This window comes from Pezoporus wallicus, unplaced genomic scaffold (assembly GCF_028554395.1).
Source record: "Pezoporus wallicus isolate ANWC-B61680 ecotype Strahan unplaced genomic scaffold, APGP_CSIRO_Pwel_v1 contig_5767, whole genome shotgun sequence".
In the NCBI taxonomy this organism is placed as follows: domain Eukaryota; kingdom Metazoa; phylum Chordata; class Aves; order Psittaciformes; family Psittacidae; genus Pezoporus; species Pezoporus wallicus.
The window spans coordinates 6,109,489-6,253,667 of record NW_026640599.1 but is presented as its reverse complement, the minus strand read 5'-3'; the positions used below and the strand labels follow the sequence as shown (position 1 = coordinate 6,253,667).

At 40.7% G+C, this 144,179-nt stretch overlaps 4 protein-coding genes across 7 annotated transcripts in view; all 4 read left to right on the top strand.

Annotated features, from left to right (window-relative positions):
• Positions 1–44,614: 44,614 nt before the first annotated feature.
• On the top strand, positions 44,615–74,260 carry VEGFD (vascular endothelial growth factor D). Of its 2 annotated transcripts, none has more exons than XM_057419513.1 (7): positions 44,615–45,242; positions 61,203–61,413; positions 64,921–65,111; positions 67,420–67,568; positions 68,883–68,980; positions 71,354–71,549; positions 73,598–74,260. In XM_057419513.1, the coding sequence occupies exons 1-7, from the start codon at positions 45,153–45,155 to the stop codon at positions 73,722–73,724; spliced, it is 1,062 nt and encodes a 353-aa protein (XP_057275496.1). In that variant the 5' UTR covers positions 44,615–45,152; the 3' UTR covers positions 73,725–74,260. The 2 variants fall into 2 exon arrangements, with proteins under 2 accessions (XP_057275496.1, XP_057275497.1); XM_057419514.1 differs by lacking the exon at positions 44,615–45,242 and adding an exon at positions 60,864–60,982.
• A 10,613-nt stretch (positions 74,261–84,873) lies between these two features.
• On the top strand, positions 84,874–91,280 carry PIGA (phosphatidylinositol glycan anchor biosynthesis class A). Its single transcript, XM_057419512.1, has 5 exons — positions 84,874–85,539; positions 86,094–86,226; positions 87,304–87,436; positions 88,855–89,061; positions 90,528–91,280. Exons 1-5 carry the CDS (start codon positions 84,888–84,890, stop codon positions 90,768–90,770), a joined length of 1,368 nt encoding a protein of 455 aa, XP_057275495.1. The 5' UTR covers positions 84,874–84,887; the 3' UTR covers positions 90,771–91,280.
• A 10,884-nt stretch (positions 91,281–102,164) lies between these two features.
• Positions 102,165–117,761, top strand: ASB11 (ankyrin repeat and SOCS box containing 11). 2 transcript variants are annotated; one of them, XM_057419499.1, is made up of 7 exons: positions 102,165–102,402; positions 105,375–105,454; positions 108,445–108,552; positions 111,924–112,074; positions 112,279–112,413; positions 113,359–113,550; positions 116,597–117,761. In XM_057419499.1, exons 1-7 carry the CDS (start codon positions 102,225–102,227, stop codon positions 116,719–116,721), a joined length of 969 nt encoding a protein of 322 aa, XP_057275482.1. In that variant the 5' UTR covers positions 102,165–102,224; the 3' UTR covers positions 116,722–117,761. The 2 variants fall into 2 exon arrangements, with proteins under 2 accessions (XP_057275482.1, XP_057275483.1); XM_057419500.1 differs by lacking the exon at positions 102,165–102,402 and adding an exon at positions 103,618–103,747.
• Positions 117,762–129,554: 11,793 nt separating this feature from the next.
• The window catches only part of ASB9 (ankyrin repeat and SOCS box containing 9), a 15,888-nt gene continuing 1,263 nt past the window's right edge, over positions 129,555–144,179 (top strand). Inside the window, exons 1-8 of one of the 2 annotated variants that reach the window (XM_057419501.1) lie at positions 129,555–130,335; positions 134,591–134,670; positions 135,655–135,762; positions 136,664–136,814; positions 137,513–137,647; positions 138,898–139,089; positions 142,514–142,679; positions 143,841–144,179. The exon at positions 143,841–144,179 is cut by the window's right edge and continues 1,263 nt beyond it. In XM_057419501.1, the coding sequence (XP_057275484.1) occupies positions 130,242–130,335; positions 134,591–134,670; positions 135,655–135,762; positions 136,664–136,814; positions 137,513–137,647; positions 138,898–139,089; positions 142,514–142,638 (885 nt within the window). In that variant the 5' untranslated portion in view covers positions 129,555–130,241 and the 3' untranslated portion in view covers positions 142,639–142,679; positions 143,841–144,179. Of the gene's footprint in view, positions 130,336–134,590; positions 134,671–135,654; positions 135,763–136,663; positions 136,820–137,512; positions 137,648–138,897; positions 139,090–142,513; positions 142,680–143,840 lie in introns of both variants that reach the window. The other variant, XM_057419503.1, reaches the window with a different exon arrangement.

The following is a 144,179-nucleotide window of genomic DNA, read 5'->3' as shown; positions in this document are numbered from 1 at the left end:
AATGGACACAGTAGGCAATGTCTAAATAAATATATATATATTAGAGCAGCATGATTTCTGAAGGCCTGACATGTGGTTTATAAATGCTTAAGATGGGCTTTCATTTGGAGTAGGCAGACAGAGGCTTTTTGATAATCGCTTCTGCATCAGTCCCTACATGGGGGTTCATATTTGGTTTAACTGGCTATTTATTCTAGATGCCCACAAATGCTGCTTTATGTTTGACTTCTGACTCCTCTTCCATGTAATTAGACTCCTATCCTTTCTCAGTTCTTGGCTTTATTGTCCCAGATCTGTAACTTGTTTGACCTAAATTTTGCTCAAACTACAACTTGTTTTTGTGAAGCTGATCCAGAGATGAGATAGCACAACACCATTTGACAGCTTCAGATGTTGGGGCTCATCTGAGGTGAGCAAAAACAGGTGGAGAAATGCATGAGCCTACACCCAGCTGTCAGCTGAAACTAACTGAGGCCCAGAGATGCTTGTCTAGTGGAAAGTATTTCTTCCTGCCTCAGCACAGCAGTTAACAGTTCAGCTAAGCAGGGAATTTGGCAGCTGGTTCACCCAGATTTAATTTGCACTTTGAAAACCTTAGAGTGAGCATTATGTGCTTGTAGGAACAGCCAGACCTGCAGATGTCTCAACAGTGCTTTCCTCAACATATTGTTGCAGGAAAAATGGCCCATGGCTTGTTTTGTGGTGCTTCTCCTCGTGATTTCCTCAGGACAGTCTTCATAAAATGTGGGTTTTTCTGGATTACCATTGTAACAAAAACTGTGGTATGCAGGTTTAGTTTCTTAGCTTATTTCTTCTCCTCTTTCTCCTGTCCTAGAAACAATACAAACAAACCTAGACAGAGTGTATTTCTATAGTTAGTGTGAAGTGTGTGGGTTTGTTATTGTTTTGAAAGGAGCTGGCAGCTGTTGAATTAATCTGTATCCCTTGCTCTTCAAGGTAACTTAACTATTAGAGGTTTTATGGCTTATGAGTACTTCTGTGGACATGTGACTAAGCTGAAGCCAAGGTTCACAGGTAAGGAAATCTTGACAGAAAGTAGTACTTGATATATAGGAGGCTCCATCTGCCTTTGTATATGAATTGATGAAGACTTTGCAGCCTAAAAGTATGGCATGCTTTTGTTACCGCATCTTTCTGGTATGTTGCAACCAGCTGGTGAAGTCAGCCAAATGTTGTATTTTCCCTCATGAATGCAGCATGTTTACATTCCAGATGAATCCTCAACATGTCATAATTTACTGAGAATCTTTAGGTTTGCACTGATTAAATCTCCACCAGCAGTGAATTACCATGCTTTCTTGATCTGCTAAAGCTGATTAACATTTTAGTGGTATTTTGCAGTGCACCATTTCAACACAAGAAAATCAACAGATAATAGATATGAAAGCTATTGTTTACCTATCTTCCACTCAGGTGAAAGCCTCAGCCATATAAATTTGTCCCATAAAATGCAATTCTCGTATTTATTTTTCTCCATCCATACTTCCTCTAATCTGGTATCTCCTGTTGAAGGAGTATAGGGATATTTATGATTCTTTTAATGCTGTGAGTTTTATACCTATGTCACCACACTGTACTTTGTCTTTTAGTATTTTGCTGGGTGTCTTTCTTACACTGGGAAATGTTCTGTGACATTGCTATGCTCCTGTGATCCTGTGTTCTAAAATTCAGTGTCTGACTTCTGTTTTTTGTTTGTCATCTGTTTGTTAACCTCTTCTTCTTTAGCAAATGAGACAAACAGGTCTTCATGCAGAGATTTCTTACTCAGAGAAACTAGTCCATGGACTGCAAATCTGAATCAATTTGAGCAGATCAGAGAAAATGGTAAGGCCTCACTATCATTAGATCTTATTATCTTAATTAATGATAGATATTAGATTAATCTAATAGGTTAGATACTAGGAAAAAATTCTTCCCTGTGAAGGTGATGAAGCGCTGGCACAGGTTGCCCAGAGAAATTGTGGCTGCCCCATCCCTGACAGTGCTCAAGGTTAGATTGAATGGGACTTTGAGCAACCTGTCTAGTGGAAGGTGTCCCTACCCATGGGAGGGGGATTGGAACTAGATGAGCTTTAATGTCCCTTCCAACCCAAACCATTCTATGATCATGAAAGAAAGCAGAAGCACTTCCAAAACCCTGCAAGAATGAAATAATCCCATCCATCACTTCAGGAGAGATGCTGGGGACAAAGGTAAATTCTTTAGAACACTGTGACAACTGGTCAGTATATGCAAGTGATTTGTGTGCTGTAGAGCTTTATTTATCATACATCTGCAGACAAGTTTAAGCCTAGCTTGTCTCAGCTTCCTTAAACTTTAAGACTAAAGATTCTCTGGATTTTTATAAATAAGTTTTGAGAGTTGCAGTTCTGTGGTAAATGTTCCATCTTGTCATTTCTAATTAGCAAGATATATTTCTTGCAATACTTCATTTTATTACAATCAGTCCTTCATATGATACACTATAAATCATATTTATGACACGGTTCTCCACTCAGAATGAAAAAGAGTCTTATGTATACATGTTGTTAGGGGAAGAATATCATCAATGTCTCCCTGCACAGGGTTTATCTGTACAACTGACTCCCATGTATAGTTTGAATTCACCCTAATTCTTGTCTGAGAGGGGTTAGTTACCATCAGATTGCAGATCCTTAAAAAATAATATTTAAAACAGGATAGCAGTATTTCTTTAAAATAACTCATCCAGGGGTCTAGTCACATTGACGATAGGTCCTGTTGTATAGCTTTTTATGGGGTGGGCTTAAGAGTTTGAAGCAAGAGTAGAAGGAACAACTACGTTAAGGTAAGTGGCATGAATAGGGCTTTATGCCCTCCTAGGATGTCTGTGCAGTAGGGACTGAGTGTCAGAAGAGGTTTACAAAGCTGGATGTTTACTTGTTCCTCCTGTCCTGGTGCAGTTATGTTCCTCTGGCATGGAGAAGCACGCTACTCTTTCTAGGGTATCTGGGAATTGTGGTAAGCAGACTGCAAAAAGAGGCCTGGTTCTGCATGAATATGTTTTCACTTAGACCCAAGCAAAAGGGGACAGAAAGGCAGCCTTTCAATCTTTTTCCACTTATGAGAACTGATGGCACAGGCTGTTAGAAAGCCTCAAGAGAGATTTTCCTTACATCTCAAGAGAGATGTGTTAAAAAATACATAGTTGTAGCGCATAGTAATGAAAATTACGTGCACCAGAAAGACAGCTACCTTATTAGTCTCTTGTTAAAAATGGGAAAAAAAAAATAAAGAACCCACATTTTTTATTTTTTTTAACAAATGTCTGGGAAAATATCTATGGAGTACTAGGGTAACACGAAATGGAAAATATTAAATAATGGCAAAAAATAATTTTTTATTTCACCTGCTTATGTAATTTCCTACCCTAGTATTTATTTTTTTTTTTGTGGCAAAGTGTGCCTTGTGTCAGAAGAATGAGAGCACAATGAAAAGTGCTTTTATTTCATGTATTACTTCTTGTTTCTGAGCCATTAAAACAAAGAATTCAATCTTTCTTGTATTTGGGATTAAAGATTTTGAATCTGCATGAGTCAAGCTGCTTGTTTTCACTCATAGTTTTGTTATTAGAAAGCAATGTGTTATTAGGGTTTGTTTACACACAGATCTAGAATTAAATGGAAGAGAGAGTGAATTTCTTCAGATATAAGGTTCTGGAAAGAAAGAATGCCTCTGTGATCTACAGGAATGTGTCTTGTGAAAGAAAACTGAATTGTCTTTGCTGTGAACCAGCAGGATGTTTGTCTATATCAAAGAAGGTTGGGAGGGAAAAAAAAAGCTTGCAGAGCTGCTTCCCTGTGGCCACACAGAGAAATGGTGCCTGCACCTTCCTACTCCGAGCTTCAACTCTGAACTAGGCCTCTGCATTCATCCTGTTCTTTTAACCTGGCAGCCACCTCTGTAGCAAGTCAAGTGCTTGTAAGTGTTGCTGTCAGATATACATGTCTATTTGGCAATACTCAGCCCAAAGGGAGTTCGATCCAGGTGCCCATGCAGCAGGGGCTTTAGGGGAGAGAGCCTGTAGAATTAGAAAAAGGATATGTGCAAAATAAACAACATGTGCAAGGAGAGGTGCTCATTGTTATGCCCTCTGGTGAACCCTTTTGCTTTCCTCCTTCCCACGGCATGAAGTCTGAACATTCTATGATAATTCTTGGTGCCCTAAATAACTGCCTGTATCTTACTGCCTCAAGCTCAGTGAGGATGAATAAGAGTTGTTAGTCAGATCATGGAATCAAAGACTCATAGAATAGTTAGGGTTGGAAAGTACCTTAAGATCATCTAGTTCCAACCCCCCTGCCGTGGGCAGGGACACCCTGCAATAAATGATGTTACCCAAGGCTCTGTCCAACCTGGCCTTGAACACTGCCAGAGATGGAGCATTCACAACTTCTGTAGGAAACCCATTCCACTGCCTCACCACCCTCACAGTAAAGAACTTCTTCCTTATATCTAACCTAAACTTCCCCTGTTTAAGTTTGAACCTATTACCTCTTGTCCTGTCACTACAGTCCGTAATGAAGAGTCCCTCCCCAGGACCCTTATAGGCTCCCTTCAGATACTGGAAAGCTGCTATGAGGTCTCCATGCAGCCTTCTCTTCTCCAGGATGAACAGACCTAACTTTGTCAGCCTATCTTCATACGGAAGGCACTCTAGCCCCCTGGTCATCCTCCTGGCCCTCCTCTGGACTTGTTCCAACAGTTCCATGTCCTTTTTATGTTGAGGACACCAGAACTGCACACAATACTCCAAGTGAGGTCTCATAAGAACAGAGTAGAGGGGCAGGATCACCTCCTTCCACCTGCTGGTCACACTCCTTTTGATGCAGCCCAGGATATGGTTGGCTTTCTGGGCTGCAAGCACACACTGAAACCGGCTCATGTTCATTTTCTCATCGACCAACACCCCCAAGTCCTTCTCCACAGGGCTGCTCTGAATCTCTTCTCTGCCCAACCTGTAGCTGTGCCTGGGATTGCTCTGACCCAGCTGTAGGGCCTCGCACTTGGCATGGTTAAACTTCATGAGGAAGGCATCAGCCACCTCACAAGAGTGTCAAGGTCCCTCTGGATGGCATTCCTTCCCTCCAGCGAATCAACTGAACCACACAGCTTGGTGTCATCGGCAAACTTGCTGAGGGCGCACTCAACCCCACTGTCCATGTCAGCAACAAAGATGTTAAACAAGACTGATCCCAACCCCAATCCCTGAGGGACACCACTTGTTACTGGTCTCCAGCTGGACATTGAGCCATTGACCACAACTCTTTGTGTGCGGCCATCCAGCCAGTTCTTTATCCACCAAGTGGTCCATCCATCAAATTGATGTCTCTCCAATTTAGAGACAAGGATGTCGTGTGGGACAGTGTTGGACACCTTGCACAAGTCCAGGTAGATGACGTCAGCTGCTCTGCTCCTGTCCATCAGTTCTGTAGCCCCATCACAGAAGGCCACCAAATTGGTCCGGCAGGATTTCCCCTTCGTGAAGCCATGCTGGCTGTCACCCAGCACCTTGTTGTTGTTCATGTGCCTTAGCATGCCTTCCAGGAGAATCTGCTCCAAGATTTTGCCAGGCACAGAGGTGAGACTGACTGGTCTGTAGTACCCTGGCTCATCCATTTTCCCCTTCTTGAAAATGGGGGTTATTCTACCCTTTTTCCAGTTGTTGGGAACTTCACCTGACTGCCATGATTTCTCAAATATGATGGACAGTGGCTTAGCAACTTCATTCCCCAGCTCCTTCAGGAGCCCGGGATGGATTTCATCAGGTCCCATGGACTTGTGCACATTCAGGTTCTTAAGATGGTCTCGAACCAGATCCTCTCCTACAGTGGGCCCAAGGTCTTCATTCTCACAGTCTCTGCATCTGCCTTCCAAGACTTGGGTGGTGTGGTCAGAGCCTTTGCCAGTGAAGACTGAGGCAAAGAAATCACTAAGAACCTCAGCCTTCTCCAAATCCAAGCTAACCAGTTCTGATAACTTCCGGAGAGGGCCCACATTGTCCCTAGTCTGTCTTTTATTCACAATGTACCTATGGAATCCCTTCCTGTTATCCTTCACACCCCTAGCCAAGTTTAATTCTAACTGGGCCTTAGCTTTCCTAACCTGGTCCCTAGCTTCCCAGACAACATCCTTGTAATCTTCCCAGGCCAAAAATGGTATCTCCAAGCTGTAACTTTCTTCAGTCAGAAAGCTTGTCAATTTTATGTTTCCTGTAATGCATGTCGGGCTTTACAGAAATTAACTTAACATCTGGAGATCATGTGTAATTGATGATGAAAGAAGATTCTATTTTACACATGTTCTTCAGACCAGATGAACTAACTGTGCAGGTGCTTATCTTTCTTTACCTTTTTTACAGAAGGTTAGGCAGGAAAAACTCATTAAAAGATGTGTGCCTGACATGGTTTTTCTGGAGGCTGGCCATAAATAATGCAGTGTTGACAGAAATAAACTGTACACATGTTAAGTAACAGGGTACCATGACCAGCTTATCTAGCAAGTCTCTGATTACAAGCCCCCTATAGAGAGATGCATCTATACATTGTTTTCAGACTGATTTGGGCTTCTCTATCCGTGGGACGTGTGAGCTGGTTCAGAGGGGCAGGGAGCTCTGCTGCTCATCTTGGTGAAATACTCAGGCAATCCCAAACTTTTCATTGGGTTTATTTGCTGGTATCTTTGACTGTATCCATAAGACATCTGCTTCATAGCTGGTTTACGCTTGACTCGCTTGCAGTAGGGACAGAACTCACTCGTAACTATCTGGATAAATGCACTCAGAGCATCTGAATAGATGTACAAAATGTACAGAGGAACCATTTCCTAACTGAGGAAGTGGGTGGTAATGGGTTCCATCTGTAATTGCAGAAGATAAATGAAGAGAAGAAACAGCATCAATAGTTTCAGGAATGTTTAGCTTTTTTTGGCTGTTCTAATTTGTTTCTGATAAGCTGATATGAACTAGTATACTGGGAACTGTGGATCAGAAGGGATCAAATTTTTCTCTTGCAAACTGTAGTTTGGCACAGGAAATTTCTTCCTCTCTAAACAGCCTATGAAGCACAGTAAAAGTGAACACAAAGCACAAGCTTTTTTCACTAGATGTCAAGAGTGTTATGGATAATAGAAAGGATTTTTGTGGAGTAGCCTTAAAGGAAGTTCTAGGAATCCCAACAGAGGAATTAATTTTGTAAATGAGGTGTCCTCTGGGGCATCTTTTACAAAGTGTTGATGTATTTTATTATTTGTTCTATAGACCTTTTTCTCTTACTAGTCAGTGCTGTCCTAACACACACCTTTATCCTGAAGTCCAGTTGTTTCATACGAGGTCAACAACATGTAAGTGCCATGACGGAAGCAAGAAGCTCAAAATTATAGAGCACTGCTTCATGACACAGAGCTCATGCCATTCAAAGAATTTGCCTAAAAAATATACTTTTAAGACTGATGCACATCATTCTGCAAGTAGAAGATACTGCAGCGAGAAATTCCTTCATGTACAAAAGAATTGCTATATATGAAGATTCTTACCTTTTGTTGGGAATTATGTCCTGACTTGCCAAGATTGCACCAAAAGTTTGGGGTTTTTTTCTTTTATCCCAAACAGAATAATTAGCTGACTGCAGAAATACTAGGGATAATGAAAATAGACATGCCTGCTGAAAATCTGGCGCTAAAAAAATATGAACATCAAGTAAGGTTATGCCACCAAAAAAACAGAAGGCAGAACTGTTCTTAAGAGATGCAGTATAGGAATGGATGTTAGATTACTTCAAAGTGAAAAAGCTTGAGAATTTCTCTGAAAATGTAATAAAGGAAAAGATAGGCCTGGGTTCATTTCAATTTTAGTTCCTTGCCACCTGTATTAAGCAATGCCTATACTCATCATAGCCTTTTTCAATGAAGAGTAATAGGCACTTACATAATGCTGTGCAACTGTGATCACTCTAAGTTATTTATTGTCTAGGTAGGTTGGTTGGAGTTACAAGGATGTTAACTTTAAAACCTCAGCTGGGTGTATAACAAGTCTCAGGCTTGCAAATATGCAGGTCATATGAAATGCTGTGATTAAATTTCTTGAAAAAATGATGCCTTTAGGAATAAGCAAGCTGACAAGAGAAAGTATTTGTTATCATCTGTGTTACTGGTAGATAATTAGGGAGAATTCCTTCAACCATAGAAGACTCAAGCACAGAGGGACATTCAGAAAGGACCAGGATTTTAGGAGTGGACAGTCCCTCAAGAAATGCTTCGATCCATGTCTGTACTTTTTCTGTAAGAAAAGTTTTACTGTTGCTGGCTTCATGCTTAAAAAACAAGGGTTTTCAGGATCTCTCCTCTCGTTAAAGGAGCAAAGACAAATAGCCAAAATACTTAAAAATGTAAGTAGCTAAATGTCTTCTAGCAAAGATGCCATGAGTATGTAATGATCACCTCATTCCTTGTAAGAAAAAATAGGAGCTAAAAGGACAATACAGAATCAGGATTTATTGCTACATCCAGAACGTTGGACAAATGAGTGCTTCCTTGCCAAAACTTCTTCCAACAAAAGAGAAAATCCAAGTGATGTGCATGCACCCTAATGATCTATGTTTAGGGCAGTAATAGCCTGGGACACAAAACCCCACTGTGTTTATATTACAAGTTAATTGATGATTATTTCTAACTATATTGTTACATTATTTTTTGTAGTGCAGGTAGAGCTTTTGGTGGTTGTTTAGTACCACAGGCAACTTCCTGATGTCATACCAAATGTCTAATTCCATTTCAGCAGAAGGGAGTTAGTGAAAAATTAAATGTATTCTGGGACATTTTTTATAGAGAGAGGTTATTAACAAACCAAATTATTTAGAGAAAGAGATATTAACAAACAATATACACAACTATGAGAAGTCAGCTAATAGTGAGAACAATGTTATTTTTCAAAACAGAGTACAATACTTAAATAGATCTAGGAACACTTTGTTTTCTGATGTTAAAAGACAAGAAGGGGATATTCAGTGAAAATGTGAAATTTTCAAATTGAAGACTGATGAAAGCTAATGGTTTTTTCACCAAAACTGTATTTAGGCGTTGGAACTCATGTCGTAGGAGCCTGTTGATGCTGAGAATATTTATAAAGATTCATAAATCATTTGACAGAACTACAGTGTTAATAACATTCAAGCTTGTGGTGGTTATATAAAATTTTGGTTATTATAAAATCAGAATGCTATTAAACCACATCTTTCTGGCCTTGAGATAGTCTCTGTTAAAAACCAGAAAGACTTCTGTTCCCACATCTGTCTAATGTGGGATTTCTTACTTTTGTTCTTCAGTACCTAGTGCTTGATCATATTTATAAAAAGGATGCTGGCCAATTGGATAGATGCTGGGCATATTAATTTAATAATTCCTTTTCCCTGTGTCTCTACATGTTGTATCATTTTCACATATATTTATTTAAAATGATCCCTGAAACAGTTCAAGGCAGAAGATGTGAGTTCTTTCTCTTTTATGGGCATTTATATATGAGTATGTAACACCTAGCATGTGATATTCCTGTTAACATTTTGCTCTTTGCCAGACCACTGTTAAAGTAAACCAAAGAGCAGAGATCATCTCAAAGTGTAGAGCAGTGCAAAACCCAGATGTCCATCTGAATTGCTTTGGCCTCTCATCTCTTTTGTCTCCTCTTCTAACAAATTCCTGAAACATAATTGATTGCACACATTTGCTTATTTCACAGATGCCAGCTGCTGTATGAAGTTGTTTCTCACTAATGAAAATAGTAATGAGAACCATTTAAAGTGGAGCATAAAAAGCTTTAATAATTTATTTTATCTCTAAGACTGAAGATTTCTGACAAAGACTCAGGTACAAACTTATTCTTCAGATGGTTCTTTGCATTTTTATGGCTTTGAAAATCCTGTGAAATACCATCTCAAAGTTCGTGAAGCTGAAGCAGACTACACTTCAGTGGACCCTCATGGAAGTCTCTGTCTCTGCTTTCACTTTCACTATGTCTGTGGGCTAGTTAGCAGCATCACACATGGCCCATTTGCCGAACTAAGAATAGACCTCATCAGTCCTGCATTATTAAAAATATAAAACAAAAGTTATTGCCTGCCTGTTTTCTACTTGTCACTCTCTCTGTTCCTCAAGGTATGCAATTATGCTTACCTGGCCAGGCTCCTCTCCTAAATTTACTCTAATTCTTCTTTCCCAACTCTGTCCTTGTAGGGAAATCTCTTCCTGCCCCTACTGCGGAGACATCACTGTTACTTGCTGCTAAATTTCTGTCTTTTTGCAAGTCACTGAAGCCATCTACAGCAGCTAGTCACTAGTCACATTTTGCCTTTTCTTGCAGGGTGTGTTCTGCTTGCATTCACCAGCATCTATCCTCTCAGTTTTGGTGAAATGCCAGAGCACCTACACAAGGCAGCAAAACTGGATGCTGGATACATTAAGTGATATAAATTGGGTGTCCCAGACTTCCCTTAAAGTACATCCATGTTGCAGTAAAAATCTCATCAAGGAGCATGAGCTAAGTAATGCTTTAGGGGTGTTCTCTGACCTTACATTTCAGTCATGAGCCACTATAGCTCTTGACCTGTATCTCTCATCTTGAAAGGCCATGCTAGACCCATCACTATCTACATAAACAATGCCCTAAACCATGAGCTCAGACAGTGGAAAAAGTATTTTGATTCATGAGGCTAACGAGCCTACTTGTTATAGAATATACCACTTCTGTTTGCATACCTTATGTGACACGGAATTGCTAACATTCTTTAATGCTAGTATCCATGTTAAAGGGATAATATAACTATAGCCACCCACCCAAGTCTTGGAAGGCAGACGCAGAGACTGAGAATGAAGACCTTGGGCCCACTGTAGGAAAGGATCTGGTTCGAGACCATCTTAAGAACCTGAATGTGCACAAGTCCGTGGGACCTGATGAAATCCAACCTGGGGTCTGGAAGGAGCTGGGGAATGAAGTTGCTAAGCTACTGTCCATCATATTTGAAAAATCATGGCAGTCAGGTGAAGTTCCCAACAACTGGAAAAAGGGTAGAATAACCCCCATTTTCAAGAAGGAGAAAATGGATGAGCCAGGGTACTACAGACCAGTCAGTCTCACCTCTGTGCCTGGCAAAATCTTGGAGCAGATTCTCCTGGAAGGCATAAAAAACAACAAGGTGCTTGGTGACAGCCAGCATGGCTTCACGAAGGGGAAATCCTGCCGGACCAATTTGGTGGCCTTCTATGATGGGGCTATGGAACTGATGGACAGGAGCAAAGCTGTTGATGTCGTCTACCTGGACTTGTGCAAAGCGTTCAACACTGTCCCTCATGACATCCTTGTCTCTAAATTGGAGAGACATCAATTTGATGGATGGACCACTCGGTGGATAAAGAACTGGCTGGATGGCCGCACACAAAGAGTTGTGGTCAATGGCTCAATGTCCAGCTGGAGACCAGTAACAAGTGGTGTCCCTCAGGGATTGGGGTTGGGATCAGTTTTGTTTAACATCTTTGTTGCTGACATGGACAGTGGGATTGAGTGCGCCCTCAGCAAGTTTGCCGATGACACCAAGCTGTGTGGTTCAGTTGATTCGCTGGAGGGAAGGAATGCCATCCAGAGGGACCTTGACACGCTTGTGAGGTGGTTGATGCCTTCCTCATGAAGTTTAACCATGCCAAGTGCGAGGCCCTACAGCTGGGTCAGAGCAATCCCAGGCACAGCTACAGGTTGGGCAGAGAAGAGATTCAGAGCAGCCCTGCGGAGAAGGACTTGGGGGTGTTGGTCGATGAGAAAATGAACATGAGCCGGCTTCAGTGTGCGCTCGCAGCCCAGAAAGCCAACCGTATCCTGGGCTGCATCAAAAGGAGTGTGACCAGCAGGTGGAAGGAGGTGATCCTGCCCCTCTACTCTGCTCTCATGAGACCTCACTTGGAGTATTGTGTGCAGTTCTGGTGTCCTCAACATAAAAAGGACATGGAACTGTTGGAACAAATCCAGAGGAGGGCCAGGAGGATGACCAGGGGGCTGGAGCACCTTCCGTATGAAGATAGGCTGACAAAGTTAGGTCTGTTCAGCCTGTAGAAGAGAAGGCTGCGTGGAGATTTCATAGCAGCTTTCCAGTATCTGAAGGGAGCCTATAAGGGTCCTGAGGAGGGACTCTTCATTAGGGACTGTAGTGATAGGACAAGAGGTAATAGGTTCAAACTTAAACAGGGGAAGTTTAGGTTAGATATAAGGAAGAAGTTCTTTACTGTGAGGGTGGTGAGAAAGGGGAATGGGTTTCCTACAGAAGTTGTGAATGCTCCATCCCTGGCAGTGTTCAAGGTCGATTTCGACAGAGCCTTGGGCTACATGGTATGAGGTGTCCCTGCCCACGGCAGGGGGGTTGGAACTGTATGATCTTAAGGTCCTTTCCAACCCTAACTCTTCTATTATTGTATGCATTCAGTTTTTCAGATTGCCAGAACGATTTCACCGAGCTCTCAGCCTATACTTTCAGTTAAAGACTCTGCATGATTTCTCCCTTTTGACTAGTGATTGACATTCCTTCTGGTTTAGTAACGTCAAAAAAAAAGACACTTATGTGCTATCCACTTACTTTTCTTGATCCTAAACATACTTTAAATAAAACCAGATTTACACTGATCCCTAAACCTTCCATTAGCTGCAACCCCTGACCTCTGTACTTGGTCATTCCTCTTTGCTTTTGTTCATGGAGTTTTCCAGTCCATTACTGTTCTCCTGCTAGCTTGCTCACATTAATTTTGCAAGTGAGATTTTGTAAGGCAAATTGCTATAATTCAAGGGTGGTATTTGCTGCATTCTTTTCATCCACTAATCTTGTATTTCTGACAGAAGCAGTCAGAGGAAACAATGAATGTAGTGCTGAAAGACAGAAGGTACAGCTGAGTTCAAGATGTGCAGCACCAGGAACTCACAGTAGAAATATGTTTGTAGCTGAGGCTTCCACTTACACGCATGCAGAAGTGTAAGTGTAAGTTCTGCCATTTGTCTAAATACACTCCATCTGTGTGAACTACTGCAAATATGCCAGAATAGCAAGTAGAGTCAGGGGAGATTTATGGTTCCTCCTTGCCAGGTCGAGCAAGTACATATTTACAGTAAGGAAAAGAAAAGGATGTGACTGAAGTGTCAAAGATCTCAGAGGGATGCTGAATAAGAGGACTCTGGGCTTGATGCTGTATGACAGATTTTTTGAAAAGGCAAAGAGTGCAATGATTTCACCTGATTTTAAAGGTCTCAACTGTTGCTGGAGAAGATGAGGATTTTTTGTTTCTCCACACACTTTCACACGCCTTGAACCCAGAACTGGAGCTGCTGTTGCCACCTCTATGAACTTATGTAAAAATAAGTATGCTCCATTCCTGGCGGTGTTCAAGTCCAGGTTGGACAGAGCCTTGGGTGGCATGGTTTAGTGTGAAGTGTCTCTGCCCATGGCAGGGGGGCTGGAACTGGATGATGTTAAGGCCCTTTCCAACCCTAACTTTTTATGATTCTATGGTTTTATAATACCTCTCATGAGGATGGATAGATGAAAAGGTGAAGCTTGGGACCTATGTTCTTCACAGGTTTGTTGGACGCCACTAAAACTGAGTTTAAAGAAAGTCTTGTCACCAAGAAGAACATTGCCTTCTCCAGCTCCTTCCCTTCTGCAGACAGTGTTGCCAGGTCCTGTAAGCTTGACACGAGGGTGTAGACTACTTGGTTTTTTGTTTAAAGCCAAACTTCTGATGCTGTTTTGTCCATCCAAACCAAAATCTTACTGCTTTCTGACTGCTGCGCCAGTATTTTGGGGGCCACAGAGACATGTCCTGGAGCTTATAAACAATTCAGCAAATCAAGATAAGAGTCAACTATTCATTACCAATAGAGTGGAGCCAGATTTTCAGTCCAAATGCCATGGGAGACTTTCTTTGCCAGAAAATAATTGGTGCTTTGCCTTAGTTTATGAAAGTGCACATGGCCTTTTGCATTTTTCATGTTTAATAAGGCCGTTGCAATTTAAACTGTTGTCTCAGTGGAAGGTCTGAATTAATGTTTATTAACTAATTGTCACCAGTTAATAACTATCTCTTACGTAGTGCATTTTAGACACCCTTTCTGCATGACATAAGGCAGTCATATGTAGCTCCTTCATTTTTATGCCTGTTTATCTGTTTTGCAGGGATACGCATCTCTGTGGTTTTTTTATCTTTATTAAGAATAACCTTTAGGGGAGAAAGAAAAGGTGAATGCATGTTGAAATAACATTTCTATATCTTCTACTAACATTTGTAATCAGATGCCTTTCAGTTTTTCATGGGTTCTGTTATGTCTAATGGTTAAACACAAGCTTCTTAGTGTTCTAAGAAGCTGGAATGCTTCCCCTTATCCGTAGGAAAGGCACACTGAATGTGAGAACAGCTCAGTCCTTTTGGATTTTTTGTTCAAGCTGGCAGCACATTTCCAATTGTGACAGTGGCTGGATGATGTTGGTACCTTTCCTACTGAGACTTTTGTTTACCCTCTCCAAAACCTCTCAAAAACCAGCATCAATGACAAAGCCAGTACAAATCTAAATCCCTAAATAACAAGGAAAGCATGAGCTTTGTGTTAGAGATCCTTTAGGAGTAAAAGTATTGAGGAAATAACAGTGGACAAAGTTGCAAACATAACACGAATTTGACTACATTACATGTGCCTTGTGTCTTTGCTTTTACAGTCTTTTTTTTCCAGTTAGTAATAAGGTATATTGTCATATAATATGTCTCAGTCTTTCATCTGGGGACAGAACCTGTGTGCAGCCACAGTATGTTTAACACTTACGAGCTGTCCCCTGTACATCTACTACATCATTCATTTTGACTTTGAGGAAGAGAATCTAGGCTGCCTACTTCTCAGATGGTAATCTACAGCATTTTATTATAAAATAGAGAATAAATCCGTGATTTAGATGATGTTTGAAGGTCCATTCCAACCCAAACTGTTCTATGATTTCGGACCAAACACTTTTATAGATGAGTCTTCCTTGTCTTGCTCCACAATCCTTTTGTTGATGAGTGGGGTACAGATAAGGGAAGGAGCCTGTACTACCAGATCTAATTTCAGGTGGTGTTGAACAAAGCCTTTAGTAGTAGGCAATTGTGGCTACATACATTTCTACATTCCCCAGAAGGATTTTACTCTCTATACTGGAGTGGAGTACAGAAGAATTTATAGATAGATTTAAAAAATACCCTCATATTTGTGTCTGTTCCTACTGTCCAAGATTTCATGTCCCTGCTCCCTTTCCAAGACCAGGTGCTTGTTCTCAGTGGGTGTCTTTGAACCAACACAAGAAAAACAGCAGCTGCCCAGCCTCCAAGTAGAGCATGAACTGTAGGGTGGCGTTGATCACTTTTGACAAATGGCCATTGAAGGGTGGGTATTTATACCCAGGCACAGTCGTTTGTTTGTTCAGTGATTTTGCTATTAGTATTAAGGAAGAAATAAACGAGAGCAAACAAACATTTGGGCAGGATATGCATTTTTATGAGGTTAACTCATCCTTGGGGAAAGAAGTAAGGCTCTGATCAAAGCATAGCCTTATTGCAGAAATCTGACTGCAGGGGTAGATTTGTTTGTTGAGGATTCAGTTTCTAGCAGGCACAGCGCTGAGTGATTTAAGAGACTGGCCCAATAGAATAGCCATACACAGAAAAGAGTTACCACTGCTGTGAAGTTTAATAGTTCTGAATTAAATTGGTTCATTTTCAAAGCAGGAAATATACTACAGTGTTGACATTTACTGCCCTCTGGCAAGAATGTATAGGGTCCATGTGGTTGTTTTTTTTTTCTCCTCCTCCCCCCCTCCCCTTTAACAAAAAAGAGGGAGGAAACCTTCTCTTTTTGTCTGTCACTTATCTTCCAGCCAGTAATGGGAAAGAAAATGCTTGCAAAATAGGAGTAAAACGGAGGATACTACAGCACTTGTTAGCTTTGTTAAGAGATAAGGAGGTGTTTAGCCAGCCAGATAATTGGTAGAAGGGCTGGATATAGAGACTGATCTTCTGATTTGCTGTCCTAGGTTCTGTCTTCAGAAACACCCTCTTTTCGCACTATCATTGCAGCTTGCTATTTTGTAAAATATCCTCAACAGGCTTCCTCAAAGGGACACTCAGTCACACAGTGACAATAGACACAAATCAGTACTTTATGTTATTGCCAATAAAATCAATGGCAAAAATATAACTGCCATTTTTTTCCCACATTAGCATTCCTAATGATACAAATTACCTGAAAAATTCTGGAGTGCAATTCTGTTCCTCATGAAGTCAGTAGAAGTTTTGCCATCAACAGATGAAGAGAATATTCTGTGTATATTCTGCCTGAGGCAGGTGACATTCTGATACAACTTGATTGCTTTATAGTCTAACTTGTTCAAAGCTGGAACTTAAGTCATCATTCCTCATTATAAAAAGTAAGTTTCTGGTGTTGCTCTTGCCTGCGGACAGAGGAGCGTTGTCTACTTCTTTGGCACTGAACTCTGTAAGACATCTGTACCCTGTAATTGGCAGAGACTCTTTTTTTGCTAAAAAAAGGGATGAGGTAATCAAGTAGTGAGTAAACCAGCTGACTGCTCACCAGAACAGACCTAGCAGGGCGCATGCAGAAGAAAAGCATATAAATCACCAGAACAAGGAACTACGTGAAAAATTCTGTAGCATATTTGGGCATGTTCAGTCACTGCTATATAGGACATTCAGAAGCCTGTTCTGAGCTTGTTGTTTGAAATTCTTTTGGCATTAGCATACCAATGCAGAGTGTATGGATTAAAAGAAATCCTGCTCTCTCCAGTTGTCGCATTTTGCCCTGCAAGCCAAATGCTGTGTTAATACACCACTGGGATACAATAGCATACTGTGGCTGCACTACATTGTTTGGGTTTTTTTCATGTTGTCTGTGAAGATAAGCAGCTTGATAGAAGTTATATGAAGGTGTTAAGTTTACACTTAGTGACTACCCAGACTGGTTGCCAGCCCCAGTTGTTCATATATACTTTCAATAGTCTTCCTCATTAATTGATGGATTATTTTAAGAGCTCACAACAGTTGCATCCAGAATTACTATTTACACATGTTTGCATTACTAAATATTCCTTCACTCCTCCTTTATAAACCTTCTGGTTTCAGGTACTTTTAGAATAATTCCTTTGGGGGGGGGTGTATTTCTGTGTTTTTCTGTGTTTCAGAAAGCATCTAAGAATCTTCTGTGAATGCTCATTCAGTAACTTTATTTTTTATATAGATATATTTTTAATGCATTGGCTTACTTTGAATTGCATCTCCCCCCCTAAGAAGACCTCAGCAAATATATTACAAATATAATCTGCTGTAGTAAAATAATGCAGAAGAAAGGAAGAAAGTAATGGAAAAATCCTCCTTTTTCAAGAAGACAGCTTTGACACAGTCAAACAAGCTCTCTCCAAGCTTTTAACATGTCTGCAGCATCTGGTAGAAACAGGTTTTAGCATATTTAGGAGACAAAGCTCAGGGACAATGCAATACAGGGGATCTTGGTAAGAAGACCTTACCAGCAGTTCCTCTGCAGTGTATGTGAGTGTTATAATAATTTTTAGTATCACAGTATTACATAGCACATCTCTCAAAATGGGTAAGCTGGGCTGCAGTGTCAGCCTCAAGGCACCAGCACCAAGTGAGCAATGGTGTTTAATTTTGCAGAAAAACTTGTGAGTTCTTCACTAGCTTTATCTAGATAAGGTTTAACATGCCCTTTGTGTAAAATCTGTTGCAAAAATACTATCTAAATTTGGCAAAGATACAGTGAGACTGCCCTTTTGTGGAAAAGGGTTGGCTGATGATCAAACAGGAATATTTGTATTTGGTTTTGTTTTTAAAACTAGTAAAGCTAATACAACTCTAGGTGTACCCACTGTTCTTTTGAAGACTGCTCTCCTTAATTCTGCTGTCCTTTAGTTATCTTGTGCTAGTGACATGAACAGATTATTTTTCCCCAACTATTCTACCTACAACTTCACAAATTGCTCCCTTTTCAGTTCATATATGTTCATGTTTGTTCACATACATAAAGAGAATCAGAAAAAAAATATTTTCAAAAATAGATTAATCATGTAGCTTTAACTTTGGAAATTTTATGATAAATAAGTCTTGAATTAATTGCGAGTTAATCAGTTAGTACATATATTTTAATAGATAGGAGTACTTATATGTATATACAACATGATTCAAAAAACCATAGTTCTGTAGTAAACTATATAAATCACAGAAAATTATATATAAGCTATAGTATAGTATAAATAAACTTATAAATATATAGTAAGATATATATAAACTACAGTAAACTACAGTTTTTAGAGATAGATTGCTTGGAAGAAATTGCATTCTGTCTTACGTATGTTAACTTATGTGTATGTGTGTACCCTAAAACTAAATGGTTGTGCTTTCTATGCTTTGGAATTTTTGTCTTAGTCCTGTTAATAGTTGTCAAGTAACTTAATCTCAACAGTCACATACTTTTTTGGACATTTTAGCAGGGAAACCATCAGTTGATTCTGCATGGAGACTAACCTTTCACCCCTTGGGGTGGTCCCTTCAAGACATAAGAGAAGGCACCAAAGTGGATTAGTGTCTGGAGTCTTACATTGCTAACGGTGATTTCCACAAGTATCACATTCTTACTGTTCTAGCAGCAACACAGCCCTGCATTAGTGAAACTATCCATCTTTTTCAGATGCTATTTTTGTTCTGTTCTTCTCCTGTTCTTCTTTTATTCTTCTTTTGTTCTGTTCTGTCTTTTCAAACTAAGGTTTTCTGCTGCATTCATATCCTCAGTGCATAGTAACATCATGTGAATGTGACTAATGAAGAGCAGTATCCTAATGGTGTTTTAAGCACTAATGGCCAAAAGTCGGCTATTTCCTGGCAGTTAATGGACATCTGGAGGAGATCTTAATCCATCTGGTCATTAACTGCCAGGAAATGATTGACTTGGAGGTTGTTACTGCTTTTAAAAATGAAATAGATTTTTTTCTTCTCACTCTCCTTACCATCATGCCACTGGCTTGTAGTCCTTTAATACTGTCTCCAATGTAAAATTTTCTTGATTGCAGAAGGTTTTTTAGCTGTCCAAAGTGTTTTCTGCACTTCACAGAATCACACAAATGTGATCTTTGCCTGGAAAAGTCTATAATCTAAAGCTACAATTTTGTATTTGTATCTACATAGGAAGAATCTTGAACTGGTGTGAAATTACGTTTAGCTGAAAGGAATTCTGTTTGCAGATGCAACTGATAGGCTGTGATCTTGGCAGAAAGGATATCCATTGCAAAAGCAGGAAGCAACAAGAGAATGATAGTAAAAAATGATTACAACGATCTGTCCTAAGAAAAGTAAAAATTCACATACATAAAACTAATAATTGCCTTGGCCATCATTGCTTTCACCCCACATTTTTTTCTTTATCTCCTATATGTTTAGATACATTCTAGTGCACCATTTAAACATTTATCATTGATTATAATGAAGGCATGCTAAAGCATATGAAAAACAACAAGGTGGTTGGTGACAGCCAGCATGGCTTCACAAAGGGGAAATCCTGCCTGACCAATTTGGTGGCCTTCTGTGATAGGGGTACAGAACTGATGGACAGGAGCAGAGGAGTTGACGTCATCTACCTGGACTTGTGTAAAGGGAAGGAATGCCATCCAGAGGGACCTGGACGTGCTTGTGAGGTGGGCTGATGCCAACCTCATGAAGTTTTAACCATGAAAGTGCAAGGTCCTACACCTGCATCAGAGCAATCCCAGGCACAGCTACAGGTTGGGCAGAGAAGAGATTCAGAGCAGCCCTGCAGAGAAGGACTTGGGGGTGTTGGTCGATGAGAAAATGAACATGAGCTGGCTTCAGTGTGCGCTCGCAGCCCAGAAAGCCAACCGTATCCTGGGCTGCATCAAAAGGAGCGTGACCAGCAGGTGGAAGGAGGTGATCCTGCCCCTCTACTCTGCTCCTGTGAGATCTCACTTGGAATATTGCGTACAGTTCTGGTGTACTCAATATAAAAAGGACATGGAGCTGTTGGAACAAGTCCAGAGGAGGGCCACGAGGATGATCAGGGGACTGGAGCACCTCATGTATGAAGATAGGCTGATAAAGTTAGGTCTGTTCAGCCTGGAGAAGGGAAGGCTGCATGGAGACCTCATAGCAGCATTCCAGTATCTGAAGAGGGCCTATAAGGATGCTGGGGAGGGACTCTTCATTAGGGACTGTAATGATAGGGCAAGGGGTATCAGGTTCAAACTTAAAAAAAGGAAGTTTAGATTGGATATAAGGAAGAAGTTCTTTACTGTGAGGGTGGTGAGGCACTGGAATGGGTTGCCCAGGGAAGTTGTGAATGCTCCATCTCTGGCGGTGTTCAAGGCCAATTTGGACAGAGCCTTGGGTGATATGATTTAGTGTGAGGTGTCCCTGCCCATGGCAGGGGGGTTGGAACTAAATGATCTTAATGTCCTTTCCAACCCTAACTATTCTATGATTCTATGATAGTTATTTGGGGAAATCTGCATTTCTAGAACTCTTCATAAGAACTTGTTTGGCAGCAAGCTTGAGAATAAATTGAATAAACTGAGCCCACTGCCTACCACCATGACATTGCCTTACTGGCTCCTTTATTCCCCCAATGTGCTGATATTTGTCCTAAAGTAATATGAGGGCATACTCCAAGTCATCTAGTCTTTTCTTTTTGTATTTGTACAAGAGATGACAGAGTGGCATTTGGTTGATGTCTGAGGACCTAGATCTTTTGTTACTTCAAAGCTGCTTGAGTAAAGTTTGACCTAAGACTTAAAAGGTTTAAGGAGAGAACTGAGAGGAATTAAAAAGAGAGGATGCTTGTGGAACAGCATCTTCTGGTTATGATGTATTGATGCTGAGAGGAGGAGAATGGGAGAAGGGCAAATACTGAATGGATGAGATGTGTATCAGAAAGGCAAAGGTAGGTGAAGGAAGGTGTCAGGTAAAATGAAGTTGATGCTGCAATATAATCATCAACATATAATTCATTCAAAAAAACAGCCATTATTCTAGAAGATGCACTGACTAGGTGAGATCCATAGAAGCCCCTGTTCAAAGAGTGTCTGAATCCAGTACAGAGCATTTCCAGAAGCAAACCTGGAGAAAATCTTGGCTGATCCCCACCCTGAAATCTCTTTGACTGCATAGCCTGTTGTGTTCCTGGAATTATGAATAATTGATCCTTCCAACCCAAACTATTCTATGATTTTAAAACAGCATCTGGATGTAAGATTTTTGGTTTCTTTATTCCATTAGGCAATAAATGGGGGAAGACTAATTTGTTTTTAATAAAGTCTTAAGACATAGTTTTTCATACTTCAGTTGCAAACTATAATTTTGTCAGGAAATTAAACACAATACTCTATAGAAATCTAAAACCCAAAACAAGTTCAAACATTACATAAAAATATCTTTTAAAATATATTTGTAAAATAGTTATGGATACATTTGAATTCATGTTGAAAAATTTATGACTACTCAAGTATGCAGACCCCACTCTGTTTCAGCCTCTCTTTTTTATTTCAGTTTTTATATTTTGGCAATAAAATGGAAATATTAAAAGCAGTTCATAAATCAGTTCTAATGTGTAAAAGGGGAATTGAGTGTGGACATGTATACTCTTGCCTCTCACACTTGTGTTAGAAACTCTAGTCAGTGTCTCCCTGTTGGAGCAGCTGTGATTTCAAAAGGCTACATAGCTTATGTGTGGCAATTTTGTTGATTTTTGTGTTGCTGGCTTTTTTCTTATAATTAAAAACACATTTACAAATAAAATCCAGGAAAGAAAGGAAAGAATGCTAGGGGTGATAAAATTAAAGACTTCTGAATGGAAACTCTTTGAAGGTCATACAGTACAGGTAATTCTTCATTTCAGAAAGGGAATTTGTAAGCTCAGTTTAGTTCTGTTTTCTGTATTGAAGCAGTGCATTTGGTTACAATGTGAGACTGCTTGCTAAGGGTCAGTTCCTCGTCTGGCTTTGTTCTTAATTAGGGAACTATCGAGTGGAGGGGACAGAAATTGTATTGGTAAAATTACAAGAAGGAAAAGAACGTCAAAGAGCTTCTGTTCTTAACAATATTTAACACTTGCTTAGGAGGTAGGCAGCTCCCCCAGGGTGCTCTGTGGCATCTTCTGTTCCTTGGTGGACTCCCCAGTCTCGAGTGGTACTCCAAGTCCAAAGCAGACCAGGAGATCTGTCAGGAGTGAAAAGTCTGTCAATCATTCCCATCCCAAAATAAATGCTCTGGGAAGTCTGTATGTTGTCTTCTTCTAATGTTGTCCCTATAAAAGTTTTCACTCTTAAAAAATACAAGTCTGCCTTTCCTTGGTCTGTGTGTAAAATTAAGTCTTAGGGTATGTAATAAAATGTGTTAACCAGTAAGCAGTTTCAAGTTGACTAGGCTGCCTGTGCTTAAAATAATATCAGAATAGGCCTTTTTTATTTGCAGTGTGAATGATGAGGACATACTGATTTCATGACTGTCATATGTGTGACAGAAAACAGAGACTAATTAGGTGACAAAACCTAGAAATTCTCAATTAAAAGAAAAAAAAAATCTGTCTCAGACAGCATCTGACATTTTCCATACTCAGTATTTTTGGGTAATCCCTAACCCCTTTCTCTGTGGAGTGATGCCCTAATGTAACTGACCATTGTGTGAACTGGAACAGGTTGCCCAGAGATGTATTGGGGTTTCCATCCTTGGAGATATTCAAAACCCAGCTGTATGTGGCCCTGAGCACTGATGTAGCTGCCCCTGCTTATGCAGTCTCCAGCCGTTCCTTCCGATCTCAGACAGTGATTCTGTGATCTATTCTGTGCTGTAAGGCAAATATTCTAATCTAATCTAAAAACCTAATTTGCCTTGATTTTTTTTTTTTGTTTTCCATTTTGAAACTTCCCTTTAAATGCGTGTAGACTATGCTCAGATGAAAAGCATCCAGTGAATCCAGGATGGTATTTATCCCCCCTAATTTTAGAAGTCCATGGCAGAGGCATCTGCTGCAGAGTTGGTCACCCTAAATGCTCCTTAGTGTGTGTTGAGAAATTTTTAGGGTTATGTTCAGATATATTTTTGTTGTTTATTTTAAAAAAGAAAAGCCCAAGAAAATTGGGGGTGTTCAGCCCAGAGAAGAGCGGGCTGCACGGAGACTTCATAACATCCATCCAGTACTTAAAGGATGCTGGAAAGGGACTCTTCATTAGGGACTATACTGATAGGAGAAGAAGTAATGGTTTTAAACTGAAAGAGGGTAGATTTGATTGGATATGAGGAAGAACTTTACTGTGAGGGTGGTGAGGCACCGGAACAGGTTTTCCAAGGATGCTGTGAATGCTCCATCCCTGGTAGTGTTCAAGGGCAGGTCAGACAGTGCCCTGAGCAACCTGGTCTAGTAGGAAGTGTCCCTGCCCATGGCAGGGGTTTGGAACTAGATGATCTTAAGGTCCTTCCCAACCCTAACCATTCTATGACTCTATGATTAATAATTCCTTGAAGTGTCTGTTTCTCTCCATTTTCTAGAAGTGCAACCAACAGTTAATATTTCAGATAATTCAAAATACTGGAATTGTTTGGGTTGTTTCATTGATTTTTTTCTTTTCCCCCCAGGTTCTTTTTTCAAGGTTTTAATTATCATTTCTGCTCACCATCAGTGTCTGAACTTTAGCCACTGAAAAAGCCAGGTGAAAGTTATTAGCATAATAAAATAGTACTGGGTTTTTTTGGTAAATTCTCATCTTTTGAGGCTTTGACACCCAGAAACTACTGAAATTTCTGTATTTTGTAGGCACTGTCTTTCTGTGGAAAAAGTAGACAGGCTTAATACAGCTGTTAACATATTTTGAAATATAATAAACCCTACCTAATTTCACTGGAATGCATTGCGTACATTTATTGTACGTTTGCAGTACCAGATTAAGTCTATGTTTCACAGAGCAGTACCACTATGATATTTAAACTCCATTTACGTCATTGTTATCCAATGTGTATAAATAGAGTACTGCAGGCAAGTTCTACAGGACTCAAAGAATCATAAAATCATAGAATCATAGAACCATAGAATCCCAGAATGGCTTGTGTTGGGAGGGACCTTAAAGATCATCCAGTTCCAGCCCCCTTGCCACGAGCAGGGACACCTTCCTCTAGACCAAAGTTGTTCAAAGCCCCATCCAACCTGGCCTTGAACGCTGCCAGGAATGGCACACCCATAGCTTCTCTGGGCACCACCCTCACAATGAAGAACTCTACAACTAATGCTCTGTTATTTTGTTATATTGGTTATTTTGGTTTTGTGATTTCACTAAAATTATCACTGCAGTATTTTGATTAAATATTTGATGAAAAAGCCAACTCAAAGCAACCACAATATGATCAAGTGAGTGACTTAGATCAGGAAGTTGTCACTGTCTGGTTAGAGAGTCCAAGCTGTCCTGCCTAGCAGGATACAGAGTCTCTGCTGGAAGATGATTCCTTGCATATGTCCAGTAAGCACTGTGAAGCCTGGCACCCATGGAACTCCACTTAGTTTGCTCATGGACAGTTAACTTTCCTGTCAAACAGACATATAAGTAGCTGAAGTTAGTCAGCAGAGACCTGGAAAGATCATGTCTATGATCATGCAGCATGTATTTGAATAGTCTCTGTGAGCACAGTGAAAGACAGTGCTCCTGCTTCGCTATCATCTGGTGTTTGTGGCCAGTTCAGTATCAGCTTTTCCTTGTTGCTGTGTGTGGAGAGAGTACAATCTTGTGAAGTCTCCTGGAGTCTGGGAGGGATCTTGTGAGGAAATTACATTGGTGGATAGCATTTTGATGAAACAATAATGCCTGAGGGCTCCCTGCATAAGCATAAGCTTTGAATAGATTTTAGCCTGGTTTTAGAACTCTTATGAAGAAATGTAATTCGCTATTAAGCTAATTGAACTAATTAAGCTAATTGAACTTCTCTCAAGGATTTTCTTTCACTTTGTGTGTTAAATTCAACAGGCCTTCGAAAAAGCACATGAGCTCAGCAGCAACTTTTCCAGGAATAATCCCTAAATTGTTAACTTTGAAAAGAAGAAAGCTCTCCCAGAACTGCAAGGTGATCAAATGCAGCAGCTGCGTTCCACAGAGAAATGTCTGTCAACATTTAAACCTAGTCAGGCTTCTGATGACCTCCTAAGCCTGTTTATTACAGCTGAATAGCCTAATGTGACAGTCCCTCTCAGGAACTACCTGTGCTTTTATTCAGCTGCAGAGAGATGAACGCAGAGGTGCCCTGGGGTTGTTATACAATACTGCAGAAAGTTCCAGAGAATCCTTATTGCTTTTTTTTTAGGGAGGACTGACGTATATTTTGGAAAATGTAAATACACTTACACTGTCTTTTTATTTGTCTGAGGGAGGGAAATAAATGGGTTTTCTTATGTACATCTGGAATTGCCTCTTAACTAGAAATATTTCCAAATAAGGGTAAGCCAAGTAAACACCCACTGGAAAAATTATTTTACTGCATTGCTATTCCTAGTGGATATTTTCATTACTTTATTTACTCAAGTTCTAGTCACATCACTTGCAGGGATGAGATTTCATAATTGCTATTGATTTCTATAAAGAAATTTTTTTGTCTTTTACCATGAAATTTTTCTCTGTTTCCATGCTGTATTTATACAGCTGCCATTATAGCTTCTATTTCTATAGCTATAATGTTATTCATGTAGAAATCTTCCCCAACTACTACTCCATTTATCTAGGATATTACGTCTTACTTCCAAGGAACAAAAGAAAACAAACTGGTTTTGAAGAGTGGTTGATAGCTTCTAAATATATAAACAACACTTTTCTTCTCTTCCTTAGCCACATGCAAGTACAAGATCTATACCTAGCCTTCAAGATGCACAAAGAAGTTAAGCACAAAACGCTTACTAACGGTAATGAACTTAATGGTTTTGGGGGGTGGAGGCAAGTAGGAAAAGAGGATGAATTTAATGTGATTCATAGCAAGGTAAAGTATTTCACCTTTATAGGGTGAAAAACATCTTAATTTTGCAATGTTCTGTGTCCTCAGTGTTTAGAAACTTCTGAAAAGGCAGTTACTTGTTCCCAGATTCTGCTTCCAGGACAGAGCAGCACAGTGTTTGACGAGAGCTGGGTTCCTGTATATGAGAGCAAAATATCTCAGTTGATCTGAAAGATCACACAAGAGCAGTTCAAATTCTACTGACTAAAAACCAACAGGAATTGGAAAATGTAATCTCAGCCTGGTGAGTGTGATTTTGAGGTGCTAAACGGGAAGATGGTTATCATCTAGAGCTGGCTTGTTTGGAAAGAATTTGGTCCCTTGGAAGGTTAACCATGAGTTAACACTCGATCTGATTTTGTAGGTCTTCATAGCTTTTTCTTTTTGTCAACTTGTGATGCACTAAATGAGAGAAGAAACTTTGTCCTTTTTATAGAAAAGCATGCCTTTTTATTCTAGAGATAACGTGTGAGCTCTCTGATGGCTGAAAAAACCCTCAACTGAGAGTTTGGGTCTTTGATGGCTTTGGTGAATGAAGGCTGCTTAATTTGTGCTAATTAAGCTTAAGAGTTCCACTTGGTGTGAGTTAAAAAAAGAAGCAAAAGTGAAGTTGTTAACTATATAAACTTGTAAGTGAAGAGGTATTCCAAAGGCCTTTGTACAAACCCTCTGTATTAATGTGACTGAATAAGTATGCATTTAGGAGAAAGAATTAAACACAGACAGCTCAAACACATTTTCCATGTGGTATTTCAAATGTGTTGTTTCATTGTTCCTTTTTTATTTGGCTTCTGCAGATTTATTAATTGTCAGACTGCAACTGGAAGATTAATCACAGATGTTAATCAGATATTTTCATGCATAAATCTACTAGAGACACTTTGAAAGAGAAACCGTGTAGGATTGCAATATATATTTATTTCAGTCTGAAGTATCTAATAATATATGCAAACCATGCACTGCAAACAGTACCTTGTTTTTACTTCTTTTAAGTAGTCGGGAAAGACCTTTACTATGTGGAATGTGTCTTTCGTGTCAGTTTGTTTCAAAGTTCAGTCTGTGAGTGACTGATGGAGGTTGCTCACAAACAATTATACAAGTGATAATGCAAACTTCCTGCAAACATGGAGACATGGACCCTCTACTGTGAGCCCTCTACTGGGGAAGACTGCAATATGAACTCCACTCTTACTGTCCTCGTGAGAGGGGGTGTTGCAGGTGACTCAAAACCAGATGGAAAAGGTCACTCAGAATCTTCACTTCATCAGCATCAGAGAATTTACAACGGAGAGAACAGAAACAATAAATAAAGGGTGACACACATCCATCAGAGATGTGTTTTCAGGGAACCAGCTGTTTTAATTTCCTGGGTGATTCCTTTAAACTAGGCACATCTAAGAGTTAAGTACTTGATCAGTGGTTTTGCCCTCAGAGAAAACATGTTTCGGCACATTGTGGAAAGGTGTCTGGGGTTTTGAAAGCAGCATGTTCCATGTGGCTTGGAAAGCATGTGGGTCCACATCGTGCAGCCTTCACCCATCTGATGAATCCTCCTCTTGGGAACAGTTCTTCTCACAGCATACGCTAGTCACAGCACTCAAGGGTTCCCCCCAGGATTAGCAGAATATCAGCATTGCATAATTCTTTCACATTTGTAACACATTTCTTCCTGCTAGCTGTATAAAAGGGAATTCACTGCTATCTATTGCAGTGGGTTTGATTTACATCAGAAATGTATCTCAATCGCAGTACAAGATAATATTTGTTAGCTGCTTTCACATAAAAAGGGCAGATGAGGAATAAGATAGTATCAAGCATTACAGCCATGTAACACTGCCAATGAACTGCATAGGGCATAGGTTACTAATTACTTACATATTAGAAGAATAATAAAGATGGGAAGCTGGGCCTAGTGAATTACCCCCAAATTGCACATTATATGTATCATATAGGTATGTAGGAATAGACCTGCAGTTGAGTGGTCAGGACTGTATTCAACTGCTGTAATCAGCATACCAGATCTTGGCTTTGAATTGCTAGGAGAATGATTGGAGGTGGTCATAGCATGTGAAGTAACAGGAACCTAGTGAGCAAATATCTTAAATTTAGCAAAGGGCCAGAGTAACAAGGTGAACCATGAATGACCTTGTGGTCATAAATGAGTTAGAAGATGGTGGCTCTGATTTAGCAGATCACTTCAATCTCAAAAGCATTTGCTTATCTCTTCTTGCATGGTGATGTTACCATGCAAATTTGTACATAGAACTATGGTTTTTAAGCCAGCCCTTTGTGAATGCACAAGTGCCGTAAGTAGAGATAGATGGGTAGTGCTCTAGCTGATGTAAAACAAGTCACTTTTGACCTGTTGTTTTTGAGGTAAGTTCAATGTCATGGGGATTTTGAATTCAATATGTAGACACACCTCATCTTTTTAAATAGTCACCCTGTATTGCTTCTGTCTGAGAACATCACAGTATCCACAAGAGATAATTGCTTAAAAAATGCTGAGCATGAACTGCTGCATGTCTTACCTTTACAAAACCTAAAAGCAGAGTAATGTTTGATGTGGCTGACAGTTTCTTAAAAGATTATCTTGCATATTCTAGCTAAAACTATTGTTATTTTGTCTGAAACTTCTTAAAAAGAAATTGCACTCAAACATTCTTTATATTACATCTTTGCAGCATGGTGATAGCTTACTTTACATTTAGTCTAAGTTTCCCCTGGCAATTTAATCACTCTTGCAGTACTTTCAGCATGTTTGTTACTTTGATGGTGGACCTGATGTGTTGAAGGGGAGAAGCATTTTGCTTTCCATTTGATACAAGCACTCTTCAGTGTACAATGCCCTGGAAAATCTAGTTCCAGGATTTGAGGGATTTTAAAAATAATTTCTTTAAATACCTAAAAGTACTGAACAGGATCCCATAAATTTGAAAAGTTATGGTGAGAAGACTTTTCTCTCTCAGTCAAAAATGTCATAGTTTGCAGATCACTTACGAAGATTTAAAATTGCAGATTACAAAAACAAAAATATAAGAGAAATGAGTTAAAGCTGATTTATTGTCACTCCTCAAGGTGAGACAAACATGAAATTATTAAGCAATCCCATGCAAAACAAATATGTCAAGTCTTTTCAGTTTTCATAATCAACAGTGCTGTTCATCTGATAGGGAAGTTGGAAGAAATTTCTTTAATCTGAAGTACCTTTCTAAGAATAAATCCTTTGGGAGGATGTGGTACTGTTCTCTAGGATAATACCATCCCTGAGATCTGAGCTGATTTCACACTCTTCAGTCACAAAGGAGAACAGTATCAGCCTACTGTACCGAGCCAAAACCAACAGTCTGCAGTTTGGATTAAGGAACCGATTGTGTGGCATCCAAAATCAATTTGTAAGGTAAGCATAAAAGTGAGTCAGACCTGATGTACACAGATGTTCATAAATGAGGGATTGGGTGAGGAGTCTATAGTGCTATTTAGGACTTAAGCCTTGATTTAAGATCTAACTGCATATGAAGACAAGTTATTTTTAAAGGGTCATGGGGGTTTCCTTAATTATCTATTTCTAGTCTTAAAAGCCAGGAAAAAAAAACAACAGAGGCATACCCTGCATTTTTATAACTGATTAAGTGAAAGCATAAAAGAATGGACGGAAGGGGGAAAAATAGGGATTTGGAAGGTATAGAATAAGAGAGACGACATTTTTGAGAATTTCAGAACTTAAGTGCTTCACCTCTCTCTGTTGTCAGAGGTGATCACCAAGGAGAAACGACTCCTTGCACATAGCAAGTGAAGGGAATATAGAAAACGTGGTCATGTAATTTAGCAGAATTCCTATCAGATGATTTACTGCAGATGTACTCCTAGTACAGTGGTAGCTCCCCAAAAGGAAATGTGAATGAGTGTCTATGAGTGTGTATGGAAACATGAATTCCCATTGTGGTACTTACTGAATATGTGACACACCAAAAATCCTTTTAGTGCAAAGTTACAATTTGGTAGCAATATTAACTTGGCTGCATTGAAGATTAAAGAATAGATCAATGTGCAAAGGACACACCACACTTAAGAATTTGATCAATAATTAAAAAGAAATTTTCCTTCTAATACTTTCTAACATTAGAAAACATACACCAGATGTGGAGTGTTGGAATTTAACAAATGTATATGTAATATTTGTTATAGCATCTCCAGTGACACTACTGTACATCTCAGATAATAAACGACATCTTCTATTAAATGCAATTACTTCTCCCAGTAGTAGTGCAGGGTAGTTCAATACAGAACAAAAGCTGTTTCCTTACATTAATGCAATCCCTGCTGCAGCCTGCATGGTTAAGGTGTGACTCTGAAACAACTGTAGTTAATAAATGGAGGGAAGCTTCTAAAGATGAAAGCAATGTTTTGCCAAAACAGAGAGACTGAATCAAAAAGGGAGTGAACTGATCTAGAGAGAAAACCTTTGATAGAGATTAATGTTACTGTATAGCAACTAAGGCAGAAAGGGATTTGTTAGAAGTTCTTAAAGAAACAGACAGTGTGACTAAAAGCTTAAGGAACCTGCAGAAAACTTTGGAAGACCACATTTCACCTTGAGGAAAGAAAGACACGGGGTAGAAATATTTCAGTTCAGGTGAGGCAACCACCCCAGAAGGGATACTTTGTGAATTCTGTGAAAACTGGAAGTCATTGCCTTACATGTTTAAAATAGCTTAAAATGTTTCTAGGAAACTGACATTTTCCAGGCAGTATATGGGAAGCAGAATAAAAATGTATCTGGAAAACATTCTGATTTTACTACATGGCTGAAGGACATCTGAAGGAGTTGCTTGCAGCCCTGAAGACAGCATCCATCTGCACCTGAGTGAGTCACCCTGACCTCAGTGTAGTGGATGCAAACAGGCTTGCTAGGACAGTCCTTATTTCAAAGCACATGCTTTGTGTACTTGCTCTGATAAATGTAAAAGTCCGAAGTTAGAGGAAATTAATCCAGTCATGGGTACCAGTAATTCTCTTGGATACTGTGTTTTGTCTTAGTGCAAGGATTTTCAGAGGTTAAGTTAGGCTTCAGATTTTCAATGAACAGGCCTGCTAGATTCCCCACGGCCAAAGCTGGAAATACTGCTTTGATATTTACTCCAGTGTGCTTGTTCAAAGCACAGGCATACATGTGCACGTGGGAAGATTTGCACCAAAGTTAGAAGTAGCATATACAGAGCTGCAGTTGGGGCTTACACACACACACACACACACACAAATGTCTCCCTAGCACTGCCTCTGAAGGAGGTGCAATACTCTCCTGGGAAAGTTGGTCACTGTCCAAAATTACCTTGCTGACTGCAAGTGACTTGTAAAGTAGTGTTAAGAATACTCCAAAATTGTTATGCTACCTTGTTTCTGCCAGTGAGGTTGGAAACAAAGAGAAAAGACATCTATCTAAACCTTTTCTGCCTGTCCTTCAAATGGCAACAGTACTTAAGGCTTCCAGGCATTATCCAAAGAGGTGTCTGTGCTTGCTGTTCAAGTCTGTGAAACCCCTTGCTCCTGTTCAGTGCAGCCCATCCTATATACTTTTTAAAACTTGGTACAGTGATTTTTGTGTCTAGCTGTATTTCAGTGCTGACACCTTTTATTCACACCAAGCCCAGCAGTGGACATGTTGGTAAAGCTCTATGAGATTCTCCTTGAAGCTTCTATTCAGCTCTACAAAAATGGCATTCTGGTGAATGACAAGATGACAAGATTTGCCAATATGTGAGATGCTGCTTTTGAAAACACCAGAAGTCTGTGGTTGAGCAGAACAATGTATGATGGATTGACAGCTCACTGCTTTCATTTCCTCTTCAGTTTCTGAGTATTACTGACACTACTGTGCTTTAAAGAAAATATGCCCAAAGAACAGGTTTCTATTACAAGCTTATTATTCGCACGCTCAACGTCATTTATCAATCAGATCTGTTTTGCTGCTTGTTGGAACTGATTTAGATCTCAATGCTCTCCACCCTTTTATCTCTTCAGGGTTACACGCCTGCACACTGTTAGGGGAGCACAGGGGCCACCCATGGAGAGCACCATGAGGGGCAAAGCTGCACCCCTGACAGTATGCTTTCCAGCAGTGTCACCTAGATGTTGCACTGCAGCATCTGACTGCTAGCTCTCCTATACTCTCTACGTACTAAAGGCATGATTAGGTTGATCAGAGTATAGAGACATAGTTTTCCTATGTTCATGTCTGCAGTCCTAATTCCCTTGCTAAGAGGACACTGATCTGTATATCTGCTCAATACGTCAACCAAAAGAAGAAGCAGTAATCAAAGTTTTAATACGTATGTTATATTTTAATTGGCCTGGTCTGCATGTCTCATAATACTGGGAATTATTGCTTAATCCTCAGTACTGGAAGAAGGGAAGCAGACCCAAAGGGTATTAAATGCAGTAGCCAATAAAAGTCATACTCTATGAAAATATTGCAGTTACAAATGAAAGATAGCCTTTCCAGATAGCTTTCCTTGAGCTTTTACAAATGTTTAGACAGCCTAATCTAACCACATATTTGGAACAGCTATTTTCAGTGAGACCCTCGTGAACTGTACTGTTAGTTAGCATTCTTGGCCCAGGTTAGCAATGGAAAATATTTCTTATCTGATTTGGCAGTATTTATAAGTGAAAGACATGTAAAATGTATTTTGTCTTTTGATTTTTTTTTTATTTACAAAATATAACAAGGTTCATAATGTGCCAGAAAAATTGCCTGTGAACATTTATGTAGTTGTCTTTGATGCTGCTTTGCAACTCTTTTGTTAGCATTTTATGTATAAATAGCAACATATTTTACATATATAATCTACGTTTATATAGCTAGTTTTCTCCAGTATTACAAAGAGCCTTCAATGTCTGCGGATATAGTCAAAGCTCTGCCATTTAAGAATGAAGCCAGAAACTTACAATACAGCAACAGGCCATAAGAGCTACATTTATATTTATATGTAATTTGAAATCACAAACTTTGTTGTTTCTATCCACCCCTTAGAAAAGGAGAGGAAAAATTATCCCATATAAAGTCAGAACTTCAATATATTGGCAAACTGGTACTAGTGATGTGTAAACCAGAATTCTCAGAAAGGACTCTAGAAAACAAATTCTTCAGGAAGTATATGTGTCCCTTATTAAAAAGGCACTATTGATGCATTCACATTGCAAATTACTTCATAAATAAACCTACATTTCACTTTGCAAAATGGTATTTAAGGCTTAAAAGAAGACATGGTGACAGCAAGGACCTATTGGGACAGTTCTGTGCAGGCAGTGAAATGTATGTCATAAGAATTCAAGACCTTCTTTGAATGGGAATATCCAGTTTTTACAAACTCCATTGTATCACCTTCTTCTGCTTTTGAAATATATGCTAGAGTATTTTGGCCGTTTCTTATTCACAGTTCATCCAACATCAAAAGATTTTGAGCAATCCTTCATATCCAGTGTTTGAGAAAAGTCTGGCTGCACACATCCAGTTTGAAAGTAGAGGGAAAATGACTTTCTTTCATGGTAGAAACATTCTGAGTCAATACTGAGAAAGAGTGAATCTCAATGTATTCAAGAAAAAAAATCTTGTAAGGATTTAAAGCCAGTTACAAGAGAAACATAAATGTTTGCGAGCAAAATAATTTTCAGAAGTGCTTAGAAAGAATATACAGCTTGGTTCCTATAATTTCTTTTCATATTTAAATGTTTGCTTTATACAAAGATCCTGATGATGCTAAACAAAAACTAGAATTTCACCATAGTGTATTGACTGATGGTACTGTTCAGTTTGAGAACCAGGTACCTCTGCCCTAATAATTGCAGTCTGAAGGACACTTCTTGATAAGACTTAAGATGAGGGTTGTTGACATTGTTGCCATAAGCTGTAACTATGGGCTGCTGCTCATCACCTTCCTTACACCCCCCTGCATCCTTCAAAGTATAAGATTACAAACATACTCTCAGAATTTTAGATCCAAAAGTTCCTAAATATTCCATAATGCTTGTATTTTTATTAATTGGTCCAAATTTTTTTGATTTTCATGATACACATCAGTCCCTCAAACTCTGCATTAATTGTGAAGTTGGAATTGGAAAGGGAACCTTTCCATTGACATCAGCAAAAACAGTTTCACCTGGGCTGATCATTTCTTTTAAATTTCTTCTGTAATTCTAAAAAATTAACTGGCCCAGAATAAAGTTCTTTTTCCCTAATCAGAAAAATAAGACAACAATAACAGGCCTGTAGTTGCACTTAACATGCTAACTATTCTCCATGTAAATTTGTCTTATGTATTGCCTACTTTTCCAGCCTTGGGGATCATCTGTGAGACTGCAATGGGAGATAGAATGCCTCTTACGTGAAGTCCTGATGAATCTGCATCGTGGTAGGATCTTCTCATTCTCTGCATGTGCCATCTGATCTTTTTCTGTGTTCTGCTTCCTCTTCTGCTGAGTGCTCTTTATTGTATTCAGAACAAAGGTGGGTGGGATGGTATGCATGCCAGAGAAATAATCTAAATGTGGAGTCCAGCTTGGCAGAAAGATTCCTAAGCAATTATCTGTCGAAATGCGTTTATTGTATTTGCTTTGGTCCCTCAATAGCAGAAGACAATTAAACAGGGAAGTCAATGTTCCCTGCATCAAAGGTCACAGAAAATGCAGCTCTGCACAAAACATTCCTAATAGCATACATTTTCTAAGGCTTGAATAGTCCCTTGGACTGTTTGTATAATGTTGAATAAAAAGGGAGCGGTCACCTCCCTAAAGTCAAGAGACTTATGTCCAGATGGCTTCAAACCAACTCATTAGGCTATATTTATGAGCAGGTTGGCCAAATCTAGTCTATGTAGCATTTGGCCAAACATCTCCTCTAAGCTCCATGTGATGTTCCTGTGGCTTTAAGTAATAATTATCCTTTTTTATGACTTTTTAAACATTATTATACTTAATTATTAGATCATAATTATGCATGTACCATGCCTTGCGGCATGGCAGGAAGACATTTGTGCATGTTGGAAGATGCAAAGCCTATTTGAAAACTATAGTAAAGTTCTGTGTGAAGGGAATCAGGGAATCCCCTTGCTATAGCCTTCTTATTGATAAAGAGCTCTTGCCAGAACCTGGGTGGTATTTCTTTGGAGTGAGCTAACTACAGTGGTTCAAAGGGGGCGAGGGAGCAAGGTAATAATGAATTAGGGCAGAGGAGCAGAGATTCAATACTCAAAACTCTCCAACTGTCTCTTTTTAATGATCTAGAGATACTCTCAGGTCCTAGTCAATCCTGAAAAGAAAAAAAAAAAATTAAAACCTGCTTATTGGATTAAAATCTACTTCTTAGTGTCTTTTATGGAGCACTGACAATAATTTTTTGAAACCTGAAAATATTTTACTACATCTCCAGCTCTTTAAGTTTTGGTATGTGATAGATAAGGACTGTCCTTATTCCTGAAGGGCCTTCTGTCAGACTGAAGGCATCACAAGAGCAAGAATTGAACATTTAGGTACAGATCATGGGTTTTTTGGCTGTATTTTAAAACTTGTTGAAAATTTGATATTAGATTAACTACTGTTTTCTAACTTGTCCCAGTAGTGATATAGTCCCAGTTTTTACCTAATTAAGGTTTAATTTTCTTTGGACTCATGTTTGCCTGATTTCTTAACTATTTTTTATTACTTTTAATAAGGATATGCTATTTCAGAATTTAAAGTGTTCACTTCTTATATTACAAATTTTCCCATCTAATTTCCCCACTGCATCTACAGATTAACCTCGCAGTTGATATGAACTTCAGACTACCTCATTATTTCACTTATTTCTATTTTTTCCCTTTTCTTTTTAAACAGCATAGATTGGCTTGCCATTCCCTGACTGCTCTTCTGAACCTAGAGGATTTTGTTATGAATACCCTGGCCAAAAGGCAGTACTAGAGTCTTAAATTCATTGTGTTTTCATCAAATACCACCAACAGAGTAATTCCCAGATGGATGAGGAGGTCTCTCACAGTTGTTGTGACATTAAACAATGCTCAGTGGAAAACCTGATGATTTATATGGTGAAGTGAACTCTTCTACTCTACACCATCATGACTAGTGGGTGATCCATCAGGCTTTCTGCGTTATTTGAACACAGTTGCAGAATCTTACACTTGAGAGCAGATTTGGGGAACAGCAGGCAGCAGTCTGATCCGTAAAAAAAAATAGGTTTGCGCTGGATGTGAGACCAGCAGGCTCAGGGACGAATGAATGCCAGGAAACTGGGCCACTTCAGGAGTCCTCCTGTGCTTTGAGAAGCTTTGACAGCAACTGGTCTTCTGAACCTTGATGTCTGCAATGGTTGGGCATGGGAGATAAGTAGATCATTTCACATAGGACAATGATGGTTCTGGAGTGTTCATTTGATCTTGGTGTGCAGGCATAGCTGGGGTAGCACTACCAGCCTGGGGATGAAAACTCTTTACAAAAGCCACTTGGCCAGGCCATCTTTTATTTTATTTTCAATAGGAAATGCAGGATGAGGTTGACAATCTGTGTTTATGTTTGTACGCTATTGATAGCAATAGGATGTAATAGAAACAGGAAGCAGAAAACCACAGAAGTGCTTTTAAATTTTAAGTGTGAAATTATTAGATTTAGAGATGAACTTTGTGATATACATACTTTAGGGTATACATTTATTTCTCTAAACATGCTCAAGAGAGATGGTTAATCCTCCCCTGGTGATTTCAGGGAGCTGATTTATCCTTTTATTGGCCTAGTGTTTGTGAATGCTAAAGCAGTGAAATGTAAATAATAACTATTTAATCCCCAAATTTTAAATTTCACCAGATGGGTTTTATTTTCAGATTACTGAGCTGTTACTCTAGAGTGTCCTCAAATAGAAATAAATCTGGAAATTAACTTTTGGTGCTTTGCTGTCATTGTAAATCACTGTGTGTATTCTCTCAGGGTGTTCACTGCAAGGTCAATTATGCCGAACCTTGTGCTTATTCTGAGACCATCTGTTACATATACATATATTGCTCCAAGGCTGTTGCTTCAGGGTGCTACAGAAGCAGCTACATAAGTAAGAAGGGAAATCACCTGTAGAAAATGAAAGTATAAAGTCACACTCTTGCAGTTATACAACCCATTATATGGTGTCAATTTGCCTAGGACTTGTGTCAATATTTGCTCACTCTGAACCTCCTTGCTTATACTTCTCTGCCTGTTACCTCTCATTTGTTAGTTGATGTTATTTGTGAAAATGTCTGTAAGGAGATTGAGAGTCTCAGTCTGGGAGAAATGCTGGGTAAAGGCAGTTGTTCCAAGGAATTTTTACTGCTGAAAATTTCTGCAAAAAGCTGCTTTGTTTTTGATGAAGACAGGGAAAGGAAGGGAGTGTGAACACAGGTATCTTTAAGCTATCTAATGTTCCTTGTTTGGCCTTGGCATTCCTTGTTGGCCTTGAGGGGCAGGATGTTTTCACAGTATACTCCGGCCAGGTGCACTGGGTCAGGAGTTTGGGACTTGGGCACAGAAATTGTTCCCAGGGGGTTGTTTCTGCTTATTTCAAGGCATCCTCTCCCTGACAGGACATCAGAACTAGGAAGCAAGAAACATCTGAGCTCTGGAACTTGGCCAGACACTTGAACTTGAGCTATTCTGTATTACTTTTAACTAAGAATTTTTCTGAGTAGGCTGGATATGACTAACATGTCTAGAAAAAGGCTAAAGGCTAATTTACATTTTAGGTAAATGTATTTGGTTATGAAATTAGCTTTTTCTGTATTCCTGTTATGATAGACTAAGCCATGCCTACAGTTCCACTGACTGCTAAAGTCTAGCCAAATGTCTGAAGTGCAAAGATGAAACTAATCTTGCATTTTCCTCTTATATCACAAAGTCTGCCTGCCTCAAAATCTTGTGACAAGCGGGGTGAAGCTCCCCAGAAGCACATGGAGGTGATCCTGTGGTGAGGACTACTTCAGAAAACATCCTTGCATGAATTCAGCTTTAAGTGACCAGATGTATTTGCTTTGAGAATGCAACAGTCACTAGGCTAAATGAGTATTTTCTCACCTAACAGATGTTTTATGATGTTATTTTCATCATTATAAGGCTGTGTCAGATCTCCCTGATGTCTTGTAGCTGCTCTGCTGCCACCGTCAACCCTACAGCCACTCGAATTATATTGCTGTAGGACTCTACACTACTGGTTGAAAAAAGGAAATGTGTAAAGTAAAAGCTGTGCTGTTGCTCTTCCATGTGAAAATATCTAGTGTTTTGTTCTGACTGAAGAGTGAATTCCAGCTGGTGCTACCTTGTCCATTGCAGCAGAAGTACTGAAGTCTGTACAGCAGGAGCAGATAAGGCTCTTGAACCACCCAAGACATTACCAGAGACTGCAAGGTTAAGGTTGTTCATATTACCTGCAGTCACATCTTTCTCTTGAGAAATTCTAGGCTTGATGTGCATAATACAACAAATGTCTATCCAGCTACACAAGTTAGTACAAGCTGCACATACCATTAAGACCCAGGGTGATTAAGTAACAATGCCACGTGTACTGGAGAAACTGGAGAATCTATTATCATTTTCTTCTTTACAAGCACCCATGAGTTCATCTGCTCTTTTCACAAACTGGTATCCAACAGACTGGATTCTCACTGTGCCTCGCAGTTATACTTTGTTTCCTTCCGGTACCATAGCAGAGGGTGAAATGTCAGATGTGTGAAGTGTGAATGCAGACATTGAGCTGTTGATGTTGAATCTATTCTCTTGGTATCTGCTTCCTTCCTTGGCTTTGTGAGCTGTGAGCTGTTTGTGAGCTGTTCTGACATCTGACTTGAACAGGTAGTGATTCTAAGGTGTACATCAGCCAGCCAGTGTTTTGCAGTCAGTCTGGAGGCAAAGTCTTTGCTATAATAATATATTAATAGTCGTGAAGGATGAGTTCTGCTCCCTGGTCAGAGATCCTTTTCTCCTTCCTCTTCTCTCTTCCTCTATTCTCCCTCCCTCTTCTTTTCCTTCCCTTGTTTCTCCTTAACTATGAGACCCCTTTCATCTTTCTGTTCAGCTTGCCTCATTTCTCTGTAAAAAGAAGTGAGGACTTACAACAGTCACAAGTAAAATAAAGGCTTGTGAATGCTACTGCATGCCTCTGTAATTAAAGTTTGATTATTGTTCCAGTTATGTTCTCATTAACAGTTATGTAAACACGGATGTGAAGACAAGCAGACACAGAGCTCTCATTATTGCAGATAAATATTAATTGCAGGAACCCAAAGGGAGGTCTTGCTTTCTGGATCAGCAGGGGCTGTGTAGGTTAGGCTCCTTAATAAAACACAAACAGATGCAAAGGAAGCATCACACCAGTTTCATCATACTTGGGCTAGCTAAAGCTGTCATTCAGCCCAGCAGCCATCTCCACAGTGATTTTCCATCTTTTCAGGCATTAGGCATTACAATGTGAACTAGAGAGAAGCACAACAATGCAGCTGTGCTCTTCTTCACAAGGCTGGGTCAGAGCCTTTCAAAGATAGAGCAATTAAAGGTGTGCTCATCTCAAAAGCTCAACTAGAAATGTTTGTTTGTGATCTTTATCTGCCCTTTGCTGACAGCTCTCCTCCTGCTGCATGCCTTGGACAGCAGCATCCCTCCTCTGAGCTGGGCTGCAGCATGGTGTGGCTGACAGCTGAATGGGTGAATATGCTGGTTTATGTTTGCTGATGCTAAGAGTATGCCTGCCTTTCAGCCAAGGATGTGTTTGCAGCTTGTGTAGATGCTCCCCAGTGAGCTTTTAGCTAGTTAGACTGAGGTATGGGTAGCAGCTCAGCCACCACAGCCTGGAGAGCAGTAGAGGCACAGCACCCAGTTGGGCTGGTCTGCTTCTCCAGCAGGTTTTTCAGCCTGCACTAAGCTCTCAGTTTGCTGCAGCAAATAGATGATTATGCTATCTAATTTAAGGGTAGCTAAAGTGTAACCCTATAAGATGAAGCAGCCTCCTGGCTGCTGTGAGGGCTGGCTCTGGGCGCAGCTGGGTGGTACTGCCCCATCACTCCACTAGCACAGCTTCAGAAGATTCCCATCAGGCTCTGAGTCTGAGACTCTGCAGATCAGATTTTGCATATTTTTCTAAATGTTATCAACCCAGCTTAGCATTTGGTGTGATCTTTCAAGCTTTCTGCTATTTGATAGAAGTTTCTGATGTCAGCAGACATCACACTAAATATCATACTAAACATCACTTTATTTAAAATAATATTTTTGATTTAATAGTTACTTGATAATGTATTTAATAATGTGTAATGAGTGACCTTGAATTGTGACATAATTGCTGTCATGAGCATCTTATTAAATCTATTATTTTAGACAGCTGACACAATTTTTCTTTTTTCTGTGTAATTTTCAAGACAAAAAAAGTTTCTCTGTGTGTGGATTACTTAGGGGGAATGTACAGATCTGCTCACAGAATCATCTTAAAAATACTTATTTAATGACTTGCTTTGGGAATTATGTAATTTCCTTGACATTAAAACTGAAATTGTGGGAAGTTTTCAAGTGTGAGGTATTGGGTGAAACAATGTTTTATTTGAGGTAAAGGCAATGAACTCCTTTATTGATCTCCAAAGTTAACTTTGCAATCTGAGACTGGTTGATTAAACTGGAGTTTATTTAGGGCCTATCCTCACAAATCTTCTGTGTTCTGAGTAGTCCTATTGATTTATGGCTTACTCTTGTGTTAAAAGGCTTGAAAAAAAATCTTCCTTTTGTGTTTTATTACATTGTGTTTCATTCCAGATGAAGATGTTTTTGTTTGATGTGTTTCCCTTCTGGTTTTGTCAGGCAAATAGTATCACTAGTCTGCACCTATCTGCAGGTGTAAGTTATTTTCAGATAGCCAAATGAATTTACTATCTCACCTGAAAGAGTTTCAGCTTGAAGAATATGAGTTGTTCAGTATTTTCATTAAATTCTTCTCTTCTTTGTGCATGTATGCATGCAAGAAACGTGTAAGCTAAGTTTGGCACTAGTTTTTGGGTTCTCGTCATCTGTACTGGCCTTTTTTCTCTGGAGTCCAAGTATGGAAACTGCAATGCACTATAATAAGCAGCTCTGGTAAATAAACTGCACATGGTCTTCATATTCTATCTTAAAAATAAATGGAAAATACTAAGAAAGTATAATTAAGTATGTTCTTAGGGACAGCTACCAAGTTCTGGGTCTTTTATATGTTCTCTTCCGTCACAAAAAGGGAGTATGGGAATCAATGAATCAAGGTTTCTGTGCAATGTATTGTGAGACTGTTACTTTAAAATAAGACTCATGCTTAAAATATTGTTGAATAAATTATACAACATGTTTGCAGATGAACAGATTTAAACTTCTTTCACCCATTTAAGACATCAGTATTGATCAATATTTGAAACAGACCTGACTAAACTAAATTCTTAAGCTCTTCTTGCAAAGACCTGACTCATTGCTCACAGTCTATTAGCTGCTCACCTAAATGTGATATAAATGTTTGAATTGTTTCAATATACAGTATTTAGCCTTGCTGATGTCAGTGAAGCTGCTTATCCAGCTTCAGAGTCATGTAAATAGCCATGTAAATTTTATTTAAGCACTTTTTTTATACAATGTTAGATTAAAGAAATACTAACCCAACCCATGCACAGAACTGAGCAGGTAGTTCTACAATAGCAAACTGAGATAAACCAAGAAACTAGAACGTAAGTATTGTTGACTTCTGTTCATACATTAAATGAAAACATAGGGCATAGTCCTAGGAGGTGTCTGGTCAGACAGAATTCTGTTCCTGCTGTTGTAGGGAGCCTGCAATATAATCTCAACATATTTCTGAGTTTTGAGTTCCAACAAAAAAGTATTTAAATTGCTCTCAGTGCAGCAGTAGGCAGGAAAAAGCATAAGAAATCTGTGTGAGAATCAGGGCTGAGATGGTGCTGGAGGGAACACTGATTCGTATCCTGAACTGGAGTAGAGAGACAAGAGCAATAAGGAAAGGGATGGGGGCAGTGGTGCCAATGATGAAAATGCTGCTTCCCCACAATCCCTCATCAGAGCTGCTCTGCTGTCCAGTCAACTGATTTCTCTTGCTTTGCTTCTGCTTTCACTGAAAACCTTGAGCTAGAATTAAAGTCCTCTCCAGTAAACAAAAGGTTTTTTTATTTCTTTGCTAGCCTGTGTCCTAGGGGAGAGAATAGGGTTTTTTGTCTCTGCCTGCGGCATCTAACTTGCTCTTGTAAACAATTTTGGTTCAGTACCTCAGGCTAAATTCAGTCTTTCTGCCAAAAAGCCAGAGTTGGGTAAACTATTCTTATCAACAATTTGCTTTGAGAAAGTTTCAAGTTTCATCTTTCCAAATCTATTCAGATTTGAATTTAGTAACAGTGACAAACTAGAACACACACAAAATATGACCGAGGTGCCTCCCTCCGATATTTCCAGCGTAAGCAGCCTTGATTTTCTAGTGCTAGATTGCTAACAGTCCCTTACATATAGTCTGTGGGTCTCACGGGGCAGAAAAGCAATCACTAACTTCACTGTGAGGCTGAGGAAGTGAGACCCCTCAGGTTTGAATTACTTTGCTTGATTTAGAGCAGAGTCCTGAGCTGTGCTCTTGTTTTCAGAAACTTGCCTTCCTTGCTGATTTGCAGAACATACCACCACAAGTGCTTTTCGCTTTCCCCACCAAAACTGTTTTGCTTCATGTAGTTAAACACTTGCTGAACTGATGGAAGAAATTCCATAGCTGGTATTTAAAAACCTCAGTGTGGCTCCTGGGCTTTCCCTTGTTTCTGTCAAGTTACGAAGTGGAGAGTTGATGGCTGTGAAGAGGACAGAAGCAGTCTGGCTGATGTCTGGAGGGAAGGCTTGCTATGGGTGCCTGGTCTGGCTGGTGAAATTTTGCACCAGCCCTGCCAGGGGAACAGAGCAGCTCATCCCTGAAGGGTGCTGAAGACAGGCTGTATGAGTATCATACACATCAGGCTTTAGGGCATGAGGACATGTATTGTCTCTTGCCTGTTTTGTGAATCTGGGTCTGTGTTTCAAATAATGATTCCATACATGAAAGACGCTGATGTCCAGACATTCTACAGGTCAAACAAAATTATTATCACACAGTCCTGAGAGGATGGTGGTTACTTTTGTTTCATCCCTTATGCTTAAGCAGTGCATCAGAGGCTAAAGCATTATTCATTGATTTTAGCAAGGCTTTCAGCTCCTGCAAAGAGATGGATGCTAGTATCAGAAGGGAAACAGAGACATTAAAAGGGGTCAAGGTGACCATACGTAAGCATTAGGTAACATGTTAATTTAAAATGCTGAATGAAATAGTTAAAATATTTTAATGGTAAACCAAAGTACAAACACAGAATGTCCCTTTTAGCATGGGGCCTCTGAAACTGACTCTGACTGTCAGCCTGGATGCAGGAAAGGTGGAGAAGCAGGTACACAAAGAGAGCAGCTTTTTCACACAGATTTCAAAGAGGTGAAATTCCTGCTGACCTTGTACAAAACAGTGTGGGGTGGGTGGGCGATGACGCCAAAAATAAGAAAAAGATTGCTTTCACAAAACAAGAGGCATAAGACAAAGCTAAAAAATCACACAGTTTTTACATATGTTTTTTAAAGGATAATGACTAAGTTAACTGACTGTGCTCAAATAATTTTCTCTGCAATGTCCATTTATGATAAATACTGAAGGAGAAATTATGCAAGCTAATGATAGTTACAGAAGGATGACTTGTATTTAAGAGAGCTACTGCTTGGATGTCACAGAAGTAGAAAACCAGTTCTCTGAAATATTAGATATGTGACTGGTTTATGCTAACAACTGTATAGTCTGATTCTGTAAACACTAAGCCATGTGAGAGCAGAACTACTCTCCTTAACACAGTATATTATGTTATTAGAGAAATATAGATTTAACATGCATAATTATCAGAGCCTTCATCTATGTTACAATTTTAAATGTTAGATCTCCCATTTTAGAATCTCCATTATAAACTGTGGGGATATACAGAGAAAATGCATGCACAAATTGGGGCAGAAAAAATTACTGTGTTTTGCTGCGTAACAACAGATTTTTTTCCTTTATATCTGTAGCTTTATAAGGTTTCATTACAAAAATAAAAGTCTTGTTTTTAACTTTCCTTTTAAAAATCTATCCAGAAAACCCTGTACAGCATAAGACAGAACACATTAAAGAAAGTCAGTCTTTTTATCTTTCCCTTCCTCTTTTTCTTCTTTTTTTTTTAAGAAGTAGCATAAAATATGTGTGCTGTGTAAGAACGTGTGTTGAAGTTTCATGTTTCAGGTAATCTTCTTTAAAATAATGAGAGTCTAGATTGCATCAGTTAGTTTAAAAACTGCTATGCTATTGGTAGGGACAAAATGGGATTAGAGCCAAAGTTTGACTGTGTTACTGCCAAAGTCTGTATCAGATTTAAGACACATGCTTCTGCAAGCTTCCGTGAAGGTTGTGAAAAAAGTTTTAATACAGAGTTGGATTACAGCCTTTGAGCTCGAAACACTGGCCACTACACTACCATCTTAAAAGCCTGCTGTAACACGGAGCACAGAATAGGGCAGATTTCTTACATTTTCTGGACCACAGATGGATTTTGAATGTCTCTTTGCGTCTTGATGGAAGATGTGTGAACTTCATTAACCGGTATCCATACCTGATCACTTGTGAGCGTGTATGTGTATACATACAGATATATATAAACCCTTACCATGATTTTCTTTCAAGTATGTCTAAAATCTGCTCTAAGAAATGACATTCTCTAGATGAACTTACAATTATTTTTTCAGCAGTAAGGAGCCAGATATTTGCTCTCGGATGTTGGAATCTTTTGTGAGTTTGTAAGAGAAATTCTGGAAGCTTTTCTGTACTGGTGATAGAGAAATGCATTTTGAAACAGATGCCTCTAGCTGTATGACAACATCTGCGTAGTAACCTGTGGATTATAAACATCAGAATGTACAAACTGTGGGCAACTGTGAATATTTTCATAGTTTCTTTTCTACATCTCCTGCAAGGATCTGACTATGAGAATGGATCTGTGAAGGTAGGTGATCTTTATTTACTGTCATTCTTAATAATCCAAATTGCCAGAATTATATACATTCAATGTGCAAAGTGGTGTTGTTTTTGCTGTTTTAGTCGTTGGGTTTTTTTATGTGATGGTTTAGTTGCACAAATATTTAGCAGTCATAGAGGAAAGAGAATATATAATGAAGAACATATTTGCTGTTTAATATTTTATGTCTTAACTAGTTATTATTAAGTACTTGCCATATACTTTGTTCTTATTTAAACTTTCAGTGTCAGCCATGCAAAATAAAAGCAAAATCTAAGCAAAAATGCAAACCAGAGAATTTAGAATACTCATTAAATACACTGTCTTATTTCAGGTATTTGTTATTGCAGGAATTAGTATCCTTGAAAATTTTCGTCTAAAGCCACATGCTCATCACTTGTTCACTTGTTTGCCAGAAATTAGAGAAATATTTTTCCTCTGTTTTATCAGGAGATATTATTGAGGGCTTAAAATAAACATCAACTAGTAATAATAGAGAACATTGCAGGGAAAATAAGCTTTCTTCTGAATATAATAAATGCCACAAAATTTAAGCTGAAGCCTCACCTTGAGAGTAGGATTCTTCAGATCTGACTTTCTGAGACAATGTGAGAACATCCAGGACAATCATTTAGAAAAATCAGAACAAAAACTGGGACAAGTTTCTACATGTGCAGTGGGTCCAAAAATGATTAGTTCGGTGTGTGGTCCAGAACAAATTTGTTTTTCATTGAAAGAACAAAACAGCTAATATTTTTGTTTTCACTTCAGAAAAACCTCCTGCTTGCAAGAGATGACCACACACTAGTCTGTGAACTGCACTGCAGGCTGACCTGTGTTTTAGAAAATAAATGCTAAGATATGTGCTCAATTGCAGACTGCTGCTGCTGGCCCAAGAAGTTAGTAGTGGTGAGCAATGTGTGCCTCAGAATGACTAATAACTAACCACTTTGCCTGCACACCATTCACAAGCTTTTAATTAACAACCTTAGCAATCAGTCCTTTGAAGGCATTAGGACCAGAGTAATCAGCCTTGTATACATTACCTTTATGCACTGCATGACAAATCACTGGTTTCTTACATGTAGCTGTCACTTTATTTAAACCAGAAAGCACTTTCTAATGTAGAATACTAGCCATTGTATAATTGGCAGTGGTTATAGTTCTGTCCTCACAAGTTTATTCACCACAACAGTAAACTCCTAATTAGTCCTTTAACTAAATTTTGAATCTTATCCACTTTGCCTAGAGTAAGTGGAAGAGCTCTTCTTGCTCATTTAAAATAGTTTATAGTTTATTCACTATGATAGGATTGTCTGTTCACCCTATGTACATCCGTAATTGTTTTCATTGAAATTTGTCCACCACTCTCAAGAAGCCAACTTAGTCACAGGGTGCTGTATACAATAACAAATCACTGTTAGTTGCCACTGTTAGATATACAAAGGTATCGTGTAGATCATACTAAAAAGGGCTGTGTTTCACATTCACTGGCCGCTGACTGCCACAAGGGAAAGTCTGGTTTTCTGCTTGTTCTGTTTTTTTTTTTTTTGTGTAGACAGAGATTTTTGGCTAAGCTGATTATTTTTCTTTTAATGTTTTACATAGTATGTTAGATTTCTGGTTTGTTAAAACAAGCCAGAATGAACATGAACAACCTGTGGGCTTTTGAGTGTGTGCATATAATCTACATAAAGTCCTTCATGTTGCAGTGTTTAACAGTATAGAGGGTTATGCCCATTCTTACCCTTTGCACCTGAAACTGAATTTGCAGAACACAGAAATGATGTATTGCATTCACCTACCCCACCTTATTTTTTAAAAATTTCTGTAAGACCTGTGGCAGCATTGCCTGGATAAAAACCACTATGTCAGAATGCAGGTAATATGCAATTAATGAGACCCAAGAAAGGTTAACAACCAGCAACCTGATCTCCTCCCTGTTGTATGAGTTCAAGTAGCTGAGCTCTGCCCCGGACACCTGAAGTTTTAAACGTGGTGATGCTTTAAACCATCAGGTGGTGTCAGTGTGGTATCATGCGGTAGAGTTTCGGGGGGCTAAGGATTTGAATATTATCTTATCTTATATTCTGCAAATATCTTGATTATTGCAGTGAACATATAAGCTGCCATGATTCAGCAAGTATCTCCGGTGTGCTTGGCTTTTCCCACCCTTCAGAAATTCCATCCTCTTCTAGGTACAGGAGTCCTTTCCCCCCAACATGTGCACACCGAGGCTGCCTGTCAGGCCTGACTCCTTTCTCTCTCCATTCCTGACCTGTTCCAGTCCCAGCATTTGAACTGTGCTCCCTCACCTCCAGGACTTGGGCTCTGTTTCCCTACTGGGCTCCCATTCACATTCTCCGTGTGCTGCTCCCCTTTCTACTTCCTTTTCTGGATGAGGATGTCCTGCTTCTCTCTCAGACTCTTAGGAGGTCTGTCCAAATTTCTCAGAGACAGCCCTACCGGACCCTTTTGCTTTCTGGTCATTTCTGACCCTTTGCTCTTCCATTCCTAGCTTCTCACTTTGTCTCTGTGGTCATGACTTCCCAGCTTTCCTTTTCCTGACCTCACTTTCTAGTCCTGATCTTCCTGGATGCTCTCAGCCTCCTTGGCCGCCAGGTCTTGCCCTCTTCCATCAGTGTTCATGTCCCCTTCCACAAGCAAATCCAGCAGCTTCCCTTCCCTGGCTGCCCTACCCTAGTGGCCTGAAGGAGAGGAAGGGCAGTTCCTCTGTTCTAATTCCCATGGCTGGACCTGCTGTGGCTCTGCTCTTGAATGGAGTGGGGTCAGCACAAACTCCATCTGCTGAGTGTCTAGCTGCTAAACCCTGGCAGGTCCCCGCTGTTGCTCTTGGAGGTTTTTACATTTGGGTGGATTTTTGCAGAGACAGCAGTAGACACATCTGGGCCAACAAAGGTTCCTCAGGTGTCAAAACTTCACATCTGTGATCTACAGCAGGGAAACGCCAAACATTTGCAAAGATGAGATTGCCAGACAATGTTTTTTTGCACGGATGAAGAAGGTACTTCATCCTCAACTGCGGTCAGACCATTTTGGCAGAGAAAGCAGAAAAACTATTAGAATCATTTTGAGGCAGACATCTGGCGTGGAAAGTTTCAGCCTGAACATCTAACGTCTGGCAGCATTTTCCCAGCTCTTCAGAAACAACTGGAAGGCAGTCTCATGGTGGGAAGTGGCTAGCAGACTCAGCCATGCAGGTGTCAGGCAGGGCTCATATTGAGGCTGGCAGCAAGCCCTCTGTCTCGCACACCAGTTTCTTGATTCCAGATGCCAGCCTGACATGTGAAGTCCTATTTGAATAATTAGATTTCCACATGGGTTTTCTGAACATTGAGCACTTCTTAATTAATCTTTTTTTTTTTTTTTTCTTCAGGAAATGCTTTAAAAATTCCTTGTTGAAGTTTTGTTTCGATGGTCTGTTACATTTTGGAAGCCCCTCAGCCAAGGAACCACAAAATTCTCTGTCTCTTTTCCTGTCTCTCCCCCACTCATTTTTCCACTCCTAGAGCAATGACAGACACGGCTACTTTTTCCAGAATTAAAATTAGATGCAAAGAGCAATGTCTTATATTCATCAGAGCTGAGGTGAATTTCTTGCAAAGAAAAGCCAATGATCTGTCAGAGGTGCTTCTGCCTTCAAACACTAAAACCACCTCTCTAATGAGGCTGAAAGGTCTTGATCTCTGAGAATCGGAGTCTCGTTGCTTCCCACCCTATATTGTCCCATATTAATAAAGTGTTAGGAGGAAGGCAAGAGAAGGAGACAACTGGTAGTGCCCAAGTTATAGCAGACTCACAGCCTTTTATTTTTGCAGAGGTCTTCTCCCCATGGTGAGAAGACCTCTGCAACCCTCCTTTGGTTCATTAGAAAATCAGAAATCCACAGCTGCTAGGTATATCACTGAACTAGAAATCTGCTTTCTGATCAGAAAACCAAGGGCACAGATTTGCTTAGCCCAGGAGGTAAACACAGCTGTCTTACATGCACTCCTTTTCCACAGCTAAACCTGTTTTACATCTGCACTAAACACTGATACGGCCTAGAGTGATCATTTTTGTTCTAGCAAATCTTAGATTCAGCAATCTCATACTGCCACTGCGAGCTGGACAGAGGTGGAAGCCACTTTCCAAACACAGCTGCTACAAAGTCCTTGTTCACTGGTGAGAATGAAACAGCACTTACCCATGACGCCCAGGCCCTCGACCACCTAAGTGGAGAATGCCTTGCTCTTGGGAAGGCATGTGAATACTGGAGAGCCATCACACCGTGAGTGGAAAGAATCAGGAAGCTCTTTGCATCTCTCCCTTCCCTGAGCCAGCTGCAGTCTGTCTGTGTAACCAAAAAAGAGCTCTGCACAGAAACCTGAGCAGCAGAGCTGGATGTAACCTTTTGTCTCTGTAATTACTACTGACGTTGTTTTTCACATAGATCTATGCAGCTCTCTAATAACTACTTGCAAATGTTGCTCAGTGTCCAGAAAAGAGAGAATCTATCTCATGGGATAACTTCCTCAAAGGCAACTTCTGAAAGTACAGCAAACTGTTAAACAGCTAGAGAAGGCAACAGTAAAGGTTGTTGGAAACATTTTCTCTGTTTAAACTAGGATTTTTGTCCTCATATCGAGTTTCCTCTCAAAGTTAGCAAACTTTTTTGAATTAAGATCATGAAATTGTGGTTTTTCAGAAGTATTTTATTATCCTCGCTTTGTCAGTGTTTCTTTTGATTCTCTGTGATTACCATCTCTGACAGGCACATGAGCCAAAAACGTGAAAATTTACTTGCCACATTCCTGCAGAAATGACTGTTTGTGCTTTTCCTTCAGGAGTGGGAAGCTATCAGGGAGGTTGTGAGGAAATCCAGTTTGTTCTGACTTATCTGCTACTGCCTTGACAAGGTACAGTGAAGGATAAGAGAACAATTCTGTACTGTCGTCATATCATATGGCATCTGTCCTTGGCTCTTATCAAGCTGGAAAGGAATAAGGGGTTCTAATACACCGCTACTTTATCAAGAGAAGTTCTTGCCTGTGAGAAACAGCAAAAAAAATCCCTTCCAGCTGCTGATCCAGCCCAGTCCATCTCAGCTAGGATTGTAATGTCTGGGGACAGATCAGAGCTCTGAAAAGTACATCAGGCTGTTTAGATTAACCAGATGCACCATTTAAGAAATTCATTGTGATGGTCAGATGTTTGAAATTAAATCAGCTCTAATTAAACTCTGACATCAGTCGTGGCTCACATCTGAAACTCAGTGAAACCAAGGGGAGGCAGGAAGGCAGGTTCAGAGGGCAGCGGACCAACTTTCTGTTAATTTATGGTCTCAAGGCAACTGAAACAAGCAATCCACTCAGGCTCAGGGAGTGCTGCTTGTCTGTTTTCCGCAGCCTACTTGTGCTTTCTCCCTCACAGGCACTTGAGTTGTTTCTAACCACTAATGTGGTGGGATGGAGGCAGGCTCCCACCGGAGGCAAACAGAGAAATAATCTGCTTGACAATGAGGAAAAATAAACCTGGTGAAAACTTTGGCTTTTGAGACCTCTGCTGCTGTGTCTGCAGATTTTGTTCTCATCCACAGTGTCTCTACTCCAGACTAGATCTGAGTGAGGTTTACCTGTGTCTTATCTCCTGTGGACACCATATTGGTATTTGAAAAAAGTAAATAAAGTACAGTTGTTGTAGCTGGTAACTCATTTATTCTTATTCTCATTATAAACCTTGTACAGTAGTTTTTACAGTTATCACTAAATGACTTGGATCTGTGTTTCTTTCAGACCTTTCTCTCATCAGTAATATGTCCAGCTGCAAAACTGGCCATTGATGTTTCTTGGGCTTGGCTTTGAGATATAGTCCCAAAATCACTGTGTTGCTCAGTTTCCCTGGGGGTGAAGAAATGACCTGAAATATTTCGCTGCAGGGAAGCAAATCTGATGTGATACCTTCCCTCAAGAGCCCTTTCTTTAGGGATTTCTTATACCTCCCACTATGTGCCAGTCCCTTAACTACTTCATTGCCTGCTTCATACCTCCCCAGCATGTTTTTCAAATCTTCATCATTCTTGTTGGGACTTGAAAAAGTCTGCATGTCCTCCCTACAGCTGCAGAGAACCCATTTACCCATGGGAAGACCGACCACAATTTGCTTTTTTTTATGTCCTTGTGAATGAGCTATATATGTGCTTCTGTATCAACGAATAGCAGAACAATTGATCAGGGTATTTTAGTTTGCTTGAACTGAGAAAAATCAGCTTCCTTAAGGACACCTGCATATTTGTTCTATTTTCTTCCCCAAATGTGACCTAAAATGTGGGACCCCTCAACTAGCGCTAGAACACAATCTAGGATTCTTGCCACTTCAGCAGAGTCATACTTGAGTATAATGGACATGCAGCTAAAGACATGGGATTTGGCAACCCCATGTTGGCGCCACATGGGTTTGGAGCGAGGTGACTGCTCTCCTTATCATCAGGATGTCAAATGGCTTTGTCTGAGCCGTGCTTCTAGATGGGAAGCATGCTGGGTTAGTTTTGAGAATTCATAGTCAGCGACTGCAGCGTGGTCACTATTTGTGTGCAGTTGGGGAGGGAGTTCTTTTTGAGTCGGGTTGCATTGCAAACATGTTGCATCATGTTACTGTATCATATAGCACCATTGCATGTAGAGAATGTGCCATACAAACAGGCAAAGCTTTTCACTTTAATTAGCAATGTGACTCAGAAACCACATTAGGATAGTTTCCTGAACTGCTAGGGAAATATTACTTAAGAAAAAGTACAATTCCAGGAAAATGTGTGCGTGAGATTGGGGTAACATAAGTTCATTCAGTACTGGCAATGGCTTTGCTTTGTGAAGTGACATTTTAAAACCCAGCCATCCAGTTGGCTAGTCACACTTCCAAAACATTTATTAAAGTGTCCTGGGGCAAACCCAGAAACTGATGAAAGCACTAACTGAAGGAATCTTCATCACATTAAAAAATATTTTCAAGTATTAAAACACACATAGTCATCTGATTTAATTCAGGTCTCTGCTGCTGAGCCATTCCAAAATCACTGTCCAAACCCCAGTGACTTCCAAAGAATGAACAAAGACCAGAAGAAAGTGTCCACAGTCTGGACACAGTCTTTGTAAATACATATAATATGCTATTTTTGACACGTGTACCCTATTACAGTGTTAGACTAGCACCTAACAGTCTGTATGATGCAGTAACTGCTATGCAATATTTCTAGCTGTGCTCTGGGCCGAGCATCATGGCTGTCTGAACAGATTGAAGCAATGCAAGACAATATGAACAAACATACAAGTAGAGGCTCAGAAAACATACTGTAAGACTCCCAAAGCCATCAGTAACATTTGGAATACATCAAGGATTTACCAACCTCGACTTTCATGACAATCCTTAGTGACCAAAGTGACCTTTCACTAAGCCAAGCAAATATACTTTAGGCGATCACCATGCGAGGGCTCTAAAGGTAAACTCTCAACGTAGATGACTAGGCTTGAAAGAGGAAGAAACTCCATACCATAGCAGACCTACACTTTTCTTCCATCTGCCCATCTGGCTTTTCCATCTCTGCCACAGAATGATGCACAGGGAATGTTTTCCTTCAAAATGACATTCAGCTGCTGTGAGGATGTTTTCTACAAGAGCCAGAAGGCCTGGCTATGGGAAGAAATATTTGCTTAATGATAATTGTAATTGATTCTCAAAATGTTTGATGGCTGGGAAAAAGCCTCCCTCATTTTGGTGTAAAGTTTTAGCTGGCTAAAGGTCTATAGTTGTGAGAGGTATTTTGATAAAATACTATCAGTCTAGCATTGCTTTGGGCATGAAAAAGAATATTAAATATTCTGAGATTTATGCTTTGACAAAATCATGCACAATTCAAATGATTTCAGTTCTTTGCTTTGAATATTTTGGTTCATTCACACCAAGAATACAGCATCCAAAATTTCTCATCTCTGAGGATTTTGGTAATGTATACATGCTGCTAAAGTCCGATTTGTTTGCTGTAGCACCACAAAAGATCTACTCTAGTTCAAAAGGCCATTCAAAATATAAAATAGCTGTTCTCTTGAAGCCACAGGATAGCTGATGTGATTTACTTATGAATACATATCACCTTCAGCTAAAGTAGAAGTATTTGTCCGCACCTTGACTAATAAGTTTAAGAAATGGGTAAGTCTCCTGTCTTCACTGTAAGAAAGACTGGAGCTCAGGGAAACTGGAAGGAACTTTTTACCACACTGAACATCAAAGGTGGAGCAGTCTAAAAATTGCTTCACAATTTCTGGGTCTTGGTCAAATGCTGTTCTGACAGGGTTTTAGCAAAAGAGGCCCTCAAACCTCACATCTGTATCATTGAGAAATGTGATAGTCTCAGACAAAGGTCTCCCTGTAAGCCCTCTGCCCCCTCACAGAACACCCAGTCAAACTACTGGTTTTACCATTTTACATTTCTCCCACACCTACAAGTAACATCTGTCACTCCTTCTTTCCATGCTTTGGCATTTCTCCACTGCTTTTCTTGCAGGATAGGGCTCTATGCAGTTTTTCTTTCAGCAGCCATGACACACAAGACTTCAGGATGAAGTGGTGTGATCACACAGCCACCCTTCCTGAGAGGATGGATGGCCAGGGCTAACACTCTTTAACTCTTGAGGCAGACAGCGGAGAGGTTTCACCTAGGTTGTGGGTGGAGGAAGCAAAACTTTTCCCCTGTACCTATTCTTCAGTCCTTGAGCTTTTTCTGGGTAAGCAGGCACTGATGAGGGTAGAGATGTGAGCTTCAGGCTTTCCACTCAGGGTACCATTTCCTCCTCCACACACACAGCAGGAGTAGCTGTCTGGGCATTACAGCCAAATGACACGTCTGATGTATATTTTTGCTGGTGAGAGTTACATGGAGTCTCCTTTTGATGCAGTTGCAGAAAATGCTCTAGTAGTGGTCACAGCTGAAAATATTAGCAGGAAAATCAAGGCAGTAATTCACCGAGGGAGCTTTGGAAAACAGAAGGTGCTGCCCTGGTAATTTGCCTTAGAGTCCCCAAACCCCAGCTTCTTTTGACTATCATATGTCTAATGCAAGTCTCCAGGCTATTAATGCTGTAACTGTGATAACCAAGTTAATGTTCAGTCTGGACAAGGCAATGCACTGAGACAGCCTAAACTGTTTTCTAAGTATCAGAACAGATTTGGGTATTTGTTTAAAAACAAAGTCACCATTTGAAGGTGGAATGAAGTATTGCATGCTCCTAAAACTTCATCCATGCCTCTGATAATGATGGCAAAGACTGTAATAGTTTCTGAAAAATCCCACGACAAACCCATCCATTTCAGGGAAAAATATTAGTAGGAAGTCAAAATACCTCATTGTTTTGTGGTCATGTTCACCATAATTAAGAATAATTTATTATTTATGCACTTATAATGCACAGATAATCAGGCTTACAGAGGGGATACAGTCAGGGATGGTATTTCATACATCAGAAGTTCACAGCTGACAGAGAATCCAAATTCTGATTTTAGTGGAGCTGCTGAAAAGCAGATGTTTATTCTCTCTTCAGAAATGAAATATAATGATGATGATAGAATTAGTGCAAACTATTATGTGTCAGACATGTGGTAGAGTAAGACACCTCATGCTAAATGTTTATGGGGTGATTCAGTTACTTGTTGATAAGGCAGTAAGTCACTCCTGCAAGCCTGATGTTTTCAAGCTGCAGATTCTCTCACTATTACCCGTTATGCAACACCCCAAGGATACAAGATGCTGTATTATAGACAATATTTTTTTAATGATAAAATTTGGCAATGGTTGAGCCCCTGCTATCTCAAATTCATAGCCATCACTCTGAGCAGTATTTTCTGTGTTTCCTTGGTAGTCCCTTTGGATGAATGATTTCTCTCATTCTTTACTTTGGTTGTAGACATCAGGTTAGGAATCATCTTTGTGTTTGTACCTGACCCCATACTCCTAGGAGTCACAATAATGCTAAAAATTCTAATAAGAATGATGAAAATTCTCAAAAGGAGCTCCTCTCACTGCAGAGACTCCACACAAGCTTGTCATTCTCACCAGGGAAATGGCCAAATAAGAGACCTTCAGGCACCCTGTAGATCTTTGTGCTGGCCTCACAATGGCAGGAGTTGTCCTGTTTTCTTGCCAAGAGAGAACAAGACTTTTCCACAGGAACTCCCTTGCAGTTCCCTGGCCACATCAGCTCACAGTCTGTGCTGTGAGCCTCAGCACGGCTAGGCAACCACCCCATGGCTTTGAGGTAGGAATTAAAATTCTTTCCCCAGTCCAGGCAGCTGCCATTGCTGCCCTGTAGCCAGTCCCAGGCCCTTCAGACCCTGGTGCAATTGTTTTTCCTGGTTGTTTATATTTGTGTAATAGAAAAATTTGTCTCATAAATTGCTTGTGCTTTGGATAAGGACAGGGGATTTCATGTCATTTGGCTGCTCTCAGCTGAATGGGATTCAGGTCACCTAACTACTGCTGAGCTAGTGACCTGCTGGCTCCTCCTTCAGCATCAACAGAGAAAAAGAGGCTGTTTGGAGGAACAATTTATCAAACAGACTTTACTATGAGATGAACGTGCTCCCAATAGACCTATTTTTCTCCATTAACTAGAATAGGAGTCTCAGATATTCAGTTCATATTCAGTCAGGTGAAAACTCATAGGATCCTATTTTTTTTTTTTATAATGATTTTGGAGTGGCAGGGAGCTGTAGGCACTCTGTCTCTGCAAGACGAGCCCATGACTACGATCAGCTCATGGCATAAGAACACCTTGGGGAAGAAAATGCCTTCATGGAAAAAAAGGAGGTAATTTTCAAATGTAGCATACACAGCAGGAAAGTTCCTTGGTATTTTCATGTGGTGATGAATCATCTACCTAGTATTTAAACTGCTTTGAGTCTAGTTCTGAGAATAGCCTTTGGGCATCAATGGAACAAAGGGAATTCAGCTCCTGGTTGTGTCAAGTCTTTGTCTTCTATATGAATTCTCTCAAACTGAATGCATCTGCTACTGCTGCATTAAACACAAAACACTCACATAAAGGTTCAAAATGCCCTTACATGCTGCTAGCACCCTTTGCTGATGTCCAAGTGCCCTCACTTCATGATGAACTCCCCCACACACATTGGTTTATTTTGAAAGATTTAGTCTGAACTTAGCTTAACCCTTTTTGGTAATGTTTGTGTTACAAGGGCATTAAGAGAGTCATCACTCTGTTATGCAGCTACAATCTGCTTTCCCTGGCAAGATAAAGCTATTACCTTCTTTGATTGCTTAACTGCTGAGAGGATGGATCATAAAACAGTGCAAGGTTATTGAGAGGTTCCTTAATCATTTGTCCTGGCCTCAGACACAGTGATAATGTTGAACTGCCACTGGTATTTATGCAGCTCTTCCCACAATAGTATCTGTGACCCTAACGCAGAAAACCATTCCTTTTCAGAAAAGCTCTTACATGTGTTCAGCTTTAAGCAGAGGTTTATATCCCACTGTGGATAAAGACTATGAGGCAGAAAGAATGAATTTCGAAAATTAAAAAAAAAGAATTTATAAAGAAATAAAAGTATTAATTTTGGGTCCTAGGCATGTGTTTGTGCTATAGGTCCTCAAATAAACTTAGAACTTCAGTGGGTCTTTCTTTCACTATCGTATTCCACACATCTTTCCTCCATTGTTCAAAATACCTCCAGGAGATCCTGAAACACAGCATTAATGGAAAGGTCATCTATGTCATGCTGCAAAGAGACGCACATGCTAAAAATGGGTATCAGCAAATGTGGTTTCTGTAGACATCAGTTTGCAAAGGGTAGGATATTTTTTCTCAGGCAAGAAACCTAGGAATTTGTCCAGCATGGAGAAAAAGGTGTAAACTTCTGAACACCTGACAGGAGATCGTCAGTACTAATTCTCAAGAAGAGGCCCAGTTTAAACAGTGCAGACTATGTGTGGGATTGTGCATCTATGTGACATGATAAGCCAAATATTTCACTAGCATAAATCAATGGGGAATGAACTCAGTGTCCGATTTAAGACAGCATCCAAGGTGGGAAAGGCTACTGAATGTATCACTGCTTTTTCTCTTGTTCCTTTCCAATGCTAACTACTTTTAGGGTTTTTCTGGCATCTGAGATTGCTAGGGAGAAGATAGATAGTCCATTATGGTTTCTTTTGGAAGGACAAAAGTTGTAATTATCCAAAAATCACAGTGCTAATCCACATTATCATTTCCTGATGTCAATGATGTTGCTCATAGCCCAAATAGAGGAAAACAAATACTCCTTTTTGAGTTGAAGAATAGTTCTGGAACATATGAGAGGTCAGTATTACAAAAAAAATACAACTTCATTTAAGTATGAATCTGATATTTATCTCTGGGTATGGAATCCATTCTTAGATAAGATATTTAGAAAAATTATATTAATAGCAGCAGTAAACGGAAGAGGTAAGAATGAACTACTTAAACTTACTACATTGATATTTGTTATTGATGAGTTCTATGTGAACATACCTTGTAGGCAATAACATTATGTATTTGTTTGATTAAAGGGTGTATGTACATTTATGGGTACCAAAAGTTGAGGATATTTTGAGTTTTCCAGTGATATAGCTCCACAGGTAATTTGTTTATTTTGCAAGCATACAAAAGACACAAGTTGGGATGGCGCATCAGCAACTTCTCTGGTCAACTTGTTCCAGTGCCTCACCACCCTCATAGTGAAGAATTTCTTCCTAACATCTACTAAACTTGTAAAAAAAAGCGCAAAGCTACCCTTTTCCAGTTTAAAGTCATTCCCCCTTGCCCTATCACTACTTCCCTTATAAAAGTCCCACTCCAGATTTCTTGTAGGCTCCTTTTAGGTACTGGAAGGCTGCCCTGAGGTCTTCCAGGAGCCTTCTCTTCTCCAGGCTGAACAACCCCAACTCTCCCAGCCTTTGCAGGAGAGATGCTTCAGCCCTCTGATTATCTTCATTATCTGAGACTCTAAGAGGTTCTGTGTTTTCATTTGATGCTGTAGGATGACCAGAAATTAATGCCTTGGGAAGATTTTGTGACAACACACTAGTCAGTGCTGCTGTGCTGTAGCAAGAAGGTGCCCAGCCGGAGCAATTTAGTCTGTGGTGTCTGAGGTAGTAAGGCCATGCCCTGTTGACTCGGGCTGCTGCACTTTGCACATTCTTTTAATTTCCTAAGCTTTTAGTTTTGAAAGCCTTAAGTTGTGCATAGCTACTTTTATGGTTAATGTGTGTAAAGATGAGTGATGTCCTTTTGGATGCTGAACAGTCTGCGCCCTAACAAGTGTTTAGAAGAACATTTATTGTAGTAGTCTCAGAAGAGTCAAACCAAAAACATAAGGTGGTATTTACCGTTCCTGTTTTAGCTCTTGGGTAGTTGCAACAAAATTAGGTGTTTCTCCTCAGATGTTTTATACCCCAGATAACTGTGGTGAGACTGATTTGACCAAAGATCCACCACACTGATACCTTTCATGATCTTTTGAGCCTGGGTTGGCTGGGCAATTTGTCAATACCACTATGATGCACCAATATCAGAGGTATTTTTTTATTATTATTATTACTGGAATTCAAATCCTAATGGAGATGCGTTTTTTTTTTGGTATAAAAATGACTTCTACTAATATAACTCATTCCTCTTTCTATACAATAGTACTTGTGAAGGCATGAGTTAGTTAATTTCAGTGTGTTCAGTCCACATTAGGAAATTGTACAGCTTTAAAAATAAAAAAATCCTTAAACTAATACACATTGTTGCTTTAGATAAACCCAGAGACGTTTGCTGACCATGTAGAGGCATGTATACTTTTTCTGTACCCTTTCAACTTAGGCTTAAAATTTATTTTGCTCATATAATAATCATTAATAACAACTCTTGATATTTAGAGTAAAAGAAATGGAAAAGCTAGTCCTAAGCCAGTGACTCTTACAACAAATGCAGGGATATATCTTCTAATTTACAGAATACCGTCATCTCATTTTACAGCTTCTCTGTCAATGCTGTCTAGTTCAGAAGATGCTGATTCAGCTAGAACATCTTTTTGACCTGAAAGAGAGAAAAAGAGTCTTGTTAATGATTATTAGAGTTCAGTTTTAATATTTTTGCTCCCATTACCATGCAGTGCCAGTTCTATACTCGCATGTTTTGCAAGGTCAAGGAGAAAGTTTGTGAATGGGTGTGAATACAAGCTGCCGTTCTTAGAGCAAATGAGTCTTGATGCACTGACCTCAAGCTGAAATTCAGCTTTCTTAGATCAGCAAAATTCCAGATATAGCTGTTTTTGTAAAACTATCTTGAAATTCGGTTTCTAGTACTAAGTATTCACATTTCTTCTGAGCTATTTGTCCAAAACTGTTGAAATTGGTTTTCCAGTTTTCACCACATATGAAGTGTATGAGATATCATTCACCTATGAAAACCAGCCATCTCTATAATGAAACATGGCAGCTTGCTAGAGCACAATACAATGTTCTGTGTGGGCATAAAGAAAAGCAAATAACTTATTCTAATTTAACTACATAGGGAATTTTAGGTCAGTAGAATGTAATTACCCCAAAACGAACTTGGCCCGTATGTACAGGCTAACATCTGTATCATTGCAAAATAAATGTCACAGATGTTTTAATAACAAATAACAGATGTGCTCAGTGCTTGGGTTTCAGATCTCATCTAAAAATGTTCCTCTTATAGGTGACCCTTTCCACCACCCCTTCCCCAGTCCTACACAGAGCACTTACTTACTAGCTGTTCAGACTACTACACAACTCCTTGCCAGCTTCCTATAGTTCAGCTTTGCTTTTAAGAACTGCCATTTTATTTATGATAACTGGCACTGCAGCTCTTTATATGCAAGTCAAAAAGTACAGTCAACTACATGACCAGAGAGTATAGCTGGGAGCACAGGCCCAGTGCAACACGGCCGTTTACAATGATAATCTTGTACTTGGGTTGAAGGCAACAGTTTTCAGTAGATCTGGGTGAGTCAGTGGAAATAAATACTCAATGTCTTGATAAACACACAAACACAGATGTCAGAAAGCAGCAGCAAAGACACCACTATTGTTCTGGGGTTCTATGCACTACTAAGTTTTCATTAAACAGGTACTTTTTTAAGAGAATAGCAATGTTAAACTGATGGTGTAGGTCTTTGCAGGGAGTGTTCTTCCCTGGGAGCAGGGGGCAGTCACATATATCACTCAGGTGGAAGATGAAATGACTGTGTTTAATGCTGCTGCGCAGCCACAGTGCTGAAGTTGGACTTGAAGCCACTTTGGCTGACTTGGGCATGACCCAAACAGTAGTCAGATGGGGAATGGCATGTGCGTCCTGTACTTTGCAGCATGTTGAATGCTGTGTTTGCCTGACACATGGATAGGCCCTCGTACTTCGGGCAGCTTCCAGCTGTACCACATACAGTGATGTCTCATGGCTGGCACCACAGTTTTGGCATCCGAGGTGGCTTGCTGCAAAGGCACGTGGCTTGTGCTCACCAGCTGAACTCATTCAGGGTGTCTATAGGGGTGATTTGGGATTCACACTCGCATGGCCAGCCAGCTGAGGCTGATCATCATCAGCAATGCCACTGATATCTGCCAGGTTCCCTGGTGACCAGGGAACAGCAAACCCTGCATTTGTCGAATAGCTCTGAGGGCTGTGATGGAAAAGGTGGATATCCCTCCTTCACACTTTACATGGACACAAATCCTGCAGATCAGTGAGGTGCTGGGCACTATCAAACCCTGGGATATCTCTGTGTGCTACTGTATTCCTAAGTACTCTTGGCTGCTCTCAGTAATGTGCTGCCTTTTTCTGCAAGTGCTCCATGTGCTGCAGTGGTGGAAGGCTGTAAAGGTACTGGCTTTCTAACTTATCCCTTCTCTTCCAGAGGACATCTTTGTCAGCATTGGAGAGGTCAGAACAGCAGATCAGGAGAGCATCCAGCCTGGAAGAGCTGCTTCGCATCACTCACTCTGAGGACTGGAAGCTGTGGAAATGCAGGCTAAAACTTAAGAGTCTGGCCAATTTAGACTCCCGCTCTGCATCACATCGCTCTACCAGATTTGCTGCTGCTTTCTATGATATTGATACACTGAAAGGTAGGTGCAGGTTTGCAGCTGAGTCTGATCTTGGCTTCAGGACCATTGATTCTTGTAAAGTGTTAAGCACCAGGGTTTCCTAGAATACGCACGTATTCTAGGAATACACTGGGAACAACAGAGCATTGATGGAAAATGAATTTGTATGAAAAAATGTCAGGCAGCAGCGTGAGTATGCCTCCCTGTTTTATGTCCAAATCAGGCTTATTTTTCTCTGTATACTCTCCAAAGAGAAGATGTATTATGTATAGGTTTGTTAGCTCAAAGAATGGAGGGGAAGTCAATGTGCAAAGAGCAGGTTGGAATGGCTGACCAAGAGACCAGCCAGCAGCATTGTCCTAAATCTCAGAATCTGCTTGCAGGCAGAAACACAAGCTTTACCTCTGGCATAGAAATCCCTTTTTTATTAGGTGTGCTCTGATACGAGGCACTGCATCAGCAGCAGAATTGCAGAGTAAGAAGGTATTGCCCTAATATCAATCTATTTGAGGAAGTATGTCCAGAAAGAAGTAAATCTTGAAACAATAAAACAACATCTGAATGCAGGCAATCACAACTATTCCCTCATCTGCTGCAAAAATTAATATTGTTCCTTCTAGGTTAAAGACTCAAGATGCATTATATATTCATAGACATAAAGGCTCAGTTACTACACTTTGGTCTAGCAAATGGATATCCTACAGCAAATCTACCCTGTAGACTAATGAAGGATAGACGAAGCTAGTCATTTTTTTGTTCAGTCTTTACCCTGAAGTGATACAATCAAATCAATTTCCTTTGGGGAAACCAGATATTGCTGATCTTGTTCCAATACCACTTTCACAATAACCACAGCCATATTTACACACCATTACTCAGCTAAATTATGGCCCAGCAAAGGCCTTAATTTGCTTCTCTGAGCCACAGCTCAGAAATGCAGCTATGAGTGCCAGTCTGAAAAGGGTTTTAAACTTCTTATAGAAATTTTGTACAGAAAAAAGCTAAATCCAATACACATTGGCATAACAATAAAAAGGGCTTTAATTAATGAGAAACATTTTGTTTACATAGCTGTACAAGTCTACACAGCAACATTAACAATTTATTGAGTTATTAGAACTATTATCCAGGATTAAGTCCTGTAATTCTCTACCCACCACTGCTCATTTACTGAGCACTAGCATTTCTGAAAAATCAAAATATTCCTATTGTCAAAACAAGAAGACAACAGGGGATGTTATCAAATGTTACTGAGGAACTGCATATTGCAATGTTTGGGGTTTTTTTCAGTGGCAGAATAATTTAACTGTTCAGGTAATAAAGTCAGATGACTGTTGTCATATAGATGTAATTTTCTGCTTAGAACAGCCATTAAGTCACTTCCTACTTTTCCTTTAGAAGTCTAACTCTAGACACAGACATGTTAGCATTCTCAAAGTCAAGGCACTGAAAGTTAGGTTAAAAAAAGCCCAAGAGGTCATCTTCTCCATTCTGCCATCCAAAGTGGAATTAGCCCAGAACAGAAACTATCTTTGTTCTAATATTCTAATATGTTCAGGGTACTAAAGCTCCTTTTAAAAAACAAGCTTATAAACATGTATTTTTTTCCCCCCCCACACCCTTTCCAGTCATTAAGCAATGACCTTTTTGCCAAGGGCATCTGTTTTATTTTAGTAAAGTGTTTTGACAAGAAGGCTGGGTCAAGGCTGTTCATTGCTTCACTGCTAGATCATCTTCCACAGCACCCCAAACTCCTGCAGGGAAAATTCAGGAGTTTCTCTTCCTCTCTTCTAGAGCTTTAAAGATAAATACATGGAAATTTCATGTCACTGTGTCTAACCACAGCCTCCCTGAGTAGCTCAGCTCACCTAGGACTGCAGTGCTCTGATGCTGGACTCTCTATCAGAGCCAAATATCTCAGCAGCTGCCCTGTGCTTGCACATCGAAAATACCAGGTTGAACAAAATGCGACACCCACCTCTTTGTGACTGCCCCTTCCTATAACAGCCCTTCTGCTAAAGAAGTGGTTAATAAACTGAGGATGTGTGCAGTTGGAAAGGTCATCACTGCTTATACTTATTGAAGTGACATCTGAAGTGATTACATGCACATACCTTAATGAGTCTGCCAAACAGTTTATTTTCTATTTTAAGTCCTAGTATTAGATTGCTGGTTTGATAGACTAATATTACCTAAAAACATTACATAAAGTTCTATTGATTTTAGTGATTCTTCTCTTAATTTATTGTAAAATCATAATTCAGACCCCAAGCTCTTATTTCTTGTGTTTTTTGTACAACTGGAAACTGTAGTGAATCAGCTTTCAGGAAGGACTTTGCAGGAATAAACAAACTGATTTAAATATACATGGTTGAAGAAAAAGTTAAAAATAAAAGGAAAGTCAGGTAGGAAAGATAGAAATAAATGCTCGCCTGACGAAAAAGTATAGCATGTAGATTAAAAGTGCTCCAGATTTTTTTTACATTTTCTTTTTCAGAACTTCCCTGTAAATGTATCCACTGCTTGCACAATAGTAGGGTGGTGGGCTGCAGTGAGAGAACAATTGTCTTGATAGTACAAAAGTTGCATTTGATCTTTCAGAAGCCTGATGGAGGGGGGCAGACAGGAAAAATGGTTTTTGTGATTTTAAGAGGGACTAAAGAATAAGCACTGGTGACTTTTAAGTAATTCCATAACAGGTAAGCAAAAGCCAAAAAAAGCAGGGCCACCTCTTAGCAAGACTCAAGATAATATTATGTAAATGTCACTGTTTTCTCCCTCTGGGGTTCAGTCAGTTAATGCATTTTTCCTTCTCACAGTCAGAATTTGACAGATCAATCTAAAATAAATTACTGGTCTACAACAACTCAGTATTTGAAAGATGCCACAGTGTTTTGTACAGATAAATCATGCTTGAATTCATATTCCTGTTATTCAGACTTGAACCCCCTGATGGTACTGAGGTGTGAGAGTGTTTGTCTTGGATTTCATTAGACATTTTGGAAACAGTGTTCGCTGGCTGACATCCAGTAGGAGTATTAATACCCTCTGACCAGAATCTGTTAATCATTAATGTGCTCTTGCAGTCAGGCCCAGGCTCTGCTGAGTCTGTGGTGCGGTACACAGAAAGAAAGGATAAAATGACAATAAAGAGGTCTACCCTGGAGAAAAGGAGAGCAGGGTGGTGGCCAGCTTTGTCAGTCACCGTGGAGATGACTCTCAGCCAGGGGAAATCAATGCGGCTGTGTTTAAACCACTGGAATTAATGGAGATTTTGGTCATCTGCATTGAAAGCTAAAGGCGGATACATGCAAAAACCTCTCTGCCAGTGCAGCTGGTGTAAGTTACTGGGATAATTTTGCACTCAGACTCTCTCCAGTCCTTAGATCGATCCAAGTAAGTGCAAATCAATCCAAGTAAGTGCAAATGGCCTGCCAGCACTTAATTTTTATTTATATAATGCTTCTGCCTCACTAATCAGAGGTTTAACTTTGCCATGATTGCTCATAAAAATGGTGTTTTCTCCAGTCATAGATGAGGAATGGCAAAAGACTCAGTGTGTGCCAAGGGAAACCTGTGTGGAAGTTGCCAAAGAGCTGGGTACAACGACCAACAAATTTTTCAAGCCTCCTTGTGTGAACGTGTTCAGATGCGGGGGCTGCTGCAATGAGGAGAGTCTGAGCTGCATGAATACAAGTACAACTTACGTGTCGAAAACGGTAAATGAGGCTATTCATCTGTTTCTTTTTACACTGGCCATTAAAAAAGGGAGGGGAAGGAGGATGTTTGGTTTCAGAGATCCTGTTATGGAAGATCTGTCTGCACTATCATAACAAACAGTAGAATTAATTTTTTATCCATGCAGAGTGAATGCAGGCATGTGCAATGGCAATTTTACATTCATGTTGCAATGTTAAAAATGGATATATATGTGTAGAGATGGAAAATCAGGCCCTGAGAAAGTGACTGCAGGCTCACGTGATGTTAAGAAGTTTAATTCTTTAGTGTGTCACTTGGACTTGGGACCTCTGGAGCATATTAGCTCATGGGAATCCTCTGCACCAAAGGGTTAAGAGAAACTCTGGAAAATTTTGCTGTGTGAGACAGGAGTCTAAGCGCTGCATTTTCAAAATGACCATCAGTGCCAAAAAGGCTGGCTAATAATTTTGGATGTACAGTTTTACCAGCCTAAAAAGGAGACATTTTCAGCAGGAGAGACCAGATGCTCTCAATCTGAATACCTCATGATCTGAATGTGCCAAATCACAAGTCACTTTGGAAATGAAAGGCTTAAAACAGTAGTCAATTACTGCTTAGGTATAACAGGTGACAAATACCTGAGTTTTAATGGCCAATGCCAAAAAGTGAGCATAAAGAGAATAGCCAGAAAGTTTCTTTCTGTAGACTCCCTGTAGTGTCTATGTACAGGGATATCTTGCTCCAGTAGGTGATTGAGCAGAGCTCCAAGTTTAGTACTTTCAATCAGCACTACAGATGAAACCAGCTGTGTTCACACCTGCAGAAAGAGCACAAGAGACTGGTCCTCCTTGATTAATCTTCATTTATAACTACTTATAGTTGATAACACCTTTTGACTTAGAGTAAAACATTAAATTTTACTTACAAAAAAGGCTTTTCTTTAAATCAGGACAAAGATGGAGGGCAGTTGATTTAAAAAGAAAATTGAAGTCCTTATGGGCAGCAAGTCAAATTCATGTCTGTATTGGTTTCAGGTTTGTTGGAATCTAATTCCACTGTGTCTAGTTGTACTGTAATATAGCTTGAGCAAAATAAATCAGGGCCTGTCCTTCTTGCGTCAATGTTCATTAATTGCTTTCATTTCACACCAGAAGGAGAAAGCTGTTACAAGCTCTTGGTCACACACAAAAGTCAGCTGGTCAGTTCAGGGAGCTAGGTCAGGCTAAAATGTATTTATTTCTTTATGTGGCTTTGAAGCAGCAGTTTATAAGTTTGTTGAAAAACTGAAGTTTTGCAGAGTGTAACATTCCTTCAGCGTTCTTCAAAATAACCGTTCCCTCAAAAGTCCCCAGCTAAGTCCCACTCTTGGATACACCACCACCAGTCCAGATTTACTCCTCTAAAATGAATGGAATTACTCCCATATTAGTGACAGCATCTTTTTTTCCTTGTCATAAAATATCCTCTGAAGGATATTCATGTCACCTGAAGTCAGACACTGTGACACCTAAATTCAAATGTCCAAGCAGTCTGTTTTAGGAATACTTTTCAATGCCTATATGTGGCTGCAGTGTTAAGCCAAGACATGCTGGCATGCAAAGACGTACCCTATGTGTGCCTTCATTTCCCTGGGAAGAAAGCTGGCCTGGGGAAGGTACAGGCGGGGGGTGGGTCACTTCAACACCTCTGACATGTAGCTGCTCAAGGAACCAGGGCTTCCACAAGGCTAAACAGAGATCAGCCTAAGCAATCTGCAGGCACTGCAGCTAGGCTGCTTGGTTCCTTAGGCTCCTGCTATAATCAAGAGAGAGATGTTTCCAGGGCAATTCCCTGCAAGAACACAGCTGAAGTGAAATGAACTCTATTTACTCCTGTTTCTTACCTCTCTGCAGAGGCTGCGGAGGTGAAATTAGGCCACTAAACATGCATGCTGTGATTATACCCTAGGACAGTTAAATAGCTGTCTCCATAAGCGACTGAAATTCAACTGATGATATAACTGAGGACAACGTTTCCAACCCCTGTATTTTCCATTTGAACCAAGCATTCAGAAGAAATTTTGAGTGTGTTTGAAAATAATTTTGAGTGCTCTTGGGTGTTTAATAGCTGGTAATACAGCACTGGGACCACCATTTTGGCAATTTCCTTTCTTGGTGGGCATTGCTTACTTTTCAAAACTTTCAGTGCCCACTTGCTCATGGTAACTACCTCTGGAAAAAGAGCAACGGTGGGAAAAGTGGTGGCAAAGAATAAGAGATTTTGAATTAAAACTCTAAATTTTAACTGTATAAGGGAAACTGAAAAATAAATGTTATTTCACCCACCTAGCTCTTTGAGATCTCGGTTCCCTTGACAAGTGTTCCTGAGCCCGTACCAATCAAAATTGCTAATCACACAGGCTGTAAGTGCCTATCAAATACCCAGCGCCATCAGTATGCCATCATACGAAGATCTGTGCAGTACCCAGAAGAAGATGGGTAAGTTCCCTCATTTACAGTTTCTGCACATCCTGTGCCTTTCAAAGTATGAAAATTATTTTGTTCTGATTTGGTCATTATAATGGTCCATTCACTTCAGGTTATCCTGATTGTCACTCTCGGTTAGAAAGCTTCAACTAAACCTTGTGAATTAGAAGTGAGTGGATGCCCGAATTCAACAAATAACAGGCTAGTTCAGCAGCATCTGGAGGCAGTAAGACATTTAGGTGCTTGAGTGGGAGCTCAAGGGCACATATTATCACTGTGCTCCACTGGGGCTATTTAGGTATGTGCACATATACTTTTTCAACCTGACATGAGCAACTCTGTTCATGCATTATTGAGGCAGGGCACAAGTGGGCTTGAGTGCTGTGCTCAAACTAAAGCCCTCTGCCAAACCTCATGGCATGTCAGGTAAGCGTCAGTGTGAATCGTGGCTTTTCACTTTCTGGTCCAGTCCTGGTTTGCATCTTTCAGGCTCCCTGGCTGGAGAAAAGCCATCTCACATCTAATCCAAAATATGATATAAAATACCTGTAGTCCTGGTGGGAACAGGCTATGTTAATTTAACAAAGACTCTAGAAACACAGCTTGAGTGACTCACTGAAAGTCAGATGTCTGTCTAGCTCTGCATATAGGCTTGCCACTACAACTGCCCTTCAGGTAGACATCTGGGCTAAGGGAGAGGTGGCATTTCAGCAAAGCCACTTGAGCCTTCAATCATCCTGCTGACCCCTCAGAATTCTCTTTCTACACGAATACAGATAAACCTCAGCCTTCTTCTTCCAGTTTGTGAGTTCCTCTTCCAAAGCAAAGTGCCTGAAAGAAAAACTACTCCCTCTAAAACTGGGAAAAGTCCAAGGTACATCCTTAATCATGGGCAAATTATAAACTGGAGCTGCACTTCCGGCAGCTTGGCAAAATTGAATACAGTTACATGGCAGAAATAGTGTAAGACAAAGACTACCCTTGTTGGGGCAGAGCTCTTTTATGGGAAAAGGGAGCTTCAAAACTGTAGCTGTTTCCTAGGGATGTAATCTGAAATACGTGCTGTACCTGCTCTTTCTAGTTGCTGGAAGCCAGACAGTTCAGCCCTATCAGCAAAACCACCCAGTCCCAAGGTATTCTTTCTGCAGCAGTAATGCACACAGATGCCATAGCTTCATGTAGTACAAATGACAGACCCAGCGTACCAGCAGGCTCATTTTGCCAAATGACTACACTGATGCTCCTATATTTTATCTTTTATTTTTTAATTCCTATGGGTTTGGGTTTTTTTGTTTTGTTTTGTTTTGTTTTCCCCTTTTCTTCTAGATGCCCCTTTACCAACAAACTTTGTCATAATGGATGGATCTGGGATAGTGATAAATGTGAATGTGTTGCAGATGTGCAGCATCCCAACAGGAGAGAAGGTAAACATGAAATTACAGATGGACACTTATGCTTTACTATCTTCATGCTGGTTTTGTTTCATTATGCTTTTGTCCTATTTTTTAATTGAGGGAGTTTTGATTCCACATCCCTAGATAGACTTGGCTTAGAGTGTAGAAACTCACCTGAAAATAAACACTTGTATTTGCTTATCCCCATCTCCTGCTTTTTTGCTTGTATGTTTTATTCTCTCTGTATAAGCAATCTGAACGAGAAATAAAAAAGTATTAAAAAGAGTGAAGTAGATACCCTGGATAATTTTTATTTTACATGGGCCTTAAATTGTATGATGTGAATTAGGGAAAACTTTTGAACTGTTGAAAAGAATTGCCCTGGAATATATTGCATGGAGAAGGTGCTAATATTTTACTGTGGGAAATTCTTAAGAACAGACTTAACTGGGAATAAGATAGGCAAAATCAGTCCTGCCTGTTAGCTGTAGTTAGTGCAAAAGATTATGTGACCTTTCAAAGTATTTTACTAGTTTTTATAATAATAATGTTATATAGGAAGCTTTCAAGCTGATATGCCATACATACTCAGGAGTATGCAGAAGGAAATATAAAAGGGTAAAATTCATAGAAGCATGAACTACTTCCCTTATCCCTCTGCTTTTCCTGGAAAACTGTAATCTGTCAAAGAAGTTTGTGGGAAATATTCTGGGGTGTAACTATGTAAGTCTAAAGATACTAGCAGTAAACATTAGGAGTAGATAAAAATTCTCCAAACCCTGTAAAAGGTTTTTTAAAAAAAATGTTTTTCTCAGGAAATTGTACTGGTCAAAATAAAATTAACACAGCACTAGAGCAGACAGACACAGAAGGAAGCCTTGCCTTTGTGGTTTAACCTACATGCTACAAGCAAAAGAATAAACCATCCAAGGCAACAGTAAATACAAGCTGGCAAGCAATTCCTGGACTAGCAAGCTAAAATAAAACTAAATAACTTTATAAAGTGGCCTGTTGATTATAATCTCTAATTTTAATAAGCAAGAGATCATTTTCATAGTGGTTTCTGGAGGATCAATTCTCACTCTGGATCAGATCATCTGAACATCAGGTTAGGTAGTTAAGCTCAAGTTAGACTTTTCACTCAAGAAAGGATTAGTACTTTATATTTCAGAGTAAGTCCAAAGGACTGTGAATAGCCCAAGTCCTCTTAAGTCTTAGCCTTTTGTAAGGTCAGCTTGGAGCTTTAACATTTGTGGCTTGTTGAATTATAGCTTTTGTTGACACAGACTCAATATTTCCCCGGATTAAATATCATTCTCTAAAGTACATTGTGTTTGGCAGTGACTGAGACAAAATAATTTAAAAGTCTTTGATGTTGAAACAAAGTGAGACCAAAACACTCTATACCACTTCACACACGCCAGACTTTATCACCCCAAGGAAGGGGTTTGTCTTCCAAGAATTTTGGGCAGATTCCTTCCTCCCTTCCAATAGGACACGGGTTTTATTCTGTCTGGATATTGGTTTTCCAGCATTAAGTAAATAATAACGAAGGTTTCTTTCAAGTAATGTGCAAGCCTCTTCTGGCCACTGAGATCAGAGCTCAGGCTGCAGAGGTCGCAGACACAGGTTACATTCCACATTCCATAGGTTAAATCTAAAAGCTAATTGTAAAACTACAGGAAATTACCTTCCCAATGACACATTATATGCCTTGACCTTTAACTGGGGATGTGCTGCTAGCATTTTAATAAGGCTTTCATAAATTGTGGTCCCTTTTTGCAAGGATCAGATTCTTATTGTACTCCAGATGTGTATTTTGAGGGCAGATAAATGAGGTATTAGACAGTGCAATCAACTGGGGTTTTGTTTCTGAACCAAAGTATTTTCTTCCGTATTCCACTGAGAAGTGTGTATATGCTCCTTATTGAAGCGCTAGACCAGCTTGCACCTTACCAGATACAGCATTACTTTTGCAAAATTTCCTCAGTATATGAATAGTGGAGTACATTGCATGGTGAATGTGACAGTTTGCATGGATGTATATTTTCATCTGGGGCATAGACTAAATCCTTTTTGAGATTTTCTTTTTAAAACCTGCTGTCCAATAAAGATCTGTGCATTCCAAAACCTAACATTAGACTCTTTTAATATACAGCCCCCAAATTTTCTTTTTGCAGGATTAAACCCACAATAAATGGTGATATTAGAGTAAGTGAAATAATCAGTCCAATCCTCTCAAGTCCTTTTTTGCACAGTAAGCTACAACAGAAATTCTGAAGACTAGAATGTGTCAGATAGTACACCTGTGAGTCCTAGTGATTACAAAGAGAGAGTTAGTCTCTTCAAAAGCAGGATTTAGACAAGTAAAGCTTACCACTAATGAGGTATGTGCTATTGCAGGACTCCCTCCTCTTGCTGAGCTGGCTATGTGTGGGCAACATATGGAATTTGATGAAGAAAATTGTGAATGCATCTGTAGACAGAAGTGTCCCACAGATTTTTTCCAAAGTAAAGAGAACTGCAGCTGCTATTTGTGTAGAGAGAGCCAGGAGAGCTGTGCTCTGAAACACAAGATATTTCATGCTGAAACCTGCAGGTAAGTGTTCCTTGGCATTCAGTATCTACACTCCAAGATCTGAATTATCTTGTATAGACACTGAAAGTGCAAGTGCTGAACTAGCTAGGAGCTCCACCCAGGATAAAATACCTTCCTGCAGTTAGGGAGATAATAACAGAGATGATATTTACAGTATTTACTTCATAGAAGTAGTCTAAGGTTTACTTAATTAACATGTTTTAAAGAAATCTGGACAAGGATGCTATTCAACTACCAGTATTTATTATTTTTTCCCCTAGTCTTAAGGGGATGATGTGCAACTGTGCTGTAACTGAAATTACTGTGTGACATAGAGGATTTACAGTGAGATACTGAGTCTTGCATTTGTTGGTAGGTAGAACCCATCCCATGCTCTCTGCAACCGCTGAATTCAGTCACATGGACGTCTAGGGACAAAGGTTCCCTAAGTCGGTACCCACACTATACATTCCTTATTTGTTTTGTCCTCAGAGCAAGTGATTGTCTAGAGCTAACGCAATTTTGTGTACATACAAACCTACTCAACCAGCCATAATTCCACTGAGAAGTAGCAAAATAGTTCTGGAGATGTTATACTACATGCCTTTCCCTAACCCTTTTGTGTAACTAATTTTGAGGTTTCTTTGACAAAACTTCAGTGGAAAATGCCCTCTTAAAAAACCCGTTTTCATAGAATCATAGAATCAACTACGTTGGAAAAGACCTTTAAGATAATCAAGTCCAACCATTACCCTAGAACTGCCAAGACCACCACTAAGCCATGTCACTAAAGGCCTCATCTACACATTTTTTTGAACACTTGGAGGGATGGTGATTCCACCACTGCATGGAGCAGCCTGTTCCAATGCCTGATCACCCTCTCGGTGAAGAAACTTTTCCTAATGTCCAATCTAAACCTTCCCTGGAGCAAGCTGAGGCCATTACTTCTTGTCCTATCACTTGTTACTTGGGAGAAAAATCTGACCCGCATCTCACTACAACCTCCTGAAAGGTAGTAGAGAGGTAGTAGAGAGCAACAAGGTCTCTCTTGAGCCTTCTCCAGACTAAACAATTCCAGTTCCCTCAGCTGGTCCTCCTAAAACTTGTTCTCCAGACCTTTCACCAGCTTCTCTGGAGCCACTCCAGCACCTCAATGTCTTTCTTGTAGTGAGGGGCCCAGTACTGAACACAGTATTCAAGGTGCAGCCTCACCAGTGCTGAATACAGGGGGACAATCACTTTCCTAGTCCTGCGGGTCCATGCTAGCTCTGATACAAGTCAGGACGCATTAGTTTATTTTTTAAATTTCTCAGAAAGCCTTGGTCTCATGTAGAGACCCCGGTGCATGCAGCAGCTTGGTCTGAAAGTTTATGTAAGGATAGTCAGCATGCAGTTTCTCCGAGTACCTGGTCACCTACAAGGTCCATTCTCATTAACTTCAGAGGTTCATTCCTGGAGAAGAAGATGTGGAAGAAGTAACGTTTTCATCTTTAGGTTCAGTTTTGAAAATAAGGACAAGCATAAAATAGTTGGCAACAAGTATAAAAATAGCTAAAAGAATCAGCAGAGCCAGAGCTCAAAGTGAGAATACGAGACTTAGTCGCTTCTGTGTTTGAGACAGTTGGGAGGGGATCGATGGAATCATCTGTTGTTTCTAGAAGCCATGAGTTTGGCTTCTTGAAATTACTGCCATCTGGACAGAGGACTTTTATGACCACTATTCCTAGAGAACCAAAGCTGAAGCCTCAGGTGAGTTAAAGTCCTTCACAGAATTTGAGGGGAGCACTATCCACTGCTAACACTCCGGACTTCACTGCTCTCAAGAAATGAAAGAATTGCTTAGGTCATAGATGTGGAAAAATGGACAACAGCAAGACATATTGCTGTAGACAAAAACTGTCAGGCAGCAAAATCTTATCTCCCTGTGTTGTAAGGGTGTTGATGCTTTCCCAAATGTTGTCTAGACAGCACTGCAGTGTTCAAAGATTAAAAAGGTGAGGAACGTGACAGTGCAGGATTTTCATATTACAGTGTTCTATCTTTTTGCTTTTTTCTCTTTTATCAAACAGCTGTGAGGACAGATGTCCATCCCAACCCAGAACATGCCCAACTGCAAAACCAGTGTGTTCCAGGCATTGTCGATGTCCAAAGGAGAAGAGAGGTTCTCATGGGTCCCAAAGCAGAGAAACTCCTTGACTGAGCTCCCCCTATTCTCTGAAAATCCACTGCTTTGCAAAGTAGCTGTCACTGACTTTCAAACCATAGTAAACACAAACATCTTCCACATTAATAGCAGAAGAATGAATCCAGTCTGCATTTATTTATTAATCACTAACTGCAGGTGAATCTTTTGGGACACTGGCAATTGTTCTCTAAGAGGTAGCAATAACCAATGAAGTACTGGCTATGTCAAAGAAAGAGTGGAAAGCGCTTGCTCAATGTTACTCAATGGAAGATGAAGCTGGTATGTTGGTAAAGAGTCATGGTCACCAGCCAGTCTTTCAGAGATTAAGACTAGATAATCTTAGCCTCTGAATCCTTAGCTAATGCAGTTCCTGGGTGAAACTTTCTTCAGAAATTCAGTGTACAGGATTTGGCTTCTAGTTGGTTCAGCACTGACTTATTTGATCTACTGTCCAGCTTTGATTATCATTTTGAGTTTATTGTACAACTACTGTCAGATGTGCCATATTTAAGTGTATATAAGAAAATAAATACATCAGTTATTCGAATGGTTTTGATCTTCCTCTGTTACTTTAAACCTCTGCCCAACAGAAAGAAAACAAGCAAAACCCCAAGGCCATCTCAAGTACAGCCTTCTTATGTTTGTCCCACTGGGACTGGCTTCTGCCCAAACCCAGGTCAAAACAAGGCCACTTGATCAAATCATTTCAGTAAAAAAGTCATTTTTCCCACGTCTGCTTGACAGCCATGTGTGATTTATTTATTTGTTTCTGCTGTAATGTGTTAATCTCCCTAAGGGGGTAACAGCCACACTAGTACTAACTCTTCAGTGTTTTTTAGAAAGGCATGTTTCACTAAAAGATGGTTTTGCTTTTAGCTTACCATGCTATGAAAATCTCTCTTTTGCACTGAGATTCCTTTCACCGGTGTGAGGCTTGAGGAACAGTGTTTTACCCAAATCAAATACAAGGACAGAATTATTTTCTGAGCCACTGAAGTCAGGACTGAGCCAGCCCAGAGAAAATATTGTCAGCAGTAATCCTGAACTGGAAGTGATGGTCTTCATTACTGAATAATTTTTCCACTTTGATGAATTCTCCAGCTCTGCATTGCATTGTGAATGGAGGGAATAGAGCAAATGAAACAACCACCACAGAGATGGAGAGCTTGACACAACACAGGGAACAGAAAATGGGGTTTTGATGCACACCTGAGATTTCTTCTTTATACTTCTATAGGGAAAAAATAGATTGGTTTAAAATAATATCAGACCTAGTCCTGTAAAATTGATTGAATTTTGAACAAAGCACCAAACAATTTAATGTGTCTCTTGTTAGAGTAAGCCATTTAGGATTTGACCCTGTGTGAGTGCTCTGAGCGCTTCCTAAGCTGTTTGTGATCTAGGTCTGTGCAAACACACTGGCCCGCTGCTTTTGTTATCTGTGCTGGGAACTGGCCTGGGTTCCCCTGGCCAAGCAACACAGTCTGCCCTGTGAGCATGCTAGGTGGAGCCCCTGCAGCAAGCTTACCTTCTGGTCCTCACTGGGCTCACCTGCTGAGGGGTTTCCTCCAGAGGAAAGGCCACATGCAACTAGCCTTCGCTTTGCATGGACGAGGAGAATGTGACCCTAGTACAAACCCAGGTGAATCACCTTGGTAGCAGCACACCCTCACATTTCCCTCACTCCGAGAGGCTCTAAATTCTGACACATGTACATGGTGGGTGAAGCCCCTGAGCTATGTAAGGGTGCATAAAAGGAACGAACTGCCCATCACTTTTCACCCAGCTCAGCTGGGGGTACCCCAGTTTTGTGGTTGGATTGACAATAGGCTACACCATTAGGATATTCCTCAGAAAGTAAGGGAGCTGCAGAGGTAAACCAGACACTTAACTGGTGGCACCAGAGGCATATGGAGTAAAAACTGTACATGAAACTATACAACAGTATTTGCACAGCTAAATTCTGTGGGAAGAGCTTAAGCTTTTGTATTTCCAAGCTTTTATTAAATTGAAGTTCAGCAACTGTAACCCTGCATTAATTATGCCTGAGTTTCAGCAGCATTGATCTGTGGAGGCTTCCTCACTTTTCTGTCCTGACTAGTTAATATTAACTTCTTTCATAAAACAGAATGGCTTCAACTCGAGAGACAAATACGTCTGCTTCAAGTACAGAAGACTTTTAGATAAAGCAGTTACTGAAAGGCTGAAAACCATGTTCGAAAACCATGTTCAAAAACCTTTCCCAGTGAGGCACAGAGGGATTTGAACATGAACCACCTTACACCCAGAAGAGTGCTATAGCCATTAGGATACTCAGGCTAGAAAGGTACCATCACTGTCCACCACTGTGAACCCTGCTCTGAGGTTTTCATGCCTAGACCACTGAAAAACAGACCTGTGCCTGGAGGTCTAATTTGGGACTGAAGATCCCAAAGGGAAAGAGTGAGATCTTGCTGTGCATAGCAACATTTTGTGCTTAACTCTTGCAGATCACTTTGTTAAATATTTGTGTAAATATTTATGGTAGAAACATGCTCAAAGGAGAACGTGTGATCTTCAAAAACACACCTGAAGGTCCGCATAAAATCCAGTGTTATTTCTACATTTAATCCCCTACAGTGTCTTTTACCAGTGAGGGATTTCAATTTTGCAGCAGCAGTGTGCCAGACAGCTTGTGGATTCAGAACAGGTCTTAGGCTTACTGCAAAGGTAGAAAAGGAAAGTGCTTGTGGTGGCATTCACTAACAAGAGTGACCTAAGCAGCCAGCACACTTAAATATTTATCTAGTTTATAACTTCATTGCTCCTTAGAGACTGTTAGCCCTGATTTCCAGAAACCTTATGAATGTACTTTCTCATGCTTTAAATAGGATTGTCGACTCCAGTACACAAAGCTGAAATGCACACTCAGACCTCTGCAGGGTAAGTCTTGGGGCGCATGTGTGCATGCACACGTGTGAATATGCACACACAACGCACACACAACTTCACCCTCAGCTCTTTCCCTCCCGGTGTAGCACAGGACCTCACACAACTAATTCTCTCTCTGTTAACCTATTAATCTGTCACCCAGTCCACGAGGTCACAAAATGACGTGGAGGTGATCACCCACATTGTGCCAAGGCTGGTATGGGAAGGGGAAACTCTTGCTCATGCTGGCATCCCATACTCAAGGATTCCACACACACCAGGACAGTTCTGCAGTCCTGTAGCCTTCCCCTGAAACTCAGCATGATGGATGCACCCCTTCTAACTTCACCTAAGGCACAGCACTGCCCTGGGCAGGAATGCAGAGACACCTTAATGCTCTGAATTGACCAGATTCCTACTTAATCTGCATAGGAACATAAAAATATTTTTCACTAGCCATGTAAACTAATTTCTTTAGTATGAGCACTGGCCATTCTTCCCCTCCTGTTCTGTTGCCTTCTCTTGAAGAAAGGATAGGGAAACATTTGGAAGGGAAAACTTGACCCACCTACATTTTGAGCTGTATTTGTGCACTCCTGTGCTTGCAGGACAGGCATCTTACAGCTTCTTTCTTTTACAATGAATCCCCATCCTAGCAGATCTTCTGCTCCTTAGGCCCTGTGGCAGCCTGTGCATTGCAGCATGCTTCTCTTTTTCATCCTACTCTCCTATAAGATTAGAAGATGACCAAAGCTAGAGTGTATACTGCATATTTGTAACATTTCACTGAAATACTACGTGGAAAAGATCAAGAGTTTAAGCACAGCACTGTGAATGCCAGTGCTGCCTGGTGGTCTTCACTGTCACAGCCCCAAGAAGATCGAGATATCATTAACACTGTGGCATAGACATAAATCCCTTACATGGAAAATGAGGGCTAACAGGAGACTCTGAGAGGAAATGGAAACATGAGCAGAAAATTAGAATTAGATGAGGATTTAAAAAAACCCATAATGTTATTTTATTTGAGAAATTCTAGATTTTTCTATCAATTTAAAAATATTCAACAAACTTTAAAATATAAATGCTTTATGTTATCTTTCACATTGACACATCAGAATTTAATAATATTTACTATAACAATTCAGAAGATTTAAATGAGGTGTATAAAATTCATAGTGGATCTGTTTTTTGACTGATATCATTAGCTCTTAACCTATGACTAAATGACCTTCTCAGAGGGAAGGTTATTGAGCAGAGAAATGGTCTCTTTGAAGTTTGAAATGGCTTTTATTACCGTGTTCAGTATGACTTGCTTTTTAAGCATATGGACATGATTTACAGATTTCATAGCCAGAATAATAATGCTAAAAATTCCTGCTATGGTGGTTTTAAAATTTTTATATATGAGGGAGGTTTTTAATGTGATATTTGGATTATGGCCTCTACATAGTCTTGCTTATAATAGCAATGAGAATACTTACACAGTAATTGTTAATTCTAAATGAATACACATGAAGTTTTAAAAAATTAAGTTTTTACCAGCTAGTTTTCACTAGCATGTGCTTTTTCAGGCAGGGGGCAAAAGAAAAGACTGAATGAGAAAAACAGCAAAATATGCACACTGCATTTGAAAGACGAAATTTTTATACATTTGCAAAAAATTACACTTGACTTCCAGAAGGAGAGAGGGATGTGTGATCCTACAAAATGCCAGTGACAATGAAGAAATTCAAGCAAATCCTGAAAGTACGGCTATTATTTATTTCAAAAAACATCATATGTCATTTACTGTGACATTGCTCATAGCAAGCATTATTCATAGGAAGCTTGACAGACCCCATAAATCCTGTCATACTGATATACACTGCAAACATATATATCTGTATGTAACCTTTGCACATCAACTCCAGCTGACTTTTAAGGTCCCTTCCTGTCTTCCAGCCAGGGGAAAAAAAAAAAATGCATCTACATTTTTAGGGGGGTTTTGTTTGTTTGTTTTTCTTGTAACCATTGTAAGTCAGGAGTTACGCTAATTAAATGAAGTTATTTTACTATTTTGCTCTATGTAGTATAAAAAAAAAGGGAAACCTTGAAAACCCAACCCAAAATTTGTGGAAGATCCTTCAAATGCCCATTTCCCTTGTATTTTCTAAATATCTGATGTGTTTCAACTTTAAAATATCAAAGAGGTTTTCACCTTCCAATTCTGGATTTAGGGAGTGAATTAGTCTCTCTGGAACTACAAGTGGTTACCAGGAGAAATGAATCTATGTTCTCATTTATTACAGTCTATATTAAAAACCAAACAAGTCAGAAGTTACAAATGGTGTACTGCCATTCATTTTATTCCTGTCAGACTCCTACATCAGCAATTACTCAAAAAACTTCAATGAAGAATTTCCACTCGGGGGGGGGGGGGGGCAGGTGTGGGGAGAAAGTCTGTTTTAAATTAAGCTAAAAGGAAATTGCTCCTTTAGCCAATAAGGTAAAATGAATACATAAAAGGATGCTGTCAGGGCTTGGTCTGTATTTTGACTTCTATGCCATTAACACCCTTCTTTGCTTCCACTTTTATCATACTTTACAATACTACTCAATGTGAAAGGTCCTCCCAGGTTGAGAGCATTGATGATCCATGACTTAGTATGAACTTCTTAATTTCTTAAACATCAAAAGCTACCTTTAAAATGTTTATGGATGATCAATCATTTGAATGTAGTCTACATTAGTTCATAGTAAATATTCTAAAATGTAACAGTGGTTGCATGAAAAATATCCAGTAATTAAGTCTGATTACAAACTAATCATTAAGAAAAGAAAGTAACAGAGTAGGAAGCATTCCCCCTACTCTTCTGCCCGACTTGTTTTGCTAGTGATATTTTTAATCAGTGAACACTGTACCTCTAATGTGTGGCTTATCACAGGTCCAGCTGAAACTGTGATGCAAGATACCAAGACTAACCCATCAGTTTCTGTCAAGTGACTCACTGGCAAAACATTTATCCAAAACCCAGATCCCACTGCCTTAAGCACATTCATGTGCCTCTTTTGCTCTTTTTTCTTTCTTTCTTAGGAAAGCATTTCTTGCTCCCTAAGAACAGGCTAACTGTTCAAAACTGTGTTTGAATACTCAAATATGGTTGCACAGTGGTTATTTAGCTTCACTCTTCAGAATTAAAAAAACAATGTAAGTGATGAAAATCAAAGAAAAGGTCAGCATATTCAGAACTATGCAACACTTCTTATCAGTACTGCCTCCATAATAAACTGCAATATTTGCCTGCAGCTCAGTTCCAAAGGCATGTCGTGAAAATCCCTTCGAGTCATCTGGTCTCTCTGATCTGTCATTTCCCTGGACAACCCCTTTTGAGACTACCCACAGCTAACTTCTGAAGTTTTCATAGCTAATGGTGCCTAGGCCTCTCTACCTGTCCCCTCGAGGCCAATCACCTGATCACCTTGCTCTGCTCCATATTAATTAAATTAAACTCAGAGCACTTATTTCCAGGCTGCACAAAGTTGAAATCTGTGGCTTCTGTTTCAAACCTCAAAGAAGGGTTTTGCATGCCTGGAAGCCTCACTAAATCTTTCCAACTCTAACAGCCAAATAGAAATTACTGCTTCCTCTGTGGACTTTACCTTCATTTTATCTTTAGATATTTAAGGCTATAATAACACTATTAACTTAAAGAAACACTTGTTTAATTTAATGGATTTAAAAGTATAGTTACAATTAATTATTCTTGCTTTACAGTTTAAATCTGGATAGATGCTATCAAAATACTGGATAGTTCATGTTTAGTTTGTATAAGAAACTTTAATTCAAACTATAGAGAGCAGGCAGGTACTACATTAACGGGTATCATGAGCACAGAGAACAGTGCTGAAAACGGTCAGGAGCATGCATATGGTAAGAGCATTAGTAGCAGGAAATAATACATATCAGACGCAGGTTCCTCAGCTTTTCACTGAGAGTTTTTTGCCTCTCCACCAGGACAAACACATTTTAAGTTTCCAATAGCTCCATCTGCTGTTGTCACTGCACCTTTTTCTTCCTCCACCAAGACCTGTTTTAACTTTCAGTTAAACCTGTTTTGTCAGCATTTTCATACCAAAACCCCTCTGAATGTTCTGTCACTTCAGTTTGGATTGACTCTACAACATAAATTTCCAGGATTTTTTAGAAGAGTTGGTCAAGCACAGTCTTAAAATTACAAACAGGAGACCTCTAAGACAGGCCTTCTCTTCTAAGGCTGCTGAGATGCATGAATGCTAAAGCACTTTGATGTGGCCTCAAAGCTGCAGAAACAGAAATTTAAATCTGCAACTAAATGGACAGTAAAACCTAGCAAACCTGGGGAAAAAAAAATAAACTCAAGTCTAGTTTGGTCAACAGGCTGTGGCTTCGTAACAGCTGATACCAGATCTGTGTGTTACTGCATCTCACTTGATCCAGAACAGACACAGGCAGAATTGAACTTCTGTCAAATTAGTCAGATGACTGGTTAGAATTGATGCTGGTTGTGTACTGGCCACAGGGCAGATACCCCTTAGGTCTGCCAGTACAAAGGCTCTTCTGACAGATTTCAAACATCAGGGAGAGCACAGCCATTGCTTTGCATTGTGTGCCCAGTAATTTCTTCTGCCCTGTTCAGGGAGCCCTTAAGCTGGATCACGAACTCAGCTGACAAGGCAGAAGACAGCCAGCATTCAGGCTTTGTTGTTAGGGACGAGGAAGGACACTGAGATCAGGCACTCAGGTGCTGAAATGATCCCGGCATGGAAGTGGTAAACAGCTTACGTCTAGGTGGTGTAAAAGACATTAATCCACAGCATTGTCAATACACTCCAAGCAGCTGCCCTGTACTGGTAAGGACAGAGACACAATCTGTGTGCAAGCACAGGGGACTAGAAGCCATTCCTGGTATATACCCCCCAACTGCTCCCAAGCTTTCCTGCTCTTTGGCACCTACGCTGCCTGATTTCAGAGGATACATGTCCTTTGTGGTGGACATCACACTGAGATTTGAAAGCAAAACAACATCTTAAATGGAGGCAGTGGCAGAAAGGTGCACCAGGTGTTCAAGTCAAGATAGGAGGTGATGAGAACATTCTAAGGCCTGGATGCTTTCTGAACCATTGGTCTAGCGGACAACTTGGTATTTGATGCCATGATTACAACCAAAGAGATCTCTAAGAACATCAGAGAGATGAGTATGAACATGGCTTCACGTCCATACAGGCTTAGTTGGAGGGACTTCATTTAGATCTTCATTATATCAAATTAATAGAACTCTTCAATCTCTAGCTGCTAGCTGGTACCATCCCAGACAAGGCAGAGGAATGTCAGACTATGTTAATATCTAAGCTGACCCTACCAGGATGCCAGAATGACACCAATAATTGGTGACCTATTGTGATTGGATCAACTATTTTAAGGTTATTCTCTAGAATTTTAACAGAAAGGCTGACCAAGGCATGTCCCATTAATCCATGACACAGGGGATTTATAAGATCAGCAGGCTGTTTAGAAAACCTAAAATTATTACCGCTATTAATCGGAAATGCAAAAAGGGAACATCAACCCTGGGAGTTGTTTTTGTTGATGTAGCTAAAGCCTTCAACAGGGTGAGTCATTTTCACATCATCACAGCTCTTAAGCAATCATATTGTTGCCCTGATTTTGAACAATGTTAATACCTACACTGCCCTGAAGAATGAATAGTTGGACCCTATGGGGATCTGGACTGGTGTAAATCCAATGTCTCCAGTATTGTTTAACTTACCTATGGACCCCTTACTGTGTAAGTTAGAGGAGGAGGGAAACAAGATCCAGTATTGCACGAAAATTGTAACAGCTGCGGCTTTTGCAGAATACTTGGTTCTGTTGAGTGGGTGCTGGGAAGAAATGCAGGAAATTATGGAAATTTTAGAGGTCTCCAGTGATCATCTGCCAGCCTGGGGACAGAGTAGCAAATTCAGCCTAAGAGGAAGCTGAGAGGAAGATTACAGAGCAGAGTATATCAGCAGAGAGTTTTCCTGCATTTTCAAGAACACCAAAGTGGTCTCCTTGAGGCAAAACAGTATCTGCTACCAGAACAAAGCCACAGGAGTCTCTTTCAGTGTCCTTCATCTTCTCTCTTCATTAACTAAATTTATTAGGGTGCTTTAGGGAGCCCTGGAGGACTAGTTTAACATCTTTACTCACTGGTTTAACATCTTTACTCTCTGCTTTACATATTCCACAGTCTCCCTCTGACCTTGTATGTGATTTAAGTGAAGGAGTGAATGCAATGAGTTTATTTTAGAAAGGCAGAAAATTTTATTTCCTCTTCAGCTGTTGGTCCCTTCACAACAGCTTCACCTGAGATCAGGGCAGGACAGACTCGGGGTCAGCCCAGGATCAGTTACAGTTCTGTGGATACGCAACACAACAACACAGCCAGCAGAAAGTGTGCCATACCCCACCCTCACGAACCAGCCATGGACAGAAAATTTAGCAGTACCTTTGCCAGCTTCACAGTGGCAGATTTCTCTCCTTTCCATTAAGGTTTTGTTTTTTCCTAGCCTTCTTGGTAGAAAATTTTTTTGAGGTCATTTGGACACGACAGCTGCTGATATAGGGGGACTGATTTGGACCACTGACAGACACGACATTAAGCACAACTAGACATGTTTAACGAAGAACACAGATGTCAGACGACCAGAGCTAATACATTGGGCCAACGGCAGGAAGGCTTGGCGAACATGCTTTTCCTGACCTCCTTCAGAAAGATGTTCAGAGCCCATGGCCAGCTGCTGGGAAAGCACCAAGCCCTCTCCAAAGCTCAGATAAATATACAGGGATAAAAACAAATCACAACTGCTGTGGCATATAGAGAGATTTCTGAGATTAAACAGATCTGTCCTATGGAAGGTTTTGCAGGTTGGTGCCAGTATTCTGGATTTGCACAGTGGTTGGTCAGCATTGGCTTATGAAATGTGTCAAATACCACTTCTTTTGCCAAAGAGAGGGGCTGCTGTGTTGAATACTAGTTACAATTTCTCTTTGTATTTTTTAAGCTTGCATACCAAGAATTACAACGTCTCTAGACAGCACACAAAGGATCTAGCATATAAAAAAAAAATAAATAAAGAAAGAAAATCTTCCAAAAAGTATTACAAAGTATTTTGTTTCTGACAGGCTGCAGTTTCTTCTGAGAATGAAGATCCCGATGGCCTCCTGGCTCCCCATCTCTTCTTTCACAGCAGGATACCTGCTACTGCAGGTGAGAAGCCTCCCCACTTCTGACCTCATCAGCAGCTTCTTATCCTGAAATTCAGGTTCCTGCCACCCCAGAGGAGTGCCTCATGATGAAATCAAGTTTGCCAATACTGGTCTTGCCTTTCTGAACACGAGATAAATTCAGTCAACAAGCAATGTTTTTGTTCTTCTGCACACTATCTTTCATGTCTTTTCAGTCCCCAGAATGAAGAGCCTGATTTCCATCTTGGTCCTTCTTGGGATTGGTGTCTCCAAACTGCATCTTGTCCTAACCAGGAATCTAGCCAGCAGTCCAGCTTAGGTCAGCTTATACTGCCATCCATGACACATATTTGCACAGGAGGAGTGATGAATCAAATCTGACAAAATTCGTACCAGAAATCTTGGCAACGAGAAGTAGCTGCCAAGCAGAATTTTGGGCACATGTAGAAAAGGGATGAACAACCCCAGCCCACTGAGGTAACATCTTTCTTGGCAGTCAGCTGCAATCAGGCCAGTGTTGGAGCTGCGAACAGCTGATTGCAAAACTCTTTTGAGAAGACCAGAAATACAAACCCAAGTGATGCCCACCCAGGGTGCCAGAGCACAACTCATACAACCCAAATGTGTTTCTCAAAGCTGACATGCCTGGCCTGTCTGTAAAAATGGTGGTATTTGTATCTTATTTTCATTTAGGCGGGGAGTACCCAGGGAGCGCTGGCGGGCGGCAGGTACGTGCACGCACACGCCCCCTCCCCCTTCCTCCCTCCCCACTCATTCCGCCCCCCTTCCTCCCCCCCCCCCCCCCCCCGAGGCGGCCGCCGGTTGCTGGCGCGATCGCCGTCTTAAAGGGCCCGCGGCGGCTTCCCCTCAGGTGCGTGTTGTCCGGCGCGGGAGGGATGGCCGGGCCTGGCGGCGATGGAGGGGACGTCGGCAGCGAGGGGGCCGGTGGTCTTTTTGTGCCGCCGGCGGCGAGTGATGTCGACTTGTGGTTTCCCCCGGCAGGAGCGGGCCCGGGATGTCGGCCGGGGTCCCGGAGGGGCGTGCGCACAGCGTCTGTATGGTGTCGGACTTCTTCTACCCCAACATGGGGGGCGTGGAGAGCCATGTATACCAGCTGTCGCAGTGCCTCATCGAGCGGGGCCACAAGGTCCTGGTGGTCACCCACGCCTATGGCCAGCGGAAGGGAGTCCGCTATCTCACCAACGGGCTGAAAGTCTATTACTTGCCCCTCAAGGTCATGTACAACCAGTCCACCGCTACAACGCTCTTCCACAGCCTGCCCTTGCTCAGGTACATATTTGTGAGGGAGAGGGTCACCATTGTCCATGCCCACAGCTCCTTCTCTGCCATGGCCCATGATGCCCTCTTCCATGCCAAGACCATGGGGCTGCGAACGGTGTTCACAGACCATTCTCTCTTTGGGTTTGCGGATGTCAGCTCGGTGCTTACCAACAAACTTCTGACGGTGTCCCTGTGCGATACCAACCACATCATCTGTGTCTCCTACACGAGTAAGGAAAATACGGTGCTGCGAGCAGCTCTGGACCCTCGGATAGTTTCTGTCATCCCCAACGCTGTCGATCCCACCGACTTCACTCCAGACCCGTCAAGGAGGGATGATGCTACAATAACAATTGTGGTTGTCAGCAGACTTGTATACAGAAAAGGTAATGAGAAAAAAAATGTAAGTTTATTTTGGTTGTATTTTTCTTTAAGGTATGTCAAGAAAGGTCTTGGTTAGGTACCACTTAAGCTATGTCTGTGGTATAGATTGGATTTTAAATGGGAGTTGGGAGATGGCAGTTCTGTGCTTTTGTGTCTCTCCATTCAAGAAAAGGAAATGTATGTTTCAGTTTGTGCATGTTGTGTTCTGAGGTATATTTCTTTTGTAATATTGGAGGTATTCAAAACTGAAATGTGTAAAATTGAAAGTTTGGCTTACATGGGTGTGGGGTGAGGGGGTGAGGTGTGTGATCTAGGCCCTAATCTATATATTCTGTTAGAAATGTTTTAACTGTTTTTTAATTAAGCAACAGCAACTTCACGTGATTTGTGTAAGAGATCACAAGTTGTCTTCTTTTCAGCATTTTGTGTTCAGCAGTGTATTTGTCTTCAAGAGACTTATCTTTTTTCTTCTTTTGAATATATAGCAGCAGGTTACATCATGATAGGTTCTAAAACCAAACGCATTAATGGATTGCCCTAAATTTTCTACTCTTAGGTATAGATTTGCTTAGTGGTATAATTCCTGAGCTCTGTCAGAAATATCCAGAGTTACAGTTCTTAGTTGGAGGAGAAGGACCAAAGCGAATCATACTGGAAGAAGTCCGGGAAAGATACCAGCTGCATGACAGGTTTGTTACTTGCATGTCTATGACTCTTCAGTGTACTTTAGGTGTGGGGAAAGCAACAGCAACACCCTTTCTGCCTACCTCCTTCCCCTAAAAAGAAAATAAAACCTGAGGCTGAAGAAGATGAGAACTATTGAAGGCAAGGCAGCTAGACCAGATGCTAACTGAAGGCTTAAAGTTGGACTGTGATCATGCAAGTTAACTGATAACAATAGGCCTTGTATGAACCTTCACTTGAGTCAGATAAAAGCTGACTTAGACATAAATTTATCATATTCCTCTCTAAAATAGTGCTGTTTGGATCACAAATGACTGTATGGACTAACATGTTAGACAGCTAGTTTGTGTCACTGCTGCTTATGAGGGTGACTGTTAGTAATTTATTTTATTATTTCAATATGAAACTCTTCAGGTAATGCTTATCTAATATGTGTTCTTGGGGTACTGCAAACATGTTCCCTGGTGCTACTGTGTTATCAAAATGTTTCTGTAATACATGTGCATTTGTATATTTCTTTGGGGTTTAGTTACTGTTTGAAGACAGTGTTTGTGGCAAAGACAAGGTTCTTAATTTTCCATTTCCTTTTCTCTGTCTTTTGTCACTCCTTCTGTACTTCAGTTAGTGATTACTCTGATAAAATTATTTGTTAGTATCTTTCTTATTCCACCTTTTTCTGTTTCACAGTTTCCAAAATAATAGATCCTGATCGTTGTATGCTAAATACAAGTCTGAGATTAATCAAACCTTGCATTGAAATTACAGATAATACATCTAAACAAAGAAAGGGTTACAAATATTAACTGGATTAATCTGTGTTCTCTTACAGAACTAGAAAGCTTAGTAGCAATGTTTTGAAAGCGATTACCATTAAAACAAACAGAGCAGCTTCTCCTCCCAGCTTTGTTTTCAGAAGTTTCTTTTTGTGCGAAAATAAGAAGTAGAATCTTTTATTTCCCTATTGGTGGAAAAATTTAGAGAAAACAGAACGAAGGTGTCTGTATTCCTTCTTCCACTACATAAGTGTAAACCATTGGAATATTTTTCAGAATATGTGTAACACTGTACCCCTTTATATGCAGGGTGCGTCTCCTAGGAGCCTTGGAACACCAGGATGTTAGAAATGTCCTAGTCCAGGGACACATTTTTCTCAACACTTCCCTCACAGAGGCCTTTTGTATGGCAATTGTGGAAGCAGCAAGCTGTGGTTTACAGGTAAAAATAAAAATCTCAACTATCTAGAATGCATGTATCCATTTTAAACAAAGTTCATGATTAAATAATACATGCTTGTTAACACTTGATTTCGTCTGAGGCTCTGTCTTTACAAAGGTGAGCAAATATAATCCCTGTTTACAGATTACCTGGAAGCTGAGACAGAAGGGTTAACTGAAACTGCTTAAGCTCCCAGAAGAAACGTGCAGAATTGGCAATAACATGTAGATCTGCTGACTCTCAGTTTTCTGAACTAACCAGACTGCCTCTCCATTATGCTATTTTGTATGTACTCCTTTATAGAGTTTTGGGGTAGTTGATGTTCATGAAGTTTTACTTTGACCTTATTTTAAGAGGAGGTGTGGAAAAATGGCTTATGAGCATGGTCAGTCAGGCATATTGAATAGCCACACTAAACCATTGTACTAGAACTGTTTTCTTCCTGCACCAAGAACTGACAGTTTTTTTCTTACATTAACTGCGGTTGTATCTGCCTTTACCATGTAGGGTTTCAAGATAAGAGTTGGAGAGAAAGAAAACTGTGAAATCCCTTTCTGGCCAATTGACAACCCAGATTGTCAACTCAAAAAAGTTAAATCAACAGCCATCAAAAGCTTAGATTCTCACAAAATACGAAGAAACATTTTTTTAAAAAGTCAGGCTGAGAAGAATACCTAATATACACAAAGTATAGGAAATGCGAGGGACCTTTTTTTTACTTCAGTATCCTTTGACACTAGTTACTGCCTAGTTGTGGTAGTTATTTCCCTGTCATCTGTTTTACTCACTAGAGCTGAGAAAGTTCTGCAATTTTCTTATTGTTGCCTGCTGTTTAGAGATGATTACATAATAGGAGTCTTAATATTTCTTAGTATTCATCTTAGTATTAGAGATGCGATTTAAAACCAGTATTTCAGATTAAAATTACTGAATTTTAAAAGTAATTCTTGTAAATGTTCAGTAGCCTAGAAAGCATAAACCAAAGGCAGATGTGTTAAAACTGTCCTCTCCAAATAGAGGTAAGTTTTCATGAGGGGCTACGGAGAGAAAGTCTAATATCTGGCTACACAGATTTAGTTGATTTAGTTGTATACCGTGACAAATACGTTTAGGTAAGATGTCTCATAAACCACTCATTAGAGTCTTCTGTTTTATCATGCTGCCAAAGAATCATTCTGAACATTGTTAAAGGTAATATACTATGCTGGGTCTTTCTGAGGCCTAAACCTTCTGTAGATTGCATACAGGTAAAATTTTAAAGAATGGTATTGGTCTTTGCCTTCATGGCAACCACTCATTGGATAATTTTTTTTCAGGTTCTTAAGTGCTGCATCTAAATAGTTTAATAGTGTCATCGCTCAATTTTACTGTTTTATTGTTAGGCTGCATATGTGCTATTTCTGTTGTTTCTTTCAAAGGTCGTGAGTACAAGAGTTGGCGGGATTCCTGAGGTGCTTCCAGAAGATCTCATTATTCTATGTGAACCCTCTGTGAAATCTCTATGTGATGGATTAGAAAAAGCTATTGCCCAGCTTAGAGCAGGAACACTACCGTCTCCAGAAACTGTTCATAATAAAGTAAAGACGTTTTATACATGGAGGAATATAGCAGAGAGAACTGAGAAAGTATGTATAACCACTTCTATTAAATTCTCTTAAGTACAGTTTTTAAACAGCTGCTGCTTTGAAACATTACTATGTACATTCTCTATATAACCTTTCAGTGTGATTTTTTTCAGTGTTTTCTCTGTCAAACACACATGGTTTTAAACAGGTTCAGAAAATACTTTTTCCCCGTATTTACATCCCTAGACATGTGCTGTTTTTTTCCTATTTGTATTTTTTTCTGTGTCATAACTACTGATTAATATTCTGAGGAACAGCCTAAATCTTTAGTTACATTTCTACTCATGCTTTAGTTTTGGTTTTTGTTGGTTGGTTGTTTTTTCCCAGTCTTCTTTTTTTGCATAACTGGAAAACATGCTGTGAAAGATGTCTGAAAAGGAAAAGTTCATGGCAAAGTTTTGTCTGCCACGTGTTAACAAGTGGTTTAGAATTATACAAAGTAGTTTAGTGCCAGTAGGCTGAACCTAGCTGAATTTTCATAAGCTATGGATGCAATGAAAATAAATTGTCACACTCCTGGGAATCATATTTCAGAATTACACACTTGAGTGTAGAAAGTCTGCTATAAGTGAAGAATGTTGAGCGCATTAATTTTTTAGCTGCCTGTGGAGATCTGTTGCTTTGACTTCAGCCCCTATGTTTTAGGCGAGACTGTAGCTGAATCACATGCCTCTTAATTACATTGTAGTGCACTCAGATGTCTCTCTAAGTATCCTTGAAGTGATGTGGGCAAAATGTAAGTGTAATTACGAAAAGTATGCATGGAACTTAAGTTGTACAAAAGAGAGTTGTTTGTTAGCTTATTGAGTTACTCATATGATGAAGTAGGCAGAGTTCTCAAGGAAGAAACTTTTTTGAGATGTGTGTAGTGGGTATTTATGAAACATGGGGCTGTATTTTTTAATTTTAGTGCTTGTAGTTAATATGCATATTAAGTCACTAGTAACATGTATTTGTCTTTTACATTCATTGAATTTTAAGCATTTTATTAAGAATTACTAGTGTTTCTTTAAATAAAAGTCAGTATCCTGCTATGGTTTGCTTGATTGTTCAAATACAGACATCTGGAAGATCAGCATCCATCTTTGAAAGTGTGGTGATTGCATGTTCAGACTCTTTTCCTGTGTCTGGTGTGAATGTAAGATTAGAACCCACTCAATTAATTAAAAAGAAAACCTAACCCCCTCTATAGAATATTACAAGAGACAAATTAAAGCTTTCCTATTTAATGAAATACTCTTGAGGTCTGTCAAAAAACATTTATTTTCCTTTTACTCCTTAAAAAAAAAAATGACGTTTCTGAATAGTACTTAAAATCTGCAAAGCTTTTTGGGGTTAGTATTTGTCCCATCTTGTAGTAAGGAATAGATAATTTATTTTGCATGCTGAAAACAAAGTACTGCCTGTTTTTCATGATAGAATCGACACTGATTTAAGTTCTTGCTTTCTGTCTTTTCTCCATTTAGGTGTATGACAGGGTTGCAGATGAAGTGGTTTTACCAATGGATGAGCGACTTAACAGACTTATGTCTCACTGTGGCCCAGTGACTGGGTATATTTTTGCTCTTTTTGCTGTTTTGAACTTCCTTTTCTTGGCATTTCTGAGGTGGATGACTCCAGATTCCATTATTGATGTTGCAATCGATGCCACAGGACCTAAAAGTGCATGGACTAAACAGTATTTTTTGGGGAAAAAAAGGAAGCATTAAAGAAGATCTTCCAAGCTCCTGAAGTGCTGAAATTGAGAGGAAAGGATGCATCAGTCACTAAAGGTTTTAATGCTTGCTGATAGAGACATTACTCTTAAAATTCCTCAGTTTCTTTCTGAAGTCCTTGGAAAGAAACTTGGTTAAATGTACTACCTCAATTTAGGATGATGTTTTAATTTAGTTTTGGATTCATACAAATTTATGGACATCTCTTTTGCACTTAAAATTGGAAGAACATGGGGTTTTATATGATTCAAAAGCCTTTGAGACAAAAGTACAAAATTTTTTCAACAACTTGAATATTACAGGAAGTGACTGTACACTTTACTGGTATTTGAAAAAGCAAAACACATGAATTATTAGCTTACAATAGTTTCTGCTAATTCCTCGGATTAACTGTGATTTCTATTTTGAGACTTATTTAAAAATTTTTCATTAGAAACCCAGCAACACATACCTTTTCCCTCCTAAAATGAAAACGGTACTTGAAATTAGTCATTAAGGCCGTTATTGTGGGAATGTTGGAGACTTATCCCCCCCCCCCCCCCCCCCCTTTTTTTTCCCCCCCCCCCCTTTTCCCCCCCCTTTTTTCCCCCCTTTTTTTTCCCTTTCTCCTTACATATGACCAAAATGGCATTTCAGTCCATCTCTGGGAGGGACTGTGTTCAGTGTGTGTGATTTCTCCTAGACCACATCAGAGACACTGGACAGGTTCTGCAAATGAAATCCTGGAAAGGTATCTCTTAAATGGAAATAACCAATAGGTATGCTTTCCAGGGTGGGGAAAATAAAAAATTCAAAAGGTCTGGCTTCTCACATCTGTTAGCACTCTTATGTAATGTGTACCTGAGACAATAAGGCAGCACAGCACATTAATGTGTGAGAGAGGCATTTATCTCATTTATGTCAATGACCTCTAACACTTCCCCCTGATGCACTGGGTTAATTTCTTATTCAAGCATCACCGAAGACTAAACATCTCATGATTTTTATGCCTCTGAGTATTATGTGTTGTTGGACACTGTATTAATATTAAAACTGTGCAATATGAAAGTACTGTTTCCAAACCCTTGAAGGGCAGTATTTAAAACACAGCTTGTCAATATTGTGTTGTTTGTGTAGATATAGTTACACTAACATTTTATAATTCCATTGAACATATTTTCATGAAACACAGAAAAGTAATATGAGAGAAACTCCATAAACAGTCTATTTTCTTTTGCTAGATTTTTTTAGACTTTGATATGTAACATACGGTATGCATTGTTATTACAGTTTCAATTTTACATACTACCTTAAAGGTGGATGTCAGCTAAAGTGGTGCCACACTGACTATGGATAAACGGGTGGAATTAAGGTAGTTTACTTTTGAAAGTTACACTCCCCCCCATTCAAATTTATAGCAACTTTTTTAAAGTACTGATTACCCTTCCAGAAAAATATTATATATATTTATAATAGTATTCTGTTGATCGGTTTTTATTGCTTTTTGGTTTTCTGCAATATCTGCAAACAAATTTTTAACAGGATTGTGAGAATATTTAAAATACTTCTCTGTTCTGGAACATTGTGTACTTACAAATAACATAAAACCTTGTATTTGCAGTTTTATTTAAAAGTTTATTAACCTTTCCATAAAGAATTAATATTTTTCGTTAATATTTGGGAACATACAATTAGAAAATACAGAAATATACTCCATATTGCTGCTTCCCATCGCTGGTGGTTGGACTTTTTGTGAGAAAGATGATTATTAAAAATTTTTTTTTTTTTTTGTATTAAAAAACATTGTTTGTTGTGACAAATTGTCACAAAAAATCTAATCCATAACAGGTTTAACTACAACTATGCTGTTTCTAAAGTAATGCAGCTTGTATTACATGTAACTCTTTGCAGGACTGATTAACTTGCTAGCCTTGTGCAGAGGAGTAAGGGATGGTGTCATTTAGTTTTAAAAAGCATCAGTGGGTGAAATAAAATAATCACAGTAATAAACTTCCTGAACAGAGATAATGTGTATTTAGAAATGAGTAAAATAACTACTTAAAATGTCTAAAATGTTTCAGTTGTGCTTATAGGTGACATTTAATCATTGTGAAATACCAAGGAAATGTTACTAAAGAGAGAGTGATACTGAGTAATGTATTGCATAGAGCACAGACTAGTAAGAAGGAGGAAGGAACACCCAAAACCCACTTATATGGAAGATCCACTTCTTATGGAGAAGGTTCTGTTGGTCTACAATGAAATTTAATCCCGCAGGCACAAGGAGAAATAGTATTTCCAGTACCTTATGTGCAGACACTGTGAATTAAGGTATAGATTGCCTGCTGATAGTTGAGAATTGTATGTTAAACCAGAACAGGCATCAAGTAAAATATGACTGTAAGATTCATCTTTAAGATTGTGTTTTAGTGGATGTGGTAGATCTGTAAAGACGGCAAATACACTGTAATGTGCTTATTTTTGTGGTCAGGTTTTTCTGCATCTTTTTAAAATAAACATTTTTTTCCCTGTTTTCATATTTATTTCTCTTCACTAGTCTTTGGTTCGTTTTGTTTTTTTTTTTACCTATATGCTTAGGCTTCTAAATAATTGTAAAAGTTTTGATGCGCCAGTAAAATACAGATATTATGTAAATAGATAACAAGAACAATCAATCTCAAAACAAAATTATTTTACAAACTTTTTAAAATTAAATAATATTTAGATATTTTTAATGTTTGATTTGCTGTCATTAAACTAGTCTTATCACATCTTCTATGACAGTAAGTAGTAGGTTGACTTCCACAATTTTTCCCAAATGCTAAAGCATTGGCCTTGTCAGATAAAAGGTGGGGCTTTTTTGTTAAGGGATCAAAACTGAAGGCAAGATGTGCTTCTGCATCTGTATTTACCATTGTATTACAATTATGCATTTTTCTTGTAAATGTAGCTGTGACGCGGGAGTCACGGACAACGCAGAGACGATCAATGCGATCAAGCGATTGCCAAATTTATTACAAAGCCTTAACTCCTTATATACTATTTCTTACATGCACTTACAGTGATTTGGCATATTATGATTGGAGACATGTCTTGAAGACCCTTTGTAACTAACATAGAATTGGTTAAGCACAGGTGTGAGAACTTGACCTCCAAAGCTTGCCAACAGTCCACAGTTCTCCTGAACTCAGTGAATTCCAGCTGCTTCTTATCTTGCTTGCTTAAGCTTCTTTGGGCCTCATGGCCTTGCTGTATTTTTCAGGATTATTCAGAGTTTATGGACCAATTATCCATTCTCCTGTGAGAACACTGTCTCCACATCTCCCCCTTTTTGTTTTATATATGTTTTGGGTGACCCTACTTGAGCAGGGGATTTGGGCTAGATTGTATCTCCAACATATGCCAACTACAGGCTGCTGGGCCTGCCCCTTTTTTCTCCTGTATGGTTCTCTGACAACAGGGGAGGCCATCCCTCACATCAAGGTCTGGCATGGCATGTGTCTTCACCGCTCCCCGCCTGCTGGGTTGCAGCCAACAGCAGAGCTAAAGGTTCTTCTTGGTGGCAAACACAGAGGCCAACCCAGTCTTGCCCTTGACTGTGGTAGCAGGCATTTTGTCAGCCCCAGTCCTTGCACCTTGTTGTCAATGCACAGTTTCACCCGCTTCATCCAGTAACAAGTCGCTACTACAGCAAGGCACACACAAATTTACATTAGCAGAGTAACTATTACAGGTTGCAGCAGCATGTTGAAGATGCTGATGGCAGCGAGGGACTAGCCAAAAAAATTTCTTACCAGTGGAATTCTCCCACCCTCTTAATTTGTTCCATCACCGGCTTTATAACACTACCATTGTATTAGAATCTTTCCAGCTTTTGCCTTAGCATTTTCTAGCAGCTACTGCAAATTTCCGTACTCTTTTACAAGTGACAAATCTATACAATACAAGGTGTAGTTCCTCATTAGCAACTGGCTAGTAAAGTTTTATACACAAAATCACAGCCTCTGATAATAGCTACTTTACAAGCACACATATTCAGGATGTTACTTTTCAGTTGCCCCCAAGTGATGTTTTGCAATCATTCATTTTTCTCTTCCTCTATCTCATTCTGCTTGGGGTATTCACAGTCAGCTCCTGTAGCTGAGGCATCAGGTTTATCCATTTGTCTTGTCCAGCTCATGGCAAGGCTTGACCAACTTTGCAGGCAGTCACCATGGACCTGTAGGCAGGAGGACACAAACACACCCCCTCCCCCAGGTTATCAGTTCTTGAGAAGCAGACAGGTTAAACTGCGCATTGTTAACAGTCGAGGAGTTTGCTGCATCATTGCCTCGTTGTTTTTTTTTTTCCTGCCACCCTGATGCTGCTTAGGTGACGGCTCATAAAGCTTGTGGTTGCACTACCCCTCTCGCTTTTTCAGTTAGCAACTTTTCTTATTTCAACCGATCTATCTACTCCTCCAAGTCTTGGATCCACCCCCAGGTTACCTTAAACATACTAAGCAAGGCTCCTACCATGCACCCACTGTGTTGCAGGTGCTCTTCAGGCTTTGTCTGTGGTGTCTCTACAAACTGCTTCAATACCTCAATAGATTGAGAGGTTGGGTTTTGTTGGGTTTTTTTTGTTTGTTTGTTTTGTTGGTTTGGGGTATTTTTGGTTTGTTTTTTTCCTTCACTCCTCAGCTCTGGCGTCCATCCTGGCCGTTCTGCCGGTGGAGCACTGGGAGCTGAATCGGAGGTCAGCTTTTTTTTTTTTGTTTTTTTTTTTTTTTTTCCCCAAAAGTCGCTCACCCTGCTTTGCACAGCTATAAAAGCCTGCCTGCTCGGCAGCAGCTACAGCTGCCTGCCTGCTTCAGCAGCAACCATAAATACCTGTCGGCAACCGCACTTTTGCATTAACCCTTTTTTGCCCGAAATGTTAAACTGCTACCGGTTAAAAACTTTTACATGAACCCAACAACAGAAAATACACAGAACACCGTCTGCCCTCAACACACACACACACACGTATGGGATCCCACAAGCACACGCCACACAACTACAATATTTGAAGCACAAAATCCAGACAATCATTACTCCCACTACAGTCCCACGTACAGAACGTGGCACAAGGACCCTGTGGAGACTAACAGAAAAGCGGCTCCGAGAAGCATCATTGCAGTGCGAGGTGGCAGGCTCATCCTTAGCGGGCGTCCCCACAGAGGCTCTGCCTCCCCCACATCGTATGAGGCTTGGGCTTTTATACTGACCAAAATGCACACTCATTCCGACACAGGTGGCCAGCCTATGTTGGAAGAAGTGGCCAGCAATATCTTTAAAGGTCTCCAAGGGTTGATAGAAACCTGGACATACTTACATTTACCAACTTCTAGTACATGAGTATCACAGAGAGACTGTATCAAATGAGTTGTATATGGGCTCCCAAGTCCACGGACCGTCACAGTATGCCAAATAGCCCTGATAAGAGCATAAGAGAGACCTTCCCACCACCAGAAAATCACACAATATGTCTGTATCCCACGCTGATCTCGCTTCCCTGGAGGTTCAGGGGGGGTGGGGGGTGGGTTTTTCTATTGTGTTTTTTTTCTTTTTTTTTTACTTTAATGTAAAATAAGGTTGCTCCCTTCACTTTAAGAAAGGCTGAAAACCTCCATAAAACGGATGTCCTGAGCTCAAATTTCAATTCATTCAATCACTGACAAGGGGGGTCTCCTGGGGTGATGCTGACTCTTTCCAGGGTTTCACCCATCGAGCTGGCACCCACTACAAACCGGAATCTGTAATTTACACACATATAACCTCAACCAGTTGGTTTTACTTCTGCAGGACCTTTCCAAATGCCGGTTTCCAAATCCTTGTACTGGACAAGAATACTCGGAATTTTAGTCATATAACCTGAACCTAATGCCTGACCATGTATTATAGCAGGGGAGTCATTAAAGTCTCCTGTCAATCGCAAAAAAAATCATAACATATACAGCTTGAGTATAAGAGGATTTTAACGCATACGTGGTCACTGTTTGACAGGCCTCCTTAACTATTTTGAGATCAAAAGCTTCCCACTCTTTACCCCCTGCTGTGTATTAAACACAGGATATGCAGAGAGGCCCATTGCAGAAAATTCACCTCTAATAATCGCATCTTTGATTAACCCGTGCCAACAGTGCGCAGGATTTGTGCCCCCCGATACCTCTCCCACCCCCTCCCCCTGTTTGCCTTCTTTAAGGAAGGGGTTTTGCGGAGGATAAGGTGGTGGCACCAACAGAGTTGTCTCAATCCGAGTCTCCAGGGCTTCAAGCTTTTTCATCAATTGTTGCAGCTGAGCGTCTCCAAGGCCACTGAGTAGCTGCTGATGAGCTGAGCAGACCGACCCAGGAGATGAAGAGTCAGAGTCTGGAAGCAGAGGATGTAAATCTGGCTTGGATTCAGGGGACTCGGGGTCTGATCCTGGGTAGAACTCAGGGTCTCCGTTGTTCGCAGCTATGTCTTTCTTGTCAGATGTCTCTCGTTCGGTATGTGGCCATCTGCAGACCTGGCTCTTGCTTTCATTGGCTCAGGGCGCTGATTTTTTCGGTGCCGTTCCAGGTACCACAGGAGGTGCAAAAGTCATAGCTGCAGCACTATGAAGGGGGTTAGGGGAGACAGCCCCTTCTGGAGCTGTGGCGGCAAATACAGAAGCTACCGCCGCCCTTTCCAATTTCATCTCTTTCAAAGTCTCAAACACCAATCTCCAAAGTGTAGAGTGTTTCTGTGCACCTTTGGTCCCTTTACTAACCTCACGATCACGGCACCACTTTAACAGCCTCTGTAAGGCGGCACTGTCATATTGCAGTCCTCTCTTAGACAGAATGTGTTGGAGGAGCTTCACCACCGCCTGTTCCTCTTTGGATAGCAAGTGCTCCATCTCCTCCCCAGCCGCTCACCTGATCAGGGCAAGATTCCTGAAGTTTTGCAGACGTCTGACTTCCCAGCGCCGGGGCAGCGCTGAATTTCGGCCGGCTCTCCCCCCCCTCCTTTTCATCGGACCTTCAAACTCATCTTTGTCGAGTTATCGATCGAAGGGTCCCTGTTCGGGCGTCATGTGTTGACGTGGGAGTCATGGACAACACAGAGACGATCAATGTGATCAAGTGATTGCCAAATTTATTACAAAGCCTTAACTCCTTATATACTATTTCTTACATGCACTTACAGTGATTTGGCATATTATGATTGGAGACATGTCTTGAAGACCCTTAGTGACTAACATATGAGTGGTTAAGCACAGGTGTGAGAACTTGACCTCGAAAGCTTGCCAACAGTCCACAGTTCTCCTTAACTCAGTGAATTCCAGCTGCTTCTTATCTTGCTTGCTTAAGTTTTTTTGGGCCTCATGGCCTTGCTGTATCTTTCAGGATTATTCAAAGTTTATGGACCAATTATGCATTCTCCTGTGAGAACACTGTCTCCAGATGTAACAGGTCAGATTGTTCTCAGATTTTGACTTGCATCAGCACTGGCATAACTCTAGAGATAGTATTTGTGCAGGATTCATTGAATCGTGCATTAGCTGGCTGTCTAGTAGATGCTGGCTCTTAAGCTGGTTGTGGAAGTGGGAAGGACTGATGGTGTGTATCTGGAGAAGGAGTCATCCCTGCTAGTACATGTGTTGAAGGCAGAGTGGGAAATACCTGCTGGAATTTGCAGTCTTCCTACCCAGGCAGCAGCAGAACAGGTAAGCAGACCTTGCCTAGTGTGATGGGTGCTGGGTAGGGCAGATGACTCCTTTGTCTGCTTGTCTGACAGCAACAGTGAGTCACTATATACATTTCTTTTTAAAAGCAGGAGTGTTGTAAGTGTGCTGACCTAAGGATGCAAATGAGACAAGGCTTGTATGAGAAGCAGTGTCATTTATTAGATCAAACTGATGAAAAAGAGATAGCTGGGCTCTCTGTATGTCTTTGTTCTGATCTCTTCCCTTCGAGATAAACAGTTTCTGTCTCCTTTTTTTCCCCAGTTGTCTTACTTTGAATATATTTGATACTCTCAACTATACACATTAGAAATACACTGCTGAAATTCAAGGATTGTCTAGCATAAGAATAGACCTCTTAATTTCTTTGAGAAGGGGATCCCTCTAATCTTTATTTCATTGTCAGATGTGACCAGGAGTGTTTGGCATTTCTTACTATTGACTAAAGTTAAAGTGAACTGTAGTGCAAACAAGTCATCTAAGCTGCACTGCCTTTTTCTTTTGTGCTTATTCTTTGCATGTTTATAAACTAAGTATATATTGTCATCAATTTCCAGTTCTTTGGAGGGTCTAGCTAAACCATTCACCATCTCATGACAATTTTATTGAAGGATTAATGTGTTTCCTGGATTTTGATTTGACAATTTAGTTATTACTCTAGAATGATTTGTTGAGTAATTTGGACATCTTGCACAAGTTCTGAGTAAGACATGTTTTTCCTATGGAGGGCTGACCTGTTCGGTCTATCGATGGAGTGGAATAATCCATCTCATTCAACTGACTATGATGCAGCCCAAAACAGCAAGGGAGAAAAGATGAGATTCCTGGTTTTGCACTGTTATTGTTCTCCTATGTTATACCTATGTGGCGTGGTTTAAGCCCAGCAGCCAACCTAGAACCATGCTGCTGCTCGCTCACTCCCCCTCCCCCCTTTCCTCCCCCCTGCCCCCAGAGGGATGGGGAGGAGAATGGAAAGAATGTGAGATAAGAGCAGTCCAGTAACTAAGGTATAACACAAACCACTACTGCTACCACCAATAATAATAACGATAAGGGAAATAACAAGGGAAGAGAATACAACTGCTCACCACCTGCCGACCGATACCCAGCCTGACCCGAGCAGTGATCTAACCCTTCTGGGTAACTGCCCCCAGTTTATATAGTGGGCATGACATGCTGTGGTATGCAATACCTCTTTGGTTAGTTTGGGTCAGGTGTCCTGTCTCTACTTCCTCCCGGCTTCCCCTCCTCCCTGGCAGATTATGAAACTCAGAAAGTCCTTGGTCAGAGTAAACATTACTGAGCAGCAACTAAAAACAGCGGTGTTATCAGCGCTGTTCCCAGGCTGAAAGTCAAAACCACAGCACTGCACCAGCTACTAAGAAGGAGAAAAATGACTGCTACTGCTGAACCCAGGACATTATGTTATGTTGCTCACTGTTCTTTAGTTTCAGGAATACCAAATGTTTCTGACTAATCATTCCTGATCTTGCTACAGCTTATCTGATTTTACCTGACCTTACCACCTTCACCAGTATTAATGCTTCCCACCAAGCTGTTCAGCTGTCTTCCCACTGATATATATACATTTTTTTTCTATCCAGTGCTGTAATTTTCCTGGTGTTCTTGTACGCTAAGAGCAGATGAAGAGATTACATGAGATTTTCTCAAATGATTACATCATTTAACTTAAAATCTTTAGTTGTTCTGAAGCCAGGAGGGTGATTTTGCTATCATGCAAATAGTTTGTCCTTCTGGAAAAGTCACATTCCTGTGGCTGCTTCCAGGTGAGCAAACTTCCTCATGGTATTTTAGAACACCTGGAGATCTCTTCAGTATTATTGTAATTTCAGCTTTCTTTCAGGGTGAGAGAATTTCTATGGAAATCACCTGGTCTCCAGTTTCTTGTATTTCCTGAGGGATGTGGTCTTGTACAAAACTACCTAATATCTGGCAGGCTGACTGTGAAAGATCAGTGGATCTCTTTTGAAACCAAAGGCCTATTTTCTGGTCTTTCTCGAAGAAGGTGCTGTTCCTTCTTGCTTAAGTGTTAACGAGTGTCAGTTTTGTAGATAACTATACGAGAAAGATTTCTCCATCATTTAGGCTGGCTTTTTCTTTATAATGATTTTTTTCCCTCCATTTGTTCCTTTTCTCTGCCTGCTGAATTTTACACCTTTTGCTATTCCTCTGGCTTCCAGAGGAGTATTCTCGTTATTTTTTTTTCTAGGGCTAACTGATCACCCCTTTTTTGGTCCACCTTTGTTTAATAATGCCTTCTTTTTTTTTTCCCATTTGAGCGAACTTAACTGTTTTTCTCTGATTCTTTAACTGAACTTCTCTTGCCATGCAATCCATGTCTTCAGCTGTTTCATCCAGTACTAAAGCGATTACAAATAGGTAGTTTCCCCTTTTGGATTCATAGCTATTATAGCTTCTACAGATATATTTTATTACTGTGGAAGGTAAGGTACATGTAATATTTATGGAAGGTGTTAAGTTATTGGTAAAAATGTAATATACTGGTTTAATTCAGAATTTTAGAAAATTTGGTTCACTTAAAAAGTCAAAAAAAAAGCCAGCTTGGGTGGGTTTTTTCAGTCAGTCTGCATGCATCTTAAATAGTGTTCTAGTGTACCTCAGAGGGCAGTGTGCTGAAGGCAGCAAGATACTAAGCCAGCATTATTGCTACAAACCAAAACAAATTGCAGCCAAAATGTTCAGTTAAATAATTTGCTCTAAAATGTCCTTATGCATATCCACCATCTCCTTGGGATCTCTGAGAGAGTCATCCTGCTCTTTCTCTTGACAGGTGTACAAATTGACGGGTAAGAGAACCTAAGCAAGGAGGGGCTTCAAAGAAAGTAAATCTCCATCCTGCTGTGCAAATAGCAAAATAGGAATCAAGACAAGTTTAAATGAAAAGGAGATGGGGTGTTCTACATAGATTCAATTAATTACATGCAGAAAAAATACTTGTACCTTCAGAAAGAAAGAAGGGTAGTTAAAGAAAGGCTCCTTACACCTGTGAATCAATGATGGATGGTGTAAAAATATTCCTATTATTTTAAAACAGTAAGATGCTGAGTGCAAGAGACATTAATAGACACCATTCTTTATCCCTGAGTGGTGTAAACCACCAGTATGTTAGCACATGTTTCTGGTTACGGAATTTCAATTTTTTTGCCTCCTAGAATATCTTTGACTTCTTCACCCTGACTTTGAAAATATGTGGTTCCATTTCAGATTCTTTCATGACAATGCTTTTCTTTGATATTCTCGCCTTTGTTCTGTATTTGAATACCAGTAAGGCCTGTTGCCAAGATGGGAAAGACAGAACTGTAGTCTTTTTGCAGTATCTATCTATCTCAGAACAATTTCTGCAACTTTACCTGTGCAGCCTTTGTAAATGGAACTGCTACATCAAGGAATAAATGTAATGTGGAAGTACAGGTTTCCAGACGGTATGAAAAGCATCTATCTAAAAATTTATTCCAATTTATGTAGGTTTGGAGAGGATTTTCTGTTTGTTTACTGTATGGCATGGGATATTCAAACTATCTTATCCTTGGTATTGTTATTTAGTATCAAATAGCCTACACCAAATAAAACCAGAATGTATTTTTGGTAACTGAGGAACAGCAGGTTCTGGAGGGTTTAAAATAGATGACATATGATACCAAGAATAGCCTGGTGCAGCTTAGCAGACCTGAGAAACTATTCAAAGAGCAAATCAAAATGGAGGGCACTTCTATACTCCATAGTTTCACTAACATTTATTTTGCTATTTTTGCTTTGTTTTGCTTCAAGCTTTTAATTAAGATTTCTTTGGCTTTGCTGACCCATTTCTACATTGTTAAAGGCAACAGAAAAGAGGCTGCCAGGATAGCAGAAGAGATCTACGGAATAGTTCCAGGTAATGTAAAAATATGGACACTCTAATATTTAAACATACTTTCGCTATAATTTTTCTAAGTTGAGGATTTAAATTATGGAGCTGCCATGAAATGAGGAATCTATTGCTAAAACCACGGGTGGATGTTTTAACTTGAAGTTCCTTCCATTTCTGGGGTCTTTGTGGTATCAGTATGTGTTGGCATGATTTAGGTGTGCAAAATATGAGACACCAACAATTACTCAGCTAGAATGAGGACAACACTTGCTCAAGGCACTATGGTAAACAAGAAGATTGTTCTCGGAAGTAAGGCATCCTTTAGTGGGTGTTACATATGGTTTTACTAAATAGACAGCTTTACTGCCAAAAGATATTTAGGAGAAAGTTTTAGCATGTTGATTTTCTGAAAGGAGATACTAGGAGGATATAACTAATGCCTTTATGAACCCAAGCCAAGAACCCCTGTTTTGTTAAATCAGATGTTAAAAACGAATACAGCTAAAATTATTCTGAAAATATATGGCATGGGAATATGTTGTATTTAGTATGCTATTGAGTAGGTAATTTATTTTTTTGTTTTCCACATGATTTTACTCTTTCATACTGCTGTCACGATAGTGAGTAGACACATGTTTGCGTGCCCGGTAATTCCACTACGTAAAATTACACAGTATTTTAATTTTACTACCAATGAGGATTCTTATCAATATTGTGACATCACAGATCTTTATGTGACTCACTTGCTGGGCACTTGCTTTGTGATGAATAATGACACCATGAACAGGTACATGAATGTGAGCAGAACATGGGTGGTGTGAGGTAAGCCATTCAAAGCAGAGAGATTAAAATCTGGCCAAGAGAAATACTGCAGCAAAGCATTTTTTACAAAACTTTTATACACAGACATGCCTGGGTTATTAATTTATTTGCTGTTCTCTGTAATATAATTCCAATCATTTATTACTGTCATTCTTTTTTTCCAACTGCCTTCGTGCAACTGTAGTCAGACACATGGCAAACAGCATTCTTTACGTTCATGCTGGTTCTTACCTAATTGAAGTTTAGCAGACCAGAACGTATTTTTATCTGCAAGTTGCCATTTGCAAAAAGCCATTAAGGATAATCTTACAAAACATAAGATCATGTGATGCGGTTGCTGGGCATTATATTGGATTACAGGCGGACCTTCAGAGCCTTTTCTCTTTACAGTGAAGTAGTGCAGCAGCAGCAGCAGCAACATCAGCAGGGCTGCTTAATTTATCTGTAGACATTTAGAACGACGCGGTGTTTTCAGTCATGTCACTCACACCTGGGAAGGGAAGATGTGCCATGTATGGAAACTATATTTGCCACATGTTTCAGGGAGGTAGGTTGCTGTGGCGAGCATGGAAGTATACAGCAGCATGTGTTTTCATGGTGAGGCGTGTGTGTGCATACACATGTGTTGTAAAGGCATGTGATGTGCGCTTGCACATGCTACACGCATTAAAGTTTAAATAAGGCACTGTAGCTCTATTGCCGGACTTACATCTGGATCATCCTGCCATATAAGAACCCTAGTTTTTGTCATTTGTAATGTCTTCTGACTTTCTGAACTAAGCTCGCCTATTTCAGACACCAGCATGATGAGGGATGAGGAGGTTTTGGGATGTTTTCAGGAAAGTGTTTCTCAGTTCCTACCTGTTTCCTGTTTCCATCATTTCACTTGGTGTCTCCTACTTGGTCCTTAGGAGCCTGGTCATATCCTTCCATGCCAGCTTCCTGCTTTAGGATCCTAGGAACAGCTTCTTAAATAAATGGGAACAAAAGTAATAACTATAGTTAAAACCATAACCCCATGAGCTGAAGTGCATCCCAGTTCTCAGGTAACAAAAGGAAATTCCCTTGGCGAAGGCTGAGACCTTTGCTGTGTCCTTGGTCTCAAGTCCCCAGGGACGTGTCAGTGCCTCTCACTGATTTCTTCCTGCCTTGCCTAACACCTGAAATGGAGATAAATCACCCTTCCCATTCTCTCTGGTGTGCAGCATAGCTGAAAAAATTAAACAAGACAGGGGTTTCAGATACAGTGCTCATGGGGCTGCTGTACAGCAGAGCATGAAAGCAAACACTGGTATTGCTTCTGTCCTGTGGCACTGTAAATACAGCTGGCCTTTGTAGAAATACTTTCTACATACTGTACCCTCATATGGTTATAAATTTTAATATAGGACAAGCAAATTTGCTTTCTACTTTTTTTTTTGCAGGGATTTAACCTGGGATGACTTACGATGCCTGCAGGGACCTAGCCTAGGGAATTATTTTTTTCTTGGCAAATGAGTAGATTAAGATAAGAGAAAGGGCAAGCTAGCCTACATGAAAGAGTCTGAACAGTTCAACAACTCAAAATGATTAAGGAAGAAAAGTAAAACCTCAGGCAGGATTTATTTTTCCATGTCTTTTCTGAAACCTTCCAGTGAGAGAGAGAATGAATCCTGTTACCTGGTAGGATAGAGGATATTATTTATAAATTGACAGTTCAGGAAATAAAACTACCAGGGACATGCCAGAATTCATTTGATAGACAAGTCACCCCAGTGTCTCCCTGCTATGAGTCTCTTAACAGAGTGCAAGAGATTCTAGAACATGATTCGTGACAAAAGCTTCCTTCAAAAGATGGAGGCCGATACGGTTTTGATAGAATGTCACGGCTCTGAAGTCCCTAAGTAAGTCCCAGCAGCACTAAACTCATTGTCTTTGCTGAAGCATGTTTTTAGCTGGTTTTGAAAGTTCTGCCAAGAAGCTTTTTAGGTCCCTTCATGAGCTCCAGCCCCAGCTTTCTCAGGAGTGCTGTGCCCTCAGCTGCTCTGCTGAAACCAATTCATCAAACAGTTTCATCATTGATGCCACATTGATTTCTGTCCTGATCTGCATTTGCACCTAGCTGTTTTTGACCTGTTTTCCTGGGATCTGCTTTTGCTGCTTACCTGAATTAACGTTTATGCATTTGCTTTCAGGCAGCTGGGCTGACCGATCCCCTCTTCATGAGGCTGCTTTCCAAGGACGCCTCCTGTCTCTGAAAACCTTGATTGCACAGGTAAAGAAAAGGTTTGCAAGCAGCATAGTTTCTTTTGAATTGCATCTGTGTGTTGGTGAGCTGGTAATAGACTGCAGCAGGGCATAAGAAATACAGTTGTATAAATAATATTATCCACATGCATGCCTTTGAGCATGTATTGGTTTACTTAGTTAAGCCCACCACAAAGACTGTTACAGCTTGTAGCTTGCTGTATCATAAGCAGTGATCCTTGGTCTCCTTCTCAGCAAACTGGGCTTGAGAACAGGGACTATATATATCAGCTACTAAAAAAAAAATTAAAAAAAAAAATCAATAGAAAGCTATAAAAGTACATCTTGCTTTATCAAACAGCAAGCATGGTCTTACTCGAGAGAGAGCTGTCAAACTGAAACCTTCTGCAACAAATGAAAGCAAGAGTTGATGCAAAAGATGGAAGAAAGAATATACTAGAGAGGACAAGAAGTTGGATGTGAAAGTGGGCAGCTGCAAAGGGACAGGTTATGGTACTTCCTGCTTTGCCAACCGTATTCCTTGCCACCTTTGCTTAAACTCGGTGCCCTCAACTGGCACCCAGTCCCACCAGTCAGGACCACTGCAGGGAAATTAATTTTCTGAATGTGAGCTCTGTGACTTGGCCACCAGACTTTTTATATCCAAGGTAAATAATTTTTACCAGTGAAGCCACAGCTCGAATGGACAACATCCTCAAGGAGTGGAGCCGCTGGTCCAGACATCTATCGAGGCATACCTGCAGCTAGGAAGTTGCTGTTCACAGCAAATTTTCCCCTCCCATTTCCTGATCCCTCTTTCCTTCACCTACTGATATCTGAAGTTTCTATGGAAAAGGAAGGAAGTGATGGAACTTGGGGATAATAAAGAAGAAAGCTTATTCATTCATGGCTTTGCTGGTTTTCTGACCTCTTGTATCTGCATTTATGCCGGCCTTACACCATCTTATTAGTATCTTTTTATATATTAGATACCCCAATTATACACTGGAGAAGCACCCAGTATTGTGGTTATACATCATTTAGTTAATCCACCCTTTTCTGAAGACATTTAATTTTGGAGAGGGGGATTAAGGTCCTTGCTGATTAAAAGAGATTAAGGCAGCAATGTTTGTAGAGACTGAACTCACCACAGAGAGCTGATGCACCACAGTTTGATAAATGTAGGGGCAAAGCTGTTCACAGAGCAGCATAGTCATTGCTCATTGCTTCTAATATAGTTACACTACTAACCTAAAATTAAATGAAGAGCTATACTTTAGAGAGTATGTTGGTTGCATAAAAGTCTCTGCCATAGGTCTGTAGCTTTCAAGAAAGCCAGTGAGGCTTCTGCTCCCCAGGGGATGCCTGGACATAAGGAGACAATGGAGTGCTGGGGTTTTAAAAGAGCTTAAGAACTTACCAATGCCTGTTCCAGCACCAAAAGAAATTTCATTTTTCACATATATTGAAAACAAGGCTTAACATGACCAATGTTTGGCAAAAAACTATAATGATATCTATAACTCATTCTCCATTTCATAATGGAAGGGTTTGCTGTTTTGCCCAAGATATCAGTATTTCCTCTTTTGCTTGCAATGACCAAGTTTCAATAATTAAATATATATATACATATGAATAATGATGGACAATAGGTCTCCTTATCAAGAGTCTGTAGGAGATATTCCTTCTGAAGGGATATGCTGATCGTGAAGTTTGAGACATCTACACAGTTAGAGAATGGAATGTTCTCAACAGTTTTTCAAGGGTCACCCTGGCACTGATGGCATGGGAATTTTTTTGTGACAGCTTTTACATTAATAGTGCTTTCATATGACTGAAATCCGATTGTTTTTCTGCCCTAGAATATCTATCTTAAAGTGATTACAGTGTTTCCATTTAACGCTTATTGCGTCGAGACGAGCTTTTTTTTACAGCGTTATGTGGCTCACAAATACTTTTGCCCATCGCGTTTGCTACAGCTCTCCAAACAGTGCGTTGCTGCCATCTTGTGAGCTGTTTCGTTTATAGCATATCAGGTAGAGACCAATGATGTTACAAAACATAAGACATTCCGCAAAAAAAAAAAAAAAAACACACCCAAAACCAAACAAAAAAAAAAAACCAACCAAACAAAAAACTGAGCTGCTTCTCACACATGGTTATAAAATCTTAATTACTAGGAGATTTAGCTGCATTCTGGAGAAAACGCATGTGACAAATGCGTTCTCCTCTGTGAGTATGTTTGTTTTCTGTTTGTGCAAAATCAACCCAAGAACTGTCATCTAGGAATAAGGCATTTGTAAGTCACAGTTCTTTCTTCCAATGTAAAATGTTTCCTGGGTGGTCAAATGAGAGGAACTGATTCGTGGGTGGGATTTGTCTCATCTACCTTATGGATTTACCAGGTACTTACTACCTCTGAGTGAAACACACTGGGTGCACTATATAGTCAGTGGAAGTATTTTTAGGACACAGTTCACCTGACTTACTACAAACAGCTGGTTTAGCATGAAATGAATCATATCCTAGGGGGGTTGTTTATCTCCACTGAAGGAGACGACGGCTCCAGCAGAGCTGCTGATACCTGTGCCAGAGCCATCCCCAGTCAGGGAGGTGAATTCCACCAGCTCTAGCTCCTGGTGCTGGACTTAATAGCAAAGGTAATGCCACCCTTACAAGTTAAAGAAAAGCAATGCCTTTCCTGTGACTGACTGTGCATTGTCATAGAAGAAGAAGGCATAGAAATAGAAGGCATTTCTATGCCTTCTATTTCTATAGAAATAGAAAGCATAGCTTGTCCTTGCTTACTTTAACCCAATCACCAGCTACTGTCTTTGGGCATGAGCACTGAAGCACTGAACAGCATTAATCCAACCCATGCACCTCCCCTGGATATGCACCCATCAAGGTGGCTCTCCCCTGCCATGGTCTGACCTCCCTTTGCACCCAACATGGCTTGGGGGGAGACATGTGGTTTGGGCAGTGCTTTCCCCTCACACCTCTTACCCTGCATTGCAGGGTTTCAATGTGAACCTGCTGACAATGGACCGTGTGTCGGCTCTCCATGAGGCCTGTCTCGGTGGCCACGTTGCCTGTGCAAAAGTGCTGCTGGAGAACGGTGCTCAGGTAAGCCCTGGGGATACTGGCAGGGATGCAGGCACCTGGAGAATGGAGCTCAGGTGAGTCCTGGGGATGCTGGCAGGGATGCAGGCACTTGGAGCAAGGATACTCCTTCCATCAGTAGGGATGTTGGATGGACTGCCCGGGTAGCAAGGCAGGGATGCAAATGGACAGAAGTATCTTGGGCAGAAACAGGGAAAAATAAAACAGCTCTCTGTTTCTGTGGGTGTTGTATTTGCCTTTCCCCAGTGGCTGCTTGAGTCACCCTATTCCTCTGTTTTGTTTTCCCTCTGTATCCGAAATGTAGTTGTAACTGATGGAAAAGGAACAAGGTGCAAATAATCTTGAAAAAATGACTTATCCCCTTCCTTCACCCATAATGATCACTGGAATTGCCTCTGGTTTTCTGTGGGATGGTTTAGAAATCTCGCATAAGTAAAAATAGATGTGCTTGAAGCAATGAAACATTTTATCTGCTACTAAAATAAGATTTCTCCCAGTTCGACCTAAGGTAGAATACATGTTAACAGTGGAGATAGAGGAATGGATGAAATATGTGAGAATATATTTCAATCAGCTTGGTTTTCAAGTACAATTTATATGGCAAGAAACTGAGCGACCCAGAAGCAGTCAATCAAGCTATCTGCAGAAGAAAATATATTAACTTCCTAAACTGTATACCAAATTTAAATTCTTTAGAAAGATGAAAGGAAAATCTCTTTCTGCTCAGTTTTACTTATGTTTGGTATATTGATAATATTGTCTTTTTATAACTCAGAGAATCATCTCTGAACTACCTGTTGATTTCCTAAGAAATCAGACTGTTCCTGGTATAATATATAGCTGTGACATTTTTGGTTTTTGCTTTCCCTCTGCTCTCTGTTCATAAATAAAGTCAGCAGGCTGTTGTCTAACTTCTGGGAAAACGTGCCATTCTGCTGCTCTCCTTTCTTCCTTTGTTCTTCTTTATTTCCATTTTTTTACCAAACTACTTACTCCACACCAACTGTCTTCCCTATTTTACCAGTTAAACCAGTATCCAGTGGAGAAGGGAACCAGGGAAGTCAATTTTCTTCATCACTTATCACCTTTCTTACCTGTGATTATCAGCTTGCCTGAATCGCTGGCGTGGTTGTGAAATGGTGCTGATTGATAGACTCTCAAAGTGCTTCCATCAGCTCCAGCCACATCTGCCCAATAAGACTGGGGTGACATGGGAGGTAGCATGTAATCTGTCTGAAACACAGATACTCCCAAGGCATTAGCTATTTCTTTCTTTTTGCTGTTTTGCAAGCTGTGCAGAATAAGGGATAGTTTAGATCGGCAATTAATAGGAGGGGAGGAAGATCAACAAAGAGTCTGGGATCTGTACTGACGATGCTGTTGCAGTTGCAATTGGAGCCTTGCAATTTCAGGAAGAGCAAACCACATTTTAGGCTCCATAATCTGAGCAGACAGATGTCCCCTATGCTGTGGTACCTAGTGTCACCCCATATTGTGCTGGCTTGGCTACCTCTTGGCCCTGTCATAGAATCATGGAATGGTTTGGGTTGGAAAGGACCTTAAGATCATGTAGTTTCAACCCCTCTGCCATGGGCAGGGATGCCTTCCACTACACCAGATTTCTCAAAGCCCCGTCCAACCTGGCCTTGAACACTGCCAGGGATGGGGCAGCCACAACTTCTCTGGGCAACCTGTGCCAGAGCCTCACCACCTTTACAGTAAAGAACTTCTTCCTTATATCCAACCTAAATCTTCCCTGTTAAAGTTTGAACCCATTACCGCTTGTCCTGTCACTACAGTCTAGACAGATCTGGTCTCCCCCCACTGTCTTTCCATGAAGGTGAGCAAGCAGAGAATGCACCAAAGAGCAGGGGCTGCCTCCTCCAGTGTACCTGCCTAGTCTGCAAGTGCAGCTTCCTGCGGGGGAATGTGGCCTTGCATTGGCAAAGACTGAATCACTGGAAATGGCAAGAGCTGGCTTGTAATTGTGGGAAAAGCATCCTATGAGAAAAGGAGTTAACGCACACAGCATTGCAATCAAGTTAGTAGTTCAAATGAACAAAAACCAAAATGTTACCTAGGAAGGTATCAACTGCAGGCGGTCTGCTGCTAAATTACCCATGATAAACCAATACGTTTCCAAACAACACTACCTTTCTCTGCTTTAAAGGCAAAAATACCTTGGTTGTTAACTTCTGTGAGCCAAGGTATTTCTACTCCATATTTCCAATCCCTTTCTGATGCAGCTGTGTGCTTGCACAGGTAGCAAAGTTCTCCAGCTTCCCTGGTGGCCCTGGAGTTCTCCAGCCTTTCCTCTCCTCTTTTCTCCCTGTTTTGGGAGTCACGCAGATCGCCATGTGCAATAATCCATTGCCCTTTTCCAGCATGCCACAGACATGCAGATTTGCTGCATAAATTGCCTCTGGGGGTGTTATAAAAACCTAGCCAATCCGTTTTAATTGATTTTTATTATAATTAATATCGAGAGACAACAAGCAAGCAGCGCTGGGTGTGCTGGGGAGTCTCCGCTCCGCCCGAGACGCACAAGGGGAACTTCTGGGGATAGTCTCTTATACTTTTTGGTTTCCTGGGCTTCTTGGGTTTCGGCCAATCCTGTTGTCTTCTTTTCCGGGGCCTCTCCACCTGTTGTTGGGGTCTTGTCTCCGGGTGAGAAACATTACGTCTATCACAAGTCTGACCGCCATCTTAGCCCCCATAAATTCCACTCCTTATGTGTTTATTTGTTCAGCGCACAACGTTCTGTAACAGGATGTATCTCTAAGTTACCTACCCCCCCCTTCTAAGAACATTCATGCAATTTAAACAATGAACAATGCACCCATACACACCCATGCATAGGAACACAAATGTTTTCAAGCTCCTTTTCTGTTTGGAATTAAGACTATGTTTCCATGAAAATTCCTTCTGCTGGAAAAGTGTTTTCAAGTAAAAGTATTAAATGTAAAGTAAATGGTTTTCTTTAAAAACAAGGCCCTTTTCATCAGAGCATACTCTGGCTTTGGGTTGGTGCAAACAAGACAGACATGCAGATACTCCAGTTCTCCACATTAAAAAAAAAAAAAAACCAAAAACATTAAAATCTGATTTTTCTGAAGAAATCTGTGAGGAGCATGGACAGCAGGCAGTGTTACTGCCTTATGGCACTAGCTGCCTGGGAAAGAGGGCAGACTTTGCAGGACAGTGTTATACATGTTGTGCCGCAACATATAACTCTGAAAGCTGTTAACAAAATCAGTCCTGAAATTAAACAAGACAAGCATCTTATCCTAGTGTATTTCTGGTGTGCACAAGAAAAATGCTGCAAGGGCGTTCCCCTTAAATTGGATTATTCTGAGCATGTATTGCTGTTCCAGGTCAATGCAGTCACCATTGATGGGATCACTCCTCTGTTTAATGCTTGCTGCAGCGGCAGCGTGGCCTGTGTCAACATGCTGCTTGAATTTGGAGCCAAGCCACAGCTCAGGAACCACCTTCCTTCACCCATTCACGAAGCGGTCAAGAGAGGTAATGTTCAGGCTCCAAGTGAAGCTAACAATAACTGAGGAATACATCTTTTGTTGATGTTAAAGTGTTTTTAAAACCCCCAACTTGTCCATGCTGGTGCGGATAAATAGGCTTGGCTTATTCCCAGCTCTTCTGCCTCAGTGGTTGTATTGGGGTGTACTCTGCTCTGCAGCACTTCAGTCACAGCTCCTCTTCTCTCCACAGGTCACAGGGAGTGCATGGAGATCCTTCTGGCCCATGAAGTTGACATTGACCAAGAAGACTTGCAGCATGGGACCCCGCTCTATGTGGCTTGTACATACCAGAGGACAGATTGTGTCAAAAAGCTTTTGGAGCTAGGTACACCTGGAAAAGGGGCCAAGGGACACCTGTGATGGTGTGAGCCAGCGCTGCTGGTTTCTCCAGGCTGCCACTCCACTGCAAACAGTATGGGTTATTCCTGGAAGAGGTGCTTGGGAGCCTCATTTCAGGCTCCCAAATGAGGCTGGGAGTCTCATTTCAGGCTATTGAAAATTTCACCTGCCTTCAAGAAGATTTTATCACTTCCTCAGGAAAGAAAGCCCTAATTACAGAGACCTCCCTGAGACTGTCTGAATGTGAAAATAAAATAAATAGTTCTGGTTTTCTAGAATGATAACATGAAGCACAGGCAATGCTGGTTAATACTAGTGCCCAGAATCAACTCGTGATTATGATAAACTGCCATGCTAAGCACTTCTCAGTGGATGATGAAGACTGTTTGAAAGAATAATCCAGTTTGTAAAGCTGTTTGAAAGAATAATCATTGCAGGTCCAGGCAAAGTCTATGAGCTAGCACAAATTTTTGCTGTCAGTGTGCATTAGCTGACCTGCTCAAAATGGGGCCCCTCCTAATGCCTGCAGAGCCTAGGGAAGCATGTCGCTTGCTGTGCTCCCAGAGTTATTAAAATTAGATACCTAAAGGGTTCCTCTCTCCTCAGTAATTGAATTAACATGATCTATGTTAGATTTTATGTTATTAACAAATATATGTATATGGTAGGCTTCAAACATCCATTGGGTTGGGGGTTAAACTGCTCAGTACTGTCCATCGCAGACAGAGTTTGGTGGCTCAGAGGACCTTTACACAGCAGGTATTTGACCTGCTAAGTTTTGCACTGCTGCTATTGAAGAAAATGAAGGAGGTCTGTGTGCCATCTGTTCCCCTTCGGTTATTGAGGCTACAGGTGGAAACCAGCCCATTATGTATGTTCAGACAGTCCCTGCTGCATCCCAGATCTAACCACATGCTCTTGTTCACTCAAGGAGCCAACGTTAACATGGGGAAGCGATCAGACACCCCCCTCCACGCAGCAGCAAGGAAATCCAATGTGGAAGTAGTTGTCTTGCTGGCAGACTATGGTGCTAACCCAAAATGCAGAAATGCCGAACTCAAATGTGCCCTGGATCTTGCCATACCCAACAGCAAAGTGGAGCAGGCACTTTTGCTTCGGGAAGGTAATAGTTTCCTTTCTTCTTTTTTTTTCTTATTAAGTAGAACAACATTTATTTCTTTTAGCTAAGTACATTGTCTTAACTGCTTTTATAAGTGATGCTCTATATAAGTTCTCTTGTTTTCTCTACCAATTACAATTCTGCAGCGTGTGACACACAAATGAGTTAGAGATCTCTGTTTTGCTGCTAAATCTGTCACCAAGTGTTAGGATTTCAGTGGGTAAATTGGTCAGTTTTTCTGTGCTTTTCTGTCTTCTGAAGCAAAATGATATGTATTTACCTATGGGACTCTAAGGATTAAAAGCTGCTATAAGAATTTGTTCATAGATAATGTGTACCTGCCCATGGCAAGGGGGTTGGAACTAGATGATCTTAAGGTCCTTTCCAACCCTAACTATTCTATGATTCAGTAATTCTATGATAATATTTTAGTACCATTATCTTGTGTTCAGCCTAACACCATGGCTTAATGTCCTGCTTCCTGCAGAAAATGAAATACGAATGTGGGTGCCCTCAGTTGCCAGGAGAAAGCAGAGCTATTTGCCCAGCGACTATCCAGCTTCATGGCACGGAGCTCTTCCATGTGGTTCAATGGGTTGCAACCCCAGCACAAACCAGCAGTGCTTCTTGCAGCTTATTTTCAGTCTCCTTGAAATTATTTTTCCAGTCTACTGGAAGAAACTTCTGAGCAGAAATGATCTTCTTGTGTCATTTTCACCTGCACCACATACAGTCAGAACTAGCAATATCCCTGGGATATGGGCATGCTGAATTATGTCACCCCTCTCCTCTAGCCTCTGTGTTTCCCAGCTCACTAGTACCCTGTTAGTTGATCTATCACTCCCTGGTGCTTTGTCAACATGGCAGGTAAATGGTGCTCCCCTATGCAGGCAGCTTTCCACCTTCCTGAGCCTGCTCGCTCCCCACCAAAGAGCAAAGCATGATGTGCATAGAAAGCCCTCTTCCAGCTGCAAAATAGCTCTTGGATGGTAAATTAATACTGTCAATGTTGTATATTAGGCTTTGTGTCAGCTGTCTGCACACAGGTGGGTTTTATGGAGGAAATGACACATTGGCTTAATATCCTCCGTCCTACTCATTTTCCCTGTGGCTTTTCATGCAGAGCTTCAATTTGTCATGTTTAAAGCCTTCTGGGAGGACTTTTACTTGAATGCTTCTCACCTCTTGTGACTTCTGTCCTTGTATCTGAGATGTTCCGGACTCAGCAACAGCAGGGTATGTGAGCAAAGGCAGTGCTTGCAATTGTCCTGCTCCAGTTGCCCTGCATGAAGAAGAGTTAGTGTAGGTAAAGAAATATCCCAATATTAGTTATTTTATCTTCGTGAGCTTTCTTCTTGATTTCCCCTTTCAGCTTGTCACTCTCTCCTCCCTTACAGCCAGAGGAACTATAGGGGCACGTCAGCTCTCGCTGCTTCTTCACTTTTCAGAAATTCAGTTTCCTCATTTTCCTCACCTGTCCCTTCAGTTTTCTGTCAGGTACTTTGCAGCTCTAATATCTGCAAGTGCCCTTTTCCCACATTTCTGTGTTTTCTGAGGTCCTTCTCTTTGAAATAAGCATTCTCAGGTAGAAAAGTTTTCCTTCTACTCCCTGACTTCTCTGCTGCAGTTAGTCTCCCTTTAATTGCTTCTCTTCCTAGCTATTAAGTGATGTGAAATATGAAATACTTCTGTTTTCCTGACTGCTCTGGGAGACAGAAGATCTTTCTTCACTTCCAGTGGCAGTGGTACAAGTGCTTTTTTCTAGATATCCCATATTTTTCTATCAATTTCTGCTCAGAGGGGACATTGTCAGCCTTTTTAAGCTTCTAAATTTTCCTGTAGTAAAAGCATAGGTTACCTGGAAGATATAAGTATGGGGTTTTAGCACACATCTCTACCCATTGCTTGTCAAATACTGCTGTGATCACTACTGTTTGGCCAGAAACTGAGAGGGCTCAAAAAACTGAGCATGTCTGAGTAGGAGCAAAGGTTCAACCTGAAGCAGCTCCAGCAAGAGAAAAGCAAAGCGGAGGCAGGGACACATTTCCTAGCAAGTTGCATTTGCACATGCAAGCATGCAGTTGCGGAAGCAACGGAGCCTTATTTCCAGTGGGTTTGTGCCTGATGTGCACCTCACCTGACCCGTGGTGGGCTGGGGGCATCTGCCTGGTCATCCCATGGGGAAGCCACTAGGGCAGCATTGCTGCCCAAGCTGGCCTCACCATGGTCCCAATAAGTCCTCTGACAGCTTTCCTACAAGTGGACTCTCTGGTGTTTAACAAGAGTTTTTCACATGCAGCAACCTTTCCCCCAAGGCAAGGGAAGGGCAAAATGACCTCTCATCTTTTATTTACTTATTAATAAGTTGATCCTTTTTTTTTTTTTTCCACTCTTTGTGCCTTTTTGCACAAAACTTTTAGAGACTTTCTGTCTTTGAAAGATAGAAAATAAGACTTAATTAGAATTCCATGGCATAATAAATTATTTTGAGGAGCACTGATAAACAGACCGACATACATAAATATTCTGAGACAGTGTGGTCACGTAAAAAAGCTGCAGGTACCTGCTGAGACACAAGCAGTTGGTGTCTCTGTGCATATGGACAACTAACTGTATTTGCCATGTCCACCCAATTATGGCTGTTCTACACCAAGCACCTCCTCTGCAGCTCCCTGTAATCAGTCTTGTCTTTTTCCTCACAAAATCACTGGGAGTTTTCTTGTATCTTGAGCAAGGGCTATGCACACTAGTGCTCTTTCTCAAGTGCAGACACTTTAATGGTATTTTAAGCTTTTGCTCAAGAAAAGATGCAGAAGAGCCTAGCCATGCATGCAGAAAGAGGTTTTTAGTGCTTATAGTTTTCAAGTCACTAAACCAACTTTGACAACAGATATTAAATATGAACAATAATATGTTTAGCTCTCCCTGACTTCAGCAAGTCATTGGGTAGTGCTTGATATGGTATGCAAATCTTGCTGGTGTTTGTTGCTTTCTGACTTATACTGGTGGTGGGTTTGGGGTTTCCTGTTCCTTCCTGTTTTCACCTCAGGTCCTGCAAGCCTTGCCCAGCTGTGCCGGTTGTGTATCAGAAAACATCTGGGTCGGTCGTGTCTATATGCAGTCCGCAAGCTGCACCTGCCTGAGCCACTTGAGAACTTTCTCCTTTATCGATAAGTCTGTGACTATCTTTACACTGGAAAAGAAAGAGGAACAAATGTTTGTTTACTCCAAAATCATTATATCAAAGAAAAAAACAAACAAAGACATCATTTATTGTCTGCTGCATACATCAGATGCTGTATGACAATGCAAATCGAAAACACCTTTTCACAGATGGAATGATATGGACATAGCTCCCTCATGGTCTATTGCCACATCCACTTATGCCAGCCCAAGAAGCTGTAGTACATGAACAGCTAGCTCACTTGACATGTGTTTGTAGATGCACATGCACACATCAACCCACAGACAGAAGTTTCCCCTGTATTAGCGTATACTTATTTATGTAGTATCTGTGCACTTTCTTCCTCTTTTCTATCCAATCTCACTGTCAAAATCGAGTTAGTGGCTGTTATTCTTCTGCTAGCGAGAGAAGGAAAGCCCACAGCACCCAACATTTGCCATATATAATATATTGCACATCTTTTCTCAGCTTTGACTTTACAACCTGACATCTTTTCCCTATAATCTAGTGAAGTTGTAGCAACTTCCAGCAGGCTGTGGCTATGCAACCACCATACCTCTTCTTGCCTGGAGCCCAGCTGCCCCGAGCACTAACATCTTGTCCTCTGAAGTTCAAGTGATGTTACCAAAGCACGTGTGGATGTTTGAAATAAGCCCACAAAAATGTGTGAAAGTCTTAAAAAGCCCTCCATCTCTTCTAAAAATATCCCTCTAATGCTCTGGAGATCTGCCTGTGTTTATTCATTACATGAATAATTTTTCCTGCTTAATTCAAGGACGGAACTGCAAATGTTTTCATAGGCATTGTAGATCAGCTTTCAATGTCTGTCCTTGGCAAGACAAAGAAAACCAAATGAGTGAGTTGCTGCTCTTTTAGGCTGTCTATGCTTTGACATTTCTCAAGTCCTCAGAGTGTAGAGCAGGACAGAAACAGGGCCTCTAGGGATAACTGCATCACTCATGTTCTCCTTGATGAATATTGCTCACCAAACTCGCCTGCTTTTTCATCCCCTAGAATCACTATTTCTATGATTCTACTCTACAGTGTTTCATTACCTCCCTAGGAGAAGGAATTTTTAGAATGTTCTGTCTTTGCCTGTTGTGGTATTAGTTTAAATATCACCAGGGTTAGCAGCCTGGACAGAGTAGAGCTAAAAATGTATACTTCTTTAAGGTGAAAAATGTGGGATCAAGTGACTGGTACAATGCCTGTGTGGCTCTGTAAAGGTCTGTTCATTTGTCCTCTGGTGTTCTGAGGGGAGAAATGTTTCTTCAGACCTGAGTTGTCATAAAATTGTTCTGTGAGAAAGGTCATGGTGTTTCAGTAGTAAAAGGAAAGTAGAGTTAAAAGGAGAGTCTGTCTCCACTTAGCTCAACTTCACAAGTCCAAGAGGCTGATGATGTGTTTTCAGGCTCTGAGATGTAATGGCTTTTCATTATGAACTAGTATGCATGCTGGTACCAATTTTCACTGACCGTACGTCTTAAGTCAGGGAAAATGGGGCTGCTGGAGCCTGAATATGGGCCTGGATTCCATCAGCATTTTAGTAACTATCCTTGCTTCATCAGCAGCCACCGCTCTGGTTAGATGAAGAGATTAATCTCTTAATTTCCCCATGAAAGCTTGCCTCTCTGAGAGGTAGGTCTAATATTTCCTGTACTCTCTTATTATTAATTCAGCAGAAGCAAGATAAACTATGCTCCCAGAAGTTCAGGAGAATGGACCTACAATGCTGCAGCCAAAAATGAATGTAGTTTTCAGCCTGTGTTTGCACATATTGAATGCTATCTGATGGCAAGAGATATTGTCCATAAAGTTGTCAGTGACATGAATGACCTTATATAGCACAGTATATCATGAATCTCAGGGATTCGAACTCTAAATTCTTGAGAGTCTCTGAAAATCAAACACTATCAAGAAAGAAATGTCTGTATTAACCTTATGTCAGCAGATCTCTCTCAGTCTTATCTTCACTGCCAGCTCACCTGCTCTGCTTATAAGGTGGCAGTCAGGACACCATCCTCTATCTAGATAGAGAAACAGAGGCTCAGCTGTGTGGGTTGTCAGACTTGCATTGCAATCAAAGCAGCTAAGGCAATTTATGTGATCTATTTCAGAATTTGTAATACTGAATTTATTTCCTACTGCAATACCAGTGAAAACAGTATTTCACTTGCAGAGGAATTTAAATTGAGAAAATGTATCTCTATTAAGGAAATGCGAAGTCTATTCAGCCTCTCAGAAAGGTTTATGGTAAGAAGCAGCAGAAGCTGCTCTATATTTATTGCTGATACTAGCTTCCAATCAAAAAATCATCTAACCTTTGCTTCTTCCTGGAGACATCATTCTTCCCGAATTTCTGTGTATCAGACCATCTGGGAGGGAACAGAGACATAAGAAATCGGAAGAGAAGCTCGGAAGTCCTGATGTTAAGAAATTTCATCAGAAACTTCACCTAGACTTTCTTGCTCTATTTTAAAAGATTGAGTTCTCAGTGACTGTGCTTTGTGTTGTAACAGTGCAAGGAATTACTAGTGAGGAAATAACTGGAGGAGGTATTTAATTTTTTTTGCAGCTATGCCATATTATATAAGGATAGGGAAAGACTACGACGGTTTTCTAGGAGACTTCTGAATCTTGTTGGTGACTTTTAAGAATGAGTTTGAAAACCATCTCCCTGGTGTGGATGCAGCTGCTTTTCCCCAGGAAGGAGAAAGGACAAATAATCTCACCAAGTCTCTTTCCTACAAAAGAGGTGATGTCTTCTCAGTCATTCTAAGATCATTGACAGAAACCAATTGTTTGGCTAAAATATGTGGGTTTTTTTTTTTTTTTCTGGAAACACAGACATTTTTCTGTGCTGTAATATCCACTCCTATACCACATCCCTGGCAGTTCATCCCCAACAACTGCCACTACTATCTGCTTTAGTGAAAAGTGCTGCACATCTCAACAGGAATGATTACACAATATGCTGGCTATTGGAAAAGCTTTTCTGAACTATGAACACTTACTCATTCTGAGTACAAACACTGACTTGCAGTATAAAACACAAGCTTGGGCTATGGATGGTCTCTAGCCATAAAGTCCCTGATCCTGAGTGTATTTTGCAAGAGTGGCTTAAATAGGTTACTGATCTGCAGTATACACCCAATAGACTTCCTTTTATTGATCTCAATCTGTTGGGCCACTTTTCAGCTTTCTTACCCATTTATTATGAGATATCCAGTGTGGGCTCAGAAATGCCAGTGATGAGGACCTCACAAATGTGAACCTCATCAGATGCTGACCTCAAGCTGTCATTCATTACTCAGTGTATGTCTATCATTGCTCATGATCCAGAGAAAAACAAAATTAAATGGTCTTTGTATCAGCACTGTCTTTATCTTTAAAATAAGCAGTCTTAATCTTTAAAATAAGCAGTTTTCACTGGTTCTTTCTACCAGCAGATGCATTCTCATGTCTCCAAACATCTTTGCAATCCTTTGTTTTTATTCCTGCTGTATCTTTTCTGACACGACTAAGCTCTTGTTCATAGGCATGTCTTTCCTGGTCAGCTTTCTCCTGAATTCACGTATTTCTTCTCTGTCACTAAGAAAATGTTTTTTAGTTTCCTCCTTGAGAAGTTTTATTCTTCAACAGCAGGCATCTTAGTGAGGCTCAACCTATCTCCTTGTTGGATGTATTATTTCCCTTGCTTACCACGCTGCTGTGTTGGGTCATCCTCCCCTCCCCACCCCCTTCCAAACCTACACATTTCAGCCCTCACTGCCTTCTGTCTAATGGGCCAGCTTCTCAGGGACATACAACAGTTAAAATAAACACACCACACATTTTGAAAGGGTTTAATGACGATGTTTCTCACAGTAGGAAGGAAAAGTCACATTTTAAGTTGGACCCTAAAAGATGTCTGTTTTGATTTCCTGACCAATCTGCCGGGTTCAAGATGACTTTGTCTCTTACAGGGCAACTCTGCTATTAGCATTTAACAGCCCTCCATCCTCTCTAGGACTCAGCTTTTCACAGCAGATGTGCTAGTTCCTGATTTTCTGTCTGTCTGGTTGAATCTCCCATTCACAGACTGAAATTAATAAAATGGGTAATATGCTGAGCTGCTGAAACTCGTGGTCATGCTATAGGAGCTGAAATTCCTCACATCTGCCTTGGGATGCCAGCATCCCACCTTCCTGGGCAGATGCAGGCTCTGGGGGAGGCTGTTCATCCATCCATCTTTGTGCTCCCTCTTCTTGTGACAGGGCATGCCCATGACACTTCAGGCAGAGGGACCAGAAACTCATGCTCTCCAAGCTCTGTTTTCCCCTCAGGGAACTCAAGCCTGGTCAATATACACTTCATGGCATTTAGAATTCTTCTCACCATCAATGTTAGAAATTGGTGTTGTGCTGTGGCTGTGCAAATCGTTTCAATGAGGTGAGTGTCCCCTCCATGCCACTCTCTGCCCTCCACTTGTGGTCTGCTCTGTGCGGCAGTAGGCACAGGTTCTGCCCGACACCTTTCTGTCCGAAACCTGACCACTGTCTCCTGCAGCACAGCTCTGCTGCTGGCACCTAACAACCCTCCAGTCCTTATTTAATTGAAAATACTGGTGGTGTGTCCCAGCAGGGCATCAGGGCAAGTTTTGAAATAATGAAATAATACTAATAATGAAAATCAAACACATTCATTGACTCTTAGTTGAAAAATCTGGCTGACTTGTATGCTGGGCTGACAGTTCGTGATGTCTTTGTGATTTTTTTTTCAGAAATTCAGTTTTTCCATACACCAATTGCTCCTCTTTCTGATTTTTTTTTAATGTTCTGTGAGAGATGTATAATATGTTAATATAAAATACAGATTATTCCACACAGATCTTCTAATTGTTTTCTGTTTCATAAAAATTCCTTTATCCTTAAATTTTATATCATTTGTAGAAACTCATGATGCATATTGCAAGCAAATGGAAAAAGTTTGTTTAACAAGTCAGTTAAAGCAACACATTAGTCAGCAAAACACTGGAACTAATATATGTGCTTACTAGCACTGGATAAAATTGCACATGTATGAAGGATTTTGAACATATTTTTCAGTGCCCAGAGGCACATACTTTGCTTGTTTGTATTTCATTATCCTGTAAAGAGATGATTGCTTCTAATAGTTCCAGAAGGTGAGCGCCTGCTGCCTGTAGCCTGAGATGTGTATAAGGATACTTTGGCTTTGTGGCCCAGGAGTTTTGTGCCTGTCATCACTGAGTACCTGTCAAAGAAAGATCACGCATCCCCAAATATCCCAGAATGGCTGCTAATTAATGAGTGAGACCATTTTGGTTTGCTATGTGTGCTTTCAGGGTTGCTACAGATTTACAGAAAGGCATACATGTGAAATCCTGAATAACTGCAACGACTGAGGAACACATATTTTGGGTTGGGGTTTTCCAAGACTGAAATGAAAACTTTTTTCTAAAACAATGCCAACAAGTAATGCCAGCCTGTTTCCGTAAGCAGGTTCCCACTCACTGTTGGTGTAGGGTGGGTAGGAAATTTCACCCTGAGCCTGACACTGCTTTTTTTTGCTTGACATGCTTTCCAGTTCTGTCCCTAAAGCACTCCTCTCCCATCCGCTGCAAGCAGCCACAGTAACAAGGTACCACAGCTGCTCTGCTAGATGGGTGGCAGCTTGTTGACATTTGTGAAAGACTTTTGAGCTGAAATGATTCACTTTGTGCAGAAAATGTCCCTGTCTGCTATCCCTGTCCTCCTATTGCAAATGGATAAGAAATGCCTAGGCTTTTCATGCTTGCAGCAGCTTGAGGAAGAAATATGGATTTGTCACTGACCATGAAATCACTTTGTATGGATGTTGTTTTTTTCGGATGTGTCTCAGGCTTGGCACCTAAAAAGGCTCATCCTTGTGGCAGACTTTGCCTTCATTAAAAAATGATAAGCTGAGCGCAATGGTTGCTTCAGGTCTTCAGATGCCTGCCCCAGTGCTGTCATGAGGAGAGATGGTGAGAAAATAACATCTGGGTGCAATGCCCTCACCTGTCTAAGATGGAGAATGATTGGGAGAACTCTTGTTTTGTGGTCTGCAGCTGCAGGAGCTTCCAGGTCTCCTCTGTAGAGAGCAAGTACTTGAAGAACTGGTCCTTCCAAGCAGTCTGAGGGGGTGAGTAGGTCGGGAGGATGCAGGTGGGTCTGGCCCTGCTGCTTCCCTGCACCCTTGCCAGGGTGAGAAATAAGTGCAAACCTTTTCCTCACTACCACCAGCCAAAGGGCAGTCAGGGTCCCAAGGATGAGCTCTCATTCCTTGTTTGGAACACAGGGGATGATCCCAGGACCTGATGTGGAGTGGCCCACGTGCCTTGGGAGAGGTCAGCTGGATCCTGCTGTGCACAAGGAATGTCCCCAGAGGTGAGTGAAGAGGAGGGCTAGGCAGTCCTGCCACACAATTTGGTCTTTATGCTTCAGTTTCGGGTAAGCGTTGCACTCTGTACATCAGTTTCCAGAGGTGGTTTTCTTTTTACCTTCTTTCACAACATTAGATATTCAGCTAAGTGGCCAGGCTGGATGAGTGTAACCAGGACAAGCTTGTATACTTGTCACTCTGCTCAGATCATAATCCTTTAGGAAAGGAAACTTATTTCTACAGTATCAGCATTGTGAATCAGCATCCGTTAGCTGTTTCAGAGGATTTCCAGCCTCATGCAAAACAAAAGCCAAGCTGTGCTTGGGGACAGCAAAGGAAACATCTATAAAGGCACACTATTGCTGCAGATGGGTGTTTATTGCAGCCCCTACTTCACATACAGAAAGTATGGATAGCTACTGATCTGAGTAGTTAATCTGTCCAGTACCAGGAACGTGGATTTCTTATGACTGAAGATCATGTTAGGAGCAGTTCAGGTCCTATGGGCTTGACATAGGCTATTCCACAAGCCCTTTTCTCCACAGCACTGCATGCCATTTTCTGGGAGCAGGGCAGGGTAAGTAGGTTGCTCAGGACAGCCTTGGAATTTCACCCATTTTAGAAGTTTGCTAATAATCTTTTCCAAAAGAAAATGAGAACACCTGCTATGCCAGGGAACAGAAACAGATGCGAGGTTTGGGGATATTTTCCTCTGTCTGCCTTATTTCCCAAGCAGTTGCACTTGCAGTGTAGTTTTCTGCAGGCCATTTTTCAAAGCCAACAGAAGCTCCTGGTCAAGACAAGTGTTTAAGGGAGCATGGGCTAATTTTTGTGCAAGTCCACAGATTGCATTTTATAGTAGTGACAAGGTGGCAGTAACTTTTCCCATGGGGAAGTCCTGGAAGGCTATGGCTGCGAGAACAGCTGGTGCATGCTGTTCCCATCACAGGCAAAAGTGTGAAAAGATACATCACATGAGGGACATTTCCAGAGGTAAGATCCATCAGGGTCTGGAAAGCAGCCCATGAGTGTGGGTGGAAGAGCTTGTTGCAATGCAGTGTGCCAGAACAGAGAACATCTAACGCCATTGAAAATGGAGAAGAGAAACACCAGAGCAGAGGAGCCCCTTAATTAAATACCTCCGTCCCATGAGCTTTTTCTCCCCCTCCTGTCTGCCTTTCCTATACTCCTCAGCTGTTACTGCTGTTGCCTCCTGTACTGATAGGCAATGGGAAGAGAGAGCAACTAAGGGGACACATGGAAATTTGCTTGGTTTGGTAAAAACCATCACAGGCCTTTGGGCTTGGGAAGATGATGCATTTGCTGGAGGCCTGCATAATGGAGAATATGCTCTTAATGGGACCAGCCACTATGGGTGCTGCTTAGCAAGGCAAACTCAGCTGACTTCAGTGATGCTGCTCTTGCTTGTGATACATTTGTTTTTTTCCATGCTGGTCTAATCACTGGGATTGATAGAAAACTATCATTAACTTTTGGTTTTTTGTTAATGGAAATTGGTTTTCTGACAAAACTAATATCTTTGTGGAAATTATTTTGCTTTCTTCAGAAATGGCTTATACAGGAAAGGCTGGGAACCAAAAAAAATTGCCAGCAAACCAAAGAATTCCCACTGTTTTTCAAAACTAATAATGAGAAGTTAGAAAAGAGGAGGAAAGAGAAATTGAAATCTTCTTGATGCCTGGATTTGGGTTTCACTTATATTTAGTGTTTGGGAAGACTACCTTACGGTTAGCCAAAATCTAGGAGACTGTAGTAAAAACCATCATAGCTCTCAATTACGAGGTTTAGGGTTTTGCTGTAGTTACACCTATTATCTGCTTACTGGTGTGTATTTGTCACATGAGAACATTTCACCACACTAGTAACCTAGCAGTGCTGCCAAACCATGATTACAATCCATGAAACAGGACAAAAAAAAACAACCCAAACCCAAGAAAGGCTTGAAATTACAATGATTTGAGAAAAAATACCAAAAAACAAACAAACATAAAAAACACAACAAAAAACTTGTGGGGTCTGTATTCTTTCTGCATGGACTGTAGCATGTAAGTCTTAAAGCCAGTTTAGAAAGCAATGTCAAGATTTATTTTGTAGCATATGAAGATGCTTGTGCAGGTGTTCGCTGAGACACATCTGGCACCAGATAGTGAAAAACAGTGTTGCTGCTCTTCTCGCTGTGAGGAGGATGCCCCTCATCCCCTATCTGCCACAAACAAAATACAAGAAAGTTGTGTGCAAGCTCTCATGCTGTTTGTCCTGCTCCCTGGGAAATCTTGATGCTTCTGTGTACCTGCAATGAGTTAAAACACAGATCTAGGTGGTACTGACACCAAGAAGTGTTTGTTACTTCCTTCGGGGTTTGTTTGCTTTGATATAGAGACTCCCTTGTTAAGTAAAACTGCCAACCTGCATAAGGAAACAATAGTTACTTGCAGAAGTCTGTCTGGTTTCCAGTCAGGCTAATGGGAAGTTTGCAAAGTGAAGTTTCTGTGAGGGTGAGAGAAAAGGAAAATGAAAACATTGCTTACTCAGAACACTTAGAAGAACAGCCTCTGGAGGAGAGACTTGCTTTGGGGAAAGGAAATTAGGGTTACAAGAACTGGACAATACTACAAATTTCTCCAAGGGAGAACTTCTTTACTTCACGTCTGCTCAAAGATTTCACAGCAGCTTTCCAAAGAAAACCCAGGTACCTCTGGAAAAGATGCCAGCGATTTAGTATTCCTGCGGACAAGCTGTGGCAGATTTAACTGCTGTGATTTAAAACATGGGTGTCCCAGATATTTGCCTTGCTCATTGGCTGGAAATTACTGCCTTAGAGGAGAATGTGACATGTGATAGTGTCTCAGGGCTCAAGTTTACAGGCTAGAGAAGAAAATTGCTTTTATTTGCGTTTTGAACTAGCACAGTGGACTATGTATGAAGATAGTTGAAGCATCAATTTGTGGCCCGTGCTGCCATCCCTTGTAAGGGTGTGGGTAATCTTTGCTGAAAGTGAGGAATGGGAAGCTTAGACAGGCCAACAGCTTAGACCACTGCAGCTAAATCTGCTAGAACTGTCTGTCAAAATCCTCCCCTTTGAGGTATAGATGCTCCAAAGCCAAGGTTTCATGATTCAGGAACTGGCCAATGCTGGCCTTCTGCTGGAGTGAAGATGTTTCACCCTGTGCTGTTGCATCCAGATGCTGTGCGGCACAAAGTCCAGAACACTGCTGACGAGTGGGTAGGGTCCAGTCATTTGGATGTGATTTATCCATACTCTTAAGGTGGGTTTCACTGATTGAACATACACACCTACATCTCTGTTCACCATTTAGGGCTTCCTTTTAGAGTCAGTGAAGGCTGACTCTAAAGGCCTAATCTGTACCCTCTCAAAGCAGGCATCTAAAATAGGTGAAATGAATCATGGTCTTAAAATGCCCATTTCTCTTCATTAGCTCTAAAGGAAAGTTAAGATTTCTGGCTCTGTCTCTGAAGGTAAATTAAATGAACTCCACATTTTGTGTTCAATTTCCAAATATTTTCTGCAGTTTTGTGGTTTGCACCCTCAGAAACCAATGCTGAATTTGCATGCTATGACATTTATCAGCAGTGCGTTTTTACTGTTTGCAGCAATATTTGTGCAAATAATAGTAATTAAAAAGTTTTATACATTTTTAAAGTATTTTCTATGATGAATAATTGGTATGCAAAATTTAAAAACTGATTAACAAGTGGGAGAAAAAAACAAGGTAGTAGAACATTTATTTGAATTACTTATATAAAGTTAAATTTTTGAAGGAGAAAAAAATGTAATTTTATTTAGAAGATATGCTGCAAACAGAAAAAATAATACTCAGCGCTGTAGATTCAATGTTACTGTGCATCTTTTTTGACTGTGAGTGGTCACATTTGAATGATGATGAAGTGATTTCTGTAGCTAACTACACTTATGTAGAACTTAGGGATGTAGGTGCTATTTACATGCAAAATAGTATTGTAATGACTAAAAGCTCTGGTGTGTCTCTATGTTGTGTAAGCTGTTTCTGATCTGCATTTGAAGTTGTGTGGTGTTTATCTCGAGATCCAGGTTGATGTTAAAACATGTTCCCTTGTAACTGGAGAATTTTCTACTTGCTTCCAAAAATGATTTGCAAACTACTCTCTGATGTAGTCTCACTGCATATATGCAGTATACGGGCTACACTCTCAGCTCTGAGCATATCTCGCATCTGCAAATTAGGTGAAGCAGAGCTTGGGCTCACATTAAAGCAATATTTCAGGGCTTGAACCTTCTCTCTGAAGCTTCCAGGAGCTCATTGATCAAGGGATCCTTGCTTCATTGCCGATGTAGACATAACCAATAAGGCTTTACTCTTGGAAAATAATGGTATGTGTCTTACAGGTTTTAGGAACCTCACATGCTGATTTCCTGGCTGCCCATACTGTTGTGGGGAAAATCACAGCAAAGAGAAAGGAGTACAATTTGTGCAATTGGGAAGAAAATCAGCATGTTTTTCTTTTTCACTCTGTTCTCCGTGTTTCTAATTCAGCCTTAATAAAACTTGTAAAGTAAAGTAAAACTTGTGCCTTTACTACAAACTCAGCAGAGTTTAAAATGAGACTCCTTACAACTGTAGGAAGTATGAGCCTTGTTAATGTGCGTGACACAGAAAATTGCTGAAAGATAAAATCTGGCAAAACAGAAAATAATTCTTTTTGGAGAAGGTGTGCATGTGCTAGAGAGGCTGTGGTAGGTACCACACAGGACGAAGACAAAGGGTGGGGAAACCCAGGAACCTGCATTTTCACAAACTGCAAGAAAGCTATTTCTGGACCTGTGACTGGAAAATAATGTCTCAGTATCTAGTTATTTGGGATTATACCGTGATCTAAAGTGAAATCATAGCCAAAGAGTGAAATTACAGAGTGTGGTTCTGTAGCCCTGAAAGGAGTCGCAATTCTGAGGAATGGATGTAGCAACTGGATCCTGCACTTGTTGTGGCTTTACCCCAGTCTCTGCCACTCTGGTGCTTCAGAAGACAAGCGTGATCAAAACAGAAACTCCTTTTGTGAACCCTGTGTCATCTACTCCCTCAGATACAAATACATGTGGACCAGGACACCAACAGCTCAGCATAAGCATGCCCGTGGATTACCACCCTGCTGAGGGGATCTTGGAGACACCCTTTCAGAAGGGGTGATGAAGGGCAGGGATATCTGCCACTATGGAGGGGGCTGCAGGCTCATCAGCACCGTTAGGTGCTCTGTACACCCTTACCACCCTCTGGGAAGACGTGGCTACAGCTCATCTGTCAAGGCAAAGGCTGATGTAGCACAACATGACCAAAATATGTGCAACCAACGACAGACTATTCAATTACCCTATGAGTCGGTAGGCCTCTTAGTCAAACAATAAAATGGCCAAGAGCTCACTCTGTGACCAGGAACCAAGGAATTTCTGTCTTATTCCTCCATCTTATTGTACATGAATTCAAAGCTCTTAGCTAATACTTCTTCACTTACAAACTTATTATTGCATATTTAGATGCATATGCTGTTTTTTTTAGTGGTGGAATTGCTGCTTGTTTTTAAATACTGCTAAATACTGCTAAAAAATACATGCATAAGATATGGCAACCTAACCATCAAACTCAAGCAACAGTAAAGGGGAATTTTTTTTTCCAATCCTCATTTTACATGTTAACAATCAAACCCAATATTTATACCACTTTTTTCATTTACATGTTTTACCCACAACTCCTTTAATACAGAAATTTCAATGACTAAGGCACAGACGTAATTTCCAGTCAGAGCAAAGTGTTACCTTGAATCCAGCATGCAGAACTAAACCCAGGAGCCAGGAGGAATTCAGAAGGGGACATCTCAGATTTCTTGCATGTGATAAAGATAGGAATAAAAATTAAACCAAGTTGCTTAGACTCAGCTGAGGTAGGATCAGGCTTAGCCCAGGATTAGTAACTTTATATCTCTAAATACACAAATACACATTCTGCTCTAGTAGGCAGAAAAAAAATCCCTGCAACAGCTTAATTTCTTATTAACATGGTTTAGACTTTTGCATGGAAGCTCTTCATTTGTATGAAAATGGGCAAATATTCAGGGACAGAAAAAGGATTTTGTGCCTGTGAATTATAGTAATGTGGGGAAAAAAAAAGGTGCAAATGGAAATGATCCGTGAGAACAGAATTTTTGTGAACAGATCCAGACAAATGAGGTGGAAGCCCTCCTGACAAAACGTTGCCATTTGTTTGCTGGTAGGTCCATGATGCTTATTTTAGACAGATAAATTGCTTGAAAATAAAAGGACACTGCTTAGTTAGGAAACTCTGATGTGACTGTGACTCAGTGAAATAGATTGAACTAGGAGGGAAAAAAATAAGCCTATGCGGTGCTGTGATTTCCACACCGTGCAGAGAGCACAGGGCCTCCAGTGGGAAGTACAGCTCCCCAGACATGTGGGTTTAATATCTGTAGGGTATGCAGTAATCATTGCTGTGCAGCAGGCGTTCGTCTCTCCTTTTCTTGCATACAATCAGAGGTTGACAGATAAGAGGGATGGTTTCGCACGGTGTACAGTGTCCAGGGAGGCGTGCAGCAAAGTTGCCTGCAAACATCTTGCTCGGAAGTGGTGCAGATCAGCACACGCTCGTATCTCTGTGGGTTTTATTTGCAGATCCCCTGCAGGCAGAGTTTGCTTAACTAGTTGAACTGGCTCTTTCTGTCTTGTTTTTTTGGCAAACTAAGAATTTCCTTCCTGATAAAAACGGACGGCGGGCGCCCCGATTGGGTGCAGGGTTGGAGAGGATGTGACATCAGGCACATCTCTCGCTTCGCCGGATCGCTGGCTGCCTACCAGGGCAGCCAGGGAGCTGCTTCGTTAAATCCCAACCCAGGTACTCGAGTTTCTGCACAAAGTGCTGCCGGCACCATGTACTGGTCTGTTGCAAGTTCTGTTTGTCTCGTGCATGCAGAGTCTGCTTAATAGATCACTCCCACCACTGGCAGCTTGCCGGGGACGATGGAATTTGAACTCTTGAGACCGACCACGAAGTGAAAAAACAGAAATTGGACACACGGGGCTGAGATGGATGATGAGGTAGCAAATCAAAAAGGCAGCAAACTGCAAGGAGCCAGAGGCCAGGCATCTGCAATGTCTCTATCAAACCCACTGATGAGGGGTAAGTAATGCTCCTGCCTTGACACAAGACTTCACCTCTGCCAGTGGCAGCAAAGGGTTGGGTCAGGCTACAGTGGTGTGCTGCTCCTGATGTTCTGCTTTCAGGGCAGGTCCAAAGTCAGTCCTACTGTATGTCCCCATGCCCCCTTACTTCAGATGGGATTTTAATAAGCTATTCCTATTTGATACTGTATTTTTGGTGGGTTTTAGTGTATCACAGAAAAAAAAGTGTCTGATTCTGTACCACAGTTTGTACAAGTGGAAACAAATGCAACACTTACACCACAGCACACTGAAAAAGAAGTTGCAATATGGCAGCTCAACATTGGCTCAGTTTCCCTTGTTTGTTTTATTTTTCTCTCTTTTCATTCCCTTCCTCCTTCTTTTCCTTTCTCCTTTCTCCTTTTTTCTTTTTTCTTTTTTCTTTTATCCTTTTTTTTTTTTCCTTTTCCTTTTTTCTTTGACTTTTTTTGTCTTTATTTTTTTGTTTGTTTGTTTGTTTAGTTTGGGGGATCTATATATTTTTTTTCTATTTTTCTACTTTTTTTTTTCCTTTCCCTTTATCATTTACCATTTGTCCTTTTCTTTTTCTTTTTTTCTTTCAGATGAGCAGACCTAAGTATTGTTCCCCAGGCTGAACCACTAGCCCTAGCAGGTTTTTCTCCAATGGCCAGGGCTTTGTGGTCAGTTGTGACCAATGCGGTTGTAGTCACCAGTGAAGAGTTATTTAGACGAATGGCCTCACTTTGATCATTGTTCTGTTGTCTGGCCAAGAGCCATTGAAAATATGACATAGTGACAAAAGACAAGTAATTTAGATTCACATAACAGTTTAGCTGGATGTGTTCCCTGTAGTTCTGTTATCTGAGAAGCTGCTCCTTCAGCTCATGGTGAGTGCAGAGGGAATGAGGTAATTAAGATAATGTGACTTTACACTCACTCCTTTACTGGGCTATTCAGGATGCTTCCACTCACACCTCATAGAAAATTAAGACCCTAAAACCACAATGCAAAGATGGTCAGTATATCTGCTGGGTAGTCTGCCTTTCCTCATGTGTGTCACATATGTACATCCTGAGGCTGGGGTGGGAGCTAGGTTATTAACAATATGAATTGAATGACTTCCACACTGGAGATGAGGTCCAGCAAAACGGAGGCTGGAAGGAAGGGAGCCCACATGCCACACTGTTCCACATAGATCGTTTGGTCCTTTGAAAATCAGAGTTCATTCCATTCCTCTTGTGCCTGCCTGTTCCTTACTGGAGTCAATAAGCTCTGCTAGCAACTCACAGCAGGAATGTATTTATTTGTCTCAAGCTACATATATCATAAACTTTAGAGAAAGCCTTAAAATACGAAGAATACCATTTGTAATACTGTTATATCTAATGCCATAGGCATGTGTATATACAAATATGTATGCAAGAGCATACCTCTGACAAAATGATTTCAAAGCCCATTGAAAGCTCCACTGTGCATGACCACTATGGAAGGAAACTAGCCTGGGGACAGGCAGGGAGTGTCAACACCCTCCACCTGATCAGGGGCTGGAAAAGATACTTTCAACCATCGCCACAAAAATGAGTGCTCTGCTATCCACACAGAGTGGTCAGGGTTCGAATACTTGTGTGGCTATTGCTACAAGGCTCCCTCTGTGTACAGAGCCCTGCCAGTGTTCACATGTCCAAGTGATGGCAGTGCAATTAAATAAGAGGTTTAATGGACTTGCTGGGATTTTCAGTAGCAAAAGGGGAGCTAAGGTGACCCAATGCCACTGAAACAGTGGGTTTTGAATGTCTAGATGCTGAAGCTATTGAGGCTTGGCTCAACTTGCCTATGGACTAAGGTGTGGGTAAACTTAAAATTGGGATAAACGGTCTCATTCCTCTGTGAAAGAACAGTTGTACATGTTTTTGGCAATGAGAAATCCTTGTTCCTGTGGTAATACACAGCTCTGCCACCCACATACACTAGCCTCTCTACTCCTTAGGCAGCTCTGGTGGGCAAAGTTTTTTGAGGACTCTCCAAAAAGTCACTATTTTAGAATTGAAAGTCCATGGCATTAAAAGTCCATGGCATTTTCTTAGGCTTTAATCAAAAGCCTGTGTATGGTATAAATATGGATCATTTGTACTACTGACTTGCCTCCTGTGCTATGCAGAAGAAGGGAGTGAGACCCCACCATCTACTTCAGCCTTCCTCCTCCTCCAGCCAAGGAACATCAGTTCCAGCCTGGAGCAGACAGAAAATAGAAACTTTGTGGTTTGCCGGAGCGTGATGCCTTGGGTGCAGGAACTGAGGAATCTTTCCTTCCCCTGCAGGGAGGTTGCCTCCCCAGTGTTGCTTCAGAGTGGAGTGCTTGCTGCAAATGGAGTTAGGGCAGGAGAGATGGCAGCTTGGGGCCATGCTGGTCACGGCAGCAGATTTGGAGGTATGCCATGGCAATTAGTCATCAGAGAGGCCCTTCAACCCCCTTCCCAATGTATCCAGGGCTGGTGTGAAGCTACCATAGCCCTCCACTTCCATTTAGGATGAAAGTTCCTTTCAGTCCAGAATTCCCAGCTGGATTACTGCATGTTGGTGCATGCCTCTTTTTATTTTCCACTGACATTTATTTTTGATGCATATGAGTCTTTAACATCATTGTTAAGACTTGGCAAAATCGCAAGCTTGTGGCCAGTCCTGGCCATAGACGACTCTGGTCTGGCTCTTTTTAGTTTCAGTAGAAACCTGTCTTTTCTCAAGAAAGTGCTGGATGGAAAAATTCTGCACATGGTTGTGATGGCATGACTGTGTACCTCCCTTTTTGTCACAAGACTGCTGACACAATAGTATAACAACTCAAGTAGATTGCATAAAACCCCACCTGTATTTGTGTGGCCAAAAAAAGGTCAAGCTGCAGCTCATAAAACTTGTTCTTCAATCTAGATTTTTAGAATTATTATAAAGATGCTTCCCTTACAACTCATGCAGATTGAGCAATGGCATTAGCTTCTAAATGGGAAAATCAAAAGCCTAGTTTAGTCCATCAATAAGCCATTGTTCAGAGATGGTAAGATGTAATGTGTACATGTTTGCAAAAGTGTGCTACATCAAGTAACTCAAAAATGGTGTATTGTAGTAGCAGAAATAATCCTTTCACCTATATGAACAACTCTTGGCAAGTATATTGCACAGTCATAAAAGAGTCTTACAAGAATAACTATAAATCTATAGCAGACCTTTTGCAGCCACTATCCTGGCAGAAAAATATCCCTCTACCTAACATAGTTATGCAGGCAAAGATATTCTGCGTGTGATAAAAAACATGTTTCAGACACCACCATCCTCAGGTTGCAATTTACATAGTGCAGAATTTTCCAACCACAAAACCATTGTAAGTCTCACTATACTAGATCTTATCTTGTTTAAAGTTCATGTCCTTTACTGAGTATGCTTGAAGATGAGAGAGCAGTAGCGCAACAGGCTGGGACATGGCTGACACAGTTGGTTATCACCCTGCTCCAGCACACTGTATCTCTCTGGGTTACAGTGTCTCACCACCCTCACAGCAAGAATTTTTTTAATGTACCCTCTTTCAGCTTAAAGCCATTCCCCTTTGTCCTGTCACTACATGCCCTTATATAAAGTCCCTTTCCAGATTCCACTGAAATTCCCCTTCTATTCATATTTCTACGATTTATACATGCTATACCTCACTTTGTGGCTTCAACGATGCAGAGAGTACAGTTATTACTTAAAATACACCACTTCAGAGGCTAGCATCAAACACTGAAAACTGCAAGGCAGAATCTACAGCTTGTATTTTGGTACCTTCCTTGTCAGGTATTGTTTGACTCCAGCCCAGCTCTGAGCAGAGGTAAATGCCTGAGCAGCCATAACGTCTTCAAAATGTGGTCCTTTTGCACTAATTGGTTAAGCGTAATGAGCTTGTGAATACAAAAGCACTGGAAATAGTTCAATGTGAAGGCCAAGCTCAGTCAGAGCAATGCAATTTTCTGCAAATCCCTCTGTTGTCTTCTGAAGGGGAGTGCAGCTGCTCAACACCAGCACAGGATGAGTTAAAAACACATCCAGAGAGAAGCCATCCTCTTGTTTCACTCTCTCCCTATAGCTGTTCCAAGGAAAACCTGGCAGCTCAAGTAATAAAATAGAAGAAGAGAGTTTTGCTGGTGTCATGCAGTTGAAGTAAAAAGTATGCTGATGTGACAGTCCATGGAGTTGTTAGCCTTTTCCCTGTCTTTCTTTTTATGCAGACTTTGTTTCAGACTGGTCTCCTTTACACGATGCTTCTATCCATGGACGCCTGTTTATTCTGACGAAACTCATCAAACAGGTACCCTTTCACGGGTTAATTTTTCTACAAGCAGTTCTTTGTCTAGTGCAAGCTCTGTACACTAAGCTGATGGTGTATTGATATACCCTGGGTCGTACTTTAATTCTAGTGCGGGTGATGAGACCCTGGTTGCTGGGGTCTCTGGGCAGCTAGAGAATTCCTTCTGCAACTCCTGCACCTTCAAGCACTGTTTGGAGCCCTGGCTGAGGAGCAGCTCCAGACTAGGCAAGGCTCTGGCTGAGACTTCAATTCAACCTCACATACATCTGTTTCTGAATTGCCTGAGGGTACCAGGGCCCCTGCTCCTGCTACAGCAGGGCAGGGCTGGCGAGAAACGATTCCTGAGCCTCACTGCTCCATTTCTTTGAAATTCTTGGATTTAGCCTGTGGAGGAGTTGATGGGAACGGAAGGATATTTGAGATTCTTCCGGCTTAACCTTCTGGACCATCGAGCATGCTAGAAACAAAAATTCCTGTAGAATCAAAACAATGGTTTCTAATGCAGGGGCTGGCTTTCCTTCAGTGTGCCTTGCTACAAGGAGCAGAAAACACCACAAAAGCATTTCAGTGTTTGATCTAGTCAAACAACCACAGCCTCAGCAGGGAGGAAGTCAGAAGGCTTGAGCAGTGATGTAAAAATGTGTCAGTCATGACCTTGCTAAGAACCCTAGTATCAATTTTTCATCTTGTTTTGTTATTTCAGGTTTTGTTATCCATGGTGTGGTAGAAATAAAATCATTCTGAGTTCCTAAAAGAGTGTCTGTATTGTCCCATTAGACAGTCCACTGCCTACAGCTTTTTGTGCTGATTAGAAGTGTGTGGAAGGCTCATAGCCACTTTCTCTACTTATTGAGATGAGTAACTCCAGGCAGTTGAGAAAGGTCTGATTACATAAATCTTTAAGGCTAAAAAGCTGAGTTGTTTTGTTTTCTGTAGAAGGATTTTGGTAGTTGGTTGCAATGATATTTTCCATTATTTCATCAGGGAAGTGATGTGAATCTTGTTACAGCAACTCAGGTGTCTCCATTGCATGAAGCCTGCCTAGGGGGTCATGCTGCTTGTGTCAGTGTCCTATTAAAACATGGTGCTCAGGTGAGTATATGATAGACAGACCATTATCTCTAGTGTTAATATATTTTATGATCGTATTTTAATGCTAGGTGACGTACTATTTCATGCCAGCATATCACTGTGATTTACACCTTGTATTTAGCTCTGCTTAAGGTGCATGTTATAAAATGCCATTTTTAATAATCCAGAAAGCACAGATATAAATAAGTTACTGCTGTTCTTTAAATAACTTGCAGTGTTCTCATAATTTACTGAAAGAGTAAGGGGAAGTTCTTCTTGCAAAGGTTTTATAATCCTGCAACAGTTAAGGATGCACAAACTAATCTCATTGGTATTGATATGAAGAGCCTCAAGTAGAGGTGCAGGACTGTTAGGATCAACATGATAAAATGGGAAGAAAATTGAAAAAAACATGCAAGCAAAATAGTGAAATAGGTGTGTCTTATGGCCTCTACTTTTCAAGCGAATGTTGGAATTATAGTGAATAAGAAAACTCACTGTATATTTATTACCTTTCAGTTTAAAATTAAAAAAAAAAATAAAATGAGGGTTGCACATTTTCAACTAAAAATGCACTGTTTCAGGAGAGGACTACAGGCAGGTAGGTTTCAGCTAGATTACAGAAATGGGCGTGCATTTAACTTTGTAACTTGGTAACTCCTGAGAGAGCCCAGAGTGGCACTGGTACATTCTTTTGCAGGAGGAGAGACCTAGAGGCAAGTTTTCAAAAGATTTTCTTAATTATCTTTTTAATAAAAGTTTGTAATCTTCCTAACCAACAGGCACTTTTTTTTTTCCAAGAAATTAAATAAAAATTGAAAACCCTGTTTTCTGTTGAGAAACTGGATAATTTTAATCAGTTTTGAAACACTGAGAAGACCAAAAAACCCCAAAAAAGCCTGATTGTGCTATTTTCCCTCAGGTGAATGGAGTTACTGTGGACTGGCACACTCCATTGTTCAGCGCTTGTGTCAGCGGCAGTGTGGCTTGCTTGAATTTATTGTTGCAGCATGGAGCCAGCCTACACCCGCCCTGTGACTTGGCATCACCCATCCATGAAGCTGCTAAAAGAGGTAATCTCAAAGGCATCACCACTCCTTTCCATGTTGCTAGAAATGTGTTGAAGTGGAAGAGAGAGATAATTTGTTTGACTTTGGTCATGTGAAATACTTTCCTAGTTGGTCTCCTCACAAGTGATGCAGTTCCTCCCACTCCTGGTGCTTATCGAGTGCAGCTCAGCTTCGCTCCTGGGGCCTCTGAGTTTACAGGGTGACACCTGGAAGGAGATCATAGAATGGTTTGGGTTGGAAAGGACCTTAAAGTTCATCCAGTTCCAGGCCCCCTGCTACGGGCAGGAACACCTCCCACTAGACCAGGCTGCTCCAAGCCTTGTCCAGCCTGGCCTTGAACACTGCCAGGGATGAGGCAGCCACAGCTTCCCTGGGCAACCGGTGCCAGTGCCTCACCACCCTCACAATGAAGAATTTCTTCCTTACATCTAATGCATTGTCCAGGTCAGTCACCTCTGATGTGGACATCTGAAGCACAGTGTGATTCATCTCATCTTTGGTAGACACCTGAGTCAGATAAAATGTGAGGGATTTGGCCTGTTTTTTCTAACAGTGGTTTTACACCTCCTGTTTTCCAGGTTGGAAACACTGGAGTGGAAGAAAGTGTTAAACTACTATCTCTTGACAAAACAAAACATTGAATCATTGCCAAATTACACCACTGCAATAGGGAATTTGACTTTTCCTTTATCCCTTTTAAGGTCACATGCAATGTGTTGAACTCCTCGCATCCCATGGGGCAAATATAGACCACAACATCAAGCACCTGGGTACTCCACTTTATGTAGCTTGTGAGAATCAGCAAGTGAACTGTGCCAAGAAGCTGCTTGAGTCAGGTAAAGAGAAAAATAAGAGGATTGTGTACTTTTGTTTCCTGCAACAACTATCTTTGAGTTTTCTATGCATTGAAGATTTAGAGAAGTTCCTACTCTGAGACCTGAAGATGTTTAGCTCTTAATGGCAGCCCTGAGTCAAATGGGGTAGCAGGGTAACCAGAGTCTTCTTGACACCAGAATTCAGATTTACAGTTCCCAACAAATGATGGGTGATCCTGGATTTTACATGGCCACTGGTGGCTGGAACTAACACCATCCTTTCCAGTGTCTGTGTGTGTGATGCCACAGTTATTTGACATGGACAGAAAAAAAATCTCTTTTTTTCTTTTCCTCCCAGTTTACCCAACACAACTGGCTCAATCATTTTTACATAGGATTTTGGAAAACATTTTACCTACCTTTTAGGTAGGTAGATCATTATTTAGCACAGTGATCTTTTAGGTTTTTGGAAGAAGCAAAATACAAATTAATCTAAATGTTAAATGTTTGGCTATTATTTTCTGGTGTGTGCCACTTTGGGGTTGGTTTTTCTGTGTTTTTTTTAATTTATTTTTTTATTTGCGTGGGATTTTGTTTGTTTGTTTTTTTTGTTGTTGTTGTTAGGTTTTGTGGGTTGTTTTTTTTTCAGTCTCCTATAGAAGTGTGTGTACTATAAAAACATTGTGAATAATTCAGAATTATTTCTGCAGCTCACCCTTCTTAGGGTGTTTTAGGAGCCATTAGCCAAGGATAATAGATGGGGGAGCACTCATCAGAGGTGCTTGTTTATTTCCTCCTCTACCTGCCTACTATGCCTCCAGAACTTTTCCATCCTCACATTTTTTTCCTCAACAGATAATTTGCCATTTAAAAATCCCACCAGCTTAAGCCTCCAGTACAGAGCAGGTTGAAACCCTGCATATATTTTAATGGAATGGGGCACTGGGATGGGGAATAAAGGTGGGCCATAGGTGAAACTGTATCTTTGTCCCGCTTCAAGATATTCATGAGCTGAACCGTGAATGAAGGACTTCATGCACAGTTCCTCTGGGATCATATTCTTAGTCACAGCCTCACTCTTCCTCAACCAGTGTGAGTTGTTCGTGTGCAAACTGTAGTACCAAGCCCCAGTGTAAGGAAATCCACTTCTGGTGGATGCTAGAGCATTTATGGATTATTCAGAGAAATAGCAGCTAGTGTGAGAAATGGAAGATGGCTACTGTATAGCCATTATTCTTTGTCATTATTCTTTGTCATGTCTTGGTGTTCAGGAGCAAATGTGAACAGTGGCAAGGGCCTGGACTCCCCTCTGCATGCGGCTGCCAGGAATTGCAGTGTGGAGCTGGTGACACTGCTGATTGACTTTGGAGCAGACATTTGGGTGAAGAATGATGAAAGAAAGAGGCCGATGGAGCTGGTACCACCCAGCAGTCCTGTGGGGCGACTGTTCCTGCAGAAAGAAGGTGCACCTTAACACTCGTTTTATTCTTTTAGTCAGGAAATGTTAAGGAAAAAACAGACAAACTGCTGCAAAAGGCTATACTATTCCATGTTACTCGCACTATAAAACTGAGAATAGCTAAGTGTATTCCGTTCACTAACATATGGACACTGTGTTTTCTAGTGTCAGAGTATAGTGGAACACTAGCAGAGATAACAACAATAACTCATCTTTTGACCTCTGATTTGTGAATCTACTGCATTGGAGAACAATCATATGGAGCTTGTAATATAATGAAAAATAGAGTTTAGGGTGAAAAAAACAAACAGAATACTCCTTAGATAGATATTAATGGTAGCCTTTTCTGACTACCTAAAGCACTGAAGTCAGCTGGAACTTCTCAGTTCCCTTGTGTCTGAGACAGTAGACCCAGGAGTGTTATCTGGAGTGTGCTGGCAAACAAGCAGCGAATCTTCTCTGATGGGAGTTGAGACTAGCTAGTGAGTGCTAGGACTCAGATCTTTGGTTATACAGTGTGCTGACAATCAGGTGTGTGCCAGACACTTGTCTCAGAATAAATGCAAAATTGCAAACAGAAAATATTCAATGCATAGAATCATAGAATCACAGAATGGTTTGAGTTGGAAGGGACCTTAAAGATCATCCAGTTCCAACCCCCTTGTCGTGGGCAGGGACACCTTCCACTAGACCAAGTTGCACAAAGCCCCATCCAGCCTGAGCTGGAACGCTTCCAGGGATGGGGCAGCCACAACTGTGATACTCATACTGAGATATCAGCATGTAACATTGAGGAAAGAGAAAAGTACCTTGAAAGACTGATCTTCTAGTTCTTTGCCGTTTACTTTAATTGCTTGGTCATGTTCCTATGTAGGTGCAAAAGTATCTTTAAAATAAAAAAATGTGGTTTTTTGTAAGGATTAAGGAAAATTGCACAGAAATTATATAATGAATATATATTTATATATGTATATATATTTATACACTAGTCTGTTTTTAAAGGTCAACATTATGTGCTGAATCATCCAACAGTATCAAACTGTAAGCTTAATGTTTAGGAAGAGCTTATTTTGTACCTGTAAAAGAAATAGTGCCAGGTAATTTTATGTTATAGATTATGAATATTTTAATGAATTACAGAGGGAAATTTTATTTACTATTTTTGAGAAAAATTAGAATAAGTTCTCTGGTGTCTGCTCGTTGTTGTACTTGTGTTCTCATGCAGTCAGTAAGCTATACGCATTACTAAATAATCTGGATTTTCGTTATTTTAAACAAGCTGATGATGGTGTGGTCTAGGACTCTGTTGTGCCAGTTAGATGTTGATGTGATTTGTTGTCAGAAAAAGTTTACACCAAGGTAAAACTGGAATAACAAAGTGATGAGTCAGGCCCTGTTTGAAATAATGACAGGAACATGAGAGCATAAAAACAACCATGCTGCACATGTTATGTGTGAGCAACTGGTATTTGGTTTCACAGTCCAATCTGTGGTGCACAGTGGTGTTCTTTTCAGCTCAAATCCCTGCCGTGATAGACTCCCAGCTCCTGTGGCACCACGTGTGTCCTGTTTATTTGAGATAGAATAATATTTCAGGCACACCCTATGGAGCTGGCAGGAGAACCGCTGCTCAGGCTGAGCTAACAGCTAGCGCAGTAAGGAACTTTTCTAAGTGAAATTCAGCAATTGACATCAGAAACTATAAACGTCTGAAAGGCATTTTGCTGCTGAGTAGTATTTTTCTGGTGTTCTCCAACATGCCCTTCTCTGAGTAGGGTCATGCTTGATGGATGACTGATGTCCAACTTCTTTTGCTGGCTGAACTGTCAGTTGCAACCCATGATAGTGCTGTAACGTTACTCCTCTGGTTTCACACAGAGGTTTGGAGATGTGCTGTGGGGATCAGAGTCACCCTGCCAGCCCCACAGCCCCTCAGCACTGGCATGAATGAGCTGCTGCTCTCCTGCCCGTGTCCCACACATGGCTCCTCTCCCCCCATGCCACAGTTTCTGGGGGCAGCATATGCGGCATTTTTTCACCCCAGAGATGAGTTGGTGAGTGTCCTCACCTAGTCACCCTAGGACTAGCCCAGAACAGGTGTAGTATATGTGGTGGTCTCCCTTCCCATTACTTCATCATCCTGCCAGATCACCGCATACCCTGAATGCATTGCAGAGAAAGTTCTACTTGTGGGCTGGAGAACTAGCTGATGATCCAAAAATGCACTGTGTTTTTAAGGAGTATGCTTGGGCTTGCTTAATATTTTCCAGTGTTTTGGTAAGTCTTTAGGTTTGAAGTAATTCTTATTTTTTTAATTGAAGCTTTTTAAAATGAGATGTTTACAGGCAGGGCATTTATCTGTGGGATCAGAATGACCAAAGACACACACAGCATGACACTACAATAGACAATTTAACTTGTCCTATATTAGCTTGCCTTGTTTTGTACCTAGCCTTTGGGCAACTAACTCAACTCATTTGTTGAGTTCTAACAGAAGGGTGCAGCTCTTCGTCCAGCCCTTCCTGTACAGCAGTTTTCAGCCTTGTAGATCTGCTGGAAATGTGGTAACCTGCATGAGGGAAGTCTCAAAAGGTGATTAAAGCTGTCACCTCACTACATTTTTGCTGCAGCCCCTGTTCTTTCGCAGTGCATCCCTGGCAGTGTTCAGGTTGGACAAGACCTTGGGTGATATGGTTTAGTGTGAGGTGTCCCTGCCCATGGCAGGGGGGTTGGAACTTGATGATCTTAAGGTCCTTTCCAACCCTAACTATTCTATGATTCTATGATTGTACTCCTCCACTAGTGCTAACACTTCAGCTCCCTGGTCATTGCTATCTTAGCTGCCTAGCAGGCAGGCATGTCATGTGGTACCTAAATTGTCCTTTCCCAGCTCACCTACCTCCCTTTTGCTTCCTTCAGTGCCTTTTCTTATCTCCTCTCCACTCCCAACACCCCACCCTTTGTCCACGCTTGCTGGTGCTGCCTCCTTGCACCCTTCTTATCTGCACTCGTATAGCTCCTCTGTGACTGTCAGTCTCAAGCAAGAAGTGGGTTGCAAACTTGGGTCTCCCTGGAGAAGTGAGAGGGAAAGGACTTTGAAGGAAACATCAATCATCTCTTCTTAGACAACACAAACTGTTTCCCTCTCATGCAGCTTAAAAGGGAAAGACTGACACTGCTAATGCTATTTGCAACTGTGTAATGACAGAGTGACTAACTAGGCTTGAAGTGCACTGCAGGTGGGCTGATGTCCTTTGGTGGGTGCAGGTCTGGTCTTTCACTTCTGAGTATTCTGGGGCCCATGCACCCCTGGCATGAGGTAGGTTGCAGGAGGTGGGGGGAGCAGTGATGCGCAGCTGATGTTTCAAGTTAACAGTTTTGGAGTGATAAAGCCACATGCGTAACTTTTTTCCTGCCCCTTTCTCCAGGGCCGCTGTCCTTGATGCAGTTGTGCCGCCTGTGCATCAGGAGGTGCTTTGGACACAAGCAACATCAAAAAATAACTGGACTTCTCCTCCCAGAAGAGCTGAAACATTTCCTTCTCCACGTATAAGCCTTACATGTTTGAATTGGTGCCTTTAGTAACACAGCAAGGTTTGTTGAGGAAAGACTCTTTTCTGATCAGTAGCATTGCCAATGCCTCCAATGTTAATTGCTGGTCTGTAGTAAAACCATGAAAGGCCCAAGAAACATGGGACTGACCAACTCGCTCAGAACATGCTGTCACCACCACTAGCAAATCTGTCATTTTGGAAAGGAAAAATTCTCCATGATTGCATGGTGAAGCTTGGAAATGTGACTTGAGAGCGCCCTAGAAAGTGTAGAAAATGAGCATAGCATTTTAAAATAGATCTCTTGATTCTCTGGCACAGGTTCAGAGGGCTCATGGTTCACAGCCCTTTACGAAGAAAACACATAGCCCAGTGCAGCACTGTTGTATATATTGAAGATCCTGAGGATAGCACTCATGTGCCTGCCATCTGTGAGGGCAGGCACACATACCCACGCCATTGTATGGGTAAGGAAAAGGAACCCAACTGAATCTCCTTGCAAAGCAAAAGAGGCCCTCTGGCAGATGTTATTTATTTTCTAAGTGTATTACACTGCAGATGGAGAGGCATCAACCACCAATCATCTGCATTTAGGCCAGAATCTGAAACACACATTTCTACCATGACAGCAAGTAGGTCACTGCTGATGGCAGCTCCCTACAGTGCAATCATAGTGGGGGGAAAGTTTTTAATAATCCATTAAAATCACTTATTCCTGATGCTTTGAGACATAAGGGAGACACACTTCAGAACTACATATTTTCTCCTTGCAGCATATCGTTTTTCAAGGGCACAAGCTATCAGCTGCAGGCATTAATTGCTCCCCCTTTCTGCCCTGAAAATTAGTGATATTTCCTAAGTATTTCTCAGCATGTGTCAGAAAAACAACAGCTTCTGTCCCCTTACCCATCCAAGAAAATAGATAATTTTTCTCTTGGAGAGATGCTACTTCATTCATAGCAATTTTCATGGCAGTGGTAATAATAACACCTCTGATGTGTGGTCATAAAACAATTAAAATACTGAATTAAAGTCCATTAAAAAGATAATGGATGATTCCTGCCCCCCAAGTAGTTGCTGAGCTGGTGGCTCAGTGTGTGTCTCTCAAACAAGCATGACATGTGGTTCTTATTCCACTGAGGTCACAAGAACAAATATTCCCTCCAGCTAAACTTTAACAATAGTGTTTTTCTTTCCCTCCTAGAAACATGTCCTGCTGCCACAAACCAAATTGCAGTTATGACCACTCTGTGCTCTCCCGGGTGCTCCCCCGGGGGATATCATCTGCCTGATACACACAGAAGCGAGGATGCTGAAGCTTTGACTCTCTCGCCCACCTCCCTGTCCCCTCTCCCACCTCTGAACCATGGTGCATCTGCATCACCTGGGGGCAGCAGCACACCACTTCCCCTGAGGGGGTACTGCCATGTCACTCCTGTGTTAGAGGGGCAGAACATGCACTTTGATGATTTTGGAGATCCTTTTCTTTTTCACTTTGCATTAAAGACTGCTGCAAGAGTGGGCTTGGTGTGTGAAAACTGTG

Coding starts and splice junctions, on each gene's coding strand:
- VEGFD (XM_057419513.1), top strand. CDS start 45,153: ATGTACAAACTGTGGGCAACTGTGAATATTTTCATAGTTTCTTTTCTA. Junction 61,414..64,920: donor TGATATTGATACACTGAAAG/GTAGGTGCAGGT, acceptor TGTTTTCTCCAG/TCATAGATGAGGAATGGCAA. Junction 67,569..68,882: donor CAGTACCCAGAAGAAGATGG/GTAAGTTCCCTC, acceptor CTTTTCTTCTAG/ATGCCCCTTTACCAACAAAC.
- PIGA (XM_057419512.1), top strand. CDS start 84,888: ATGTCGGCCGGGGTCCCGGAGGGGCGTGCGCACAGCGTCTGTATGGTG. Junction 87,437..88,854: donor CAGCAAGCTGTGGTTTACAG/GTAAAAATAAAA, acceptor TTTCTTTCAAAG/GTCGTGAGTACAAGAGTTGG. Junction 89,062..90,527: donor TAGCAGAGAGAACTGAGAAA/GTATGTATAACC, acceptor TTCTCCATTTAG/GTGTATGACAGGGTTGCAGA.
- ASB11 (XM_057419499.1), top strand. CDS start 102,225: ATGGAGGGCACTTCTATACTCCATAGTTTCACTAACATTTATTTTGCT. Junction 108,553..111,923: donor TGCTGGAGAACGGTGCTCAG/GTAAGCCCTGGG, acceptor TTGCTGTTCCAG/GTCAATGCAGTCACCATTGA. Junction 112,414..113,358: donor CAAAAAGCTTTTGGAGCTAG/GTACACCTGGAA, acceptor TGTTCACTCAAG/GAGCCAACGTTAACATGGGG.